This window comes from Oncorhynchus nerka, linkage group LG23 (assembly GCF_034236695.1).
Source record: "Oncorhynchus nerka isolate Pitt River linkage group LG23, Oner_Uvic_2.0, whole genome shotgun sequence".
Lineage (NCBI taxonomy): Eukaryota > Metazoa > Chordata > Actinopteri > Salmoniformes > Salmonidae > Oncorhynchus > Oncorhynchus nerka.
This window is the reverse complement of record NC_088418.1, coordinates 48,533,905-48,651,603: the sequence shown is the minus strand read 5'-3', so window position 1 is coordinate 48,651,603 and position 117,699 is coordinate 48,533,905. Positions and strand designations below refer to the sequence as shown.

The 117,699-nt window shown below is 44.5% G+C and overlaps 2 protein-coding genes, 1 long non-coding RNA gene and 1 other non-coding gene across 5 annotated transcripts in view; all 4 read left to right on the top strand.

The window, feature by feature from the left end:
- Positions 1 to 473: 473 nt before the first annotated feature.
- Positions 474 to 20,140, top strand: LOC115106979 (zinc finger protein AEBP2-like). Of its 2 annotated transcripts, none has more exons than XM_029630244.2 (8): positions 474 to 1,105; positions 4,372 to 4,588; positions 5,092 to 5,199; positions 7,212 to 7,398; positions 7,891 to 8,015; positions 13,716 to 13,783; positions 15,691 to 15,804; positions 18,337 to 20,140. In XM_029630244.2, the coding sequence occupies exons 1-8, from the start codon at positions 597 to 599 to the stop codon at positions 18,347 to 18,349; spliced, it is 1,341 nt and encodes a 446-aa protein (XP_029486104.1). In that variant the 5' UTR covers positions 474 to 596; the 3' UTR covers positions 18,350 to 20,140. The 2 variants fall into 2 exon arrangements, with proteins under 2 accessions (XP_029486104.1, XP_029486103.1); XM_029630243.2 differs by having other exon boundaries at positions 7,873 to 8,015.
- A 59-nt stretch (positions 20,141 to 20,199) lies between these two features.
- On the top strand, positions 20,200 to 20,329 carry LOC115107230 (small Cajal body-specific RNA 14). Its single transcript, XR_003860169.1, has one exon. It is a non-coding gene; the product is annotated as a small Cajal body-specific RNA 14 (non-coding RNA).
- LOC135563969 (uncharacterized) lies at positions 20,216 to 72,412 on the top strand. Its single transcript, XR_010460726.1, has 4 exons — positions 20,216 to 22,446; positions 22,930 to 23,094; positions 37,147 to 37,368; positions 71,575 to 72,412. It is a non-coding gene; the product is annotated as an uncharacterized LOC135563969 (long non-coding RNA).
- Positions 72,413 to 87,686: 15,274 nt separating this feature from the next.
- LOC115106978 (cGMP-inhibited 3',5'-cyclic phosphodiesterase 3A-like) overlaps positions 87,687 to 117,699 on the top strand; it is an 89,280-nt gene continuing 59,267 nt past the window's right edge. The window contains exon 1 of the mRNA XM_029630242.2: positions 87,687 to 89,112. Coding sequence (XP_029486102.1) covers positions 88,192 to 89,112 — 921 coding nt within the window. The 5' untranslated portion in view covers positions 87,687 to 88,191. The remainder of the gene's footprint in view (positions 89,113 to 117,699) is intronic.

Below are 117,699 nucleotides of genomic sequence, written 5' to 3'. Positions count from 1 at the left end.
GTCAATTTTAGATCAATGTTAAGCATTTTCAGCCATTCCTGAACCTGAGACCAGAAACAGGCTACCTGAGGGCAATACCAAAATAAATGGTCTATTGATTCTGTATCCGCACAACAAAATCTGCAGAGCTTCGATGGTTTTATGCCCCAAATATTCAACATTTTGTTGGTGGCAAGAATTCTACATAATAATTTTAGCTGAAAAGCACGAAGTCCTGAATCTAGGCTTTATACAAAAACATAATTACACATATGCTTAAGGCCCGCTAAGAGTGGAACACCGGTATGGTGGTAAGAATTGTCTAGATTTATGACTGAAATGTATTAATGGGTGATTGGCCCTAACATTTCACTTTAAATTATGTCAATGTTGTGTTTTCTGGAACAATTCTTTTGGAAATATAAAACATATAACAATAGTTCTCTGGAACACGTGGAACGGTCCACAATGCGGGGGACTACGTCATGGTTATGCCTCCTCCCCTCGCGTCGCGGTTGAACGCTCATGGTGAAGCAGCGCATGCGATTGGGAGAAAGAACCAACTTTTGGGGGGGTAGTAGCCTACAACACAAAATAGCTTACTAAGAGCTGTGAACATGGCTGCAGTTAAAACCAACGGTACCGAACAAGACTCCACACCGGCAAACGAGCAAAATGGAACATTGGCCAAGGGAGAGAACATGAATAATAAGCAGGGCCCTGCAGACTCGAAACAGGAACCGGGTGACAACGAGGACGAAACCGAAATGGACGTGAGCAACGGAGACAGCAAAGAGGAGAAGCCTTCAGTCGCACCAGAAGTCGCCAAAGAATCGGTTTTACCCACGGAAAACGGCAACAAAGAAGACGAACCGGCCTGTGAACTGTCTGAACCGGTTAAAAGTCCGGTGGAGGGAATCCCTGCGAGTAGCACCGAAACCGGGGAGAGCACCGTGGAGCTGAATCAAGAACAAAGAGAGGAGAGCGTGTCCTCGCCTCCTAGCTCCGACAAGACCAAAAGCGAGGAATCCACGGAGAAAACCGACCACGGTATCAAAAGACGGGCCAGTGTCGAGATATCCTCCTCGGATGGAGAACCTCTCAGTCGAATGGATTCGGAAGACAGGTCTGTGCATTACTAATACCCAGTCAAATGTTGAATACAAAGCAGCGCAACAATGTTACCAGCCGACACCAACAATGATTCAATCTCGATAAGGTGTTGACGTTTGTGATCAAACTACATTGTCACGAGTTGCATGCACTATCCTTGCAATTATACAGTGTTGTGTGATATCTCCGTACCTTGTCTTTTGCCAAACAACAGTTTAGCGTAACAAAAGGGTTTGTTTTGCTACAATGCATCACCACCCAATGCGCAACGATGCGTTATGGACAGTTGACAACATTTGGGTACATGCATAGTTTTAACCGATAGTTGAATAGGCCTAGGTTTGCCTTTAGGTTTCAACGGAATGGTTCCACGCTGCACGTACACCCGCATCTGGACATAATGTCCATGTATGGCCTGCATTGCCACTTGGCCACCACGATGCTCATTGTGTAATAACGTAGCTACTATAACACCACGTTTTAAAAAGAGAGACACCAGCAATATGAACATTTCAGACTTGATTTTATCTTATGAACCAATTCCGTGAGTAAGATCGTCCAAGTTGGCATGTATCCTTGAAAACCGTTTGGTGAAAGTCCCATGAGTAATTTCACAAGTGGAGCACCGAGACAAAGAAAATTATAATCACACACTAACATATCTACACACACACTTACAGACGTGTCAGTGTGGTCAACACAACTCCTCGTCGCCTTCTAGTTGGTTTGGCCTTGTGGCTGGGTCACTGTAGTTACAGGATGTCTATGTTGAGATGAGTCCTACACACACACACACAGATTCTCACCCACATGCACATGAGGGAATCACACGCACAAGTCTTTCTGAGATATTTAGATGTGTACCCAGAATTCCCCATGCCATTATGTGAAATGGCCAAGATGGAACTTCCACTGGATCATAAACTAGTGCAGAACGAGAGAGTGAATCCGATCAAAGGCGTTAGAAATGAGTAATGATGTATGCAACTCGCTGCTCAACTCTCTTACAGTAGCAACTTAGGATACTTTACTCGGGGTTGCTGCGGGCCTGCCGAAGCAGTGAGTTTCGCCGATCTGATTCACCTAACACTGTGCAGAATTCCGGTTACGCCTGTGTGACTCTTTATGTGCATGTAACAATAGAAGTCAACACACAGACACATATGCAAAAGCCTGTATGCAAAAGTCCAGTGTAGATATAGGGTCCTATCGGCCAGATACTAATACATCTAGATTTGCCCCTGTACACAATGTCTGAATATCACTAGACTAGCCAACAGAAAATAACAATATACACATACTTTTCTTATTCAGACGGAAGCAGAGAAATCAACCATTTCACACACCTCGATATCCACCCTTCTCCTTTTGCTGCTAAAATAGTGGGATGATTCCCTTTCTGGATCCCAGTAGATTGTTTCAGTCTGTAGCCATAAGATGACCTGTAGCGGGTAGCTAACAAAAGAAACCCAGTTAAAGGCCTAAGACCCTGTGTTACTACATTTCAGCTCCTGTTGTATCTGAAGGAGAGGGGATCCCACCCCCTTTCCCCCCCTCTCCCGTCCTGGTGTGTTGCTTTGTCTAGCCGGGGTAGAAAGGCCTGTAGTAAGAAAAGAGCGAGTGAATGGAGGAGAGAGCTCTGCTGTTTGGGCAGCTGCATGGTCTCAATGTAACTTTTGTTCCCCTGCTGGCATTGAGGACCTCAGGAACAGAGCAGGGGAGCAGCTGGAGGCAGGCAGCTTTATGAGGTGTGTGTGTGTGTGTGTGTCACTTTCTCTTCATTCAGTCCAACATGGTAGCATTACTGTGTCACTAGTGCACTCTGAGAGGCTTTGTGTGTGAGGACGAAGGGATATACTTCTATGTCTATAGTGGCCAGAGATTAAAATCCGCCATGACACCCTCACATCCCTCCTTGTAGACCAGGCATACTAAACCTCATATGCCCCAGAGAAGTGGCACCGTCTGTTGAAGAGCGGTGTCGGCACATGCTATAAACGCACTAAATCACCAAGATTTAGTGACTGAGGCTGTCCAAACCCATGACTAGAACTGACCGCAAGGCGCGACTGAGGGTAGTGCGTACCGCCCAGTACATCACTGGGGCCAAGGTTCCTGCCATCCAGGACCTCTATACCAGGCGGCGTCAGAGGAAGGCCCTAAAAATTTCCAAAGACTTCAGCCACCCTGGTCAGACTGTTCTCTCTGCTACGACACAACCAGAGGTACCAGACCGCGAAGTCTAGGTCCAAAATGCTGCTTAACAGCCATAAGGTTGCTGAACAGCATCTAACCTCTCAAGCCATAAGGCTGCTTAACAGCATCTAACCTCCCAAGCCATAAGGCTGCTGAACAGCATCTAACCTCTCAAGCCATAAGGCTGCTGAACAGCATCTAACCTCCCAAGCCATAAGGCTGCTGAACAGCATCTAACCTCCCAAGCCATAAGGCTGCTGAACAGCATCTAACCTCTCAAGCCATAAGGCTGCTGAACAGCATCTAACCTCCCAAGCTATAAGGCTGCTTAACAACCTCTCAAGCCATAAGGCTGCTGAACAGCATCTAACCTCTCAAGCCATAAGGCTGCTGAACAGCATCTAACCTCTCAAGCCATAAGGCTGCTAAACAGCATCTAACCTCTCAAGCCATACGGTTGCTGAACAGCATCTAACCTCCCAAGCCATAAGGCTGCTGAACAGCATCTAACCTCCCAAGCCATAAGGCTGCTGAACAGCATCTAACCTCCCAAGCCATAAGGCTGCTGAACAGCATCTAACCTCCCAAGCCATAAGGCTGCTGAACAGCATCTAACCTCCCAAGCCATAAGGCTGCTGAACAGCATCTAACCTCCCAAGCCATAAGGCTGCTGAACAGCATCTAACCTCCCAAGCCATAAGGCTGCTGAACAGCTAATTAAATGGCTGTATTGACCCCTCCCCCTTTTTTACGCTGCTGCTACTCACTGTTTATCTATGCATAGTCACTTTACCCCTACCTACGTGCACATATTACCTCAATTGCCTCGATTAACTTGTCTCCTGCACATTGACTCGGTACCGGTAAGGCCCTGTATGTAGCCTCATTATTGTTATTTTGTTACTCTTGTTTTTTTACGCTAGTTTATTTAGTAAATATTTTCTTAACTCTATTTTCTTAAGTGCATTGTTGGTTAAGGGCTTGTAAGTAAGCATTTCAAGGTAAGATGTGACTAATAACATTTGATTGCTATGTAGTACAACAGATCTCTGTGCTGACCCCATCTCCCTCCCTCTCTCTCAGTATCAGCAGTACTCTGATGGACATGGAGAGCACAGCGTCCAGCGGGCGCTCCACACCTGCCATGATGAACGGGCACGGCCCGGGCACCGCCACCCCGTCGGTGGGTAAGGGCGTGGCATACACCTGCTGCTGGGACCAGTGCCAGCTCCTCTTTACCACCAGCCCAGACCTGGCTGAGCACATCAGGGGCGTGCACGTGGACGGACAACGGGGAGGGGTATGTTTTTTTTCTTTTCTATCCTTCACTTCCTCTATCATCTTCTCTGTCCTGCCTGCCTGCTCACCATCTTCTATCCCCTTCCTCCTTCCCCTTCGAGTTTTACGCCTCCAACTCGTCTTCTCCTCTTCTCCACCACCACAACCCTGTCTTCAAAATATCAATCCCCCTCTTGAAGATAATCCAAACATCCTGTGTTAAACTAAGTCCAGATGAGAAGTACTGCTGCACAAAGACCGCTTGATGTTTTATCTCTCTTGGAACTGTAGGTTCAGAGAGGGGGTGGGGGTCAGTTTACGGGGGCTTGAGTTTCTAGGTGCTTCGGTTAAAAATGATCCGTCATTGAATTTATATATGAAATGTCCATCTGCCAACTACTACAATTCTCTAGGATAGTAGGACATTTAGTTTCTTACATTGCATCTTGGGTAACTCATAAGAGCTAGGTTGTGAGTGACCTGTGAAGAGACGTGTGTTTAACAGTGTTGCTGTCCTCTCGCCAGGTTTTTGTGTGCCTGTGGAAAGGCTGCAAGGTGTACAACACCCCGTCGACCAGTCAGAGCTGGCTCCAGAGACACATGGTCTCACACAGCGGAGACAAACCATTCAAGGTGAGAAAATGCCTTCCTTTCTTCCATTTTCCTGTTCGGTCGCTCGCTCACTCTCCCTTTACTGTCACACACACACAATATCAAAGCACTGACTCTGCAAACCACATCCTCATGTCATATACAGAAGAGCCTTCATCATATTGATACCCCTTGACTTATTCCACATTTTGTTGTGTTACAGCCTGAATTCAACATGGATTCAATTGTTTTTCCTTCGCCCATCTACACACTACCTCATAATGACAAAGTGAAAACATGTTTTTATTTATTTTTGCTAATTTATTGAAAATTAAATACAGAAATATCTCGTTTACAGAAGTATTCACACCCCTGAGTTAATACATGTTAGAATCACCGTTGGCAGCGATTACAGCTGTGAGTCTTTCTGGGTATGTCTCTAAGAGCTTTGCACACCTGGATTGTACAATATTTGCACATTATTTTTATATTCTTCAAGCTCTGTCAAGTTGGTTGTTGCTCATTGCTAGACAGCCATTTTCAAGTCTCGTATTAGATTTTCAAGCCAATTTGTGTCAAAACTGTAACAAGGCCACTCCGGAACATTACGGAACATTATTCAATGTCGTCTTGGTAAGCAACTCCTGTGTATATTTGACCTTGTGTTTTAGGTTACTGTCCTGCTGAAAGGTGAGTTTGTCTCCAGTGTCTGCTGGAAAGCAGACTGAACCAGGTTTTTCTCTAGGATTTGACCTGTGCTGAGCTCTGTTCCATTTATTTTTATCCTAAAGAAAAGTCCTAGTTAATGACAAGCATACCCATAACATGATGCAGCCACCATCATGCTTGAAAATGTGAAGTGGTACTCGGTAATGAGTTGTTGGATTTGCCCTAAACATAAAGCTTTGTATTCAAGACATAAAGTAAATTTCTTTGCCACATTCTTTGCAGTTTTACTTTAGTGCGTTATTGCAAACAGGATGCATGTTTTGGAATATTCTGTACAGGCTTCCTTAATTTCAGTCTGTCAATTAGGTTAGTATTGTGGAGCAAGTACAGTTTTGTTGATCAACCCTCAGTTTTCTCCTATCACAGCCATTAAACACTGTACCTGTTTTAGTCACCATTGGCCTCATGGTGAAATCCCTGAACGGTTTCCTTCCTCTCTGGCAACTTAGTTAGGAAGGACGCCTGTATCTTTGTAGTGACTGTGTGTTAATAACTTCACAATGCTCAAAGGGATATGCGATGTCTGCTTTTAAATAATTATTTTTTACCCATCTACCAATATGTGCCCTTCTTTGCGAGGCATTGGAAAACCTCCCTGGTCTTTGTGGTTTAATCTGTTTGAAATTCACTGCTCAACTGAGGGACCTTACATATAATTGTATGGGTGGGGTACAGAGATGAGGTAGTCATTCAAAAATCATGTTAAACACTTAAGTCCATGCAATTTATGATGTGACTTAAGCACATTTTTACTCCTGAACTTATTTAGGTTTGCCACAACAAAGGGGTTGAATACTTATTTTACATTTACATTTAAGTCATTTCGCAGACGCTCTTATCCAGAGCGACTTACAAATTACTTATTGACGCAACACATTTCTGCTTTCACTTTTAATTAATAGGTGAACATTTGTCAAAACAATTCTACTTGGACATTTGAAAATCGGCTTGTAGCACAACAAATTGTGGCTAAAGTCGAGGGGTGTGAATACTTTCATACCTTCTGTATGTACATGTCAGGTGCTATAGATTATTCTAGTCTTAGAATGATTCTAATGATCTCCCACACAATACACTTGTCACACACTACCCTGTGTGAAGCTAATGCATGATATTATATTGAATGTTTCCATTGAACTGTGCCTTCTGGACCTACAGTTTCCTGTGTATTAAACCCTTTCAGCTATTATTGAAATAGAAATCAGCTAGATTTCAAATAGAACGACCAATACTGTTATTCTCTATGTAAGTGCTGTTGTATAAGCGATCTACTGTTAAATCTACTAGTCCGTGTTCTCACCGGGTGTTGTCTCCATCTTTGTCAGTGTGTGGTGGGGGGCTGCAATGCCACGTTTGCCTCCCAGGGGGGGCTAGCGCGCCACGTACCCACCCACTTCAGCTCCCAGAACTCCAACAAGCTGGCCAATCAGGGCAAGATGAAGGAGGATTCACCTTCGAAGGCGGGGCTTAACAAGAGGCGGAAACTCAAGAACAAACGCAGGCGGTCTTTACGTACGTATCCGAGAAACACACACACGCACATATAAACACACGCAATACACACACAGCATATGTTTTATTATCCTTGTGGGGACCTAAAATTGATTTCCATTAAAAATCCTATTTTCCCTAATTGTTGCCCTAATTTTAACTGTAAACCTAAGCCTAAAATAGCCTTTGTCCTCTGGGACTTTTGGGCATTTCTGGTACCCATAAGGATGGCAATACAAGCACCCACAAATGCAAGCATGTGTATACACACAGATATGCACGGGCACACACTCAGTCATACAATCAATCAATAAACCAATCATGTACTCACTGATCAGGTTGCCTGGCATTCAAACCAAGCGTCTTAACCAATCGGGTGGTGGGAAACGTTTTGATGATGAATATCTACGAGGGTCAGATCCATCTGATTGGCTAATCCCCTCTGACCTCCCGACCTATGAACCTCAGTTTAACGCTCCCCCTCTCTCACCCCAGTGTGTTCTGTCCCTCCAGCACGACCTCACGACTTCTTTGATGCCCAGACCATGGATGCTATCAGACACCGGGCCATCTGCCTCAACCTGGCTACACATATAGAGAGCCTGGGCAACGGACACAGTGTGGTGTTTCACAGCACGGTTAGTAGTAGCACACACACACACCATCACCGTCGTCTACGATAGCATGGTCAGGGATCCAGCGGCAGCAGACCATGCAGGGTCCTGCACACACACTGTACTTCACTGTTCAGACAGCAGAGGGCGCAGCAGACCTACAGAATAACGGTCTCAGCTGTACAGAGGAGTTTATTAGTATTTTTTTTTTTTACTTTTATTTAAGCTGGGAGTCATGCTGAGACCACGTTCTCTTTATGCAGATGAGGCCTGCATGAACACATCAATACACAAACATTGCACTATTATACATGTCTTTCTATACACGCATCAATTACACAATATGTGAAAAGTAAACACAACCGTATGAAACAAACACATTCTTCAGTAAAAAGCCCTCTAACATCTGCCTGAATTGCTCTAGAGGCACCAACTCTAACTTTTAAGGACTTTTGGAGAAAAACTCAAATCAGATTTACCTAATTCGGTGGAGATTGAAGGGCTCTCCAGGGTTAGCCATCCCTGAGTCCGGGTCTGGTAACTTCTACGTCTGAAGTTTAACAATGAGGTAACGTATGATGGCAGTTTATAGACAAAAAAAGAGCACAATGCCTCGATCTTCGAGACTTCGCGGAGGGCCATCCTACTTTCTGATACAAAATGCAATGATGTGTACGGAATCTGTCGCCCGTAATAATGCACTGTGATAAACTGTGCCCAACGGCTTCAGTACAGTGGTAGCTGCATTCTATAGACAAATCCTCATAGTCAATAACCAGAATGAATGTTGACTGGATGATTTTGTTTTCTGCTATTTAACAAAATACAGCATTTGTCACTATATTGGAAGCTTATTTGACCGATTAATTTCGTAACTTATTCATCAACATGCTTTTCGTTCATCCAGATGCCCAGATATTTATAAGAGGGGACACGATCAACGAGGGCACAATCCAAAGTACTAGGGCTGTAACTGTTCATCAAACCCACGGTTTGATATGTTTTTGGGGGTTCACGGTTCAGTTTCGGTGAAGTTCCCATCACAATATTCCTGTCAATCTGTTGTGACAGGATTGTCATGTTGGTCCTCTCATGTTTCCACTCTGATGCTGCATTTGTCACCTTCTGGGAGGTGGGAATTTAGAGTTGTGAAGTCATAAATACCAGTTGGATGCGTTCATGTGATTTGAACGCGTTGAGAAACGCCAGTAGCTAATTGCCAACAAGCTGCGTCAACCATAAACTAAAAGTACAGCCATCATGCTTGTAAACATGTTTTATTTTTATACCCACAATAGATATTTTTTTAATTAATGTTTTGCTGCATTTAACTGCCAAATGCTGCTCGAGGCCATTTCCTTAGTAGGCGACACCCGAGGTAATCATGTGGGAGAAGTGTGTGCTTCAGATCATTGACAAGTTTCCCACAAGTAAGTACCAGTTGGAGGGCCATTCAAGTGGGTTTTCCCCAGTCGTATGTGGTAAATTCCCACTTGGTTACGAACACACCATGACACTGTCTCCTTCAGTGCCAGATGCTCATAAAGGGGCATGTCTGTAGCACGGCACATCTCCTATACCAGGGTAATGTGATGTCTGTCACTGTTACGTAAGCGCAACACAGGGGTGCGTTGGCCAATTCATTCAAAACCGCATCTTTGGCTTGCTCATATAGAGCGGGTACAACCTGTTTGCTTAAATTGGTGCAAGAGGAAGTTCGTAAGGCGCTGAAACCCCCCTATTCTCAATCACCGTGATTGGTTATGTCTGTGGTTATAAAGCAAATAATGAAACGCAGCCTACCTATCGCTCTTGTAATGTATTCGGCCCGGTCAGAGTCAGCTGCCAAGGAATGCTTGAATGCCGAGGTGAGACTGTGGTGTTTCTTTGCGTTTCCGTCTTGCTCCGGTGTACTGGGGTGACATCAGAGTAAATGTGTCAACACATTTGAGGTGTTGGCAGCTGCATAGGATATTCTTGTTGAGCGTGGCCACATACTGTTAACGTTTTATCCACAACTCTCTGCCCATATCAGTTGTAATCTGCTGGGGAAGCCTGAATGTCCACAAACTGGAGATTTAAAGGATTGTTGATGATCCTCCCATTTCGGGTTTATCGACCTCCCCATCGTACAGAACTCGTCCTTGGCTGAGCCTCACAAAATGTGAAATGCGCCAGTTAAGGTCATTTTGATTCCGACGTTCGCGTAGGCACTAGTTTTAACGGAATAGCATTACATGCTTGTTTTAGTTCAGATTTACGGCATGGGCCTACTACTACGCAGCGTATGCATTGCCTAAAAGGCTTTTTATGTATTCATTCGGGTTCGGTGCGACCGAATCGAGGTCCCTGAACCGAATGTTTCGGTACGAATACGTGTACCATTACACCCATACAGAGTACTTATGCATAAATTATCAGATTCTTATGTGATTTGGAACATAACATGTTCTTGGTTTTACCTGCACTAAGTACCAATGTCAGTTCAGCAAAGGCCTTCTTGGAGGGCAATAGCGAAAGATTGAGACTGACAGGGTCTGGTCAGATGCGGGGTCAATAGCATACACCACAGTGTCGCCTGCGTACAGGTAAATGTTAATTTTGTGTTTTTTTTTGATACAGATTAACCAATATTGTTAATGTGAACATAACCGGAACACGAATTGATCCCTGTAGGACACCCTTTATGTCAAGACAACCCGATTTAACACCATCAGTAAATACACACTGTGTTCTGTCCTTTTGTTAAAGCAGCCAATCTGTAACTTTTTGGGTGACCCAACTAAATTCACATAGACATGTGAGTTATAGAGCTGTCATTCTCATTGAAAGCAAGTATATGTGAGAAGAGGTGTATATGTGCTTTATTTCTATGCTTTCCGTTCTTAAGTTTCAATTTTGCGTCTTTCTTTAGGTTTTGTACAATTGCTTCAAACAACTGAAAATACAATGTTTTTGGTTTATGGAAAATATATTTCAGTGGTTTAGATGGTACAATGATTCTCTACACTTTACTCCCATGCCCCTTTGAATTATTCTGCTAATAAAGCAACTGAAGTTTGGCAAACTTAGAATTTTAGCAACCAGGAACTGGCAGAGTGGTTTCTGTATGGTGCGTCTTTAAATAATTTCCTAACCAGCTAAACGCAGCCTGGTCCAGGCCAATTGATGAATCTTCTGAATAAGTAATGTAGGGTAGCCTAGTGTTGGTCTTGTAACCGGAAGGTTGCAAGTTCAAACCCCCGAGCTGACAAGGTACAAATCTGTCGTTCTGCCCCTGAACAGGCAGTTAACCCACTGTTCCTAGGCCGTCATTGAAAATAAGAATTTGTTCTTAATTAAAACTGACTTGCCTAGTTAAATAAAGGTCAAATAAAAAATGGCTGAAACACAGTCGAAGGCTTTAGACAGGTCAACAAAAAGGGCCGGGCAGTGTTACTTGTTATCCAAGCAATTTAAGAACATAATTTAAAACCAAAGAAGTAGCAGAGATGGTTCTATCACCTGGTCTGAAACCTGACTGGTTTCCATTGAAGTGATAATGCCAGAGAAGCCGGTGTTTGGAGGATATATTGGCACGGGTGTTAGGACCGAGACCTAGTCGAGGGTCGGCAAACACCGGCTTCCAGGGCATTATAACTTTTATACAACGGGTTACCAACATATTCAAATGATTGACATATTTTCATGAGCGTTATTTTGATTCATTTATTCATACTATTTCATCCTTCCACAAGATATTGTCCCGACACTAATACTAGTAAAGGCCCAGTGCGCTACTTTTGTGAATTATTATTACTATATATCTTTTTTTTTTAAACTCTGCTTTAAAAAAATAAAAATAAAAACTTCCGGCTGGGCTGATTGGACAGTGAGACAGAACAGAGAAAATTAGCATTTCAACATCATAGCTTTAGCCGGTGGTAACTTGTGGAACAGACACCGTCAGACTCACCAGTTGTATAATTACAATACATTTCGTAGTTAAAAAGGATCTGAGTATTTACCAAAGGTTCTATCATTTTTGCTCGGCAAGAGTTTGGACATAGGGCTCCAATTGCTTAGGTGACCCGACACCACCTTTCGAAGGGGGAGTTTGTGGGCCACTTTCCAGACCCTGGGGATGGCACCAAAAATACTTCTGGTAAACATGTGTTAAAGATTCTGCAATCAGAGGAGCTTAAAGCTGCAGCAAGAATGGATCTTTTGGATGAAGCAATCTTGCTCAAGGCGTCTAACACATCACAAGTATAAAGTTGTTGAAATGAAAACAAAGATTCACAAAAAGTTGACAACTTCCATTGAGCCAGCTAGAGGCTGGGAGAGGGGCAGGCAGTCGACTGGCTGACCAGGGTCAATTAAAGCTTCATTTATTTCAAGTGAAAAGCCTGCTGAGATTAAATGCTGATTTAAAAAATAAATAAAACACATTTTTAAAGCATCAATCACACAACTTGTTTTCCAAAATTGACGGTTTAAACTCACATGAGTTCATGTGTGCAGTGTTGAGGCCTGCTGAAAATGAAGGGCCCAGCCAGGGAATAACACTGACTCCTGTGCCCCTTTTTTTAATTAAACTGCTAATAAAGGGAACTGCCAGCAACCCTCCCACGAAACACACTGCTCTGACGTACATGCCAGAGTCCAGACCCAGCCAGGCCTGTTGTTGGAGCCGCTTAGAAAACAGACCTCTTCACCTCCTTCCAGCCTCTGTCCTCCCTCACTCCCTCCATCTCTCCCCTACACATGCAGTTGGAGAACTTCTACCGGTATTTTCACAGAGAAATCAAGAGAGACAGACAGCGTAGGAACCCAGTAGTTGCCTGACGACTCCGACTGAATTATTCCGCTGCTCTGTTCACTTCGTACTTAAGTCTGAGACTGCCATCATTGTGGATCATTGTGGGGATGGCAAACTGATGGGTGTTGTACAAAACAAAGTCATCAACGATTGGGTCTTTACGTCTTTATCAGCTTTATCCACGTGTGTTCTGGCTCTGGCCCCACCCATCAGTTTCTGGGACCAATCAGAATGGTTAGAATGTGTTTGTGTTCTAGACATCGTCGGGGAGGTACTCGGATCCAGACTCATTGCGGAGAAGAAATTAATGTCCGTGGGCGTGGCGTAGCATTTGGCTGAAGCAAGTACTTTGGGTAGCCAGGCAAACCCAGCAGGCCTTCTCCAAGCCAAAGCAAAAAGCTAATAAAACCATGGGAGAGAGTCTAGTGTAATGTCTTTTCACGCTGTGACTTACGTTGTGTGTGTGTGTGTGTGTGTGTGTGTGTGTACGTGTATGCACACATCCATCTGTGTGTTTCTAAAGATAAAGAGCATTCCTAGTCTTCACCTTGGTCCAGGGTCACACTCACTCACTCACTGTGGAATGCACTAACGTCAGTCAGGGAGCTGTATTGTTCCTACCACACACAGGGTGTGTGTATATGTTTAGTGGCTGGACTGGCGTCTTCAGGCCAGTGAAGTAACAGTGTTAGTCTGCGGAGTGGGAGGGAGGACAGATTGAGTCTGGCTTAATTAGACTGGAGCCAGGTGTCTGATTCCTTTTCCTGACTTGCCATCAGCATCAGGCCTTTGGTTAGGGATGGTGTGTGGGTGGGTGTGTCTCTCCAAATATCTCTCCAGTATGACCTCAACAACAATGTGTTGTTTTTCCAATGTCTCTGTTATTGGGTGGTGTCTTACCTCTCTTCTTCTTCTGTCTCTAGGTAATAGCGAGGAGGAAGGAAGATTCTGGGAAGGTTAAAGTCCTCCTCCACTGGACTCCCGAGGACATGTGAGTTGCCCTCTTTTTCTCCACCCTCCCCTCTACCTCTCCTCCCCACATCCTGCTCTTCATCTCTCTCCTGTTGGCAGACACGAGGCCACAGTCCTCTTCTCTCCCCTTGCTCCCTTTTCTCTCCTGTACTACTGGCAAGAAAGAGGCCTATCCTCCTCCTCTCTTCCTATCCTTCTCCTCCCCTGCTCTGTAAATGTCAGCAGGCGTTTAGTGGTGGTTAGTCAATTTGTCCTGTGGCTGTGGGCAGGAGGCTGGCAGTCACCTGTGACCCTACCACCGCACCACACACACACAGGAGGATACCCAGGTTAGCGTCTCCATCCAGAAGGGTCAGTGATCTGCATGAGTTCACTCGTGTCGTGGGAGCTACCCTGTGATCTCTGTCCATCCTTTCATCCCTCCCTAACTCTTTCTCTTTTCCTTGGGTGTATTCCCATAGGTTAATTTTGATCAGTGGCCCAGTTTAGGAGAGAATGAATGACCAAGAGCTCCCTTGACAATCATAACAGCTATCATAACCAGCTGTGTGCATTTCAGACTGGAATATTCTAAGTTAGCTATGTAGTTGGCGTGCTATATTATCAGGGAAATGATTGAAGGGGAGGAGACGAGGAGAGAAAGCCTCTTCAGACTATTGAGCTGCAGCCCTGTGTAGCCCTACTCCTCCTCAGGCCATTAGTCTCTCAGCCAGAGGAGAGAAGGAGAGGAAGTCACTTCAGACTGAGACAAAGCCCTGTGCAGCCCTCCTCTCTAGCCATTAGTTTCTCAGCTGGAGGAACAGGCTGTCAGCTCTGCTCTGTCTAAAACCCCTCTCGCAGAGAGCTCATCTCCGATAGAAGCAACTTTCTGGGTCAGGAAACGGGCTATAAGCCAAAACGACGCTCGCTTTCATGGTACATGTCCAAAATAAACCTCTCTCTTTTGAATTTTTGTTGTTTTGGATGAAGAAGGGAGGAGGAGGAGCAAGAGGCGTATTGCGGCACTCGTTTCAGAAGCTGTGAGAGTGTTTTGTTTAAGATTTGGATATGTCTCTCTAAGGACCATGTTGCTGTAAAGGCAACTGTCACCCACACTACTATGAAGAATGTCTACCAGATGTTATTGTAGTCACTTCTAGCCCTCAGCTACGGCGCTGCAGCAGCATCCTATGTGTACAGTGAGCATTGTATTTGCTGTGATTTAAACCGTAACGGGCGACAGCCGAGGCCTTCCTCTCTGTCTCCTAGCATGTTATTGGGTGCTTTTCTGCCATTTGTTTAGGCTCTGTCCACTTGGGTTCATCCCTCTGCAAGGGTATGGTCCCCTCTCGCCTCTCCATTTCTTCAATACCTCTCTCTTCTCCTTTCATCCACTATCCACTTTCTTCCTTTCCTTCTCCTTTCCTCCCCCTAGGGCTTTCATCTGCCCCTCTCTGAATCTATGATCTATAGCCAAGCAGTCTGCTAACGATGAACCAGGCACCGCTTATTCACATCTCCCCCACATCCTCTCTCTCTCTCTCTCTCTCTCTCTCTCTGTTTGTTCATTGGGATGCTTTCCTGGTGACGCACACAGTGACGACTGTAGCAGGAGTAGAGAGGAGCCCAGTACTGGCATTGATACTCTCCCAATGTTTCCCACAGATAACACCTAAATACACTCTTTAGTTAGACGAGCACTTTAGGAAGCATGCATTTGTACCACTGCAATCTCCTCTTAACCCATTTCTGTTAGATGCCAGTCAGACACCAGCTCAGAGAGGCCACGGTGCCAACTACAGGATTTGTACTGTCTGTCACCTCTTCCCCCTCTCTCTCTCCCTCACTCTCTTCTCCTCCTTCTCTCCTCCTTCTTCCCTTGTGCTCTCACATTCTCTATCTCCTCCTTCCCTCTCGCTTGCTCTCAATCTCTATCCCCCTCTCCAGACTACCTGATGTGTGGGTGAATGAGAGTGACCGGCCACAGCAGAAGACCAAGGTGGTCCACCTCTCCCAGCTGCCCCAGGAGACACACGTACTGCTGGACCCCAACATATACAGGTGTGTGTATGTGCATGCACTGGAGGGGGGGGAGGGGTTGCCAAATCTTGAGGCATAGACCATTAGGGCTAATCATTTACTCTCCAAATAGTGTGTGTGTGCCTGTGGACGTGCACATGACTCATACAATGGTTGACTCACAACAACAACAATTTGAGCATACCTACCACAGCCAGTGTGTTTTCCTAGACTCCGTACTGGCCCAGTGATCCCCGAGGGCCTGTGCTACTCTGTGTTTACACAGCTAATTAATGATGGTTACAGGCTTCTTGTAATGGATGGCCATGCAACACAGAGCTAAATATGAACACCCAATGCCCATGGAGAGAGGTGATCCTGAACCTCACGTCGGCCTTGCACGTGAATGCCGGCTGCTTTGAGTTTGTTGTACCTAGTCTTTCCTCTCTTTTATTCTTACAAGCAGTGATGTAAATGCTTTATAGGCAAAGTGAAGAAAGTATGGTTCCCTGAAGACCCCCCCCCCCTTAAGTGATGTAAATGCTTTATAGGCAAAGTGAAAGGTATGGTTCCCTGAAGAGACCCCCCTTAAGTGATGTAAATGCTTTATAGGCAAAGTGAAGAAGGTATGGTTCCCTGAAGAGACCCCCCCCCTTAAGTGATGTAAATGCTTTATAGGCAAAGTGAAGAAGGTATAGTTCCCTGAAGACCCCCCCCCTTAAGTGATGTAAATGCTTTATAGGCAAAGTGAAGAAGGTATGGTTCCCTGAAGAGACCCCCCTTAAGTGATGTAAATGCTTTATAGGCAAAGTGAAGAAGTATGGTTCCCTGAAGAGGCCCCCCCCCTTAAGTGATGTAAATGCTTTATAGGCAAAGTGAAGAAGGTATGGTTCCCTGAAGAGACCCCCCTTAAGTGATGTAAATGCTTTATAGGCAAAGTGAAGAAAGTATGGTTCCCTGAAGAGCCCCCCCTTAAGTGATGTAAATGCTTTATAGGCAAAGTGAAGAAGGTATGGTTCCCTGAAGAGACCCCCTTAAGTGATGTAAATGCTTTATAGGCAAAGTGAAGAAGGTATGGTTCCCTGAAGAGACCCCCCTTAAGTGATGTAAATGCTTTATAGGCAAAGTGAAGAAGGTATGGTTCCCAAAGTGAAGAAGGTATGGTTCCCTAAGAGACCCCCCTTAAGTGATGTAAATGCTTTATAGGCAAAGTGAAGAAGGTACGGTTCCCTGAAGAGACCCCCTTAAGTGATGTAAATGCTTTATAGGCAAAGTGAAGAAGGTATGGTTCCCTGAAGAGACCCCCCTTAAGTGATGTAAATGCTTTATAGGCAAAGTGAAGAAGGTATGGTTCCCTGAAGAGACCCCCCTTAAGTGATGTAAATGCTTTATAGGCAAAGTGAAGAAGGTCTGGTTCCCTGAAGAGCCGCCCCCCCCTTCAGTGTTGTAAAGTACTTAAGTAAAAAATACTTTTAAATGACTAAAGTTGTTCCTTGGGGAATCTGTACCTAACAGTATCTGTACTTTACTTTACTATTTATATTTCTGTCTACTTTTACCTCACTACATTCCTAAAGAAGATAATGTACTTTTTACTCCATACATTTTCCATGACAACCAAAAGTACTTTTAAAACTTGTTATGCATAACAGGAAAGGAAAAAGGTCTAATTCACGCACTTAACGAGAACATCCAGGTCATCCCTACTACCTCTGATCTGGCAGACTCACAAAACACAAATGCTTCATTTGAGAGTGTGCCCCTGACCATCCGTAAACTCAAAACAACTAGAAAATCGTGCCGTCTGGTTGGTCTAATATGAGGAATTACAAATGATTTATACCTTTACTTTTGATGCGTAAGTTAATTTTTAAACCAAATACCTTTACTCGAGTTGTATTTTCCTGGGTGACCCCTAACCTAACCCATGAAGCACTCACTGGCTCCTTGGCCTGTTGTTTTCAAACACACATTCCTCCACTCTCCTCCTCCTCTCTGTCTCGTATGGGATGGTGAGAGAAAGAATCCTGACATGCCTGACATTCAGTAGGGTCAGGTTATGGTGTGTTGTCATTATGATTTGTGTGCCAGGAGTAATCTGAGAAGCAACCGCTTTCAAGATTCAGGAATGATGTGACTGCTATTTATTTCCCCACCAGGTGGCGCCAGTCACTGTTGTCAGCCAGAAGAAAATACTACGCCGTAGACAAAGCATTCCACCCCTTTCTTGACCCACCTCCCTCCCTCAATGCCATCTTGCACCTTGGGTGTCATCCCCTGCTGTTGACCCTTCTGGCCACTATAATGCAACCCTCCTCATCACTCCCCTGATAAATATTTTTCTTCACAAAAGTGGTTCCCTGGGCCTTGATTCCTCCTGTATGAAAATGTAATGGTCGGTATCCTCTCATAGTTCTGTAAATACCCCGGTAGAATGTATAACATTCTGAACATGTTCTGAATGCTTACAGTACATGAATGACTGTGGGGGGAGTTGGACCGTGTTAAGAGTGATGTCATGCGTACACAAGATGCATAAGTGGAAACGAATGTAAAGTGCCGTTGTCGTTACAGGATGTTCTTCTAGAGACTGAGGACCAATCAAAAGGGACTCGAAAAGGAGCCTGACGATGTCACCTGGCACAGGAAATCCCCATGTCATATCCTGTCTGGACAGGAGTGGAGAAGACTAGAGATTTCAATACCTCTTTTAATTCCCCCCTTTTTTCTTTAACTTTCTGCTCTTTTCACTTTCTTTTCAATGTCAAATTCCTCCAAATGATGAAGTTAATTTAGTATTTGTTTTCAATGGTTTCTGAAAATACACTCTATATACACAGTAGTATGCAGACACCTCTTCAAATAAGTGAATTTGGCTATTTCAGCCACACCCGTTGCTGCCAGGTGTGTTAAATTGAGCACACAGCCATGCGATCTCCGTAGACAAACATTGGCAGTAGAATGAAGTGGGTCTCCATGGACGAGCAGCCACACACAAGCCTAAGATCACCATGCACAATGCCAAGCGTCGGCTGGAATGGTGTTAAGCTCGCCGCCGTTGGACTCTGGAGCAGTGGAAACGTGTTCTCTGGAGTGATGAATCACACTTCACCATCTGGCAGTCCGACGGACGAATCTGGGTTTGGCGGATGCCAGGAGAACGCTACCTGCCCGAATAAGGTGCGCCCACTGTAAAGTTTGGTGGATGAGGAATAATGGTTCGGGCTAGGCCCCTTAGTTCCTGTGAAGGGAAATCTTAACGCTACAGCATATGACATTCCAGACGATACTGTGCTTCCAACTTTGTGGCAGGCCCTTTCCTGTTTCAGCATGACAATGCCCCCCTGCACAAAGCAAGGTCCATACAGAAATGGTTTGTCAAGATCGGTGTGGAAGAACTTGACTGGCCTGCACAGAGCCCTGACCTCCACTCCATTGAACCTTTGGGATTAATTGGAACGCAGACTGTGAGCCAGGCCTAATCGCCCCACATCAGTGCCCGACCTCACTAATGCTCTTGTGGCTGAATGGAAACAAGTCCCTGCAGCAACGTTCCAACGTCGAGTGAAAAGCCTTCCCAGAAGAGTGGAGGCTGTTATAGCAGAAAAGGGGGGGACGAACTCCATATTAATGCCCATGATTTTGGAATGAGATGTTCTACGAGCTGGTGTCCACATACTTTTGGTCATGTAGTGTAGGCCAAATGTATTATATACTAGGTGCTGAACATTTGAGCCATTTTGGGGGTGTTTTAGTTAATACAACTAGACTACGAGCTTAACAGCACAGTTACTTGATGTTGTAGAGACCTAGTTGCATTTTGTAGAGAAACGTGTCTTTGTAAATACTCCTGGAGATTGGTAATATATTTTTATACCTGGAAATTGTACTGTAGATGTTTTATTATTTCTGCTCCATTTAAAAAATAAATTTTAAAATTTAAAAAAAGGTTTTAAACTGTAATAATTGTACATAATGCAATAGGAAAATAGTTAGGAAAATAGGCTGTTAAGTGCACCCTGTTTCTGTCTTGACACTAGCTAGGTGAATTGTACTGTCGCAGCTTCTGATAGTTAAGATGACGATGAGGAAGTTGTAAGGCCTGTGTGTGTGTTTCTGTACGTTATCTTTGTGCTGCTGGCAATAGGCAAGTAATAACAGTATTATTAACCCCTCTCTCTCCAGTCCTCTGTCAGTCTGGCTAACTAACGTCTGCATGTTAGTGCGGGGAATGGAGATGATCATGTTGAACTATACAGTAGGACTGTTCTTCACGGTCTGTCTGAATAGCTACCGAAGTGTGTGTGTGTGTGTGTAGAGGTCCATTATAACATGGCATCACAGTTTGTTTTGTTTTTAAATAAAATGTTTAATTAAACCTGTCATCTCTTATAATTGCCTCTGACATTAGGCATGGGTGGGATGTCTGTAGAGAGTGTGGTTGTTCTGTTAAAATTGCAGTACTGAGCAGTGTACTGTTGACCATGACACCACACATAGTGATACTGGTGCTCACCGACAGGGCCTAGCAAGTTATTAGGCTCCCTGTGCGATGGTTCCATACACATTCTATGGCTTGGTTGGTAGAGCATGATTCGCTGTCTCTCTGGCCTAGTTTGTGAGTGCTGTTGTGGGGTTGTTCTTTAGCTGGTTCCGTCTGTTGATCCAGAGCAGGGCTGTTGTGGTGTTTTGGGAGGCTGTGTAACAGGCTTGTTTGGGAGGAATGCAGGGGCAGCAGGCAGCGGTGGGGGCATCTGGGACTGATTTGCTGAGCATGCTGCGGACGGACCTACGACCCACCCAATAAGTCATCCTTAAGCATCGTGTGTGTGTGTGTATACAGTGCTGTCAAAAACAGGTTTTATTGAATGCGGTTCATTTAGACAGGGATGTATGTCCAACCTGCATGATTGTCCATAATGAACTGACTGCATTGAAAGTCGGATTAGAGCATGTTATTTACATCTAGGACAAGTGCAACTGATAATTAAAGTGATCAATGAATGCTGACACCACCTCTGGGATATTGAGGTATGGAACAACAAAACATTGATCAAGAACAATATTAGCAATATCAGTCCACTCTGAATCCACTCTGGGCCCTACAATAACATCATGAAGCCTGTAGGTTAGCGCTAATCTATCAATCATTTCTCGCCAACTGACGAGATCTGACGTGAGGTTTGTTAGTGTTACATGATCAATGTCGTCTGGTGGTGACTGAAATGCATAGATTTTGAAAACAGGTTACGCTTTTGCCGAAGTGCCAGATTCCTACTGAGAATGTGTTGGATTAATCACTTCTTTATGAACCAGTATATTACTTGCTAGTTATCCAACAACTTTGATTTGCCGGGTGCAAGTTGGGAAGGAAGAAAAAGTTGTTTTTTAAAAGATCCCTAGCCATTCCAGATTTTTGGCTATGACTAGTATTGTCGAGATCAAGAATTTAGGTCTTATATCAAGAACAAAGGCAATAACTTAGAACCCTAAAATCACTTCTGGGATCTTTTTCTCGGGCCTCCATTCCAAATGGTTTCAAAATATGAAGGCTGGCAGAAAGCATTCAGGGTAGTTAGTCTGTAACAGTTTCTTCTCTCTCCCTAGAAAGATCCTAGTCATTTCATTATTCCGTAACTATGGCTGTGGTGATAAGGTCAGCTTTGGTTTGCAGTAGCCGGCAATTCTAGAATAGTTATTGGGGGGAAAAGCAGGAGCCGCATAATCCAGAGTGGTTTCGGGTGAGGGACAGTGGTCACGGTAGAGGGATCTAGGCTAACGCAGACGCCAGCACATTGTGACAGCCTCTTGTAAGGCAAAGTGGGCCAAACACACGTGACCCATTCTGTGTGGGTGTCACTATTCATCGCCATGATCATAATCGGACTAATTTCATCAGCACTCATCTGACTTGTAGGCTAACTGCTAATGCTATGTGTTTAGGATCAACCACTAATGAGAGAAGTCCTGTTTCTGTGGTCTGCGTTTGACCTCAGCCTGAGGGATTCTCCCATGGCGCTGTCACGCGTGTCACACATTGCGTGTTGTAAGGCCTGTAACTTTTCTTTCTCTCACGCATTCACATACACGCATACACACTCATGTTGCACACACACAAACACACAAATTCATTATCTTCGGGATTTGATCATTAGGGGTATTTTTTTATACATAAGATTCACAAGCTCTGTCTTTTATCAAGCAGATTGGATCTGATTAGCCAGATGCTCATAAATCATGATTTGGATAGGCTGCTAATTTGGATTTGGCCATCTTTAACGCAACACAGTCCAAGAACATTGTGTCGTTTAGCGATTGTGTTAAAAGAAATCTCATAAAAACGTTCTCCCTTTTAAGAGAATCTGATTTTAAACTATTCCCCTATGGAAGGCGGACTGTTTAACTCTCCCATACTTTAAAACCAACTTTGAGAAACTGGATCTATAGCTGTTTACCACTCCAAATAAACAGAATGTTTGTGGCACGGTTAACATGGGAAACAACACCACGGGGTTTCACTTATAGCTTGAACACATGTTTTATAACTGCATCTTTCCAGGGGGCCTCAGATTATAGCTAGCTGTCCTCCAACAATGAAGAACGTGGTCTTCTGGGAGAAAATGGTGGTCTTGAATGACATCATGGATTTCCTACAATTCCCAGAGGTGGCTCTATACTGGGGATGTGAGTTTCTCTCATTACTTGACTCATAATAAACATATAGCAAATTAGTATGTTTTTCTGTCTTGGGAATTTGCCAATGCCTCTTATACTCCCATGTAGTGCTTTTCTTTTACTGTAAAAATATGCATGTACAACAAACAACCAGTTCCACCATTGCGTGGAGTTGGAAATATGGATTAATGCTAGTTTGGACAGGATTTGGAAGACAAAACATTAAGAACACCTGCTCTTTCCATGACATAGACTGCCCAGGTGAAGGCTATGATCCCTTATTGATGTTACTTGTTAAATCCACTCAAACCAGTGCAGATGAAAGGGAGGAGACAGGTTAAAGAAGGATATTTAAGCCTTGAGACATGGATTGTGTTTGTGAATGGAGGGTGAATGGGCAATACAAAAGACGTAAATGCTTTTGAACTGGGTGCCAGATGCACCGGTTTATGTCAAGAACTGCAACGCTATTGGTTTTTTCACACTCAACAGTTTCCTGTGTTTATCAAGAATGGTCCACCACCCAAAGGATATCCAGCCAACTTGACACAACTGTGGAAAGCATTAGAGTCAACATGGGCCAGCATCCCTGCGGAACACTTGAAACACCTTGTGGAGTCCATGCCCTGACACATTGAGGCTGTTCTGAGCACACAAGTGAGTGGAGGTGCAACTCGATATTAGGAAGGTGTTCTTAATGTTTTGTACACTCAGTGTGTACATGTGTTAGGGTTATTCTTATTAAATACGTTTTTCTTTACATAGTTGAATGTGCTGACAACAAAATCACACAAAAATGATCAATGGAAATGAAAATTATCAACCCATGGAGGTCTGGATTCGGAGTCACTCTCAAAATTAAAGTGGAAAACCACACTACAGGCTGATCCAACTTTGATGTAATGTACTTAAAACAAGTCTAAATGAGGCTCAGTAGTGTGTGTGGCCTCCCTACAACGCCTGGGCATGCTCCTGATGAGATGGTGAATTTGCAAATCTTGGTGTTCTCTGGCAAATGCCAGAAGTCCTGCACGGTGTTGGGCTGTAAGCACAACCCCCACCTGTGGACGTCGAGCCCTCTACCACCCTCATGGAGTCTGTTTCTGACCGTTTGAGCAGACACGCACATTTGTGGCTTGCTGGAGGTCATTTTGCAGGGCTCTGGCAGTGCTCCTTGCACAAAGGCGGAGGTAGCGGTCCTGCTGCTGGGTTGTTGCCCTCCTACGGCCTCCTCCACGTCTCCTGATGTACTGGCCTGTCTCCTGGTAGCGCCTCCATGCTCTGGACACTACGCTGACAGACACAGCAAACCTTCTTGCCACAGCTCGCATTGATGTTCCATCCTGGATGAGCTGCACTACCTGAGCCACTTGTGTGGGTTGTAGACCCCGTCTCATGCTACCACTAAAGTGAAAGCACCGCCAGCATTCAAAAGTGACCAAAACATCAGCCAGGAAGCATAGGAACTGAGAAGTGGTCTGTGGTCACCACCTGCAGAACCACTCCTTTATTGGGGGTGTCTTGCTAATTGCCTATAATTTCCACCTGTTGTCTATTCCATTTGCACAACAGCATGTGCAATTTATTGTCAATCAGTGTTGCTTCCTAAGTGGACAGTTTGATTTCACAGAAGTGTGATTGACTTGGAGTTACATTGTGTTGTTTAAGTGTTCCCTTTTTTTTAGCAGTATATATTGTATTTGTACTGTATTCGTCATGTATATGTTCCTAGCTGTACACATGCCCAACACTTCTCATCTCTACCATAATAAGCTACATGTATATTTGACTTTGGTCTGTCCAGTCCTGCAGCTTATGACCAAAGACTTATGTGGTCCACAGACCTGGGGTTCATATACTATTTGTTTTCAAATACTTTATCAAGGCTTGATTGAACTTACCTTGCACAGTGGCAGCAATAGAATAGTCCCAAAAGTTCAAACCCCACCTGTAAGAAAGAGACCTAGGGCCTCAGTCTTGAAAGGATAGCACTGACCGACGACAAGGTTCCATTCGATTATTTATTCCATATAAAAAGACTGAGCACAATACTGCTGCTCTTCATCGGTCCTACCTCCTGCGGCTCTGCATTGGCCCTACCTCCTGCAGCTTTTCAACGGCCCTACCTCCTGTAGTTTGCTGTACTCCACCACTCTGTCCTGGAGAGAGAAGCTCAAACAACAAAGACAAGATGCTAGTTCATGGTAGACAATATCTTTGAAACGGTACTACAAATCTAGAGTTGATCCGTCTTTGTGTGTATCATTTATTGATTAGATGTTTTTAACTTTTGACCGAACAAAACAATGCTGCATTGCGCCACCCGGTCTTTACCACGGCTACCGCAATTTTAGCCTGTAGGCCTAGATTGATGGAAGGTGTAATGTGAGCTGTATAATCAGTAGAGGTGTGATGGGTGCTTCCCTTCCACACCACCCAGCTCATATGAGTTCCAGTCATACTCAATCAGACAGTCAAAATATTTGAAAGAAAGCAAATACTATTTGAACCCAGGTCTGCGGTGGTCCAGTCTGTTCACCAGGCTGGTTCCCCGCTGATTATCCCCTCTCTCCCCCATCCTGTGTGGTCATTCCTATCATGACTCAGTCTGTCTGCTAGGCATTACCGTTCCCTCCGTGTGGAGTGGAGCACATTTAGAGGTGATTACACATTGATTAATGACTTGTTGTCTTCAGTAGAATCCCACAGCCTGGCAGGAGAAATTCTGCTGAGAGTTCTTCTCTCATATGGACATTGATCACCATTGTGAGAGCTAGCCTGATCTGGTTCACACACATAACTAACCTTTACCCTAAACCCCCTACAAATAGCATTTGACCCTGTGGGGACTAACAAAATGTCCCCAGTTGGTCCCCACAAGAATAGTTAAACACCACACTGAACCATTGGTGCTCTGCAACTGGAGTAGTTAGAGATGGTATCACCTACATATTTGCTAGCAGCCCTCTGTATAAGAGCTTGTTAGCAGCCCTCTGTATAAGGGCTTGTTAGCAGCCCTCTCTATAAGAGCTTGTTAGCAGCCCTCGGTATAAGAGCTTGATAGCAGCCCTCGGTATAAGAGCTTGTTAGCAGCATTTGTCCTATTTTGTTGCCTTAAAACCTGGAAATTAAAATAGATTTTTGGGGGGTTTTTATCATTTGATTTACACAACATGCCTACCACTTTGAAGATGCAAAATATATTTTATTGTGAAACAAACAAGAAATAAGACAAAAAAACTGAACTTGAGCATGCATAACTATTCATCCCCCCCAAAGTCAATACTTTGTAGAGCCACCTTTTGAAGCAACTACAGCTGCAGGTCTCTTGAAGTATGTCTCTATAAGCTTGACACATCTAGCCACTGGGATATTTGCCCATGTTTCAAGGCAAAACTGCTCCAGCTGCTTCAAGTTGGATGGGTTCCGCTGGTGTACAGCAATCTTTAAGTCATACAACAAATTCTTAAATGGATTGAGGTCTGGGCTTTGACTAGGCCATTCCATGACATTTAAATGTTTCCCCTTAAACCACATCAGTGTTGCTTTAGCAGTATGCTAAGGTCATTGTCCTGCTGGAAGGTGAACCTCCGTTCCAGTCTCAATTCTCTGGAAGACTGAAACAGGTTTCCCTCAAGAATTTCTCTGGATTTAGCGCCATCCATCATTCCTTCAATTCTGACCAGTTTCACAGTCCCTGCCGTTGAAAAACATCCCCACAGCATGATGCTGCCACCACCATGCTTCACTGTGGGGATGGTTTTCTCGGGGTGAAGTGTTGGGTTTGAACCAGACATAGCTTTTCCATGATGGCCAAAAATCTCAATTTAATTCTCATCTGACAAGAGTACCTTCTCCCATATGTTTGGGGAGTCTCCCACATGCCTTTTGGCGAACACCAAACATGTTTGCTTATTATTTTCTTTAAGCAATGGCTTTTTTCTGAGCCAAGCTCTGTGGAGTATACGACTTAGTGGTTCTATGGACAGATATTCCAATCTATGCTGTGGAGCTTTGCAGCTCCTTCAGGATTATCTTTGGTCTCTTAGTTGCCTCTGATTAATGCCCTCCTTGGCTGGTCCGTGAGTTTTGGTGGGCAGCCCTCTAGCAGGTTTGTTGTGGTGCCATATTCTTTTAATTTTTTAATAATGGATTGAATGGTGCTTCATGGGATGTTCAAAGTTTTGGATATTTTTTATAACCCAACCGTGATCTGTACTTCTCCACAACTGTGTCCCTGATCTGTTTGGAGAGCTCCTTGGTCTTCATAGTGCCTCTTGCTTGGTGGTGCACCTTTCTTAGTGGTGTTGCAGTCTCTGGGGCCTTTCGGGACAGGTGTATAGTTGAAGTCGGAAGTTTGGCAAGTCGGTTAGGACATCTACTTTGTGCATGACACAAGTCATTTTTACAACAATTATTTACAATCAGATTATTTCACTTATAATTCACTGTATCACAATTCCAGTGGGTCAGACGTTTACATACACCAAGTTGGCTTTGCCTTTAAAGAGCTGGGAAAATTACAGAAATGATGTAATGGCTTTAGAAGCTTCTGATAGGCTAATTTACATAATTTGAGTCAATTGGAGGTGTACCTGTGGATGTATTTCAAGGCCTACTTTTAAACTCAGTGCCTCTATGCTTGACATCATGTGAAAATCCAATAAAAATAAATCAGCCAAGACCTCCACAAGTCTGGTTCATCCATGGGAGCACTTTCCAAATGCCTGAAGGTACCACGTTCGTCTGTACAAACAATATAAACACCATGGGACCACACAGCCGTCATACCACTCAGGAAGGAGACTTTGGTGCGAAAAGTGCATATCAATCCCAGAACAACAGCAAAGGATCTTGTGAAGATGCTGGAGGAAAATGAAAATGGTACAAAAGTATCTATATCCACAGTAAAATGAGTCCTATATCGACATAACCTGAAAGGCCACTCAGCAAGGAAGAAGCCACTGCTCCAAAACCACCACAAAAAAATCCAGACTATGGTTTGCAACTGTGCATGGGGACAAAGATTGTACTTTTTGGAGAAATGTCTGATGAAACAAATATAAAACTGTTTGGCCATAATGACCATCGTTATGTTTGTAGGAAAAAGGGGGAGGCTTGCAAGTCAAAGAACACCATTCCAACCGTGAAGCACGGGGATGGCAGCATCATATTGTGGGGCTTTGCTGCAGGAGGGGGTGGTGCACTTCACAAAATAGATGGCATCATGAGGACGGAAAATGATGTGGATATATTGAAGCAACATCTCAAGACATCAGTCAGAAGTTAAAGCTTGGTCGCAAATGGGTCTTCCAAATGGATAATGACCCCAAGTATACTTCCAAAGTTGTGGCAAAATGGCTCAAGGACAACAAAGTCGAGGTATTGGAGTGGCCATCACAAAGCCCTGACCTCAATCCTATAGAAAATTTGTGGGCAGAACTGAAAAAGCGTGTGCGAGCAAGGAGGCCTATACACCTGACTCAGTTACACCAGCTCTGTCAGGATGAATTGGCCAAAATTCACCCAACTTATTGTGGGAAGCTTGCGGAAGGCTACCTGAAACGTTTGACCCAAGTTAACCAATTTAAGGCAATGCTACCAAACACTAATTGACGGTATGTAAACGTCTGACCCACTGGGAATGTAATGAAAGAAATAAAAGCTTAAATAAATAATTCTCTACTATTATTCTGACATTTCACATTCTTAAAATAAAGTGGTGATCCTAACTGACCTAAGACAGGGAATTTCTGCTAGGTTTAAATGTCAGGAATTGTGTTTAAATGTATTTGGCTAAGGTGTATGTAAATTTCCGACTTCAACTGTATATATACACTGAGATCATGTGACAGATAATGTGACACTTAAATAATGTCCACCTGTGTACGATCTAACTAATTATGTGACTTCTAAATGTATTTGGTTGCACCAGATCATATTTAGGGGCTTCATAGCAAATGGGGTGTATACATATGCACGCACCACTTTTCCATTTTTAATTTTTGGAAATACGTTTTTTTTTTTTTTTTCATTTCACTTCATCAAATTGGACTATTTTGTATATGTCCATTTACATGAAATCCAAATCAAATCCATTTAAATTACAGGTTGTAATTAAACAAAATAGCAAAAAATCCAAGGGTGTGAATACTTTTGCAAGGCACTGTAAGTATCAAAAGTAAATGGAACTGCTAAAAAGTATAAGTTTAAACCATTTAAAATTCTGTATATTAAGCAAACCAGATGGCACAATTGTCTTTTTGTTTGTTTATTGACAGATAGCCAGGGGCACACTCCAACACACTTTACAAACAAAGCATTTGTGTTTAGTGAGTCTGCCAGATCAGACGCAGTAGGGTTGACCAGGGATGTTCTCTTGATAAGTGTGTGACTTTGACCATTTCCCTGTCAAAATGTAACGAGTACTTTTGGGTGTCAGGGAAAAGGTATGGAGTAAAAAGTACATAATTTTCTTTAGGAATGTAGTAAAGTAAAAGTTGGCAAAAATATAAATAGTAACGTACAGATATCCGCAAAAACTACTTAAGTAGTACTTTAAAGTATTTCTACTTAGGTACTATACACCACTGCTAGTAATCTTTTCATCCTTGTACTCCACATTCCTGCTCCTCGCCCCAGTCCCAGACAGTCACTGCTGCATCACAAATGGCACGCTGTTCCCTAAATAGTCCACTACCTTTGACCACAGCCTATAGGGCTCTGATGTATTTAATAGGGTGCCATTTGGGACGCACAAACGGTCCCATAACAAATTACCTGAATAAAAGGAGGCTAATTGAAAATGGAGTGGTTGAAAAGTGGAGAGCATGTTCTCCCCAGCCAGAGGAGATGCAGGCAGGCTAAATAATTGTTACATATTCAATAGCTTCTCCAAACAGCGGGTCATTTTCTATGCCCCCTATATTTTGTGGATTAACTTGGAGTTACTCACTTGCGAGTCCTATGTCCCTATGTTTGGTTCGTAGTCGAGTAAGCACATATTTCCGTGTGTATTACAAATCTTCTGGGTGTATATATATATACACACACACACACACACACAGCTGATTAACAAATGGTTGGCTCCCGAACAAGGATTTTCCCCATCCGTCAAATGACTAATACCCCATAATTCTATGAAATAAAGATGCTCTATTGACAGTAATATCTGTCATGAAGCATTGCCTTCTTACTCTTCCAACCTCAATGTTTTGATTGTCTCTTTCCTGGTGTAAAGCAGTTGGCTGCATATTCTGGGGTATCAGTTCTAGTCGTTTAGTTCATTCCAAGCTCTGGCACTGCAGATCACCAAATCCCTTCTGGTCCACGGATGAGGGGTCAAAGTTATGTGTAAGTTGTGTATGATTAACTGGTTTAGTGGAGTCTCTTCTCCCTTACTACAGCCTGTGATTCCTTCCTCTGAGTCGGTCTTCTGAATCCTTGCCCTTTTCTCCATCCAATGATGTCTGCTTCTTGCCGCTCATCCAAACAGATGATCGTCTTGTCATTTCCTGGCTTCTTTTAGCATGAATAACCTATACACTATCCTGTTGATGGTGAAATCACTTAGGAGCATTTGGAGGCATTAGCTTCATTATCCTATACTTTGCCATAAAATGTTGTTGATTACTAAGGTGGCACACTGCCTGTACATTCCTGCTGACTTGGTAGTGTTGTGTTTATAGCTTGGAGAGAATAGAACAACAGGAACAGGTGGAGTTGATTTGGAAATGTGGGAGACATTTCCTCATCCAGCTGAGGGCCCCAGGCGTCTGGACCGGTGTTACTTACGTCTGTGTTTGTGAGCGAGTGTGTGCTCTTTTTCTCCATCCGTCTTGCTCCTCAGTTGCCTTAGGGAAATGAAGACCTTTCAGATTTGAGTGTTTACATTTGTATGCCTGTGGAGCGCCAGAGAGTGATCTGAGCTATCGAACCCTGAAGTATTCGGTGGGAAGGAGGTCTTGTACACAAACACACACATTTTGCCGACCTTTACAGGCCACAATGTCAATGGTAGACCAAGTCTCCTGAAATATAGATGAAAACTCATGGTAAATAGTGTGGTCTACAGAGTACCTCAATGTGGTCTACAGTTTATTGTGAGGTACTCTGTAGACCACACTATTTACCAAGAGAGTTATCATCTATATTTTCATATTTTTTCGTCGCTGTCTATCTTCCACCGCAAACCAATGCTGGCACTAAGTCCACACTCAATGAGCTGTATAAGGCCATAAGCAAACAGGAAAACGGTCATTAAGGTGGCGCTCCTAGTGGCTGGGGACTTTATTGCAGGGAAACTTAAATCTGTTTTACCTCATTTCTACCAGCATGTTAAATGTGCAACCAGAGGGAAAAAAATACTCTTTTACTCCACCTTTACTCCACACACAGAGATGCTTACAAAGCTCTCCCTCGCCCTCCATTTGGCAAATCTGACCATAATTCTATCCTCCTGATTCCTGCTTATAAGCAAACACTAAAGCAGGAAGCACCAGTGACTCGGTCAATATATAAGTGGTCAGATGTCTTAGATGATAAGCTACAGGACTGGAATATGTTCGGAGATTCTTCCAATGGCATTGAGGAGTACATCACATCAGTCACTGGCTTCATAAATAAATTCATCAATGACGTCGTCCTCACAGTGACCGTACGTACATACCCCAACCAGAAGCCATGGATTACAAGCAACATTTGCACTGAGCTAAAGGACTGGAATATGTTCGGGGATTCTTCCAATGGCATTGAGGAGTACATCACATCTGTCACTGGCTTCATAAATAAATTCATCAATGACGTCGTCCTCACAGTGACCGTAGCTGCCGCTATCAAGGAGCGGGACTCTAACCTGGACGCTTATAAGAAATCCCTCTATGTCCTCAAACGAACCATCAAACAGGCAAAGCGTCAATACAGGACTAAGATTGAATTGTACTACACCGGCTCTGACGCTCATCAGATGTGGCAGGGTATGCAAACTATTAGACTACAAAGCACAGCTGAGAGCTGCCCAGTGACACGGGCCTACCAGATGAGCTAAATTACTTCTGTGCTCACTTCGAGGCAAGCAACACTGAAGCATCAGCTGTTCCGGACGACTGTGTGATCACACTCCATAGCCAATGTAAGACAAGTCAGTTAAAGAACCAATTCTTATTTTCAATGACGGCCTAGGAACAGTGGGTTAACTGCCTTGTTCAGGGGCAGAACGACAGATTTGTACCTTGTCAGCTCGGGGATTTGAACTTGCAACATTTCGTTTGCTAGTCCAACACTCTAACCACTAGGCTACGCTGCCGCCCCAAAACATTCACAAGGCTGCAGGGCCAGACGGATTACCAGGACGTGTACTCCGAGCATGGCGCTGACCAACTGGCAAGTGTCTTCACTGACATTTTCAAACTGTCCCTGACTCAGTCTGTAATAGCAACATGTTTCAAGCAGACCCGCATACACCCTTTGCCCAATAACACTAAGGTAACTTGCCTAAATGACTACAAACCCATAGCACTCACGTCTGTAACCATGAAGTGCTTTGAAAGGCTGGATCACAACACCATTATCCCAGAAACCCTAGACCCACTCCAATTTGCGTATCGCCCCAGCAGATCCACAGAGAGTCCATCTCTATTGCACTCCACACTGCCCTTTCCCAAATGGACAAAAGGAACACCTACGTGAGAATGCTATTCCTTGACTACAGCTCAGTGTTCAACACCATAGTGCCCTCAAAGCTCATCACTAAGCTAAGGACCCTGGGTCTAAACACCTCCCAGGTGGTAAGGGCAGGTAATAACACATCTGCCACACTGATCCTCAACACAGGGGCCCCTCAGTTGTGCGTGCTCAGTCCCCTCCTGTACTCTCTGTTAACCCATGACTGCCTGGTATGGAAACTGCTCAGCCTCTGACCACAAGGCACTACAGAGGGTAGTGCAAATTATTATAATAATATCCCCCCCCCCTCCCCATTCTAAAACCAAAGTTGTTCCCCTGGCTACAGTGTAGATTAACATGTATAGGTGCCATGTACTAAAACACCTGTTATTAGAAAGGAGTTTCCTTCATTTTCAGAAGTGAAGTTAACCACTAATGCTGTAAAAGGCACTAGGTATCTGAGTGTTGATGTAACTCCTGTCCTTTGTCAGAACATCATTCAGATATTGTCATTCCTTCACAGTGTCTTGAAGCATACTGGATAAATGAGCGTAAAGGTAGAATTTAGAAATGTCAAAGGAAGAGAAGAACCAGTTTAGAGAGGCGTGCCCTACCAAAACATCAAACAACGCTGCAGAGACCGAGAGAGAGGTTCCAACACTGGTCCTTGAAACACATGTGAGACGTGGCCCACGTCCACCTCGTCTGAGAGGAAGATCTAGGGTCGTGCTCAGGAGCTTATTACAGGATGTTACGGAACAGAACCGTCAGAAATATTACGTAGAATAGAAATGCATGTCCATCATGCTCCCGGGGTTGGGGAAAATGGAGAAGACGTATTTCTGTTCTAATTAAATGGAAAATAAATGACCTATTATATTATATTGTACACATTGTACAGTAGGGAATCATGGGAGCTCTATTCAAGAGGAACGTGAGCTTCTACATTCTCGGACGTTCAGTGTTCTTAGGATTTGTCATATTACAATGTGAATCCGAAAAGTGGATAATTGCAGAAAATCTGGGGTTGGCTCGGGTTAACAGAAGGAGTCTCATATGACCCATACACTCTTCAAACTCTTCTAATTAATAAACCCATTTATTCATATTCCGAATGTCCGTTTCATTGTGTCGTGCTTTCGCCCCCATCCAAATGGTATGGCTCTAGTGATTCATTAAAACAGTAAACCACTGGCGTTAGAAGAAGATAGGCCTTGGTATCATGCATAACTCTCTCTCGCAGTGTGTGTGTGTGTTATTAAGCCCACAATCCAAGGAATGTGTGAAGTAAGCTTTTGGATGCAAAGGGAAAACCGGTCAGCCAGTGAGGACGGGGAGACGACCGCAGAGTGAATGTATTAAGGCAGTTGTCAGATAAATAATTGGGAATGTATGTCACTTTGAATGAGTCCAACTGCTGACAGGACATTCCGCTTGGTGCATCTCCATGACACACCATCATTATCAGACGCAGCAGGAAGAACAGATCCCATCCCCTGTGGTGGGAAGAAAGTGTGTGTGCACGCCCGTATGCGTGTGCCTGAGTCAGTGTGTGCTGGCATTCAGGCATGATGTGTATTTACGAGCATGTATGAAAACGTTCACGCGTGTGTGATGTTTTGAAAGGGCATAAGGGATCAAATCAATTTCAAAGATTTGATGGAGGGAATCAGTCAATTGAAATAAATTCATGAGACCCTAATCTATGGATTTACAAATATGCATCTGAAATACAGATATGCATCTGTTGGTCACAGACACCTTAAAAAAAGGTAAGGCGTGGATCAGAAAACCAGTCGGTATCTGGTGTGTCCACCATTTGCCTCTTCGCATAGAGTTGATCAGGCTATTGATTGTGGCTTGTGGAATGTTGTCAAAATCCTCTTCAATGGCTGTTTGAAGTTGCTGGATATTGGTAGGAACTGGAACATGCTGTTGTACATTAATCCAGAGCATCTCAAACAGGCTCAATGGGTGACATGTCTGGTCAGTATGCAGGCCATGGAAGAACTTGGCCTCAACTTCCTGGAATTGTGCACAGATCCTTGTGACATGGGACCGGTCATTATCATTCTGAAACATGAGGTGATGGCGGCGGATGAATGGCACAACAATGAGCCTCAGGATCTCGTCACAGAATCTCTGTGCATTCAAATTGCCATTGATCAAATGCAATTGTGTTCGTTGTCCGTAGCTTATATCTGCCCATACTATAACCCCACCGCCACCATGGGGCACTCTGTTTATAATGTAAACCGCACGCCCACACGTCACCTTACATGCTGTCTGCCATCTGTCCAGTACAGTTGAAACCGGGATTGATCCGTGAAGAGCACACTTCTCCAGCGTGCCAGTGGCCATCGAACGTGAGCATTTGCCCTCTGAAGTCAGTAACAATGCAGAACTGTAGTTCGGTCAGGATGACGAGCATGCAGATAATGAGCATGCAGATGAGCTTCCCTGAGATGGTTTCTGACAGTTTGTGCAGAAATTCTTCAGTTGTGCAAACCCACAGTTTCATCAGCTGTCCGGGTGCATGGTCTCCGACCATCCTGCAGGTGAAGAAGCTGGATGTGGAGGTCCTGGGCTGGCGTGGTTACACTTGGACTGCGGTTATGAGGCCGGTTGGAAGTACTGCCAAATTCTCAAAAACGTTGTTGGAGGCAGTTTATGGTAGAAACATTATCATTAAATTATCTGGCAAAAGCTCTGGTGGACATTCCTGCAGTCAGCATGCCAATTGCACGCTTCCTCAAATTTTGAGACATCTGTGGCATTGTGTTGTGTGACAAAACTTCACATTTTAGAGTGGCCTTTTATTGTTCCCAGCACAAGTTGCACCTATGTAATGCTCATGGGGTTTAATCAGCTTCTTGATATGCCGCACCTGTCAAGTGGATTGATTATCTTTGCAAAGGAGAAATGCTCACTAAGAGGGATGTAAACAAATTTGCACACAAAATTTAAACGAAATAAGCGGCTTGTGCATATGGAACATTTCATGGACCTTTTGCTTATGAACAGGGTTGGGGAATAACGGATTACATGTAAGGGAATACAAAAAATGAACTAATCCGTTATGTTACCAGCTAAAATATTGTAATCAGATTAAAGATTCTTTTGAAAAACTAGATGATTACTTTGAGGATTACTTTTAAATTCAGAAAGGATGTTTGCGGGAAAAAAATTGTTGACACTTCTCTGCTTTCTCAGTGACATTCAAATCAGCATTGAAGTTTAAGTTTGTTCCACCTGAGCAAGTCTGACCAGAAGTTAGAGACCACTATGATGACACACCAAATGTGTTTGATGGATCGTGGGAAAAGAGCAGGAATAGGCTTTTGAAGGCTACAGTCCAAGATATGTCTTCCAATGGTGCGGCTGCTGTCGGCATCCAAGATGATCCAACTTGAATAATGGCTGATCACAAATCTAAATGTGTATTTATAATAATGGTTGAATACAAGAAGTTTAAGCTGCCTATCAATCATTGTTTTTGAAACCAGTGGACAGACAGTGAAAAATCCGCTCTTCCAACAGCTGCATAGTGCGGATCCAAGCCTATGGAATAAAAGTGGAGCTTTTATTGCTCAATCTAATTCATGCTGATAAAAAAAATACAAATTCAGAGGCCTAATGGACACATGCTCAAATTTGCACACTTTTGATATCTGTAATTTGATATCTGTAGTTAAGACATACATTTCTGGACTTATAAATGAAATATATATAGATATAGATATATATCCATTGATTCTTGAATAGAACTTGTAAATGCCTCATGAGTTTAGTTCAACTGTCACACTCCATGAGAATCCAAAATATAAGCTTGTTTTACTCCAATGTCTGTAAACATTGTAAATATTAACAAACCCTGTATAACCTCATAACATGGTTAAAACAATACTTTTGATATCATGGATGGTCAGTCCTTGCATCCACAGCTCTGTCTATTAATCTGAGAGTGGTTACATTTCTCCAGGCCCACCCCTCAGCTTTTTACCAAAACAGAGGCGGGGCAAGCATTTTGTTATTGTTTCATCTGTGGATTTGTCCTTTAAACAGCTGCATATTATCAAGATAAAGTGTCACCAAAAAAAGGTCAACAATAGGCCTATAACAAATGTAGCATATGGCATTCATTTTTCACATGTAAATAGCACTTTTCAGTAGTGCTCAAAGCATGCGAGCCCAATCAGTCCTCCATGACAACAAAATCATAAACAACAGCGTAGGGCTGGCTAATAAGTCCTTAGTTATGGGGTTATGCTCAGGTAAAACAATTTGGCTAATCTATATTTCCATATTTCCAAGTCCTATTCTTGAAGATCAAGGGTTATAACATTTATTGGAATGACCGGAATTCTGATAGACTTTGGTTTTTAATGCAAAGATATAATTTAATAGTATTATTATGTGTAGTAGAAAGCAATGGTTTAGAAGAAGCCTACGTAACCAACCTATAAAATAAAATGTAACATCCATATGGCCAGCTATGTAAACTTTAACATTGATTTATCCTGCAATAGATGTCGTTCAATTGCTAACATACATTTGTGTCTTCTTAATGCCTCTTAAGGGGAACGTAATCTAAAAGTAACATAATGTAATCAGATTACGTTTCCGAGTTTGGGTAATCCAAAAGTTACATTACTGATTACAATTTTGGACAGGTAACTGTAATGGATTACATTTAGAAAGTAACCTACCCAACCCTTCTCATGAATCACGGGACCAACAATTGACATGTTGCGTTTGTTTTTGTTGAATGTATCTCGGACACATAAAACCCAGAAGGGTTGTTGCTGGATGGTATCTGAGTGTTGCCTGTGGCGGTGTATGTACTGTACATTTCTATCGTAGATCATTAGCGTAATGCTCTTTGACTAAGTCTCCCCTGTAGACATGAATTTTTGCCTGCTCTCTTCCCTGCAGATACTACTAATAACATCCCTTTGGCTTGACTCACTCACTCATGATATCATAGTTGAATCTAATAATCTGCCTTTCATTTTGTGTGTGTGTGTGTGCGTCACATGATGTTAGGGGAATTCTGCCTGCTCTATACGGACACATACAGTGAGTCTCCCGCTTGCTGATTGGCTGAGACAGCCAGTGATGCTGATAGGACCATTGGACTGAAAGGAGGGAGGAGAGAGCGAGGAAGGCGAGAGTGGGAGAGTGAGTGTGTACATCACAGATGACGGGCATTGCCAGTGATTGTCTGCCAGCGATGCTGAGTGTATGCTCACCTCAGTTACTGCCACGGTAAGCATCTATCTACTGCTCTTTCTTGAGAGTGTTGTCATCTCCTTAGGTTAAAAAGAGACCGCCTCGTAATCGCCATTGTGTCTCCTGGGCTATGTTTGACCTGTGCTTCATCTCTGGTTAGAATTTATATTCAGCAGGTCATTGGTGCATTAATGCATCTCCTCTCTCTCTCTTTCTTTCTTCTTGCTCCCCCCTACCCCCTCTAACTGCCAAAGCCAGGTTTATTGGGATGAATATACAGGTTATTGTGGATTTGAATTAGCCTGAAAGGACAGTCACAGCAGTACAGTAATAAAGTCGACAGAAGGGGACACAACTATAATGAGTAGAAAGGACGTTCCCATTACCTCACAGTTTGTCCTCTGTTGACAGATCCCTAAGAAATCCTGATTGATGAGTGTGAACCACTGGATGTGTGCATCCTCAGACGAAGTCAACTTGTCCTGGAAACAAATGAGCGAAACATTGCTGCATCCTCCCTGACATGCATACAGTTAAAGTCGGATGTTTACATACACCTTAGCCAAAAACATTTAAACTCAGTTTTTCACAATTCCTGACATTTAATCCTAGTAAACATTCCCTGTCTTAGATCAGTTAGAATCTCCATTTTATTTTAAGAATGTGAAATGTCAGAATAATAGTAGAGATAATTATTTATTTAAACTTTGATTTCTTTCATCACATTCCCAGTGGGTCAGAAGTTTACATACACTCAATGAGTATTTGGTTGCATTGCCTTCCACAAGCTTCCCACAGTAAGTTGGGTGTATTTTGGCCCATTCCTCCTGACAGAGCTGGTGTAACTGAGTCAGGTTTGTAGGCCTCCTTGCTCTCACACGCATTTTCAGTTCTGCCCAAACATTTTCAAAAGGATTGAGGTCAGGGCATTGCAATGGCCACTCCAATAGCTTGACTTTGTTGTCCTTAAGCCATTTTGCCACAAATTTGGAAGTAATATTGGGTCATTTTCCATTTGGAAGACCCACTTGCGACCAAGGTTTAACTTCCCGACTGATGTCTTGAGATGTTGCTTCAATATATCCACATAATTTTCCATCCTCATTATGCCATCTATTTTGTGAAGTGCACCAGTCCCTCCTGCAGCAAAGCACCCCCACAACATGATGCTTCCACCCTCGTGCTTTACAGTTGGGATGGTGGCCTTATTCCTCCAAACATAACGATGGTCATTATGGCCAAACAGTTCTATTTTTGTATGATCAGACCAGAGGACATTTCTCCAAAAAGTACAATCTTTGTTCCCATGTGCAGTTGCTGAGCGGCCTTTCAGGTTATGTCGATATACGACTCGTTTTACTGTGGATATAGATATTTTTGTACCTGTTTCCTCCAGCATCTTCACAAGGTCCTTTGCTGTTCTGGGATTGATTTGCACTTTTCACACCAAAGTACATTCATCTCAGTTTTAATGACTCCAATCTAAGTGTTTGTAAACTTCAACTGTACATACATGCCAGTCTGTTCCAGTGACAAACACGTCACCAAACATACACCAGTCCACCCCAGTGACACAAACACGTCACCAAACATACACCAGTCCACCCCAGTGACACAAACACGTCACCAAACATACACCAGTCCACCCCAGTGACACGCACACGTCACCAAACATACACCAGTCCACCCCAGTGACACACACACGTCACCAAACATACACCAGTCTACCCCAGTGACACACACACGTCACCAAACATACACCAGTCCACCCCAGTGAAACACACACGTCACCAAACATACACCAGTCCACCCCAGTGACACACACACGTCAGGTCTCTCCCTGGACCCAGACACCTCTTTGCACGAAAGACAACCCTCTGTGTTCCACTGTTGTGATATGTTCGCAATAATAATATGACACATGGCTTAATGTCATTATATGTGTGTGTGTTTGGCATTTTGCATGCTCCTCCCTCCGAAATCACTTTCTTGTGGCAATGACCAGGCCTGTGTGTGCATGTGAGTGAGCGTGACACTGCTCTGGGCCTAAGGCTAGCTAACCCCCAGCCAGCCCTGTGGATAGATAAGGAATTGATGTACGTGGTCTGTGAGCTGCCTTAACCCAGGGGCCCATGCTCTCAATAGAGAGAGAAGAGAGCAGAGAGCAGTGTGTTATAAAACACATCATCTGGCCATGGTCCACAGGCTCCAGAGCCCAATTCTTGTCCCTACATGCTGTACATACGATTCTGATTGGCCCATTTTCTGCCAGTATACTGTACATACAATTCTGATTGGCCTAGGTGCAATACCATTCCCTCAGTCCATTGGCTCTTAATTCAGTCCCAATTCACATTCAAAGGAACCTTCCATGGTGGGCACACCGGCAGCCATATTTGGTACATCATTTGTAATCTGCCAATAGATGAGTATTGTTGAATAGCTGTCAATGACAGTAAAGTGTAACATAGACATACATGCCAGTTGAAGCTAATTCTGTTTTGACATACAGCAGAGAGTAAGAGAGTCGGCCCACAGTAGTGTGCCTTCGTCATGTATAAAACTACAACGGAGTGATTCCTCACAAAACTAGAACAACAAAAAAAATACAATTTTCACAACATTTAATCAATAAAAGCGTCCTTTGGAGGAAGGATTGTTGACATATTTTTGGCCATACTCAGGCGTCCTTTAATACTCCATAACGTTTCATCTGTAGGTGCTACAAAACAAAAATTGGTGTCATATGAAGATTTACGGCTTGAAAATGGATTCAAAAGGGTCGCCTTCTGCTGTTGATTAGCAGGATGTGCAATGATACAAGTGAAAAGAGGGCTGTGATTCATTACATTTCTCTGTATAAAATGGCCCGTAACTTTAAAACTAGCTCAGATTCCACTCTGTAGAGTATATTATGTTCAACAATATATTGAAACATTTGCAACACCAACATTTCTATATTTTCAATATTCATGTTTATATTTTTCAAAATACATATATTAATGTAAGAAATTGTTATTGAAATCATAATACCTCTCATATTACAGAGCAAGCGGTAAAGCTTCATATGACACCAAATTCTGCTTTGTAGCATCTACAGATGAAACATTATGGAGTCTTAAAGGAGGCCTGGCTAAAGCCAAAATATCACAAATATTCCAACTTATGCTTTACGATACAAATGTTAAATATATGTCAACAAACCTCCCTCCAAAGCTCTTTTTTTGTTCTAGTTTCGTGAGAAATCACCCAAAGTGTATAGTGTGTAGTGTTTGTGTGATGTGCAGTAACAGTGCAGCTGAAGTGGGAGAGGGCAGTAAACAGGCTTTTTTTGTTTGTTTGGTGCTTCACATGTGGCATGTGTGTGCTTCTGTGCGAGCACTCATGCATATGTGAGTAAATGTTTGCATGACACGAGCGGTGTGTGCATGAAGCATTGTGTGCATGTGTGGTGTGTGTGTTCTGTCCAATAATCCTTCAAGAGGTGAAATACTTTCTAAACATATGCTTTCATGTGAGGAAGTTGAAACACCCTATGAACACACATAACACCATACAGAATATCATAGTGAATCTCCCCATTGGTTTTCACTACCCAGTCAGCCGTTCATTGCATGCCTTCCACCCTGAATGTCTGACTTGAGAAAATGTAGCATGGAAATTATTTCAGCTTTACTATCATCAGGCTGTGTAACATTGGCATAACCCTGTGAGTGTCGGTGCAGGGCTTGGTCCACATCGTGCCCGCTGCCCAGACCATCAGACCGCTGCCACACAGGAAACAGAACAGGGCAGACATGTTTCCAATTACATGCTATAAACTGACCTGCGCTGCAGCCATCTATGGCAATGTGCTGCTGTTAAACGTCAAACGGCAGATTCTTTGAATTATTAATGGTGAGGAGGGAGCAGCGAGTGACGACGATGCATAGATGAAGCTGTAATTTAGGCACGACCTCGTAAGTGCTCCGCTCACTCACTCGGCAAAGAGGGGAATGCACACACACTGCTTTTTTTCCATTAGCTTTTGCAAAAGCTGGTATAAGCTTGAAACATGGCTGATGGTACTTGTATGTTTGTGTGTGTGGTTTTAATCTATTTGGTGAACAACAGTTCAGATCAGTAGGCTAATCTGAAACTCCTTTGTGTGTTTTTGTGTGTGTTTACATAGTTATGGAATAGGTTAGGTAGTTTGGACAGCACACTCCCACACTCCATTCCCCCAGGGAGCAGTAGCAACCGCGTCCAGATGCTGAGCCTGGTTGATAAGGAGACGGGTGCTGCTAATTTAAGGTGGTCGTCAGTCAGAATGCCTGGTTGGTTTGGTGGACATGAAGCCTTCGTTTGGTTTTTAATCTTTAGTTTAGGTATGCCTGTTTGTTAGTTTCATATTGTATATTTTTATGTTTAGCCACCATCTGAACAAACAATAATTCGCTTGGAATGGCCAACCAAGAGGTCATGAGAGACAGAGCTGGCCCTGGAAATTATTTCAGCTTTACTATCTCTGGGCCCCTGGACCAACGTGTCGGTGACGGCTTCTCCCTGGGCCCCTGGACCATCGACCGGTGCCACACGGTCTCTCTGGGCCCCTGGACCAATTACATGCTATGACGGTCTCTCTGGGCGCTGTTAAACGTCAAACGGACCAATTATTAATGGTGAGGACGGTCTCCTGGGCCCCTGGACCAACGTAAAGGTGACTGTCTCCCTGGGCCCCTGGACCACGTAAGGGACGGTCTCCCTGGGCCCCTGGACCAACGTGGTTTTTTCCTCTAGGCCCTGGACCAACGTGGTGACGCTTGAAACCTGGGCCCCTGATGACCAACTTGTGACGGTTTGGGCCCCTGGACCAATCTAAGGTGACAGTCTCCTGGGCCCCTGACCAACTCCTTTGTGTGTTTTTGGGCCCCTGGACCATACGTTATGGAATAGGTCTCCCTGGGCCCTGGACCAGCACACTCCCACACTCCATTCCCCTGGGCCCCTGGACCAACGCAAGGTGACAGATCCCTGGGCCCCTGGACCAATAAGGTGACGGTGCTGCCCTGGGCCCCTGGACCAACGTCAGAATGCCAACGTTGGTTTGGTCTCTCTGGGCCCTGGACCAATCGTTTAGGTGACGGTCTCCCTGGACCAACGTTTCTGGGCCCCTGGACCTGACCAACGTATATTTTTATGTTTAGCCACCATCCTGGGAATGGCCAACCAAGAGGTCATGAGAGACTCCCTGGGCCCCTGGACCAACGTGGACCAAGGTGACGGTCTCCTGGGCCCCTGGACCAACTGGGCCCCTGGACCAGGTGACGGTCTCCCTGGGCCCCTGGACCAACGTAAGGTGACGGTCTCCCTGGGCCCCTGGACCAACGTAAGGTGACGGTCTCCCTGGGCCCCTGGACCAACGTACGGTGACGGTCTCCCTGGGCCCCTGGACCAACGTAAGGTGACAGTCTCCCTGGGCCCCTGGACCAACGTAAGGTGACGGTCTCTCTGGGCCCCTGGACCAACGTAAGGTGACAGTCTCCCTGGGCCCCTGGACCAACGTAGCGGTGACGGTCTCCTGGGCCCCTGGACCAACGCAAGGTGACAGTCTCCCTGGGCCCCTGGACCAACGTAAGGTGACGGTCTCCTGGGCCCCTGGACCAACGTAAGGTGACGGTCTCCTGGGCCCCTGGACCAACGTAAGGTGACGGTCTCCCTGGGCCCCTGGACCAACGCAAGGTGACGGTCTCCCTGGGCCCCTGGACCAACGTAAGGTGACGGTCTCCCTGGGCCCTGGACCAACGTAAGGTGACGGTCTCCCTGGGCCCCTGGACCAACGTAAGGTGACGGTCTCTCTGGGCCCCTGGACCAACGTAAGGTGACGGTCTCCCTGGGCCCCTGGACCAACGTAAGGTGACGGTCTCCCTGGGCCCCTGGACCAACGTAAGGTGACGGTCTCCCTGGGCCCCTGGACCAACGTAAGGTGACGGTCTCCCTGGGCCCCTGGACCAACGTAAGGTGACTGTCTCCCTGGGCCCCTGGACCAACGTACGGTGACGGTCTCCCTGGGCCCCTGGACCAACGTAAGGTGACGGTCTCCCTGGGCCCCTGGACCAACGTACGGTGACGGTCTCCCTGGGCCCCTGGACCAACGTACGGTGACGGTCTCCCTGGGCCCCTGGACCAACGTACGGTGACGGTCTCTCTGGGCCTCTGGACCAACGTAAGGTGACGGTCTCCCTGGGCCCCTGGACCAACGTAAGGTGACGGTCTCTCTGGGCCCCTGGACCAACTTAAGGTGACGGTCTCCCTGGGCCCGTGGACCAACGTAAGGTGACGGTCTCTCTAGGCCCCTGGACCAACGTAAGGTGACGGTCTCCCTGGGCCCCTGGACCAACGTAAGTTGACGGTCTCCCTGGGCCCCTGGACCAACGTAAGGTGACGGTCTCCCTGGGCCCCTGGACCAACGTAAGGTGACGGTCCAAAAATTGGTGTCATATGAAGATTTACGGCTTGAAAATGGATTCAAAAGGGTCGCCTTCTGCTGTTGATTAGCAGGATGTGCAATGATACAAGTGAAAAGAGGGCTGTGATTCATTACATTTCTCTGTATAAAATGGCCCGTAACTTTAAAACTAGCTCAGATTCCACTCTGTAGAGTATATTATGTTCAACAATATATTGAAACATTTGCAACACCAACATTTCTATATTTTCAATATTCATGTTTATATTTTTCAAAATACATATATTAATGTAAGAAATTGTTATTGAAATCATAATACCTCTCATATTACAGAGCAAGCGGTAAAGCTTCATATGACACCAAATTCTGCTTTGTAGCATCTACAGATGAAACATTATGGAGTCTTAAAGGAGGCCTGGTGACGGTCTCCCTGGGCCCCTAGACCAACGTAAGGTGACGGTCTCCCTGGGCCCCTGGACCAACATAAGGTGACGGTCTCCCTGGGCCCGTGCACATTCAACACATTCGCTGATTGTTCACATACAGTGCTGAGAAAAAGTATTTACCCCCTTTCTAATTTACTCTACTGTTGCATATGTTTCATACTGAATGTTATCAGATCTTCAACCAAAACCTAATGTTAGATAAAGGGAACCCGAGAGAACAATTACATACTTATTTGATTTATTTCCTAAACAGTAATGCAACACCCAATGCCCCTGTGTGAAAAAGTAATTGCCCTTTTACATTCAGTAACTGGTTGTACCACCTTCAGCTGTAATGATTGCAGCCGAATGCCTCCTGTGGTTGTTGATCAGTCTCTCACGTCTCTGTGGATAACTTTTGGCCCACTCTTTCATGCAGAACAGCTTTAACTCAGCGACATTTGTGGGTTTTCAAGCATGAACTGCTCGTTTAAAGACCTGCCACACCGTCTCTATTGGGATTAGGTCTGGACTTTGACTAGGCCATTCCAAAACTTCAAATTTGTTGCATTTTAGACATTTTCATGTAGCCTTGACAGTGTGTTTTGTATCATTGTCTTGTTGCATGACCCAGCTACACTTCAGCTTCAGCTCACAGACGGATGGCCTGACATTCTCCTGTAGAATTCTCTGATACAGAGCAGAATTCATGGTTCCTTCTATTAAGGCAAGTGGTCCAGGTCGTGAGGCAGCAAAGCATCCCCAAGCCATCACACTACCACCACCATGCTGACCCCAAACCATCACACTACCACCACCATGCTGACCCCAAACCATCACACTACCACCACCATGCTGACCCCAAACCATCACACTACCACCACCATGCTGACCCCAAACCATCACACTACCACCACCATCCGAGGCGGTGCAGCCAACGGGTTTCTCCACGCATCGCGCCGACAGAAACAAACATCTTTCTGGTAAGAAGAGGGGCGGGGGCGTATGCCTTATGGCTAACGAGACATGGTGTGATGAAAGAAACATACAGGAACTCAAAACCTTCTGTTCACCTGATTTAGAATTCCTCACAATCAAATGTAGACCGTATTATCTACCAAGATAATTCTCTTCGATTATAATCACAGCCGTATATCCCTCCCCAAGCAGACACATCGATGGCTCTGAACGAACTTTATTTAACTCTTTGCAAACTGGAAACCATTTATCCAGAGGCTGCATTCATTGTAGCTGGGGATTTTAACAAGGCTAATCTGAAAACAAGACTCCCTAAATTTGATCAGCATATCGATTGCGCAACCAGGGGTGGAAAAACCTTGGATCATTGTTACTCTAACTTCTGCGACGCATATAAGGCCCTGCCCCGCCCCCCTTTCGGAAAAGTTGACCACGACTCCATTTTGTTGATCCCTGCCTACAGACAGAAACTAAAACAAGAGGCTCCCACGCTGAGGTCTGTCCAACGCTGGTCCGACCAAGCTGACTCCACACTCCAAGACTGCTTCCATCACGTGGACTGGGATATGTTTCGTATTGCGTCAGATAACAATATTGACGAATACGCTGATTCGGTGTGCGAGTTCATTAGAACGTGCGTTGAAGATGTCGTTCCCATAGCAACGATTAAAACATTCCCTAACCAGAAACCGTGGATTGATGGCAGCATTCGCGTGAAACTGAAAGCGCGAACCACTGCTTTTAATCAGGGCAAGGTGTCTGGTAACATGACCGAATACAAACAGTGCAGCTATCCGCAAGGCTATCAAACAAGCTAAGCGTCAGTACAGAGACAAAGTAGAATCTCAATTCAACGGCTCAGACACAAGAGGCATGTGGCAGGGTCTACAGTCAATCACGGACTACAGGAAGAAATCCAGCCCAGTCACGGACCAGGATGTCTTGCTCCCAGGCAGACTAAATAACTTTTTTGCCCGCTTTGAGGACAATACAGTGCCACTGACACGGCCTGCAACGAAAACATGCGGTCTCTCCTTCACTGCAGCCGAGGTGAGTAAGACATTTAAACGTGTTAACCCTCGCAAGGCTGCAGGCCCAGACGGCATCCCCAGCCGCGCCCTCAGAGCATGCGCAGACCAGCTGGCCGGTGTGTTTACGAACATATTCAATCAATCCCTATACCAGTCTGCTGTTCCCACATGCTTCAAGAGGGCCACCATTGTTCCTGTTCCCAAGAAAGCTAAGGTAACTGAGCTAAACGACTACCGCCCCGTAGCACTCAGAGACTAGTCAAGGACCATATCACCTCCACCCTACCTGACACCCTAGACCCACTCCAATTTGCTTACCGCCCAAATAGGTCCAGAGATGATGCAATCTCAACCACACTGCACACTGCCCTAACCCATCTGGACAAGAGGAATACCTATGTGAGAATGCTGTTCATCGACTACAGCTCGGCATTCAACACCATAGTACCCTCCAAGCTCGTCATCAAGCTCGAGACCCTGGGTCTCGACCCCGCCCTGTGCAACTGGGTACTGGACTTCCTGACGGGCCGCCCCCAGGTGGTGAGGGTAGGCAACAACATCTCCTCCCCGCTGATCCTCAACACTGGGGCCCCACAAGGGTGCGTTCTGAACCCTCTCCTGTACTCCCTGTTCACCCACGACTCAATCATCATTCAACTCAATCATCAAGTTTGCGGACGACACAACAGTGGTAGTGTTGATTACCAACAACGACGAGACGGCCTACAGGGAGGAGGTGAGGGCCCTCGGAGTGTGGTGTCAGGAAAATAACCTCACACTCAACGTCAACAAAACTAAGGAGATGATTGTGGACTTCAGGAAACAGCAGAGGGAACACCCCCCTATCCACATCGATGGAACAGTAGTGGAGAGGGTAGCAAGTTTTAAGTTCCTCGACATACACATCACAGACAAACTGAATTGGTCCACTCACACAGACAGCATCGTGAAGAAGGCGCAGCAGCGCCTCTTCAACCTCAGGAGGCTGAAGAAATTCGGCTTGTCACCAAAAGCACTCACAAACTTCTACAGATGCACAATCGAGAGCATCCTGGCGGGCTGTATCACCGCCTGGTACGGCAACTGCTCCGCCCTCAACCGTAAGGCTCTCCAGAGGGTAGTGAGGTCTGCACAACGCATCACCGGGGGCAAACTTCCTGCCCTCCAGGACACCTACACCACCCGATGTTACAGGAAGGCCATAAAGATCATCAAGGACATCAACCACCCGAGCCACTGCCTGTTCACCCCGCTATCATCCAGAAGGCGAGGTCAGTACAGGTGCATCAAAGCTGGGACCGAGAGACTGAAAACAGCTTCTATCTCAAGGCCATCAGACTGTTAAACAGCCACCACTAACATTGAGTGGCTGCTGCCAACACACTGACACTGACTCAACTCCAGCCACTTTAATAATGGGAATTGATGGGAAATGATGTAAATATATCACTAGCCACTTTAAACAATGCTACCTTATATAATGTTACTTACCCTACATTATTCATCTCATATGCATACGTATATACTGTACTCTATATCATCGACTGCATCCTTATGTAATACATGTATCACTAGCCACTTTAACTATGCCACTTTGTTTACATACTCATCTCATATGTATATACTGTACTCGATACCATCTACTGTATCTTGCCTATGCTGCTCTGTACCATCAATCATTCATATATCCTTATGTACATATTCTTTATCCCCTTACACTGTGTATAAGACAGTAGTTTTGGAATTGTTAGTTAGATTACTTGTTGGTTATTACTGCATTGTCGGAACTAGAAGCACAAGCATTTCGCTACACTCGCATTAACATCTGCTAACCATGTGTATGTGACAAATAAAATTTGATTTGATTTGATGCTGACCTCAAACCATCACTTTTTGAACGACATGGGTCCCATTATGTCTGGCGAAAACCAAACACTGCATTCCACAGTAAGAAGCTCATACCAACGGTCAAGCTTGGTGGTGGTAGTGTGATGGTTTGGGGATGCTATACTACCTCAGGACCTGGACCACTTCCCTTAATAGGAGGAACCATTTCTGCTCTGTATCAGAGAATTATACAGGTGAATGTCAGGCCATCCGTCTGTGAGCTGAATCTGAAGCACAGCTGGGTCAAGCAGCTTATCCAAAACACACAATCACAATCAAGTCTTTAATCAGGTTACAGACCAGTTAACTAGGCCTAAGACCCCTCGACTTAGTGAGTGCACCAATATTAGCAGGCTAGTTAATGGTTTCATAACAACATGGCCCGCTCTCCTGGTGGTTTTTCACACAGTTTGACCCTTTCAGTATAGGTCAATGGGATTCGGAGATACCAGGGCCTGTGGTCTGTGACTTCTTCTCTCAGCCCCCCCCATCTCTCTCTTCTTCCTCTCTCACATTCTCTCTTCCTCTCTCTAGCTCTTTCTTCCGCTCTTTCTCTCTTTTCTTCCTCTCTCTCTCTTTCTCCACTTCCTGTCGGACTCTGTAAGGTCACTGTAAGCCCCCAGCCCCCATGGGGAGGTGTTGGGTCGATATGAAGCAGGCGAGCAAAAGAAGTAGGGATAGAGAGAGAGGGAGAGAGGAACAGGAACATGGTGAAACAGCTGAGGCCAGTGTTCTACTCTCTTTATTCCTGATGACTCCCAGATGTTTCAACAAACTCCACTGACACTCTCTTGCTCTCTGGCCCTGGATAGGCTTGCAGTACCATTCTCAGGACGTTCTCTTCCCTCCCCATCCCTGTTTCCCCTGCCTCTCTTTCCCTCTTTCACCCTCTCGATAATATCCCTTGGATGACAGGGCATGCTTTTGTATTTTGAAATTCTTGTGGACTTTTATACATTCTGAAAGCAGAGTCTTAGCTTGAACAGAAGAGATGGATACCATGGACCGTGTGTTATTTATTCTCTCACAGCGTCGAGGCTGACACCAGTACCAGATCATACTCTACTGGGAGTGTGTAGTGACTGGGCTGTGCTGGTGTGAGTCTGCGTTGTGTGTCATACAGTTCTCTACTCTGTGTGTATGATGGGGTTTAGTTAAGCATACTGTATTTTTCCCCTGGAGGAACAACAGGAGGTGAAGAGGAGATGATGGAACTTATTTTGACCCCGTCACAGCTCTCTTCGGGGACCGATTCCATGTAAATGAAGTCAACTTCTCTGCAGACTCCCGGGGATTGAGTACAATTCCCAAAATGCGCGTATCCACACACACTCGCACACACCGACACACAAAGACAGTAAAAGTGGCCGGGCTTTGTTTTTTGTCAACCACCTTAAAAAAAAAACTCCACTATTTCTAGTTGTAGTTGTTTTTTGGGAGCCGTATCACTAGGTACCGCCTGGTTAACATTTTCTCATAAACCCGCTCTGGTGAGGAATGTTTATTGCTCTGTTTCCACTGTATTGTCCAGGAGCCATTTCACAGAGCAGAAAGAGTGTTTGTCAGTACTGAGGGAGGGAGTGGGACTATAATTGTTTTCATTTTGGTAGAGGTACGGCTCTAATGCTTCAGACAGTAAAAACTCTTCTTTCCTCTCTGTTTAACAGTGGCTGCAGTTTCTGGCTCACAGCAAAATCACAAATCTGCTTTTATGAGCCTGGGGGCCTCCCGGTTTCACAGCCCTGCTCTGGAAAGCAGAGTGCACTGCCAAATGATTAGTTGGAGGGATTGAGATCTTGGAGGGATCGAGGTGGTGTGTGTATTCATGTGCGTGTGTGTTCCTTAACCGGCATCATTATTCAAACCCCATGATGAGACCTTAAGTGGATACATAAAACCAGTCAATGTGGGTCAGAACTCATCTACTGCTCTTTTCAATTAGACAGTTAAGTATGCTGTCAGAGCCAGTTGGCCCAGACCTGAGGTCATTGTCTTCTGTGTGTTTTTTTTTACATTCTCCGCAGTCAGAAATATGCTCTGTCCCCTCATGTTACCGTTGTTGTTCTTCTGCACCATAACATGACAGTAATATGGGAAAGCAAGATGGTGGCTACCATCCCACATGAATAAACACTACAGTACACTATAGAATACTACAGTACTTACTATAGAATTCTATAGTAAACTGTAGTATAATTTAGAATACTATGCTACACACGGTAGTATCCCTCGATCATAGTACTTTCTGTAGAATGGAATGTTGTAGTATATTGTAGTAAGTTCTACAGTATTATCCAGATGACAAAAACACTGTAGAAAATACTACAGTATTGTCCAGAAAACCAAACACTTCTCTAACTTTAGGAAATACTACAGCATTTCATTAGCATATACCCTTCCCATTCCCCTCCCCCATATTGCAATTTTTGCCACCAATAAGTGAGAAACCAATTATAGACCCTATATCCAGCCATACCTACCTACAGGTTATGGAACATTTGCTAATTTAGAATTTCTCCAGTAGATTTTCTGAAGGAGAAATCCTCCACTTCTAGGTCAAAGATAATAAAACAAAAACACTACAGTAAAGTCTACAAAAACACTACATTGACTACTGTAGGTTTATACCATAGTTTAATATAATATTTTTTTCATGTGGGATGCAGCTGCACTCATCAAGCAAAAGACACACACGGGCCATTTTGGACGAAGTGACTGACTGATTGACCTACTGACTGACTCTCTGTTTGACTGACTGACTGATTGTCAATACGCTCCAATTCTTTCTCAATGTCCCATCACATAATGCAACTCTGGCATAAACATAACACACAAAAACCACCTACTCAACATCCATCAGGATTATATTAGAAGCTCAATGATAACCCCATTACACATGGATAGAGCTACTTACAGCCTCACATTTGGATATTCTCAATATAGTGCTCTGGCGGTACCCTGTATGAATCCTGTCCACACACCCTTTCCCATTAGATGAGCTCTTACAGATCCAGAATAATCCCTATAACTCCTGGGGACTTAGTTTGTTAAAAAGCCCCAAGGCTTTTATCCAGGACATGGTGAACACTGCTGGGTCCATCCCATTACGAATCAAGGAAATTTGATCTGTTCCACCTGGTTCTGGCAGGGTCTGTGCCCCAAATGACACCCTATTACCCACGTACTGCACTACTTTTGACCAGATCCCTATGGGCCCTGGTCTGAAGACGTGTGCTATATAGGGAATGGAGTGCCATTTTGGTGGCATCCAGAGACAGTGTTATGGGTAGAGTGTGGCAGTAATGGCTGTGCCACAGATTAGCTCGATAAGGATGATGAGTAAATGGACCAGGCTTTTCCTGTCCTCCTGCCTGCTGTGCCGTGTGTGTGTGTGTGTGAGTGCGTGTTTGTGCGTCAGAGTGGGGTGGTATTTTGGGACTGGGTATGGTGTCTCATCCAGCTGTGTCCTTGTAGTATTTATCGTACTCCAAAACGACCTCATCCACCTCCCTCTCGATTCCCATCTCCTTCTCTCCTTCACCCTCCTTGACTTCTCCTCCTCTTCCTCCTTTTCTCCATCACACCTGCACCTCTCCATAGCCACGGGAAGTAGGGAGGATGAGGGTGCACCCCCTAAAAACATTGTTTACGCAATGTGTATGTGTATATATATATATATATATATAAAAGAGAGAAACTCTTTATTTTTACTTTTTTCTACATTGTAGAATAATACTGAAAACATCAAAACTATGAAATAACACATATGGAATCATGTAGTAACCAAAAAAGTGTTAAACAAATCAAAATATATGTTATATTTGAGATTCGTAGCCACCCTTTGCCTTGTTGACAGCTTTGCAAACTCTTGGCATTCTCTCAACCAGCTTCATGAGGCAGTCACCTGGAATGAAGGATTTGTTTGAAAATGAATTAAAAATAAATAACAGAAATACCTTATTCACATAAGTTTTCATATACTGTGAGACCCGAAATTGAGCTCAGGCGCATCCTGTTTCCACTGATAATCCTTGAGATATTTATACAACTTGATTGGAGTCCACCTGTTGTAGATTCAATTGACTGGACATGATTTTGAAAGGCACGCACCTCTATATAAGATCCCGCAGTTGACAATGCGTGTCAGGGCAAAAACCATGAGGTCGAAGGAATTGTCCGAGCTCTGAGACAGGATTGTGTCGAAGTACAGATCTGGGGAAGGGTACCAAAGAATGCAGCATTGAAGCTCCCCAAGAACATAGTGGCCTACATCATTCTTAAATGGAAGAAGATTGGATCCACCAAGACTCATCCTAGAACTGGCTGCCCAGCAATCGGGGGAGAAGGGCTTTGTTCAGGGAGGTGACTAAGAACCCGATTGTCACTCTGACAGAGTGAGTCTGCAGAGAGTTACTCTGTGGAGATGGGAGAACCTTCCAGAAGGACAAGCATCTCTGCAGCACTCAACCAATCGGGCCTTTATGGTAGAGTGCCAGACGGACGCTATTCCTCAGTAAAAGGCACATTACAGCCCACTTGGAGTTTGCCAAAAGGCACCTAAACTCTCTCAAACCATGAGAAACAAAATGTTTTGGTCTGATGAAACCACGATTGAACTCTTTGGAGTTCCTGAATGCCAAGCGTCATGTCTGGAGGAAATCTGGCACCATCCCTACAGTGAAGCATGGTGGTGGAAGCATCATGCTGTGGGGATGTTTTTCAGCGGCAGGGACTGGGAGACTCGTCAGGATCGAGGAAAGATGAATAGAGCAAAGTACAGAGAGATCCTTGATGAAAATCTGCTCCAGAGCCTTCAGGACCTCAGACTTGGGCGAAGGTTCACTTTCCAACAGAACAGCGACCCTAAGCACACAGCCAAGACAACCAGGAGTGGCTTCGGGACAAGTCTCTGAATGTCCTTGAGTGGCCCAGCCAGAGCCCGGACTTGAACCCATTCAAACCCGATCTCTGGAGAGATCTGAAAATAGCTGTGCAGCAATGCTCCCTATCCAACCTGACAGAGCTTGAGAGGATCTGCAGAGAAGAATGGAAGAAACTCCCCAAATACAGGTGTGCCTAGCTTGTAGTGTCATACCCAGGAAGACTTGATGCTATAATCGCAGCCAAAGCTGCTTCCAAAGGTGTGTAGGTTGATGAAGGAAAAAACTATTTAATCAATTTTAGAATAAGGACGTAGTGAAATGTGTAAAAAGTCAAGGGGTCTGAATAGTTTCTGAAGGCACTAGATTTTTATAAATAACTTTACTTGTCCTGTGTTAGCTGACCGATAAACAAAATAATTATGCCCCCCCTCTACCCACAGCGAACAAATCGCAGCACCTCTCGCTTCAGACCACCTAATATTTCTCCTTCCTCCACCACTTCCTCTTCATCTTCGTCCTCCTTCGCTCTCATGATTTAGATAAATGCTGCAGGTCCTCCATCAAAAAATGATCTCTGGGTTTCAGCGTGTGGAGGGCTCTGCTCACGAGATGGGTGTTGAAATTGTTTACTTGTGTGACTGTGATCCCTCCAGTGAAAACGATTTCTGTTGACAGAGGAGAAGAGAGGCAGTCACACGCAAGCAATGTTGCATTACAACGTGACACAGAGACCGTGTAGTTATATTTAGAAGACATTATGAATAATATACAGATAGACATTTAACCCTAGGATGCATAGTAAACATGGAGCCCAAAGAATGCATTTGCCGGGTCAAAATCACCCAATAATGTAATATCTGTGTTTTATTTATATGGGTCTAAAATATTATCCATTTTGTGAAACACAATTATTTTGAGTAATGATTTGGATAATTATTTTATTGTTTGAAATGTTTTTAGTTGCTCCTCAACAGTTTGATACACATATTATGGAAATTCATAATGGCTATTGAAAATATTAGCATATTTTTCTTACCATCAATCTTACAATCAAAGTTTCACATTCAACCTTTTAGTGTGAAGAACAAAATAAAACCACCATAAGCATGTTTTCTAATATTTCAAAACATTTATAGGAAAATCACCCAGGACAGATTTAGCCCAGAGAGCCCACATCAAAGACAGAGCACTACTACGGACCCTTACAGCAGTGTATAGGACTCTGTATGCTGTGGGACCTACTGATAGGACTCTCCTGCCTGTGCTGAATGCTTTCAAAGAAGGCACCCAGGGAAATAGGGGAAGGGTGGAGGGGAGGGAAGGAGGGTCTTTATCTTGGCCAGGTCACTCTTGTAAATGAGAACTTGTTCTCCAACTGGCCTACCTGGTTAAATAAAGGTGAAATAAAAAAATAAAAAATAAATAAAAGGGAGAGAAGTGTGTGGACCAGAGGAGGCTGGTTTGAGGAGCTATTGCAGGATGGGCTCATTGTAATGGCTGGAATGGAATGAATGAAACAGTATCCAAAAGCATCAAACATATGGAAACCCCATGTTTGACTCCGTTCCATTTATTCCATTCCAGTCATTACAATGAACCCATCCTCCAATAGCTCCTTCCACCAACACAAGATGCGTGGCAGAGTGCGGCTGTGTGTACGCGTGCGTGTGTGTGTGTGTCCATGCATGCATTAGTGCATTTGTGTCTGCATGCCTCTGTATGTATAAGGCTGGGTTAGGTCTGTCAGGGACAGGAGGAGAGAAGGGAGGTGAGAGAGCAGCTCTGTCAGCAGAGCTGTGATGTCTGGGGAATATGCTCCCTTTCAATAATGATGAGTGTCAAAGACAGCCGTTTACTGTCCTCTGCTCTGCCTGCCTCTCTTCGCCTCTCTTCCCATCCACATACGGGTGCTACTGCCTGGGGGCTATACTGACCTAATAACAAGAGCCAGGAGGAATCTGCATTCCTTTTTTTCTATGTGTGTGCGCGTTGTGATGCATGCTCTCTGTGTGTTCTACGAATGCAAGAGAATGCAAGAACAACATTGTTTTAAACATGACTGGTGAATTGCAGTCAACTAATAGATTTAATCAAATCAAAATAACATTATATTTGTCACATACGCCAAATACAACAAGCCCTAAACTTACAAGCCCTTAACCAACAATGCAGTTTTAAGAAAAAATACTTAAAAAATCAATAAAAGTAACAGGTAGTTATAGAGCAGCAGTAAAATAACAGTACATAGGATAATTACAGGGGGTACCGGTCCAGAGTCAATGTGCAGGGGCACCAGTTAGTCCAGGTAATGGAGGTAATATGTACATGGTAGGTAGGTAGAGTTAAAGTGACTATGCATAGATAATAAACAGAGAGTAGCAGCAGCGTAAAAGAGAGGGGGGGGGGGCAATACAAATAGTCTGGGTAGCCATTTGATTAGATGCTCAGGAGTCTTATGGCTTGGGGGTCGAATCTGTTTAGAAGCATCTTGGACCTAGACTTGGTGCTCTGGGACCGCTTGCCCGTGCGGTAGCAGGGAGAACAGTCTGTGACTAGGGTGGCAGGATTCTTAGACAATGTTTAGGACCTTCCTCTGACACCACCTGGTATAGAGGTCCTAGATGGCAGGAAGTTTGGCCCCAGTGATGTACTGGGCCGTACGCACTACCCTATTTAATGCCTTGCGGTCGGAGGCCGAGCAGTTGCTATACCAGGCAGTGATGCAACCAGTCAGGATGCTCTCGATGGTGCAGCTGTAGAACCTTTTGAGGGTCTGAGGACCCATGGCAAATCTTTTCAGTCTCCAGAGGGGGAATAGTTTTTGTCAGGCCCTCTTCACGACTGTCTTGGTGTGCTTGGACCATGTTAGTTTGTTGGTGATGTGGACACCAAGGAACTTGAAGCTCTCAACCTGCTCCACTGCAGTCCAATACACTTGCCAGTTGGTCAGCGCATGCTTGGAGTACATTTCCTGGTAATCCGTCTGGCCCTGCGGCCTTGTGAATGTTGACCTGTTTAAAGTTCTTACTCACATCGGCTTCTGAGAGCGTGATCACACAGTCTTCCGGAACAGCTGATGCTCTCATGCATGCTTCGTGTTAAGTAATTTAGCTCGTCTGGTAGGCTCGTGTCCCTGGGCAGCTCGCGGCTGTGCTTCCCTTCGTAGTCTGTAATAGTTTGCAAGCCCTGCCACATCCGACGAGCTTCAGAGCCGGTGTAGTACGATTCAATCTGAGTTATGTATTGACGCTTTGCCTTTTTGATGGTTCGTTGGAGGGCATAGCAGGATTTCTTATTAGCTTCCGGCAGCTCTACCCTTTAGCTCAGTGCAGATGTTGCCTGTAATCCATCGCTTCTGGTTGGGATATCTACGTATGGTCACTGTTGGCATGACATCATCGATGCACTTATTGATGAAGCCAGTGACTGATGTGACTGATGTGGTGTACTCCTCAATGCCATCTGAAGAATCCCGGAACATATTCCAGTCTGTGCTAGCAAAACAGTTCTGTAGCTTAGCATCTGCTTCATCTGACCACTATCTTTTTGACCGAGTCACTGGTGCTTCCTGCTTTAGTTTTTGTTTGTTAGCAGGAATCAGGAAGATAGAATTATGGTCAGATTTGCTGAATGGATGGCGAGGGAGAGCGTCTGTGTGTGAAGTAAAGGTGGGCTAGAGTTTTTTTCCCCGTCTGGTTGCACATTTAACATGCTGGTAGAAATTAGGTAAAACGGATTTAAGTTTCCCTGCATTAAAGTCCCTTGCCACTAGGAGTTCCGCCTCTGGATGAGCATTTTCCTGTTTACTTATGGCCGTACACAGTTCATTGAGTGCAGTCTTAGTGCCATCAACAGTTTGTGGTGGTACAGTATGTAGACAGCTAAAAAAAAACAGATGAAAACTCTCTTGGTGTCACGCCTTGGTCAATATGTTTTGTGTTATCGTTATATATTTTGGTCAGGCCAGGGTGTGACATGGGTTTATGTGTTGTGTTCGTATTGGGGTTTTATAGGCATTGGGATTGTGTATGATTAGGGGTGTGTCTAGTTAGGCTTGGCTGCCTGAAGCGGTTCTCAATCAGAGTCAGGTGATTCTCGTTGTCTCGGATTGGGAACCGTATTTAGGTAGCCTGAGTTTCACTTTGTATTCGTGGATGATTGTTCCTGTCTTTGTGTATTCACCAGATAGGCTGTAATAAGTTTCACGTTCCGTTTGTTGTTTTGTATTCACAGTTATTTCATGTATCGTTTCATTTTCGTTCATTAAAGAAACATGAGTAACCACCACGCTGCATTTCGGTCCGACTCTCTTTCCACAACAGACGAACGCCGTTACAGAATCACCCACCACAAACGGACCGAGTGGCGTGGTTACAGGCAGCGACAGCTTGAACAGCGAAGGGAGGACGTTATGGACAGCAATGGCATGGAGTATACGACGTGGGAAGAAATCGACAGGTGGGCGGCCGACCCAGAGAGGGTGCAGGAGCCCGCCTGGGATTCGCTAGATCAGTGTGAAGAGGACTATAGGCGAATGGAGATGAAAAGGAAAACACGGCGGCACAGAGCGAAAACAGAAAGTAAACCCCAAATAATTATTGGGGGAGGGCGCAGAGAGAGAGTGGCTGAGTCAGGAGTCAGACCTGAGCCTACTCTCCCTGTTAATTGTGAGGAGCAGCAATATAAGGACTTCTGGTCTTGGGAGAGGATATTAGACGGAAAAGGACCCTGGGCGCAGCCGGGAGAATATCGCCGTTCCAGGGAAGAACTAGAGGCGGCTAAAGCGGAGAGGCGCTGGTATGAGGAGGCAGCACGGCGACGCAGTTGGAAGCCCGAAAAGCAGCCCAAAAAAATTATTGGGGGGGGCCTAAATGGGAGTATGGCAATGCCAGGTTGGAAACCTGCGCAAACTCCCTGTGCTTTCCGGTGGGCTAGAGAGACCGGGCAGACACCGTGCTATGCTAAGGAGCGCACGGTGTTTCCAGTGCGGGTGCATAGCCCGGTGCGGTACATACCAGCCCTTCGTATTGGCCGGGCTAGAGTGGGCATCGAGCCAGGTAAGCTTGGGCAGGCTCGGTGCTCAAGAGCTCCAGTGCGCCTGCACGGTCCGGTCTATCCAGAGCCACCTCCACACACCAGTCCTCCGGTAGCAGCTCCCCGCACCAGGCTTCCTGTGCGTGTCCTCGATCCTGTAGCACCAGTTCCAGCACCACGCACCAGGCCTTCAGTGCGCCTCGCCTGTTCAGCAGAGCCTTCCTTCCCTCCTACGCTGTCGGAGTCTCCCGCCTGTTCAGCGCAGCCAGAGCCTGTCTCCTCTCCTGCCCTGCCGGAGCCTCCTGCCTGTTCGGAGCAGCCTGAGCTGCCAGTCTGCAGAGAGCTGCCAGTCTGCCAAGTGCTGTCAGTCTGCATGAAGCAGCCAGAGCTGTCAGTCTGCAAAGAGCTGCCAGTCTGCAATGAGCTGTCAGTCTGCAGGGTGCTGTCAGCCTGCATGGAGCAGTCAGAGCTGTCAGTCTGCATGAAGCAGCCTGAGCTGCCAGTCTGCAGAGAGCTGCCAGTCTGCAAGGAGCTGTCAGTCTGCAGGGTGCTGTCAGCCTGCATGGAGCAGTCAGAGCTGTCAGTCTGCATGAAGCAGCCTGAGCTGCCAGTCTGCAGAGAGCTGCCAGTCTGCAGGGTGCTGTCAGCCTGCATGAAGCAGCCAGAGCTGCCAGTCTGCAAAGAGCTGCCAGTCTGCAGGGTGCTGTCAGCCTGCATGGAGCAGTCAGAGCTGTCAGTCTGCATAGAGCAGCTAGATCCGCCAGTCAACCAGATTCTTCCAGATCTGCCAGTCAACCAGTCTCTTCCAGATCTGCCAGTCAACCAGAATCTTCCAGATCTGCCAGTCAACCAGACTCTTCCAGATATGCCAGTCAACCAGAATCTCCCAGATCTGCCAGTCAACCAGAATCTTTCAGATCTGCCAGACAACCAGTCTCTTCCAGATCTGCCAATCAACCAGTCTCTTCCAGATCTGCCAGTCAACCAGTCTCTTCCAGATCTGCCAGTCAACCAGAATCTTCCAGATCTGCTAGTCAACCAGAATCTTCCAGATCCGCCAGCCAGCCAGGATCTACCGGAGCCTACTACCTGCCTGAGCGTCATCTCAGTACTGGGCTTCCTCTCAGTACTGGGCTTCCTCTCAGTACTGGGCTACTCCTCAGTTCCGGGCTACCCCTCAGTCCCGGGCTGCTTCTGTCCCGGGCTGCTTCTGTCCCGAGCTGCCCCTCTGTCCCGAGCTGCCCCTCTGTCCCGAGCTGCCCCTCTGTCCCGAGCTGCCCGCTGCCCCTCTGTCCTGAGCTGCCCCTCAGTCACGAGCTGCCCCTCAGTCCAGTGGGGATCTGGGTGAGGACTATTAGGCCATGGTCGGCGGCGAAGGTGGATTATCCCAGGACGCGAAGGGGAGGAACTAAGACTTTAATGAAGTGGGGTCCACGTCCCGAGCCGGAGCCGCCACCATGGACAGACGCCCACCCGGACCCTCCCTATGGTTTTGAGGTGCGTCCGGGAGTCCGCACCTTAGGGGGGGGTTCTGTCACGCCTTGGTCAATATGTTTTGTGTTATCGTTATATATTTTGGTCAGGCCAGGGTGTGACATGGCTTTATGTGTTGTGTTCGTATTGGGGTTTTATAGGCATTGGGATTGTGTATGATTAGGGGTCTGTCTAGTTAGGCTTGGCTGCCTGAAGCGGTTCTCAATCAGAGTCAGGTGATTCTCGTTGTCTCGGATTGGGAACCGTATTTAGGTAGCCTGAGTTTCACTTTGTATTCGTGGGTGATTGTTCCTGTCTTTGTGTATTCACCAGATAGGCTGTAATAAGTTTCACGTTCCGTTTGTTGTTTTGTATTCACAGTTATTTCATGTATCGTTTCATTTTCGTTCATTAAAGAAACATGAGTAACCACCACGCTGCATTTCGGTCCGACTCTCTTTCCACAACAGACGAACGCCGTTACACTTGGTAAATAGTGTGGTCTACAGCTTGTCATGAGATTACCTCAGGTGAGCAAAACCTAGAGACTTCCTTAAATTTTGTGCACCAGCTGTTTTCAAATATACATAGACCGCAACCACTTGTCGTACCAGAGGCCGCTGTTCTATCCTGCCGAGAAAGCTTCAAACTCGCCAGCTTTATGTTATTCATGTCGTCGTTCAGCCACTCCTCGGTGAAACAGAATTTATTACAGTTTTGACTGTTCCGTTGGTAGGATATACATGATCGTAGTTTGTCTTTTTTATTATAGATTGATTGTACTTTTGCTAATAGGACCAATGGTAATGGTAGATTACCCTCTCGGTGACGTATCCTCACAAGACACCCGGATCTTCATCCACGATACCTCCATCTCTTTCTCCTGCGAGTTACGGGGATGAGGGCCTTGTCGGGCTTCTGAAGTAAATCCTTCCAGTCCTACTCGTTGAAGATATCAATCAGTTGTTTAGCCATTTATCATAATTGGAACATACTGAGTGAATTACAGGGTTTAAACTAAGTCCAAATCTATAGCTAATTAATTAGCTTGTAATATTGTTGCTCACTCTCCCTCCACTGTCACTGTTTGGCCCAAAGCTTTCCAGTTCTATTCTAGTGAAGCTGGGAGTACCGGTGCTGGATGACTTTGTGTCGTTAGCAGCTTTGATTAGTGCCATGGTTCATTGGCCTGTAGTGTTTTATATGGTTCTCAGAGTGATCACTGTACACAGAGAGGTGATAGATGGTAGGTGCAGAGAGAGAGGTGCTCTGTGGGAACCAAATGAACAACGTTTTGAGACTGAAAGCTTTATGACTGTGTTGCTGTATGGCTGGAAGGTGATGAGCTGGGTTTGATGTTTATCAAGCCTGGCACAGTTATATTGACTCGTTTGATTTTTCTCTCTCTCTCTCGTTCTCTGTCTCTTGCTCGCTCACACTCTTCCTCACTCTCTCTTGTTGACTCCCCCTTTCTCCCTCTCGTTCTCTCTCTTCCTCGTGCTCGCGCGAGCTCTCGCTTGCTTTTCCTCTCTCTCTCTCTCTTCCTCATTCTTTTGTTGTTTCCCTCTTTCTCTCTCTCTCCCTCTCTCTCTCCTTCTCTTGTCTCTCTCTCCCTCCCTAGTCTCGTATCTCTCTCGCTCTCTCTCTCTTGTACTTTCTCGCTCTCGCTCTCTCTCTAGCTTTTTCTCTCTCTCGCTCTCTTCCTAATTATTTTGTTGTCTCCCTCGTTCTCTCTCCCTCTCTCTCTTATTCTCTTGTCTCTCTCTTTCCCTCTCTAATCTCTTCTCTCTCCCTCTCGTGCTCTCTCTCGCTCTCTCTCTCTCTCTCTCTCTCTCTCTCTCTCTCGCTCACTCTCTCTCGCTCACTCTCTTCCTCACTCTCTCTTGTTGTGTCCTCTTTCTTCCTCTCTCCCCCTCTCTCTCTTTCTCCTTTTGTCTCTCTATTTCTCTCTTTCTTGTCTCTCCCTCTCCCCCTCTCTCCTATTCCCACTCTCTGTTCAGTAAAGGTGTTGTATGGGCCTCCAGGTATAGTCCCTTCCTGCAGGTAGAATCTCCTCTCTGAGCTGATTCATACAAGGACTCTGAGTTTTGCCAGTTCATTAACCTAATCAAACTCTTTGCCTCAGAGCCAATCCCAGCCCTGTAGAGTGTTGTGTATGTCTAGAGGTTAATGAGTACCCTGGGTGGACAGGCTGTCTGCTAGGTATGAAGTCTTTACGGCTTCATAAGAGCCTGTAAATGTCCTGGGGGCTGTTATAAACTTTATCAACTCATTACTACTGCTATCCAGACCAGAGACTGGACTTTCTCACAGTGCTGGACTATACAGTGCATTACGTTTGGCCAGAGTAGGAGTATCAACCCCTACAAACGTGTACATTTAATTATAATTAATCATATCCAAATAATAATTCACATTTCCTGTTGCTGCAGGACTATTTTCCTGCTTTAGAAAACTATCTCAAATTAAGATCTTAGGTTATAGGATGCCATTTCAAACACCCCATTTGAAGATTACTGAGGTAGTAAACGGGGCTATTTCTTTTGGGAAATGCAGGTGATGTGATTTAGAGTGTGTTGTATATGTGTCACCAAACAGCCTGGTTTCATATACTTGCCATAACATAGTAAACGTACATCTGGGACACTAATGAATATGATACGTTTGGTAGGGTTGCATAAGGCAGATGGTTACTTAAGGCAAAAACAAAAGTGTGCAGTTGGTCAGGGTGGATGGGTGTGTGCATAATGTGAATGTCTAGCAACCCAAAGGTTGTGAGTTCTAATCTCATCACGGACAACTATAGCATTTTTGTTAATTAGCAACTTTTCAACTACTTACTACTTTTTATCTACTTTACAACTAGTTAGCATGTTAGCTAACCATTCCCCTAACCCTAACATTAACCCTTCCCCTAATCCTAACCCTATCTTAACCTTTTAACCTAACTCCAAAATTTTACCTTAACCCCTAGCCTAGCTAACGTTAGCCACCTAGCTAGAATTCTTAACATATCATATGTTTTGCAAATCGTGAAATAAACTATGTTTAGCAAATTCGTAACATATTGTCTGTTTTGCAAATTCGTAGCATAATACGGATTGTAGTTCGTAACATATCATACGAAATGGGTCATGGACATCCACAAATGAATACATACCATAACATATCATACTAAGGTCATCTTGGATTTACATACAGAAACATTTGAAATGCTGTGAGACCAGGTTGCACCAAAAAAAATCAAGTGCTAAGGGACACAATAGGTCACCAGTATTCAAAAATAATCTTTAAGTTTGCTGATCTAGGATCAGATCACCCCGCTCCAAATTATCTTATTAATTACGATCTAAAATGAAAAAAACTATCCTAGATCAGCATGCCCTGTTTTTGAGTAGTTTTGACTCTAGAGTCACATTAACATGAAATAGCTGTTTAAATTGGCCAGCTCTAGGGTCAGCCAATCACAACTGTGATCACTTCTCATTAGCTCAAACATAGATTAATGAGGACATCACCTAATTAATTGGGGATCTGCCAGCTCCATGTGAAACTGAATCTGCCTAAAATTGTGAAATATAGAATATATCCACACCCCAGAAATCAAACTGCCAATAAGTACTGCCAATTACAGGATGTGTGAGGTGTCCATGTTTGGTTATTGTCATGAGAAGCCATTGAGATGCTTGGTCCAAACATTGTATGACAAATGTCTCTCCAGACCCTTATGGTAGGTGTCCACAAGTGGCACCTCATCTGAGATGATATGGGGTGTTTTTGACTTCATAGAATGTGTGTCTGTTTAGGCTCAGGGGCATGTTGAACTTCCAATTCAATACATGGAATTCAACACTCTTTAGTTATTGAATTTTCAATTAATTTCCTCAATTGACAATAGAACTCCACTTGAATGGTTATACATTTTAGTCATTTAGCAGACACTCTTATCCAGAGCAACTTACAGTAGTGAGTGCCTACATTTTCGTACTGATCCCCCATGGGAATCAAACGAACAATTCTGGCATTGCAAGCACCATGCTCTACCAACTGAACCACATTGTAAAGTGAGTGTGTTTGTCTGTTTGTATCAGGCCCTTTAGCAGCCAGATCTGTGTCTGCAGCTGACATCTCTGTCCCAGTCCCATTCCCAGACGTCTCCCTGTGGACAAGACCATTAACGGCCTGAGGGAATGTCTGTAGTGTTTCTATCTGTCCAAAACCGTCAATCTTCATGTCAACTGATAATGACATCACCAAAGCTAGACAACCCTGACATTTCTGGACCTTCTCTTACTGATCCTGGCTGGGGCTGGGACTGACTGTGGAAAAAAACACCCTGGCTGGCTGTTGATGGGAAAGGAACGGAAACGTTGAACATGTCCTCTGTTCAGCGGAAATGGGACCAGTTTTCTTCCAAACTTTCTCAAGACACATTGAGACAATCGTCCTGGACTGAAACTCCTTTATAACTACAATTTGCTACTTATTTGGACAACATACAGCACATCTATCTTGGCTGTTTGCTGTGATTCCCACATCAGGACGTTTGCTCAGGTATTCACTCTTATATTCACAAAGTAAAAAACAACACAAGTTTATACTTTCCTAAAGGGTGAAATTGTCACGCCACCTCCCGCTCCTCCCCCCTGGCACTCAAGGGTGCCAGACTGCCCTGCATTATGCACTTCTGCCACCATCATTACGCACACCTGCCTTCCCCCGTCACACGCATCAGCCATTATTGGACTCACCTGGACTCGATCACATCTGTCATTACCTCCCCTATATCTGTCTGCACCCGTGTGCTGACGCTCTTCCTGTCTTATTTCATGTCTGTTCCTGATTAAATGTTTGACTCCCCGTACCTGTTTCTCTACTCCAGCGTCGGTCCTTACAGAAATGGCATACTGAGCGTTGAAACGACAATCCCTTCTTCATTCAGTCAAATATTGTTATTCCTTATCATATTCTATTTGATATTGCATGGATGAAAGACCCATATATCTGATGTCAGGATATTTTGCTGTGTTGCCCTTTTGTCATATGCTGTTTTGTTATGTGACTTGGATCTGAACTTGATGTAATCCCTCCACAGAAGTGGCAACTTTAAAAGTAATATAAATCTATCTAGTGCCCTCTGAACTTATGATGTTGATAGTCAACATGCAGTGGTTCCTAACCTGCCATTAGAGAGAGCGATAATCTTCCTAACATAACAATAGGTACATATCCTTACATGTCCTTTTGACCTCTGCTTTCTCTGTCCCAAAGTATTCTGGGATAAGGTTTTCAAACGCAACAAATCCAACAGCCGACATTCCATCTCATTCTGTGTCAGTAAGCTTAGCATTTAGCCTTTTGGGCATAAAAACAGATGTTTTTATGAGTATGTTCCCCAAGAGTATGTTCCTGTGATTGCTACATCCTTTTCTATAATGTAAGTCTCTAGAATGATTTTTGATAAGAACGTGGAAACAGCGTTGATTAAATCAGTGCATGCTCAGTGGGGAATGTCTAAGAAGAAGAATATAGGTGAATACATTTAGTAAATCTATTGAGTAAGAGTGCCGGCCACATCTTTTCTTTGTGGCAAGGTAAGAGGGTTAGCAAAACAATAGCTCTGACTGTAGAGCATATCATCTAGTCTTGCTGTTGTGGGATAAACAACATATAATCCTGAATATCAATCAGGTATTTCAATTAGCACAATGTTCAAAGCAACCAGAGAGTTGAATGATGCTGCGGATCTATGCCAGGATGACTACAAGGGCTCTTAGTCAAACACACAATGCTGATGAGTCTTGATATCACCCTCCCCCTTCTCAAGTACAGTCTGGTTTAGTGTGTGTGTGTGCACATGAGCATATACTGTATGTGTAATTGCTGATCAGTCTTTAAGCCAGGCTCTACCCTCATTTCCTACTACCTCCCCTATCTCCTAATCCACAACACTAATACTACCAGTTGGCCCCAATCTAACCATGTTCAAGGGTTTTTGTTTGGCCAGTTATGCAAATGTGTTGATTTACATATTGACGAAAGGCATGGATGGATATTGAGGTTGTGTGTGTTTGTTCGCGTGCATGAGTGTGTTATGTATGTGCACGTACGTGTGTGTGTTTTATTCATCAGTCGGCCTGCTTGCTACATGGATAGCTACTGCCCTTATTAGGGACTTATTTCATGGATTGATGGGAAAACTGATTCTGCCATAATTGTCCAATGTCCACCATAATAAATATCAGACATCTTCGCTTGTGCATAGCTATCCCTTCCACTGACAATATGTCTTTGGTCATGGCGCCGACAAAGATAGTCGCCTCGCTTCACGTTCTTAGGAAACTATGCAGTATTCTTTTTTATGTATTATTTCTTACACTGTTACCCCAGGAAATCTTAAGTCTTATTACATAGAGCCAGGAAGAATTATTGGATTTAAGAGCAACGTCAACTTAACAACATTATGACCAGGAATACGACTTTCCCGAAGCGGATCCTCTGTTTGGACCACCACCCAGGACAATGGATCGGATCCCAGCAGGCGACCCAAAACAACGGCGCTGCGGGAGTTGCAGACGGAGCGGTCTTCTGGTCAGGCTCAATAGACAGGCACATCACTCACCGCTCCTGAGTATACTACTCGCCAATGTCCAGTCTCTTGACAACAAGGTAGATGAAATTTGAGCAAGGGTTGCCTTCCAGAGAGACATCAGAGATTGTAACATTCTCTGTTTCACGGAAACATGGCTCACTCGGCATACGTTATCAGAGTCGGTACAGCCACCCGGTTTCTTCACGCACTGTGCCGACAGAAACAAACATCTCTCTGGTAAGAAGAAGGGCGGGGGGGTATGCCTTATGATTAACGAGTCGTGGTGTGATCATAACAACATACAGGAACTCAAGTCCTTTTTTTCACCGGACCTAGAATTCCTTACAATAAAATGCAGACCGCATTATCTACCAAGCGAATTCTCTTTGATTATAATCACAGCTGTGTATATCCCCCCACTCCCAAGCAGACACCTCGACGGCCCTGAAAGAACTTCATTGGACTCTATGTAAACTGGAAACCAAATATCCTGAGGCTGCATTTATTGTAGCTGGGGATTTTAACAAAGCTAATCTGAAAACAAGGCTCCCTAAATTTTAGCAGCATATAGAATGCGTGACCCAGGCTGGCAGCATTCTGGATCATTGCTACTCTAACTTCCATGACACATACAATGCCCTCCGTCGTCATCCTTTTGGGCAAATCTGACCACGACTCCCAGCCTATAGACAGAAACTGAAACAGGAAACGCCCATGCTCAGGTCTGTTCAACGCTGGTCTGACCAATCGAATTCCACGCTTCAAGATTGCTTCGATCATGTAGACTGGGATATGATCCGGATAGCCTCAGACAACAACATTGATGTATACGCTGATTCGGTGAGTGAGTTTATTAGTAAGTGCATCGGTGATGTTGTATCCACAGTGACTATTAAAACCTTCCCCAACCAGAAACTGTGGATTGATGGCAGCATTTGTGCAAAACTGAAAGCGTGAATCACTGCATTAATCATGAAACATGACCGAAAACAAGCAGTGTAGCTATTCCCTCCGCAAGGCCATCAAACAAGCTAAGTGTCAGTATAGAGACAAAGTAAAGTCACAATTCAACGGCTCAGACACGAGAAGTATGTGGCAGGGTCTACAGTCAATCACAGATTACAAAAAGAAAACCAGCCCCGTCGCGGACACCAAGTCTTGCTCCCAGACAAACTAAACAACTTCTTTGCTCACTTTGAGGACAATACAGTGCCACTGACACGGCCCGATACCAAAACCTGGGGGCTCTCCTTCACCGCAGCCAACGTGAGTAAAACATTTAAACGTGTCAACCCTCGCAAGGCTGCTGGCCCAGACGGCATCCCTAGCCTCATCCTCAGAGCATGCCCAGACCAGCTGGTTGGTGTGCTTACGGACATATTCAATCAATCCCTATCCCAGTTTACTGTTCCCACATGCTTCAAGAGGGCTTCCATTGTTCCTGTTCCCAAGAAAGCTAAGATAACTGAGCTAAATGACTATCGCCCCGTAGCACTCCGTCATCATGAAATGCTTTGAGAAACTAGTCAAGGATCATATCACCTCCACCCTACCTGACACCCTAGAGCAACTCCAATTTGCTTACCGTCCCAATATGTCCACAGACGACGCAATCACACTGCACACTGGCCTAATCCATCTGGACAAGAGGAATACTTATGTAAGAATGCTGTTCATCGATTACAGCTCAGCATTTAAAACCATAGTACCCCCCAAACTCATCATTAAGTTTGAGACCCTGTGCAACTGGGTCCTGGACATTCTGACGGGCTGCCCCCAGGTGGTGAGGGTAGGAAACAACATCTCCACCCCGCTGATCCTCAACACTGGGGCCCCACAAGGGTGCATTCTCAGCTTTCTCCTGTACTCCCTGTTCACCCATGACTGCGTGGCCATGCACGCCTCTAACTCAATCATCAAGTTGCAGACGACACTACAGGGATAGGCTTGATTGCCAACAACGACGAGACGGCCTACAGGGAGGAGGTGAGGGCCTTCGGAGTGTGGTGTCAGGAAAATAACCTCACACTCAACGTCAACAAAACAAAGGAGATGATCATGGACTTCAGGAAACAGCAGAGGGAGCACCCCCCTATCCACATCGACGGGACAGTAGTGGAGAAGGTGGAAAGTTTTAAGTTACTCAGCGTACACATTTATGGACAAACTGAAATGGTCCACCCACACAGATGGTGTGGTGAAAAATGTTCAACAACCCCTCTTCAACCTCCGCACACAACCGTAAGGCTCTCCAGAGGGTAGTGAGGTCTGCACAACGCATCACCGGGGGCAAACTACCTGCCCTACAGGACACCTACACCACCCGATCTCACAGGACGGCCAAAAATATCATCAAGGACAACAACTACTGCCTGTTCATCCCGCTATCATCCAGAAGGCGAGATCAGTACAGGTGCATCAAAGCTGGGACCGAGAGACTGAAAAACAGCTTCTATCTCAAGGCCATCAGACTGTTTAAACAGCCATCACTAACATTGAGTGGCTGTTGCCAACATACTGACTATAATCTCTAGCCACTTTAATAATTAAAATTTGGATGTAAAAAATGTATCACTAGTCACTTAATGGAATGCCACTTTTTACAGTGGGGCAAAAAAGTATTTAGTCAGCCACCAATTGTGCAAGTTCTCCCACTTAAAAAGATGAGAGGCCTGTAATTTTCATCATAGGTACACTTCAACTATGACAGACAAAATGAGAAGAAGAAAATCCAGAAAGTCACATTGTAGGATTTTTAATGAATTTATTTGCAAATTATGGTGGAAAATAAGTCTTTGGTCAATAACAAAAGTTTATCTCAATACTTTGTTATATACCCTTTGTTGGCAATGACAGAGGTCAAACGTTTTCTGTAATTCTTCACAAGGTTTTCACACACTGTTGCTGGTATTTTGGCCCATTCCTCCATGCAGAACTCCTCTAGATCAGTGATGTTTTGGGGCTGTTGCTGGGCAACACGGACTTTCAACTCCCTCCAAAGATTTTCTATGGGGTTGAGATCTGGAGACTGGCTAGGCTACTCTAGGACCTTGAAATGCTTCTTACGAAGCCAGTCCTTCGTTGCCCAGGCGGTGTGTTTGGGATCATTGTCATGCTGAAAGACCCATCCACGTTTCATCTTCAATGCCCTTGCTGATGGAAGGAGGTTTTCACACAAAATCTCATGATACAAGGCCCCATTCATTCTTTCCTTTACACGGATCAGTTGTCCTGGTCCCTTTGCAGAAAAACAGCCCCAAAGCATGATGTTTCCACCCCCATGCTTCACAGTAGGTATGGTGTTTTTGGATGCAACTCAGCATTCTTTGTCCTCCAAACACGACGAGTTGAGTTTTTACCAAAAAGTTATATTTTGGTTTCATCTGACCATATGACATTCTCCCAATCTTCTTCTGGATCATCCAAATGCTCTCTAGCAAACTTCAGACAGGCCTGGACATGTACTGGCTTAAGCAGGGGGACACATCTGGCATTGCAGGATTTGAGTCCCTGGCGGCGTAGTGTGTTACTGATGGTAGCCTTTGTTACTCTGGTCCCAGCTCTCTGCAGGTCATTCACTAGGTCCCCCCGTGTGGTTCTGGGATTTTTGCTCACCGTTCTTGTGATCATTATCGGCAGACTCAGTAGCCTCGGTTTTTCGGATGACTGCCTTGCCTGGAACACAATGGTACTTTGCAGACAGAGTTCAGTGTGTCAAATCGGAGGGCATGCTGTCCGGTCCTCTGGCAGTCTCTATGGGGGTGCCACAGGGTTCAATCCTCGGGCCGACTCTTTTCTCTGTATATATCAATGATGTTTCTCTTGCTGCGGGCGATTCCCTGATCCACCTCTACGCAGACGACACCATTCTATATACATCCGGCCCGTCCTTGGACACTGTGCTATCTAACCTCCAAATGAGCTTCAATGCCATACAACACTCCTTCCGTGGCCTCCAACTGCTCTTAAACGCTAGTAAAACCAAATGCATGCTTTTCAACCATTCGCTGCCTGCACCCGCACGCCTGACCAGCATCACCACCCTGGATGGTTCCGACCTTGAATATGTGGACATCTATAAGTATCTAGAGTCGGCTTTCTATTCCGCAACAAAGCCTCCTTCACTCACGCCGCCAAACTTACCCTAGTAAAACTGACTATCCTACCAATCCTCGACTTCAGCGATGTCATCTACAAAATTGCCTCCAACACTCTACTCAGCAAACTGGATGCAGTTTATCACAGTGCCATCCGTTTTGTCACTAAAGCACCTTATACCACCCACCACTGCGACCTGTATGCTCTGGTCGGCTGGCCCTCGCTACATATTCGTCGCCAGACCCACTGGCTCCAGGTCATCTACATGTCCATGCTAGGTAAAGCTCGGCCTTATCTCAGTTCACTGGTCACGATGGCAACACCCATCCGTAGCACGCGCTCCAGCAGGTGTATCTCACTGATCATCCCTAAAGCCAACACCTCATTTGGCCGCCTTTCGTTCCAGTTCTCTGCTGCCTGTGACTGGAACGAATTGCAAAAATCGCTGAAGTTGGAGACTTTTATCTCCCTCACCAACTTCAAACATCTGCTATCTGAGCAGCTAACCGATCGCTGCAGCTGTACATAGTCTATCGGTAAATAGCCCACCCATTTTTACCTACCTCATCCCCATACTGTTTTTATTTATTTACTTTTCTGCTCTTTTGCACACCAATATCTCTACCTCTACATGACCATCTGATCATTTATCAATCCAGTGTTAATCTGCAAAATTGTAATTATTCGCCTACCTCCTCATGCCTTTTGCAAACAATGTATATAGACTCCCCGTTTTTTCCTAGTGTGTTATTGAGTTGTTAATTGTTTACTCCATGTGTAACTCTGTGTTGTCTGTTCACACTGCTATGCTTTATCTTGGCCAGGTCGCAGTTGCAAATGAGAACTTGTTCTCAACTAGCCTACCTGGTTAAATAAAGGTGAAATAAAAATAAATAAAAAATAAAAATTTGACCCCACGGGGTGAGATCTTGCGTGGAGCCCCAGATCGAGGGAGATTATCAGTGGTCTTGTATGTCTGCCATTTCCTAATAATTGCTCCCACAGTTGATTTCTTCAAACCAAGCTGCTTACCTATTGCAGATTCAGTCTTCCCAGCCTGGTGCATGTCTACAATTTTGTTTCTGGTGTCCTTTGACATCTCTTTGGTCTTGGCCATAGTAGAGTGTGGAGTGTGACTGTTTGAGGTTGTGGACAGGTGTGTTTTATATTGATAATAAGTTCAAACAGGTGCCATTAATACATGTAATGAGTGGAGGACAGAGGAGCCTCTTAAATAAGAAGTTACAGGTCTGTGAGGTCTGTGAGAGCCAGAATACTTATTTTCCACCATAATTTACAAATAAATTCATAAAATATCCTGTAATGTGATTTTCTGGATTTTTTTTCTCATCTGGTTTGCGCTTAGTGGGAATATCATTTTGTTTTTCAACAGGACAATGACCCAAAACACACCTCCAGGCTGTGTATTTGACCAAGGAGGAGAGTGGTGGAGTGCTGCATCAGATGACCTGGCCTCCACAATCACCCACCCTCAACCCAATTGAGATGGTTTGGGATGAGTTGGACCGCAGAGTAAAGGACAAGCAGCCAACACGTGCCCAGCATATGTGGAAACTCCTTCAAGACTGTTGGAAAAGCATTCCTCATGAAGCTGGTTGAGAGAATGCCAAGAGTGTGCAAATCTGTCATCAAGGCAAAGGGTGGCTACTTTGAAGAATCTCAATATAAAATACATTTTGATTTGTTTAACACTTGTTTTGGTTACTATGTGATATTTCATAGTTTTGATGTCTTCACTATTATTATACAATGAATACTTTTTATTTAACCTTTATTTAACCAGGAAGGGCTCATTGAGATTTAAAATCTCTTTTTCAAGAGTGTCCTGGCCAAGATAGGCAGCACGAAGTCATTACAAAAATGACAGACAAACAACATGAAAAACTACAAGTAATCTAGTAATGTCACGTTCTGACCTTAGTTCCTTTGTTTTGTCTTATGTTTTAGTATGGTCAGGGCGTGAGTTGGGTGGGTTGTCTATGTTAGTTTGTCTATGATTTTCTATTTCTGTGTTTGGCCTGGTATGGTTCTCAATCAGAGGCAGCTGTCAATCGTTGTCCCTGATTGAGAATCATACTTAGGTAGCCTGTTTCGTGGGTGTTTATTTTCTGTCTTTGTGTATGTCACCAGACAGGACTGTTTAGTTTCGTATCATTCTCGTTGTTATTTTTGTTTTAGTGTTCTGAGTTGAATAAATATCGTCATGAACACGTACCACGCTGCGCTTTGGTCCGATCCTTGCGACTCCTTGTCAGAAGAAGAAGCCGAGCGTTACAAGTAAAAACCATAGAATTCACAAGAGTATAACAAAATCAAAAAGAGCAAATTAAAAACATTGACAGGTCAGGGAATCAGTCTCAAGATCATTCATCAGCGATTTAAAAATACCAATCGGGACAAGTGGTTCTTCCAGTTTAAAAGTATTTTGTAAGGCGTTCCAAGACGATGGCGCAGAGTACATAAAAGTAATTTTACCAAATTCAGTTCGGACATTTGGAACAGTTAGCAGGATAAAGTCCTGCGAACGAAGAGAGTACCCACCACATTTCTGAACAATAAAAATGCCCAAATAAAAAGGTAGTAAACCCAAAATGGCTTTGTAAATAAAATTATACCAGTGTCTGAGCCTACGAGTGACTAGAGAAGGCCAGCCAACCCTGGTATACAAAGTGCTGTGGTGCGTAAGGGTTTTGCAGTTTAAAATAAATCTCAAAGTGCCATGGTAAAGGGTGTCAATTGATCTCAAACACTGAGCGGAATAATTCATATATAAAATATCCCCATAGTCTAGTAAAGGCATAAATGTAGCTGATACTAGCCTCCTTCTGGCTTCAAAAGAAAAACAGACCTTATTCTTAAAATAAAATCCCAATTTCAGCTTACTTTTTTTTGTAAGTTGTTGAATATGCAATTTAAAAGAGAGGCCATCATCAATTAAAATTCCAAGATATTTATATGAGGTTACAACCTCAATCTCCTTGCCTTGACGGGTAGTAAGGTAATAGGTGAAAGGTTCAGAGGTCTATTTCTTGCTTTAGAAAACACCATTAGTTTAGTTTTGTCAGTATTGAGGATAAGCTTCAATTGACACAAGGTATGTTGAACAGTATAAAAAGCAGTTTGCAAGTTCTGGAAAGCTTTTGTAAGAGACGAGGCACAACAGTAAATAACAGTATCATCAGCATAAAAAGGAAGTTGCGCATTTTGGACATTTTTGTCTAAATAATTTTTCTAAATAGTGAATAAGAGAGGACCAAGTACAGAGCCTTGGGGCACACCATTAAAGACAGACAATTTAATTCTAAAAAATAAAGAAAAACCCTGGAATGAGTAGGTGTGTTCAACCTTTTGACTGGTACTGTATATATATACTGGTACTGACTGATACTGTACATATAACTAGGAAGAAAGTGACAGATAGTAAACAGTAGCAGCAGCGTATGTGATGAGTCAAAAAAAGTTAGTGCAAAAAGTGTCAATGCACATAGTCCGGGTAGCTATTTGATTAGCTATTTAGCAGTCTTGTGGCTTGGGTGTAGAAGCTGTTCATGGTCCTGTTGGTTCCAGACTTGGTGCATTGTTACAGCTCGCTCTGAGGTAGCAGAGAGAACAGTCTATGACTTGGGTGACTTTGAACAATTTTAGGGTCTTATTCTGACACCGCTTGGTATAGAGATCCTGGATGGCATTCTGCTTCTTTCCTCTGTGTGTTTGCAGGCGGTAGGAACCCCTCAATGGCTATATCAATGATCCCTATAGTTGTAATGAAGGTCAAGTGAAAATCTGCTCTATAAAGAGAATGACCAGCAGACTGATGTGGAGGAGATGGAAGATGAGGGATTGGATGGTGTCCACTAGGATCCAACTTGTTCTCGCTTCCTATCACCTCTCTGATGAGTTAATGCGTGTGTGTGTCACAAAGAAACATTGACAGGGACGTTTTTATGTGTCTGCAAACATATAGACATACACACACACACCGTCATGTTCCCAGACTCCAGACTCTCTCTCACCTGACCTGTACCTAGTGGTCTCTGAGCAGGGACACAGACAGGGAGGGAGGGTGGGGCGAGCAGCCCCAATCAGCTGCTGATAACCAGCCTTTTATCCCTGGATTCCTAAATGGTTAGCAGCCCAGGCTTATCTCCTGTTGACGCAAGAGAGGTCCGCACCGCAATGCTGCCTGGAGGAAAGGCTGTTTTTTCTATTTAGTCCAGCTAGTGAGAATAATGGGTTTTCCTTGGATTCCCTGCAGCTGTGTAGATTAGATCACAGAGTGATTGAAACGTCTGGGCTGAGAGAGGAGATGGACGTCACTGACTGAGTGGGTTGGAAGTCTCCTATCTCTCTTTGGGTAGTCAGGGTTGCTCATATACAGTGGGGCAAAAAAGTATTTAGTCAGCCACCAATTGTGCAAGTTCTCCCACCTAAAAAGATGAGAGAGGCCTGTAATTTTCATCATAGGTACACTTCAACTATGACAGACAAAAGGAGAAAAAAATCCAGAAAATCACATTGTAGGATTTTTAATGAATTTATTTGCAAATTATGGTGGAAAATAAGTATTTGGTCACCTACAAACAAGCAAGATTTCTGGCTCTCACAGTCCTGTAACTTCTTCTTTAAGAGGCTCCTCTGTCCTCCACTCGTTACCTGTATTAATGGCACCTGTTTGAACTTGTTATCAGTATAAAAGACACCTGTCCACAACCTCAAACAGTCACACTCCAAACTCCACTATGGCCAAGACCAAAGAGCTGTCAAAGGACACCAGAAACAAAATTGTAGACCTGCACCAGGCTGGGAAGACTGAATCTGCAATAGGTAAGCAGCTTGGTTTGAAGAAATCAACTGTGGGAGCAATTATTAGGAAATGGAAGACATAGACCACTGATAAGACCACTGATAATCTCCCTCGATCTGGGGCTCCACGCAAGATATCACCCCGTGGGCTCAAAATGATCACAAGAACGGTGAGCAAAATTCCCAGAACCTCACGGGGGGGGGATCTAGTGAATGACCTGTAGAGAGCTGGGACCAAAGTAACAAAGCCTACCATCAGTAACACACTACGCCGCCAGGGACTCAAATCCTGCAGTGCCAGACGTGTCCCCCTGCTTAAGCCAGTACATGTCCAGGCCCGTCTGAAGTTTGCTAGAGAGCATTTGGATGATCCAGAAGAAGATTGGGAGAATGTCATATGGTCAGATGAAACCAAAATATAACTTTTTGGTAAAAACTCAACTCGTCGTGTTTGGAGGACAACAAATGCTGAGTTGCATCCAAAGAACACCATACCTACTGTGAAGCATGGGGGTGGAAACATGCTTTGGGGCTGTTTTTCAGCCAAAGGACCAGGACGACTGATCCGTGTAAAAGAAAGAATGAATGGGGCCATGTCTCGTGAGATTTTGAGTGAAAATCTCCTTCCATCAGCAAGGGTATTGAAGATTAAATGTGGCTGGGTCTTTCAGCATGACAATGATCCCGAGCACACCGCCCGGGCAATGAAGGAGTGGCTTCGTAAGAAGCATTTCAAGGTCCTAGAGTAGCCTAGCCAGTCTCCAGATCTCAACCCCATAGAAAATCTTTGGAGGGAGTTGAAAGTCCGTGTTGCCCAGCAACAGCCCCAAAACATCACTGCTCTAGAGGAGATCTGCATGGAGGAATGGGCCAAAATACCAGCAACAGTGTGTGAAAACCTTGTGAAGACTTACAGAAAACGTTTGACCTCTGTCATTGCCAACAAAGGGTATATAACAAAGTATTGAGATAAACTTATTTTCCACCATAATTTGCAAATAAATTCATAAAAAATCCTACAATGTGATTTTCTTGATTGTTTTTACTCATTTTGTCTGTCATAGTTGAAGTGTACCTATGATGAAAATTACAGGCCTCTCTCCTCTTTTTAATTGGGAGAACTTGCACAATTGGTGGCTGACTAAATACTTTTTTGCCCCACTGTATATACACACAGACCTAGGTTCAGATTGGCTTACCCAATAGGGGAGGGGCTACTAAACTGACCTAAGATCAGTGTCTAGGGACTAGGGAGTTTGAGTTTATTTTATTTTTACAGGGACAGTGCACATTAATCAACGTTTCAGTAAATGTGCCGGTTTTAGCCAGCCGGCTAATTTTCAACCGCAGTCCCTGGGCAGGTTATTAAAAACAATTACATTATAGAGAATCATTGACAGGTGGGAAAAAGGGCTACCTAAGTATGGTTCTCAACCAGAGACAACGATAGACAGCTGTCCCTGATTCACAACCCTACCCGGCCAAAACATAGTACTACAAATAATAGAACATTGAATACCCACCCCAAATCACACCCTGACCAAACCAAATAGAGACATAAAAAGGATCTCTAAGGTCAGGGCGTGACAGTAGCATACAGAGAGAGCAACATAGAACAAAAAGCAGCAGGACAAAATTCATAAAAGCAAGTGTTTCCACACCTCACAAGCAACAGACAACATGGAAAGCGACAATACACAGCTAGGGATTATGTTCACAAATCTGATTGACCTTTAGCCATGTTTTCATGCATTTTGTGAAAGTATGATATGTGGTGCAGTTATGTGTGTCTGATGGCAGTATATTCCAGACATGGAAAGCTCTCACAGAGAAAGCGGATTTACTAAAGGTGTTTTTCCTTAAGGGAACTATACAGTCACCTCTCATGGCAGACCTTGTGGATCTGCTGCCATATGTTTGGGTTTTCTGTTTAACAAAAATACTGAGTGGAGGGGGAGCCAGGCCATTTAGGATCTTGAATACAAGACATGCGTCATGGTGTAGTGCACAAGATTTTCCCAACTCAGGAGCTCATGCTTTCTGAGGATATAACAGTGATGATGGCTATTGGGCTTCCTATCAAGCACTTTGAGAGCCTGTTTGTAGACAGACTGAATAGGTTTTAATGTTGTACAGCAAGCTTGGGCCCAACTAGTCAAGCAGTATGTTAAGTGGGGGAGTATCATAGATTTGAAGTACAGTTTTGCTACCTCTGTAGTCAAACAATTTCGTATGAATCTAAATTCGCTAGGTAGAATTTGGTTATTTGAATGACCTTTTTCACATGCTTTTTAAAATAGAGGTTGGAATCAAGTATGATGCCAAGGTACTTAAAATCAGATACCACCTGGAGCTTCTCCCCTGACACATAGACATCTGGCTCAGTAGCATCGGTTGCCCTCTTTTTGAAGAACATGCAAACAACTTAATCCATCTCATTAAGGAAAGAAGCAGAAGTCTAGAATGCAACTAAGCCAGCACATAGAGGACGTGGGGCAGGAAATGACCTGTTACCCAGCAGTAACACTTTAGAGGTCAGAGGTCAAAATCATTATGAGCGTGGGTAATGTCTCAATAGTCTGAAGTAGTCTAAAATAACTCCATTCCCTTTCTAACAAGGCCCAAGTACGCACACAGAGATACAGGTATTTCAGCAATCCATGGAGGACAGTCTTGTACATTAAAATGTTAACCATACTGTTGGTGTGAACAGGCCAGTCTGTGTCATTTACACTGCAGTACAGGAGAGAAAAAAGGAAATGGAGAATTTTCTGCTCCACCAACGCATAAACAAGCCCTCTATCGTAAGGAAACAATTAGCAGAGGAGAAGAGCAGAGCAGTAAGAAAGATAATAAAAGACAAATCCAGTTTGACTATAAATCTCTACTCTCTCCTGGGGAAAAGAGTAAGCCTTGAAGCAGGAATTACTGGTGGTAATCTTTAAAGTGTATAGATTTCAAATCTATAGCAATGTTGAAACTGCTCTGTTCTAGGTTTACATCAATTTTAGTGACTAGTTTGTCATTCTTATTTTTGGGGATTTGTTGGATTGAAGCAGAAGACAAAGCTGTCAGGGGCACAACTATACTGAACAAAAAATATAAACGCAACATGCAACAATTTCAATGATTTCACTGAGTTACAGTTCATAGAAGGAAATCAGTCAGTTGAAAACAATTCATTAGGCTCTAATCAATGGATTTCACATGACTGGGCAGGGGCACAGTCATAGGTGGGCCTGGCATCCAAGTGGGTGGGCCTATGCCCTCCCAGGCCCACCTATGACTGCGCCCCTGCCCAGTCATGTTAAATCCATTGATTAGAGCCTAATGAATGGGGAGCTGGCCCACACTGGGGAGCTGGCCCAGCCAATCAGAATTAACTTTCCCCGACATAAGGGCTTTATTTATGGCTGGTCTCAGACAATACCACAGGTGAAGCCAGATGTGGAGGTCCTGGGCTGGCGTGGTTACACGTGGTCTACGGTTGTGAGGCCAGTTGGATGCCCTGCCAATTTCTGCAAAACGATGTTGGAGGCGGCTTATGGTAGAGAAATGAACATTAAATTATCTGGCCCCCATTGATTTTTGTCACTCTAACTCAGATATCATATTAACAAGGCATAAGACACAAGTCATTGCGAAATGTGCAAAAATACAGGAAATTAGCTGTAAAACTGCAACATCAAAAAAATGATGCAAAGCAGTTATTTGTTTAACTTTTGTTAAGAAAATACTTTTTCTGCTAACAGATCCCTTTGTACGTGTTCAATTATAGTTTTTAATCCCGGTTTTCCAGAAATCCTGGTTGGAAGATTTAGGATCTTCTGCTTTATTCCCTCCTGATTCTGGGAATCTTCCAGCAGAGTTTTCTGGAAAACCGGGGAATTGAAACCCTAAACAGGAGTGTGAGAAGTTCATTGCAGAGGTTATTTTCTTGGAATGCAATTTCTAAACCGTTGTAAAAAATATGCACCACAAATCATGTTACCAAAAGTGTCTCTCTGAAAAAAAGTGAAAAAGCTTCTTAAACGCTTTGATATTAAAATCAGTACCCTCCATTAATCTTCAGGCTGAGGAACCAAGGACTCTTAGTAGAGGTTTAATAATCTCTGCCTGTCAGCAAAGTGATGAAAAATACATAAGTATATAAAAAATACGAAATCATAATGTACCTAGATCTCTGGTTAGGAGCAGCTTCCTCTAGCAGTAAAAACACTGAATTCTTAGCAACTCGAAAACAAACAGAGAGGGTCCACTTCCTCCAGAAGTTTGAGTGACCTATATGCAAATGCACTGTCGTGTCATCTATCCACAGACCTAGGCTGAATAGACAGTGCCTTGTGACAGTTATAGTTTTCTAGGGATATGTTTGCATGTGTGATAAAACCACAAGCGGCCAAGCAAAAGGTTGGTGGTATGTAAATGGTCAAGTGTTTGTTGAAGCCCTCTGTTACAGTATTGGTCAGCTAAAGGTGTTGAGGCTACACACACACACACACACACACACACACACACACACTATGTTTGTGAATTGAAGCAGATGAGCCTCCAGCTGGTATGGCTGCCCTCTATAATTGCTGTGTCCATTAGTATGAGTCATTGATTACAGTAATATAGTAACCATGCTGTAACCATGCTGTTACTGGATCATGTTCTCCTCAACAGACTGCAGCATATGAAACACACAGATGGAATCTGTTATCACCCGCTATCATCAAAACCCATTCATGTTTATCTTCTCCATTTATAACAATACTTCAGGGATTAATTGTAGGGATACTGTAGCATAAAGGTACAGTTGAAGTCAGAAGTTTACATACACTTACGTTGGAGTCATTAAAACTAGTTTTTCAACCACTCCACAAATTTCTTGTTAACAAACTATAGTTTTGGCAAGTCGGTTAGGATATCTACTTTGTGCATGACACAAGTAATTGTTCCAACAATTGTTTACAGGCAGATTATTTCACTTTTAATTCATTGTATCACAATTCCAGTGGGTCAGAAGTTTACATACACCAAGTTGACTTTGCCTTTAAACAGCTTGGGAAATTCCAGAAAATTATGTCATGGCTTTAGAAGCTTCTGCTAATTGACATAATTTGAGTCAATTGGAGGTGTACCTGTGCATGTATTTCAATGCCTACCTTAAAACTCAGTGCCTCTTTGCTTGACATCATAGGAAAATCAAAAGAAATCAGCCAATACCTTAGAAAAACAATTGTAGACCTGATTCATCCTTGGGAGCAATTTCCAAACGCCTGAAGGTACCACGCTCATCTGTACAAACAATAGTACGCAAGTATAAACACCATGGGACGACGCAGCCGTCATACTGCTCAGGAAGGAGACGCGTTCTGTCTTCTAGAGATGAACGTACTTTGGTGTGAATAGTGCAAATCAATCCCAGAACAACAGAAAAGGACCTTGTGAAGATGCTGTGGGGAAACAAGTATAAAAGTACCTGAAAGGCCACTCAGCAAGGAAAAAGCCACTGCTCCAAAACCGACATAGAAAACCCAGACTACGGTTTGCAACTGCACATGGGGACAAAGAGCGTACTTTTTGGAGAAATGTCCTCTGGTCTGATGAAACAAAAATAGAATTGTTTGGCCGCAATGACCGTCGTTATGTTTGGAGGAATAAGGGGGAGGCTTGCAAGCCAAAGAACACCATCCCAACCGTAAAGCACGGGGGTGGCAGCATTATGTTGTGGGGGTGCTTTGATACAGGAGGGAGTGGTGCACTTCACAAAATAGATGGCATCATGAGGTAGGAAAATTATGTAACAACATCTCAAGATATCAGTCAGGAAGTTAAACCTTTGTCTCAAATGGGTCTTCCAAATGGACAATGACTCCAAGCATACTTCCAAAGTTGTGGAAAAATGGCTTAAGGACAACAAATTCAAGGTATTGGAGTGGCCATCACAAAGCCCCGACCTCAATCCTACAGAAAATGTGTGGGCAGAACTGAAAAAGCTTGTGCGAGCTAGGATGCCTACAAACCTGACTCAGTTACAACAGCTCTGTTAGGAGGAATGGGCCAAAATTCGCCCAACTTATTGTGGGAAGCTTGCGGAAGGCTACCTGAAACGTTTAACCCAAGTTAAACAATTTGGTGGCCTCCCGGGTGGCGCAGTGGTTAAGGGCGCTGTACTGCAGCGCCAGCTGTGCCATCAGAGACTCTGGTTTTGCGCCCAGGCTCTGTCGTAACTGGCCGCGACCGGGAGGTCCATGGAGCGACGCACAATTGGCCTAGCGTCGTCCAGGTTAGGGAGGGCTTGGCCGGGAAGGGATGTCCTTGTCTCATCGCGCACCAGCGACTCCTGTGGAGGGCCGGGCGCAGTGCGTGCTAACCAAGGTTGCCAGGTGCACGTTGTTTCCTCCGACACATTGGTGCGGCTGGCTTCCGGGTTGGATGCTCGCTGTTGTAAGAAGCAGTGTGGCTTAGTTGGGTTGTGTATCGGAGGACGCATGACTTTCAACCTTCGTCTCTCTCGAGCCCGTACGGGAGTTGTAGCGATGAGACAAGATAGTAGCTACTAAAAACAATTGGATACCACGAAATTTGGAAGAAAAAGGGGTAAAACAACAACAAATAAAATAAAAAGTTAAACAATTTGAAGGCAATGCTACCAAATACTAATTGAGTGTATGTAAACTTCTGACCCACTGGGAATGTGATGAAAGAAATAAAAGCAGAACTAAATCCTTCTCTCTACTATTATTCGGACATTTCACATTCTTAAAATAAAGTGGTGATCCTAACTGGCCTAAGACAGGGAATTCTTACTAGGATTCAAGGCGGCACTCCACTCCACTACTAATTTTTACTAGGATTAAATATCAGGAAATGTGAAAAACTGAGTTTAAATGTATTTGTCTAGGTTGTATGTAAATGTCCGACTTCAACTGTAGATCACGATATAAGTATTCCATAAATACTCATAATAATGAATGCTCAAGAACAATCTCCCTATCCACCTTAGTAATAGGAGTAACCCTACTGAAAATTTCACAAAATAAACATGTTCCGTTTACCAGACTAACGTTTAACACAACAAAATGCAGCTGCATCGCTCAAAACTGCTGATTTGAGGAAATCAGTTAGGAAAATCTACAATCTAGAATCAGTTTGGAACATCTACATTACAGAACTGTACACAGAGGCTGTTTGTGTGTGACATGGCTCAGAGAGTAAAGCAGTGAAACAGGAGATTTCCTAAAGGTGTTCTTGGAGGTTTCTTAAGCACCTTTAAGTGTGGCTCCCTGGACCACTGAGTGAGAGCATCAGAGCAGCACCTTCTAAAGACATTCCTCAAGTTCAGGAAAACATCTAATCGCACCGGCAGGAACAGAGCTGAGAGTGAAGTCATCTCTTTCTGGGCCACTGGAGGCCCCTCCTCACACATAAACACACGCACACGCACACACAGACACACACACACACACAAACACACTAAACCAGTGTGGTGTGCCCTCTCTCCTACAGAGGAGGGGGATGCTTGCTGTTTTTCCTGGCAGCTATTGAGCAAACACCCGTCCTATGACGTCGCACTGGCCAGAGAGTCAGAACATGACAAATTGTTTTATGTGGTATTATTATTCAAAAGGTTGTGGCAATAGCAGTGCATTCTGAATTGACCTGAGAAACAGAAGTATTCCAGAAAGTGGAAATCTTGTTATAGAATAAGTGACTTGTGACCGCGAAGCAAACAGGCGGCACTCCACTCCACTACAGCAGACTAGCCTCTCCCAGTCATTCTGGTGGGTTTAGCCTGAAACAAAAACAAATCTCCATTTGTCCACTAAAAATGTATAGATCACCAGAATATGTAAGCATGTTAATACAATATTTTTACTAGTATAATTGCAATGTTTCTACACGGGTATAAGTGGAATTCATTTTGAATAAGTGTAACCAAAATATTATTGTTGATATTAAAAGCTTTTAATATTAATTACGACAGTTTCTTAGGAATTGACACAGCTGTGTTGATTCATTGGGAGTATGGAGATTCAAAATGTCCCCTCCTTTCTTTGCGGCAGCAAGCTGAGGCTGGGGGCAGTGTCTGTCTCAGTTCTGTAGACACACAGGGGCTGCTGATGCTCATTCAGCAAGCTTACGACATAAGTAACTCTGGAGCAGGCAGTGTGTGTGTGTGTGTGTGTGTGTGTTGTGTATGAGAATCTGTGAATGTGAATGTATGTGTCAACTATAATGAGGAGGGGGGGGGGGAGGAGACCCATGGACATCAAAGGGACCCTGGTAATGTATACCTGGGAATCATCCACCTGGATATCTGCCATCAACATAATGATCTGCCCATGGGGTTGATTGAGTGCTGAAGTCCATTGTGAAACATTAGTGCTTTCTAAAAGTGGATCTTTTGTCTGGTTGATGAGTCATCAGTCAGGCCTATTGATCGAGGGGAGCGTGCTCTGCCCTGTTTGTCTGTTTAAAATGTTCACATTCATAGACTGTAGGCTACCCAGAGCGAGAGTGTACCAGGCCTTCCTCACCTCATAATGTGTTATATGACCCCGTGTGACCTTCAGTTCGACGAGCCAGTCTCTACACAACTAGCCTGGTTTCCTGAATGTTTCTGCTTAAACTAACAATGACTAAAGCCAACACGTGGATAAAGAAGTGACATCCAGGCTACTAACTACACAGCATAGACCACATAGGAGATTTAGGTACGTAGCCTCAGGCCTCTGCTCCCAGGGTCCAACCTTTATTTAACTAGGCACGTCAGTTAAGAACAAATTCTTATTTACAAACACAGGTCAACCTCGTTATCAGGAACCATGGTTTAACTCAACCGTGATATGAACTCATTATTGACCCTTAATTTAAACCCTGTTCTGGTTACGAATCGCTGTCGTTTGGGAAGGCAAAAAAATTCACTGGCTATGTTTGGAAAAATATGGGATGTTTTTAGTAGCTTTTTTCTGCATGGATGGAGGAACCTGTATCCCCTCCAAATGCTACATTGTTCCCAGAAATGAGATGTTTGATTTGTTGATCCAGTTGGGCTGGTCGGAGAGGAGTTTGAACTTTGAGCTCTGGCTGATTAGTAGGGGATAATTAGGTTCAAAAGTGGGCTACTATGTTTATCATAACACACGGCTCATACGGTTTATTAGTAGAGTTGTACAGTCCCTCCTCTCTTGTCCTCTCCTCTAATCTATCCTCCCCTGGCTTTTCCTTTTCGTTGCTCTCCTCCACTCTCTTCTAATTTCTTCTTCTCTTCTCCTTTCTTTTCTCTTCTTCTCTTCCTCTCTGACCGTCTCCTCTCTCCACTCCTTTGTTTTCCTGACACAGCTCCATCAATGCCTCCTCCACCCTCCTCTCCTCTCCCAGTAGTCTTCAGGGTGAGCCAGCTCCTCAGATTCCTTGATTCCCATTTGACCACATGAGTGTGTCTAGAGAGGACAACATGAAGGACCGGGACTGAAGGTTAAGGATTGTTTATTATGCCAGCCTGTCCCCTGCCAAGACAGGATTCATGTCAGCACCACTGATGTACCAGCAGTCAGAATTTAACCCTGTCCCAGGTTGGATTCTCCCTGTGCTCAGCCGCTGTATTTCCCACCTGTAATGGGTTTCAGAGTCACAGATTTGGCTCTGGGATACAGTCACAGAAAGGGCAGGATTATTTTTCAAAGCCCCAGTGCATAGCAGGGCATTGGCGGGAGTATCTTGTCTGAATGTTAAACACTCTGTAGCTGTATCTAGGCTTCTTACAGAGCAACAGGAGAAAGGTATTATTATATATTCAGTACCAGTCAAAAGTTTGGACACTCCTACTCATTAAAGGGTTTTTCTTTATTTTTACTATTTTCTACATTGCAGAATAATAGTGAAGACATCAAAACAATGAAATAACACACATGAAATCATGTAGTAACCAAAAAAGGGTTAAAACAAATCAAAATATATTTTATATTTGAGATTCTTCAAAGTATCCACCCTTTACCTTGATGACAGCTTTGCACACTCGTGACAGTCTTGTCCCATCGCTGCAACTCCCGTACGGACTCGGGAGAGGCGAAGGTTCGAGACACGACCCCACCAAGCCACACTGCTTCTTGACACACTGCTCGCTTAACCCGGAAGCCAGCCGCACCAATGTGTTGGAGGAAACACTGTACAGCCGGCGACCGAAGTCAGCGTGCATGCTCCAGTGATTCCACAAGGAGTCACTAGAGCGCGATGGGACAAGGACATCCCAGCCGGCCAAACCTTCCCCTAACCCGGACGACACAGGACCAATTGTGTGCCGCCTCATGGGTCTCCCGGTTGCGGCCGGCTGCGATACAGCCCGGGATCAATCCCGGATCTGTAGTGGCGCCTCTAGCACTGCGATGCAGTTTCTTAGAGTGCTGTGCCACTCTGGAGGCCCAGGAGAAAGGTTACATGGTCCAGCAGAGACAGACAGGGCCGTCCTGCCAAGGTTACAAAGACTGGTCCTACTTTGCAATACATGTTCCTTGTATAGTAATAACGTTGTAATAATGTTATTCGGTATTACCATCTAGGCAACTCTTTTGGTTGGTTTGAAATGGATTTGTCCTACTGTGAAATGGAATTGGTCCTAATTGTGTTGAATGCTAGCTATTGTGTCTCATTAACAGCAATGCTGCACCCTTTAAAAAGGGGTCTGCCCTCAGCACCATTGAGCAAAGCATGGCTAGACAGAGAGGAGCCTTCTTTACAATAACATTGTAACACCTATTAACGTACAGTGTATTTTACAGTGTAGGTATGCATAACAAGACTGTCTATGAACCATAAACAGATGATTTCAGCCTTCGTGGTAGGGCTTCGATGTAACACTCATAAAACTAGGCGACCAAAAACACTCAGGGTAATCACAACATGTACAGAGGTTTGCCTGTGTGTGCACACCTCCTTGTATGTTCTGATCTGGAGTCAGTCACGTGTTTATTTTAGCTTGGGTACATTAGCGGTGGTCTCTGTTTGACACATCACACTCTCTTCATCTTGGACTGCTCGGAGCTGTTTGCTTTGAGAAAGGGTCCTTGCCATGTGAGATCCATCAGCTTAGGCCTATTCCGTTCTTTTGTCCAATAAACATGTTAAGGTTAAGTTGGAGAGCAGGGATTTTCCGTTCATTTTTAAACGTCTTTTAGTGTTTTTGTATAACACCTGAGTGCCAATGTACAATGTTGCCTTTAAAACTAAGCAGGGTTGGTCCTGGTCGGTCCCTGAATGGGAGACCAGATGCTGCTGGAAGTGGTGTTGGAGGACCAGTAGGAGGCACTCTTTCCTCTGGTCTAGAAAAATATCCCAATGCCCCAGGGCAGGGATTGGGGACATTGCCCTGCGTAGGGTGCCGTCTTTTGGATGGGACGTTAAACTGGTGACCTGACTCTCTGTGGTCACTAAAGAATCCATGGCACCTATCATTAGAGTAGGGGTGTTAACCCTGGTGCCCTGGTTAAATTCCCATTCTGGCCCTCATACTGTATCATCATAGGCACTTAATCATCCCCAGCTTCCAATTGGTTCATTCATATCCCTTCCTCTCCCCTGTAACTATTCCCCAGGTTGTTGCTGTAAATGAGAATTTAAATAAGGGTTCAATCAATAAATAAAAAGTGCATGTAAGGTCATGCAATAACAAGGTACAATGTGACAACACAGAGCTGGTAGGGAGGGAGATTGTATGTGTGACCTCTCTACCTGTGGCTCACTGTAAACACAATCTCAAACACCTTTCCTCTCTGAATACACTGCTCCCAAAAGTTGTTCTATTCTACCAAAATAAGTTTATATTCCAAATCCAACTTGGGTCCCAAATGGCACTCATTCCCTATATAAAAGCACAATTTTTTACTATATAGGGAATAGGGTGCCATGTATGCCACTTCACAAACAGAGATCCAGTCTTACATCAATCAAATGTATTTATAAAGCGCTTTTTCCATCAGCTGATGTCACAAAGTGCTGTACAGAAACCCAGCCTAAAACCCCAAACAGCAAACAATGCAGATGTAGAAGCATCATGTGAATTGCCCTTCAGTTGCACCTGCCTGGTCTTCTCTTTCGTGACAATAGATTTGGCTTACCCTAAAATAATTAATGCTGATAAGATCATAACAAGTGAAAGATAGCCTAAAGGTTACCTTTTGAAGTTAATTCCTTTCATGAAATACGCTATGAGAGAAGAGGTGTACGTTGAGCTCATCTTTTTAGGATATGGATTGGATGACGTAGCCCATGATGCAAGTGAGTTTAATATGCATTATTCAAGGTACACCTTCCATAGAAAAACGTGGGATCTTCTGCCAGCGGTTTCCAACTGCACTGGGAATCTCACGAGCCATTTTCTACTACCATGACATGGTATTTATTTCCAGCAGAGCATACAGAAAATGTTATAATTTAATTGATGTTCGTGGAAATAGGCCTAATTATTGCAATCATTATCATAATTATAATCAATACCATCACGATCATTATTGCTTTGTTTTATGACGCCTTTCGAGCCACCGGACCAAGCCGGGGATCTATTTCATCTCCGTAAAAATAAAAAATAAAATACGGAGGGAATCTCTTATGTAAACATGGTTTACGTCCGCGCAGCAGTATGCCACGCTTCGGCAAACTCCGCTGCTGTTCCTTCAATAGGAGAGTAGTAGCCTAGCCTATGAAGAGCAGAAGAAACGTGAGGGAGAAATAACACGGAGAGAGAAACAGACGGAGCGGCACAAAGGAGAGAGGAGAGTGTTGTGCGAGAGGGCGATATAGAGGGAGATGAGAGGAGATGCAGGCAGTGGCCTAGATGTGCGAATAGCCAAGAGTTGCTCTTTCTGGTTCACTGGATGGAGGCTGCTCCCGCGCAGGGAGGACTATAGAAAATATGGGGATGTTTTACGCGGTTTGTTGAAGTCTACACAGTGAACCGTTACTTTTTTTCAGTACGTTTGTTCGTTCATTCGTGTTCTGTATTTTTATGTAGCCTACATTGTGTGTTTTGGGGAGAAATGGGTCAATAATTTGGAAGCGCCCATGCAGTAGCGCACAGTCCCACACACTGCCGCGCGTTATGGCTCTCTCTGTCAAACATGGTATGAAAATGCACTGAGCCTTTTACATTTACACACGGCAAATATATAGTTCACGCCGCTTCCTTCGCTCCCCCTATGTGATGGCGATGGAAGTGGAAGCTGACAGCGGCAGAGGTATATCAAGGAGCGCTCATGAGAAATGCCCGCGGGCTGTGGAGCGCAACGGCTATGTGAAAACATGTGTCACCCCTCTGTATCAGGACGCAGGCTGCCAGTCTTGGCTGAGACTCGCAGAAATATGGAGTTCCCGGAGACTGTCGTCCGCAGTGTGTGTGGGCTCTGTATCGGTTATTCTCGCTTTGCTGGTCAGATTGGTTGACTGGGACGTGGAGCAGCAGAGTTGCGGTAGTAACAGCGAGAATAACGGCGAGTCTGGATCTCTAGTTCATTTCGTGGCGAGCTGTGTGGTGGAACTGTTGTTGAACATATGGTACCTGGTGTCCCCTGTCTTCACTCTCGTATGTGCCTTCTTTTGGGTTGGCTTGTACCTGATCCGTTGCGGGGTGCTGATCCGGACCGCCGTGTTTCTGTTGGCAGTGTGTCACTTGGGCGAAGCCGCGGCGCAGTCTCTCCTGCACGGTGCGGAGGACCAGTTGCTGTCGTTTACCGCCACCGTGGTGGTTCTGTCCTGTCTAGCCAGCGGGGCGCTGATGGTGGTCAGGCTCGGACAGGGGGTTTCCGTCATCGTCTTCATCAGCATCATCAGGACTGTGTCTCTCATCTCCCTCAACAAGGTCCGGGCCAGCTGGAGACCCTACCTGGCGTACCTGGTAGGAGTGCTGGGGGTCCTGCTAGCGAGGTATGCTGACCGGCTCCTGACAGGCTCAGGGCCACTCGGGGCGGGTTGTTGCTACGTGACAGCGGGGAAGGAAGATAATATCATTCCCGTGTTTAAAAGGCGACGGAGGTCCAGTTCGGTGGTCTCTTCAGAGATGGCGCACAGTCACAGCAACAGCAAGTCCCACCGAAGGACCTCGCTCCCATGCATTCCACGGGAACAGGTAAAATATTAGCTATAATTTGAATGTTTGGCTTTTTTTTTTAGGGAAAGGGAATGGCACAAAAATATGCCCACAATTAACGCATTGTGCCGGAATCTATTATTATTATTATGATTATTGTTATTATTACAAGGCCTATTATTATTACATTAGACGGGTCATTCGAATTACTTTGCGGGATGCCTCAAAGCTCAGCTTATTCTCCAACGCATATTCCTATAGGCTACTCTGAATATCGAACACGTGTGTTAATTTGCGCTGATTCTATCATGAGCACTTTATCTACGCTATTAAAGGGAAATGCTCTCAGCATGCACGTTCCAACCCCTTTTCCTTTTCCCGTTCTATTTTAAAGTTGGCCACTGTTCAAATGGCAAGTATGTGTTTGTGCTTCTGATAAACAACTGTATGCCACTGTCCAGTGGTCAGTATAGTGTATATACTGTCCTACCAGGGTGGGGAACCTGAGACAGAGTCAGGGCTGATAACCAGCCCTCAACCAGATAACCAGCCCTCAACCAGATAACCAGCCCTCAAACCCAGCCTTTTGTTTGACCTGGCTAGGTGGCTGTGGGTCGGAGGAAAGGCTTTCACGTCAGCTCACACCAATTCTAAAAGGTTATCAGTAGTTAGAGACTGATATCAAACACATTTCCGCATGGTTTACTGTAATTTGTGTGCTTTTATACAGTAGTTACCGGGATTTGCATTCTCCAGACCGGCTTGAATGGGGCTTAAATGGATAAGAAATTAATCTTAAATGTGAAGGTACACATTCTAGAGTAGCTTTTTATTGTATTCAAGTGCATTTACTGACCTCGCCTATTGTTTTATTCAGCCTCATGCTTTGTTTATTTTATGTCTAAGGACACTGTGTATCCTGAGAAGGGTTTCCTGTCTTTCAGGACAGATTTGGTTGGACTTTTAAAAATATCTCCCGATGTCTTTTCTCATCATTGAATTGCAATCCAAAGTTAGTACAGCTGCTACGTTTTAAATGCAGATGTACAAGTTGTGTATCCTCCTCAGCGTGAAGGATGTGAATGAACACATCCATATGAAGCTGAGGTACTCTAGTATGTCAACCAGACCTGTGGGTAGTGTTCATTAATGCATCATCTCCACTGTGATTTCTTCAACAAAGTGAATCAACAACGACTGATCTCTGTCATACAACACCCTTCGCTCATAAATGTTGGATTTGTTGTCCCTGATCTTCAAGGGTAAACAACAGCTCTACCTCCTCCATACCCTTCTCAGCAGCCACTACTGTGTTGCCTCCCAGGGAAGTTACGCCCTCTAGTGATAGATTAGAATAAAAACAAAAAATAAAAAGGTGTCCAAGTTGAGATAATATCCAAGCAGACGTTTTTGTGTTGGCAGAAGGCACGTCACACTATTAAAGATGGGATACTGGACACTCCAAAGGGTTTCAACTTGATTTGTCCCAGAGGGCCATTGGTTTGGCAGCAAAGGAGCATAACAAACAACATTGAACATATAAAATCCACATGGATATCCACCAGGATTGTACTCTGGACTAGCACACTGTCTAAAGTCTCGACTATAATGACTTCTTTTTAAGTAAGAGGCCCCAGCTGGCCCATATCTTCATACGGATGTTTATTGCAACGTGTTTAGGCCATGTGTTTTGGTGTTGACTGTCGAGTGACTTTGGGCACATCCCTTTTGAACTGTACATGGTGTTAGCGATGGGTCATCTGATCAAATCGTGTTCAGAGATGCTGACCAACCTCACTAACAACACACGACGACACGAGGTCTGACAATTTGTCCCCCTTCTCTCAGAGCACTTGGTTACGGGGGCTTTGATTCTCAAGAGGCCTTGCGATTGGTCAGGGTGAGTGCTGTGCGGAGCGGCAGGCCAGGCAGCATGTCCTGTCCTCCACAGGCGTTTCCTTGACGTGAGTTGCGTGAGCCTCTTGAGAGAGAAGGCTAGCTACACCAGGAGAGGCTCGCTGGCTGGATCAGAACAGGTCTGTCTGTTAAACAAGGCCTGGTCGCCAGTCAGCAGAGTATGTGCTGTACAGTATGGGAAATGATCAAATGTCACCTATGATGGTAGGACATTATTCTGTATTCTCCATAGTGAACGGCTTTTTAGTGCAATACAAATGGAATAGGGTATAATTTTTGAAGCAGCCTTTCGTTTTTCCTAAGGATAAAAAAAAAAGAAATCATCTCGTTTTGTGTGTGCGTGCGTGCTTGTGTGTGTGTGTGTTTGTGTCTAGCTCTCCTCTGGGTGCAGGTCTCGCCCAACTCAGAGAAGCATAGATTTTCATAAACCTGCCCTCCTGCAGTATTTATGAGCCAGCCTCTGCTGACTGCCTGCCAGAATGGGTTCTTGCTTTACATTGCAGCATCCAGCAGCCCCTGAAATTCCTCCACTGCTACTTCGAACTTTCCTGTCACCATTTCTTTGCTCTCTGTAGCCATAATGTCAAGTTTACAATGCGTTTATAGATGTGTAAGGTAGGCTTTATGAACATTCAGTTCTTAGTAAATCATTACCATCTGTATAATATAGCATGTATAGTTTGAGGAAAACATTGTAATGTCAGATGAAACCGTTTCAGATAGATTACCGCTTCATAAATAGCTTTTTAATTCATTTCTGGGGGGATTTCTTAGAACGTTAGAGCACTTCTAATAACATATCATGATATAAATCTCTTTTTAGACAGTGTGAGTAGCTCTGCGGTAGCGCTGCAGTGGACTAGCAAGCTACAAAAATGTTTTGCATTTCAGCAGAGGCTTCTAGAGGGATATGATTCGAGGAAATAGCCTTTTCTAGTGAGTTTGGGGCTTATTCAATCCAAACTTTGGCTCAGTAATAGAGAAGTTGTAAATTGGACATTTAAAAAAAGGCATTTTATATGAGATTAGTTTATGCCTTGGTTCTCTTTCTCATTTTCCCTATCCACACACACAAGAGGACTGTATATTCTACAATGCCATACATTATAACAATGCTTCTGCTAAAATAGTTGAATGCTTGAAAAAGAGTTGGGGATCCAACAGTCCAAACAGTTCTGGATTTTGTTCAATTTCCGAACTGTATATTACCTAATTATCAAACGTCTACAGAGAGAGAGAGAGAGAGAGAGAGAGACAGAGAGAGAGACAGAGAGACAGAGAGAGAGAGAGAGACAGAGAGAGAGACAGAGAGACAGAGAGAGAGAGAGAGACAGAGAGAGAGACAGAGAGACAGAGAGAGAGAGAGAGAGAGACAGAGAGAGACAGAGAGAGAGAGAGAGAGAGAAGGAGGGTGTGATTCAGTTAAATTTGAAGGAGAAAAGGGTGCAGCAAGAATCTATTTGAGGGAAACCCTATTCTCTCAATGACGCACATTCATTCCCACAGAGACCCGCCACATTACGCTCTGTGCCATAGATTCCTGAATTTCTGTGCCACTGATACAAGGTTAGTAGGCTGGACTATTCTATCTGCCCTCATAGGTTTAGACTATAGTCCCCAAAAGAGCCTAGATCATGTACAGATGTAGGATCTTAATATGATCACCCTGTTGCAGGAGAACTGCAATGTAAAGCTTATAGTGTATTTGAGGTTTAAAAAGGCTTCTGAAGTTTGTAATTCCCACTTTGAAATTTCAGACTTGATTTTCCCTTAAGAAAAATGTATCAACCCCTACAAAAATGTAGATGAATTATAATCCACATAATAATTCACATTTCCTGCTGCTGCAGGATTATTTTCATGCTGTAGCAAGATGGGTCAAATTAAGATCCTACATCTATACAAAAACAGATTAACTTGGAACCGGTTTGTACTTAACATGGTGGCGTGTTGTGTGTGTGCTTGTGTGTGTGTTGAGCATATTCCTCTACATGTTGTCATAGTGTACATTCACCTGTTTTCATCTTGTCGGGAGCAGAGAAGGTGTCATTTCCACCTGACGACGAGACATGCGGCATGTTGAGTTTATTAGTCTGTCTAGCCCTCTCTGTTCAATTGAGCTTGTCTGTGTGTGAATGGACAGAGGGATCTTTTACGCACACTCACTCACTCACTCACACGCACACACACACACACACACACACACACACACACACACACACACACGCACGCGCACACACAAGCTCAGCACGGCCAACCTTGTTTTGGTTGAGAGTGAGAGGGGCCTAGCTGCGACTGTGAGAGGGCGTCCGAGGAATGTGTAGCTTCAGCTGGATGATGGGGGTCCGCCGGCTGCCAAACCTCATTCATTTAATAAACCCAGCGCTGCACAGCGACCCGAGTCTCAGAGAACAGCACCACCAGAACACAGTCCTGAAGAGGAAGAGATACAGAGAGGTTGAGGTAGGGAGGTACAGAGAGATGCAGGGGAAGAAGAGAGTGGGAGGGAGAAGCAACGAGAGAGAGGGGGAGATGCAGAGGCAGAAGAGAGGGAGCGACAAAGGAAGATGTAGATTGATAGACAGAGGCAGGGGTAAAGGGTAGGGGAGGTAGAGAAAGAGAGACGGAGAGCAAGCGACGAGAGCCGTGCCCTCATGTCACCAGGTGTGCAGCACTTATGAAGAGAGAAAAAAAATGAATGGACTGCCTCATTCAGTCCAGAGGTAGGTGGAGAAGGAGGGAGGGAGGAATGGAGGGCAGAGAGCAAGTGAGGAAGAGAAGGATGGGGATGGAGAGTGGTGAAAGACGTGAGAGAGATGGAGAGAAATGAAGGAGGGAGAACAGTTTCCTGCCAAGTCTACCAAATATGTCAGTCGGAACAGGACAACAGCCTAGCTGGCCTGTGAAACCTCACCACTGTTATTATAAACACACCACAGCACCGCTCTGCTCACTAAAACACTAACAGACACCACGTTCAAATACTAACACACACTCACTCCAAACACTAAAACATTTCTACAGTTTCTGCCGCGGCTGCCAAGACAGTGTCTCCTATATAGACAATGGTTCTTTTCCATGTACTTGTTTTTTTTCTATCCAGTACCTGAAGGTACATTAGGATTTGAGTTGCTTTCTCTTTCCATTCACTAGTGAAACATAGCAGATGCCTGTATAGTCTCACAGTAGCCTATGAAAAGCCCGTTTTGTGTCTGGAGTTAGAGACCAGAGTAATCCCAAAGAGAGATTCTGCCTCCGGTTGTCACCGTCTGACTTATCCTCCTCATTAGGAGTTCATTATCAGCCTCACGTCAACATCACTCACATGTGAAACAGGAGAGATGGGATGTGTCTGTATGCTTGCCTGGGCAGCCAAGCATGTGCTCCATGTATGTTTTCATGCATGATTGTGAAGGCACGTTTATGTGTGTGTCCACTGGTTTGTCCACATACCGGTATGTGTGTGCCTATGCAAGGTATGCCCGCATGTGGATGTGTTTGTGTGTGTGTTTGTGCATCTGTGTGCGTTTCTGAGAATTTGCGTGTGTACATGTGTACCAGCGAGAGAGAGAGAGAGAGAAAGCTTGAGCCCCAACTCTAGCTGACTAGCTGTAGCTGTAGGGCTGCTAAGCCCACTGCTGAGAGGCAGCTTGTTATTTTAACCTGGACTGGCCCCTGCCCAGCTCCCTTCTCCCCCGCTCCCTGCTCCCTGCCCTCCCCCTCTCTCCCCTGCAACTCACTCCCTGCTCCCAACTTCCTACTCCCCTGACCCTGCTCTCGGCTAGCCTCTCCTCTCTCCCCTCAACGCGCTCTCCTCTCCCCTCTCCCCATATACAGAGTGGCTACCCTGCTGGCCAGCCATGTGAGCCCCTGGCCCCAGACAAGGAGCGTACTGTTACCCACTCAATGGTGTGTTTTAGTTTGAAAATATGCCCAGGCAGATGGGGAGGGGGGAAGAAAGCCAGCCTTTAACAGAAACCAGGTCTGTACATCTGTCTGTTTGTCCGTCTGAAAATGAGTGAGAGCCAGGGGGAGCGAGGGAGAGGCTAGAGAAAAAAAGGTTGAAGGATTTTGGTGCAGGGTTTGTTTTCTCTGAGTCTATTTTAATTAGAGAGAGAAGTGGGCTAAATGCTGCCGTGCTACACAGCACAGTACAATGCCATGTTCAGGAGGAGAGGCGTGGAGGAGTCTCAGTCAGCATACGAGGAGGTGTACTGCTGCATGGTCAGATATTTTTGTTGAAAGAAGGGAAGTTTATTAAAATAATTATGTAAAGGGCGTTTCTATCAGTTCATTGGAGAGAACAGACAGCCAATGTGATCAATTGTGTGAATTTGATTAATCAAGTGTAATGAGAAAATATGCTACATTTCTCTAAATGTCTACAATAGCGTCCTGTTGTAAGAAATGGATGGCTCAAGCCCCTGTAGCAGCAGCATCGGAGAACTGTCCTTGAGGAGCCTCCCAGATGACCACAGTCCTCATAAATCATGTATGAGTCCTCATAAACCATGGAGGAGTCCTCATAAACCATAGCTCCTGTCCACAGGTCATGTCACTGTGGTTGATTACCATGGCCTAGTTGAGCATGCAGCGTTACTGTGTTCGGTGTGTGTGTGTGTGTGGGTGTGTTTGAGAGATGAGTGTTTATAAATGTTCATACTGTTTAACCAGGTCCTTGTTGTAAAATATAAATATTTCTCATTATTTCGCAATGGCTTACCTGTCCATATAAAGGTTTGAAAAATTAACATTACAGATTGTTGTTGCACCAAGAGGGTTCCAGGCTAGCCCAATGCTTCTGCGCTGTCATCAGTCTGCTGGGCTGCAGTGTTTGCCCTCCCTGCCCCCTGCCTCCCTCCCTGCCTCCTCCAAGGCTCCACAGTGCCTGGTGCTGTGGTTGTCTATCAGATAATTGCCAGCATAATTGCATCACATGCAGCTGGTAGTGTTTTTCACTTCTATTACTCTCCTTGCTTGTGTAATGCTGCTTTTACGCACAACACAATGGAGACGTGCGTAATGCAGTGAATTGCACGAAGCCGTCTGTTCCTGGAGCCAAAGAGAGCCTGCTTCTGGGTTACACTAGGTAGGACCAGATCTTTATCCTGAGAAATGGGTCTGGGATTAGATAGGGACAGTAGGCTACTTGCCTGTTTCTGCTTAAGCCAAGAAGTTGTTGTCTTGTTTTGGCAATGCAACAATGTACTAGTGTTGGATGCAGATGTCTTGGAACTATTAATGAGTCATAAGTTAGCTCAGCTTAGTATATGGATGAAGGGATATTGCACATGTTAAAAACATTGAATAGTATATAGGTCAACTTTGTGATGAAACGGAAGCTGTTTTGGACCTGGATATCTTTAAGGTCATGGGTTCTAACTATTTATGTAGAAGCAAAAGGGTATACGGTGCATTCAAAAAATATTCAGATCCCCTTGACTTTTTCCACATTTTGCTACATTACAGCCTTATTCTAAAATTGATTAGTTCCTTTCCCTCATCAATCTATACACAATACCCCATAATGACAAAGCAAAAACAGGTTTGAAGAAATTGCTGCTAATGTATAAAAAAACAAGAAGCTGAAATATCACATTTACATAAGCGTTCAGACCCTTTACTCAGTACTTTATTGAAGCACCTTTGGCAGCGATTACAGCCTTGAGTCTTCTTGGGTATGACGCTACAAGCTTGATACACCTTTTTTGGGGGGAGTTTGTCCCATTCTTCTCTGCAGATCCTCTCAAGCTTTGAAAGGTGGGATGGGGAGTGTCACTGCACAGCTATTTTCAGGTCTCTCCAGACCAAATCGGGTTCAAGTCTGGGCTCTGGCTGGGGCACTAAAGGACATTCAGAGACTTGTCCCAAAGCCACTCCTGCGTTGTCTCGGCTGTGTGCTTATGTTCGTTGTTCTGTTGGAAGGTGAACCTTCATCCAAGTCTGGGGTCCTGCTCTGCTCTGGAGCAGGTTTTCATCAAGGATCTCTCTGTACTTTGCTCCGTTCATCTTTCCCTCAATCCTGACTAGTCTCCCAGTTGTTGGCACTGAAAAACATCCCCACAGCGTGATGCAGCCACCACCATGCTTCACCGTAGGGATGGTGCCAGATTTCCTCCAGATGTGATGCTTAGCATTCAGGCCAAAGTGTTCAATCTTGGTTTCATCAGACCAGAGAATCTTGTTTGGCATGTCTGAGAGTTTTTAGGTGCCTTTTAGCAAATTCCAAGTGGGCTGTCATGTGCCTTTTACTGAGGAGTGGCATCTGTCTGGCCACTCTACCATAAAGGCCTGATTGGTGGAGTGCTACAGAGATGGTTGTCCTTCTGGAAGATTCTCTTATCGCCACAGAGGAACTCTGGAGCTCTGTTAGAGTGACCATCGGGTTCCTGGTCACCTCCCTGACCAAGGCTCTTCTCCGATTACTCAGTTTGGCCAGGTGGCCAGCTCTAGGAAAAGTCTTAGTGGTTCCAAACTTCTTCCATTTCAATGCTGCAGAACATTTTTGGTACCCTTCCCCAGATCTGTGCCTAGACACAATCCTGTCTCTGAGCTAAACGGACATTTCTTTCGACCTTATGGCTTGGTTTTTGCTCTGACATGCTCTGTCAACTGTGGGACCTTATATAAACAGGTGTGTGCCTTTCCAAATCATGTCCAATCAATAGAAGTTGCCACAGGTGGACTCAGGTGTAGAAACATCTCAAGGATGATCATTAAATATATATTTTTTTATCCATTTTAAAATAAGGCTGTAATATAATAAAATGTTGAAAAGGGGAAGGGGTCTGAATACTTTCCGAATGCACTGTACAGTGCCTTCAGAATACAAGTCCGATTAATCAGCATGGCCGATAATTTAGGGCTGATTTAAAGTTTTCATAAAAATCGTTAATCTGCATTTTTGGACACCGATTATGGCCGATTACATTGCAATCCACAAGGAGACTGCGTGGCAGGCTGACCACCTGTTACGCCAGTGCAGCAAGGAGCCAAGGTAAGTTGCTGGCTAGCATTAAACTTATAATATAAAAAACTATTAATCTTCACATAATCACTAGTTAACTACACATGGTTGATGATATTACTAGTTTAACTAGCTTGTCCTACGTTGCATATAATCAAATCAATTAATTTATCATCAAATCACAGCCTATTTCACCAAACGGGTGATGATTTTATAAAAGCGCATTCGTGAAAAAAGCACTATTGTTACACCAATGTACCTAACCATAAATATCAATGCCTTTCTTAAAATCAATACACAAATATATTTTTTTAAACCTGCATTTTTAGTTAAAATCATTTCATGTTAGCAGGCAATATTAAGTAGGTCTCACGCCCTGACCATAGTAAGCTGTTTATTCTCTGTGTTAGTTAGGGCGCGATAGTGACTTGGGTGGGTCATCTAGGTAAACTTGTATGTCTATGGTGGCCTGATATGGTTCCCAATCAGAGGCAGCTGTTTATCATTGTCTCTGATTGGGGATCATATTTAGGTAGCCATTTCCCCATGGTTACTTGTGGGGTCTACGTTTAGTTGCCTGAGTGCACAACAGTAGCTTCACGTTTCGTTTGGTTGGTTGTTTGTTGTTTTGTTTAGTGAGTTTTGGTTTCGGTAAAATCATGTGGAACTCTTCGCACGCTACGCCTTGGTGTACTCATTTCAACGATCGTGACAGTCGGGAAATTGCGTCACTTCTCTTGTGTTCACTGCAAGCAGAGTCAGGGTATATGCAGCAGTTTGGGCCGCCTGGCTCGTTGTGAACTGTGTGAAGATAATTTCTTCCTATTGAAGACCGTAATTAATTTGCCAGAATTTGCCATAATTATGACATAACATTGAAGGTTGTGCAATGTAACAGCAATATTTAGACTTCCAGCATATTTCACTGAAAGAATAAACATTTTCTTTTCGAAATGATAGTTTCCGGATTTGACCGTATTAATGACCTAATGCTCGTATTTCTGTGTGTTTATTATATTATAATTAAGTCTATGATTTGATATTTGATAGAGCAGTCTGCTTACCACCGCTCAGTCAGCAGCAGGCTCGTAAGCATTCATTCCAACAGCACTTTCCTGCGTTTGCCAGCAGCTCTTTGCAATGCTTGAAGCACAGCGCTGTTTATGTCTTCAACCCTATCAACTCCCGGGATTATGCTGCAATACTATAGTGCCTATATGAACATCCAATAGTCAAAGGTATATGAAATACAAATGGTGTAGAGAGAAATAGTCCTATATTTCCTATAATAACTACAACCTAAAACTTCTTATCTGGGAATATTGAAGTCTCATGTTAAAAGGAACCACCAGCTTTCATATGTTCTCATGTTCTGAGCAAGGAACTTAAACGTTAGCTTTTTTACATGGCACATATTGTACTTTTAATTTCTTCTCCAACACTTTGTTTCTGCATTATTTAAACCAACTTGAACATGTTTCATTATTTATTTGAGACTAAATTGATTCAGTATTGTTGTAATTGTCATTATTACAAATATGTAAATACAAATTGGACAATTAATTGGTATCGGCTTTTGTTGGTCCTCCAATAATCGGTATCTGTATCGGCGTTGAAAAATCACAAGAGGTCGACCTCTACTTCAGATAATATTCATACCCCTTGACTTATTCTTGTATTGAAATATTTAATTTGATCACTTTTGGCAGTGATTACAGCTGTGAGTCTTTCTGGGTAAGTCTCTAAGAGCTTTGCACACCTGGATTGTACAATATTTGCACATTATTCTATTAAAAGCTCTGTGAAGTTGGTTATTGATCATTGCTAGACAGCCATTTTCAAGACTTTCCATAGATTTTCAAACCAATTTAAGTCAAAACTGTAACTAGGCCACTCGGTAACATTCAATGTCATCTTGGTAAGCGACTCCAGTGTATATTTACCCTTGTGTTTTAGGTTACTGTCCTGCTGAAAGGGGAATTCATCTCCCAGTGTCTGGTGGAAAGCAGACTGAACCAGGTTTTCCTCTAGGATTTTGCTTCTGCTTAGCTCCATTCTGTTTCTTTTTATCCAAAAACTCCCTAGTCTTTTCCAATGACAAATATACCCATAACAAGATGCAGCCACCACCATGCTTTGGATTCAGGACATAAAGTTAATTTCTTTGCCACATTCTTTGCCGTTTTACTTTAGTGCCTTATTCCAAACAGGATGCATGTTTTGGAATATTTTTAATCTATACAGGCTTCTTTCTTTTCACTCTGTCATTTAGGTTAGTATTGTGGAGTAACTACAATGTTGTTGACCCATTCTCCTATCACAGCCATTCAATTCTGTAACTGTTTTAATGTCACCATTGGCCCCATGGTGAAATCACTGAGCGGATTCCTTCCTCTCCGGCAACTGAGTTAGGAAGGACACCTGTATTCCTGTAGTGACTGGGTGTATTGATACACCATCCAAAGCGTAATTAATAACTTCACCATGCTCAAAGGGATATTCAATATCTGTTTTTATTATTTTCTACCCATCTACCAATAGGAGGCCTTCTTTGTGAGGCATCGGAAAACCTCCCTGGTCTTTGTGGTTGAATCTGTGTTTGAAATTCACTACTCAACTGAGGGACCTTACAGATAATTGTGTGTGTGTGGTACTGTGTGGGGAGATGAGGTAGTCATTGTCATATTATTGTACACAGAGTGAGTCCTTGCGTCTTATTAAGCAGATGTTTACTCCTGAACTTATTTAGGCTTGCCATAACAAATGGGTTGAATACTTATTGAGTCAAGACATTTCAGCTTTATATTTTTTTATTCATTTATCAAAATGTCTAAAAGCATACTGTAATTCCATTTGGACATTTTGGGGTATGCCAGTGACACAAAATCTCAATTTAATGACATTTTAAATGCAGGCTTTTCCACAACAAAATGTGGAAAAAGTTAAGGGAATACTTTCTGAGGGCACTATATGTTTTGTATGTAAGTCCTGACATGCACAGAGTGAAGTAGAGAAAGCACTAAGACAGTGGGTGTTCTCTCTGCCCTTTCCCTCAGCCAGTCTGCCAGACCTGCTCTGTTCTATGTGTTGTTGGAGAAGTAGTTATTCCCTTGTATTTGAGTGGTAATTTTGTGTACACAAGGCAAGGCATTCTGAGCACAGACGTATGCAGGGACTGAATATAGTGACTGAAGGCGCTTGAAGATGACATCATTAGGCCTTTTTTATTTGTTTGCTTTTCTTTGCCGACACACTGCATTTTCTCCGATTTTTTTCATGTGCTGGATACGTTTTATGAGGCCATAGGGATAAACAGGATTTTTTTTTTTTAAACAAAAAAAACATTTCAGGTTCACAACCAGAGTAGTTTTCTTGACGGTTGTTTTGTGGTGGAGGACGGAGGGTGCGTTGTATTCTCAGGTGTGTCCCAGCTGCCACACACACACACACACACACACACACACACACACACACACACACACACACACACACACACACACACACACACACACACACACACACACACACACACACACACACACACACACACACACACACCTCCACCCCCCTTGAATTACTTCCAGAAGTCCTAATGGGTTCCAGAGCAGGGAGAGTCGCTTGAAAACCCAGGCCAGATGAATGCTCTGTAATAACAATTGTGTGTGTGTGTGTGAGAGAAATGGTTGACTGGTGGCTCGTTACCTCACAGCTGCTTGGCTGATGACGCTGTGCAGAATTAGCTTATAAATGCAAAATAACACAAACTTGGAACAACACAGCATGTGTATGTGTGTATCACAGAAAGCGTGTGTGTGTGTGTAGATGAACAGTAAACACTTTACAAGTGTGTTACGTGTGACAGAGGGAGCTTGCGAGTACGGCTAGGCGTGTGAAAAGGGAAGTGGGAATGTGACATTTTGTGAAGGGAGGTGTCGCTGTTCCAAGTCCCTGAGCTGGAGAGATCCACAGAACCCCATCCAACTCCTCTTTCTCCTCCTCCTTTCTCTAATGTACCTGTTGTCTGAGCAGCAAGAGGTCTCTGAAAGTGACGCATTATGACATAGGGTAACGTGTTAACTGTAGTGGCACAGGGAGATGGGGACTGATATGAAATGAAGTGCAAACATCTCTCCCCCTTGCCTTCAACCAGAGTAGGAAAGGCCCTGTACCAACCCACACGAACTGTACTGGTCATTACATAAGACCCAATGTCCACTGTCCTGTCCCTCTACATCTCACTCTGCATGCTTAGATGTAAATGTGTCTCTCTCTCTCTCTCTCTCTCTCTCTCTCTCTCTCAATTCAAAGGGTCGTTGGGGAAGTAGTTATTCCCTGGTATTTGGGTGGTAATCTCTCTCTCTCTAACTCATTCCATCTTAGTCTCCCTCGCCCTCCAGTCTCTTTCCTTTTCTCCCTCTTTCTCTGTCCTTTATCTCTCTCTCAGTCCATCTTTCAGAGGGCAGATGCCAGCGGCGGCATGGCGTCCTCAGCTGCCATCACACACTGTTATGTAAGGCAGATGTCTCGTGTGTGTGTGTGTGTGTGTGTGTGTGTGTGTGTGTGTGTGTGTGTGTGTGTGTGTGTGTGTGTGTGTGTGTGTGTGTGTGTGTGTGTGTGTGTGCGTGCGTGTGCCCAATGTGTCTGTGATGGAACGGGCCATCATGTGGGGCTGTGGTGGAGGATGGTAACTGAAAGATGGTTGGTTGTGATTACATACACACTATTTATACTCATGCTTCTCCAAGTACTGAAAGCCCTTGTCCTAGGCCCGTAACTTTGTTCACAGTCCCTTCCTGCCACCCCCACAGGAGACCCACAAAGTCGGCAGTTCCATCCGCCTGACGTGCTTTAGCTACCTTCTTCATCTGTGCTTTAGCATTTATCCATGCTTTATCCATAAATCCTATCTACAAGGTTGATCCTGTAGTCTATTTATTTACCACTACTGCTCTGATCTTATCAGAAAGGATGATCTGATGATGCAAATATATACTGTCAATAAATCTAGTTAGTCAGAACATTGGGCTAATCCAATCAGTCAGTAGGTCCCCGGGCCTGGGAGGGCTCATCGTAGGGCATGTACTGGAGAGTTGGCTTTGATCCCGTTGTCCCATCTGCAGGGAGGATGTTCAGCCACAACATTCAATGCCTCTCAAATTGGTTTGGATGAAATCATTTTCTAAAACTTATTGTGTCTGTCTGATGTAAGCTTTGTCCATTAGATGAGGAAGTTCACTGGTCTGGTCTGCTGTTAGACTCCATTGCTCAGTAAAAACTGTGTCACCAAACTCTCTAAATAATGAAGGGGCCATAAAGAGCATCGTTCTCTGGAAAACAAAGAGAAATCTCTTTTCATCCTTTGAACATTTGTGACAAGTAAAAGGGGGGACATTTGCTCTTTGCAGCTGTTGGTTTATGTTTCATGTCCAGCTCCGAGGCAGAACACACACACACACACACACACACACACACACACACACACACACACACACCCTCTTGTCCCTCCCTCGTTTTCTGCCCATCTGACATTTCAAACAGACATGCAGAAGAGCGTACAAGGCAGGCGGGGGGCGGGGCAACGGGAGGGCTGGCCTGGTCAAATAAACACAGGAGCAGTGACGCTTGTAATCCCTACCAGACCTGTGTGTGTGTGTGTGTTCTCGTGGCTTAAGTCATGATCGACATGTGCACCCAGGAGCTGTGTCCTGTCTCCATGGGTTGAACAGTGGTCACAGAGGTTGTGACAGGTTGGATAACCAGCTAGAGTTAGCCATGACCTTTAACCCTGCATGTCAAGCATAGTGTGTGCATCACTAAGGGAAGCAAAACAAGGTGGTTCAAAACGCAGCTCTCTGTGGTGGCCTATCATACTGGAGCAAATCCTAGCTTGACGTGTGCCGAGATGTTTGATCATATTTAGGTGATCACTTGGGCCCACAGGGTTGGCATTCCACTGTGGTTGACTCGTGGTTGTTATGGTTGTCTGTGTGGTTGGAGTTTACGTTCTGCTCATGTTGAACACTGAACACTGACAAGCGTCAAACCATCACCCAATCCAACAGGCAACACACGTCGCACTTTCACACCCTTAAAAGGAGACATCCTCTTACACGTTCTATGTCCTTAGTTACCTCTCTCTGAACTCCTCTCTCTTCTCTCCATCTCACCATCTCTCCGTCTCTCTCTCCGTCTTTGTCTTCTCGTTTGTCTCTCCATCTCCTCTTCTCTTTTTTTGCGCTGCTGTTTTTTTTTGTGGCTGTGGGAAGACATTGTGAGAGGCAAGGGGCGTCATCGTTAGTGCTCATCTGTGGAACAGACCAGGGGACAGACTACGGCTCTGACGTCTGTACGGGCCATTAGGAGGGGAACGCACACAGAACACACACACCATGCGCTTCCTCTCTCTCTCTCTCTCACACACACACACACACACACACACACACACACACACACACACACACACACACACACACACACACACACACACACACACACTCGTCAGGATCATGTGGTTAGCTGTGCTGTTTGGCACCGTGGTGCCTGTTACTGTCTGTGTTTATGTCAGTGTGGTCCTCCAGGCATGATGTCTCTCCTGTCCATTCACCGTCCATTCACTCTTCCCTGCAGCCATCCATTCCCTCCCAATTCCTCTCTTTCTCTTCCTCTCTATTTCTCCCTTCTCTCTCATTCTCTCTCTCCCTCGATCCCACTCTCTTTGTCTATCCACCACTCTCTCTGACCCCCCTCCCTCTCTCCTGTCTCATATCAGGGCAGAAGCCCTTCTTATATTGGATTATGTTGTTGTGGTGTGATGGGTGTTGGGGCGTCTGGTGGTGGTATTACTCGGAAGCAAAGGATTAAGGGAGTTCAGTTTTCTTAGAAAAGCTGTTTTTATCAGGGTTTGGAACCGGTTCAGGGGACAGAACTTAAAACCTGAAAAGAAGGTTGTTTTTCAAGGAACAGAATCAGAGCCAAAAAAGTGATCTACAGTGCATTCGGAAAGACCACTTGACCTTTTCCACATTTTGTTGTGTTACAGCCTTATTCTAAAATGTATGAAATAGTTTTTTTCCCCTCATCAATTGACACATAATACCACATAATGACAAAGCGAAAAACAGGTTTTTTAGGATTTTTCTAAGTTATTAAACAGAAATAACTTCTTTACATAAGTATTCAGACCCTTTGCTATGAGACTCGAAATTGAGCTCAGGTGCATCCTGTTTCCATTGATCATCCTTGAGATGTTTCTACAACTTGATTGGAGTCCACCTGTGGTGAATTAAATTGATTGGACATGCTTTGGAAAGGTACACACCTGTCTATATGAGGTCCCACAGTTGACAGTGCATGTCAGAGCAAAAACCAAGCCATGAGGTCGAAGGAAAAGGCACATGACAGACCACTTGGAGTTTGCCCAAAGGTACCTAAAGACTCTCACACCACGAGAAAACAAGATACTCTGGTCTGATGAAACCAAGATTAAAACTCTTTGGCCTGCATGCCAAGCGTCACACCTGGAGGAAACCTGGCACCATCCCTACAGTGAAGCATGGTGGTGGCAGCGTCATGCATTGGGGATGTTTTTCAGCTGCAGGGACTTGGAGACTACTCAAATCAAAATAACATTTTATTTGTCACATGCGCCCGAATACAACAGGTGAAATGCTTACTTACAAGCCCTTAACCAACAATGCAGTTTTAAGAAAAAACAAGTGTTAAATCAATTTAATTAAAAAAAATATATATATTAAAGAGCAGTAGTAAAATAACAGTAGCGAGGCTATATACAGGGGGTATTGGTACAGAGTAAATGTGCGGGGGCATAGGTTAGTCGAGGTAATTGAGTAGCAGCAATGTAAAAGAGGGGGGGGGGACAATGCAAATAGTCTGGGTAGCCATTTGATTAGCTGTTCAGGAGTCTTATGGCTTGGGGTTAGAAGCTGTTCAGAAGCCTCTTGGACTTCTTGGCGCTCCGGTACCACTTGCTGTGCGGTAGCAGAGAGAACAGTCTATGACTAGGGTGGCTGGAGTCTTAGACAATGTTTAGGGCCTTCCTCTGACACCGCCTGGGATAGAGGTCCTGGATGGCAGGAACCTTGGCCCCAGTGATGTACTGGGCCGTACGCACTACCCTCTGTAGTGCCTTGCGGTCGGAGGCTGAGCAGTTGCCATACCAGTTGCCATACAAGTCAGGATGTTCTTGATGGTGCAGCTGTATAACTTTTTAAGGATCTGAGGACCCATGCCACATATTTTCAGTCTCCTGAGGGGGAATAGGCTTTGTCGTGCCCTCTTCACAATGTTCTTGGTGTTTTTGGACCATGATAGGTTATTGGTGATGTGGACACGAGGGAACTTGAAGCTCTCAACCTGCTCCACTACAGCCCTGTTGATGAGAATGGGGGTGTGCTCGGTTCTCCTTTTCATCTAGTCCACAATCATCTCCTTTGCCTTGATCACGTTGAGGGAGAGGTTGTTATCCTGGCACTACACGGCCAGGTCTCTGATCTCCTCCCTATAGGATGTCTTATTGTTGTCGGTGATCAGGCCTACCACTGTTGTGTCATCGGCAAACTTAATGATGGTGTTGGAGTCGTGCCTGGCCATACAGTCATAGGTAAACAGAGAGTACAGGAGGGGACTGAGCACGCACCACTGGGCCCCCAGTTGAGGATCAGTGTGGCAAATGGGTTGGCACCCACCCTTATCACCTGGGGGCAGCCCGTCAGGAAGTCCGGGATCCAGTTGCAGAGGGAGGTGTTCAGTTCCAGGGTCCATAGCTTAGTGATGAGTTTTAAGGGCACTATGATGCTGAGCTCTGAGCTGTAGTCAATCAATAGCATTCTCACATAGGTGTTCCTTTTGTCCAGGTGGTAAAGGGCAGTGTGGAGTGCATTAGAGATTGCATCATCTGTGGATCTGTTTGGGTGGTATGCAAATTGGAGTGGGTCTAGGGTTGATGCGAGCCATGACCAGCCTTTCAAAGCACTTCATGGCTACGGACATGAGTTCTACAGGTCGGTAGTCATTTAGAAAGGTTACCTTAGTGTTGCTGGGCATAGGGACTATGGTGGTCTGCTTGAAACATGTTGGTATTGCAGACTCAGTCAGGGACATGTTGAAAATGTCAGTAAAGACACTTCCTAGTTGGTCAACACATGCTTGGAGTGCACGTCCTGGTTATCCGTCTGGCCCTGTGGCCTTGTGAATATTGAACTGTTTAAAGGTGTTATTCACATCAGCTACAGAGAGCGTGATCACACTGTCATCCTGAACAGGTAATGCTCTAATGCATGCTTCAGTGTTGCTTGCTTCAAAAAGAGCATAGAAGTAATTTAGCTCGTCTGGTAAGCTCGTGTCACTGGGTAGTTCGCGGCTGTGCTTCCCTTTGTAGGCTGTAATAGTTTGCAAGCCCTGCCACATCAGACAAGCGTCGGAGCCAGTGTAGTACGATTCTACCTTAGTCCTGTAATGACGCTTTGCCTGTTTGATTGTTAGTCAGAGGGCATAGTGGGATTTCTTATAAGCTTTTGGGTTAGCTTTTGAGTCTCGCTCCTTCAAAGCGGCAGCTCTACCCTTTAGCTCAGTGCAGATGTTGCCTGTAATCCATGGCTTTTGGATGGGGTATGTACGTACAGTCACTGTGGGGTCGACATCATCGATGCACTTTTTGATGAAGCCAGTGACTGATGTGGTGTACTCCTCAATGCCATCGGAGGAATCCCAGAACATAATCCAGTCTGTGCTTGCAAAAAGTCCTGTAGCTTACCATCTTTTTCATCTGACAACTTCTTTATTGACCGAATCACTGGTCCTTCCTGCTTTAGTTTTTGCTTGTAAGCAGGAATCAGGAGGGTAGAATTATGGTCAGATTTGCAAAATGGAGTGTGAGGGAGAGCTTTGTATGCGTCTCTGTGTGTGGAGTAAAGGTGGTCTAGAGTTATTTTCCTCTGGTTGCACATTTAACATGCTGGCAGAAATGAGGCAAAACGGATTTAAGTTTCCCTGCATTAAAGTCCCCGGCCACTAGGAGCACCACCTCTGGATGAGCGTTTTTCTGTTTGCTTATGGCCGTATACAGATCATTGAGTGCAGTTTTAGTGCCAATATCGGTTTGAAAAAGAATATTGATGAAAACTCTCTTGGTAAATAGTGTGGTCTACAGCTTATCATGTGATACTCTACTTCAGGCGAGACTTACTATTAGATTTTGTGCACCAGCTGTTGTTTACAAATATACACAGACCACCACCCCTTGTTTTACCGGAGTTGGCTGTTCTATCTTGCCGATGCAGCGTAAACCTCTCCAGCTGTATGTTATTCATGTCGTCGTTCAACCACGACTCACTGAAACACAAGATATAACCGTTTTTTACGTCAAGTTGGTAAGATATTTGTGATCGTAGTTTGTCTATTTTGTTATCCAATGATTGTACATTGGCTAATAGGACTGATGGTAGAGGCAGATTACCCACTCGCTGTCGGATCCTTACAAGACACCCCAACCTACATCCCCTATATCGCCTTCTCTTTCTCATGCGAATCACAGGGATTTGGGTCTTGTCGGGTGTCTGAAGTAAATCCTTTGCGCCCGACTCATTATTAATAGAGAAATCTTTGTCCAGTACGAGGTGAGTAATTGGTGTCCTGAAATCTAGAAACATTATGTACAAAATAAGTTACAAATAACGCAAAAAAACACACACAATAGCACAATTGGTTAGCAGACCTTAAAATGGCAGCCATCTCCTCTGGTGCCATGGTCAGGATTGAGGGAAAGATGAACGGCGCAAAATACAGAAAGATCCTTGATGAAAACCTGCTACAGAGCTCTCAGTAGCTCAGAATGGGGCCGAAGGTTCACCCTTCCAGCAGGACGACAACAACCCTAAACACACAGCCAAGACAGCGCAGGAGTGGCTTCGGTACAAGTCTCAAAATGTCCTTGAGTGGCCCAGCCAGAGCCCGGACATGAACCCGATTGAACATCTCTGTGCAGCAACGCTCCTCATCCAACCTGACAGAGCTTAAGAGGATCTGCAGATAATAATATGAGAAACTCCCCAAATACAGTTGTGCCAAGCTTGTAGTGTCATACCCAAAAAGACTTGAGGCTGTAATCACTGCTAATACTTCTTTATTTGTAATAGATTTGCTACATATTCTAAAAACCTTATTTTTAGTATGGTTCAGTTTAGGTTCTCAGAATAATCCTATTTCAAGCTTCAGATTGTCATATAATATTTTTGTTGAGTTTACTAGATATTACTTGTCTTTTTGTGAACCTTCATTTCAATGAAAACAATAGACAACTGGATGTTCATTCATTAATATACTGTATGTAAAATATACAGGAAAAATAATCTTCTTCCCCACTTGAGCTCATGATGTGAATTACACTTTTACCCAGTTTTATGTGTACTGTATATACAGGTCTGCTCAAATCTTTTCACCGACATGTCTCTTGTGGTTGTGCTGTTCTTGTGCCCCCTGAGGACAACACTCTGACTCTGAAGTCTAAGCTCTGAGATGTAACACTCAACAAACAGGCCCCTGGGGGGGAAAAGACAGGCTGCGTCTATGGTCTAAGCACCACAACACAGAACCTCCATTAGTGCCATTAGAGCCAATCCTGCAGGGGTCACACACACACACACACACACACACACACACACACATGATGGAGTTTCCTGCTGTGTTGACATGTGGAGAAACCCTCCTTGGGTTGGCTGGTCACAGCAGGGAGAGAGAGCAGGGGTAGACCCGTAATGGCATCTAGAGAGAGAGAAAGTACTATTACATGGAGAGGTCCAGGAGAGCCGTAATGGTGGTCAGGGAAGTCGGTGTACACCTGAACCAGATTACCCGACCCTCGGAGCCGGGTCGGATCGGATTTGTTTGTCACGGGTCTGATTTGCTGGTAAGGACCCATACAGTCCTGAACGCGACTCATGCTGCTGCTCAGGCTTTTCGCGAGAGTACTATGTGTAGCTTTTAGTTGTCGGACAATCACGAGTCATCAAAGCACCACTATCCTCTGGCTCTGTGTGTGTCGTGGCAAGCAAGTTAGATCAATGGAAGATGGAATTCAAATGAGAGAATTAAAAGTTAAATGAGAAGGATGTTTCAACCACCAAGAGCCAACAGGTAGGCTGATAATACTCTATAGAGTTGTTGTAATTTTGTAGGACAGGGGAAAGTGCAGCATATGTAGCCTCAATTAGCCAACCCAGCTACAGTAACTTAACTAGCTTCTCTTTTCAGTTTGTTACAGTCAATACTGAACCATTATTTAACTAGGCAAGTCAGTTAAGAAAAAAATCATAATTACAATGACAGCCTACCAGGGAACAGTAGGTTAACTGCCTTGTTCAGGTGCAGAACAACATATTTTTACCTTGTCAGCTCCAGGATTGAATAAAGCAACCTTTTAGTTTCTTGCCCAACGCTCTAAACACTAGGCTACCTGACGCCTCTATTGGTACTATGTTATCAGATTGGATGATAACTAACCTAGCAGGAGGTCAGGAGATGCCATCAAAACCAGCCACTAGGGGCAACAGTGAGCACTATTACCATCAAGCATGCTTGAGCTTTGCTAAGGTGTTGTCGACGGGAATGGTGGATGGGCGTAAGCTGTGAGCTCCGATGGTTGCATGTCCAATTCCAGTGCAAGGCACTCATTTTATATATATGTTTTTAACCCTATCCCAAACTTGAACCCTTAACTTGACCATTCAGAATTCATGCCTAAATTTAACCTTGGAAATGTGACTTTTATGCATAAGGGTTTGGACATCTGATTCTGCGGTGAGACTGTGAAAGCTTGTTGCTCTCCCTCCTCCCCGATGCCTGCATCTTGCGCCACTCACACACACCACACGGCCCCTCCCCTGCATTCTGCTAGAGCTCCTGTGTTTCCCTCTCCCTCTGCTTTTGCATTAACAGCTTCAGTTAAAAAGGTAGCTCCAAAAAAACTTTTCTGCTGCTTCCCTCACTCGGATAGGACCCGACCCGGTCTTTACAGGACCAGGTCTGGTAGTCGTCTGATTCGTTCAGATCGGGTTTCCATATATTTTTTAAAGTGTTTATTCAGGTAGGATCCGGAGAGGAAAGTGCTGGGTCCATTTCGTAATGGGTCCAACTTTTTGGATCCGAGAAGACCTCTAATGTACACACAGTTTCCAGGAAGCCTGAACACTTTCCATGAATGGCTTGGGCTGCTTGACCTTCTGGGTGCTCACCCGCTGTCTGAGTGAAAGCATATTAGCAGAGATGATTATATGCCTGTTGTTTCATCCATGTAACGATGATCTAATCATTTAATCTAGTGTATCATTTTATTCTCCATCTCTCAGACCAGTATGCTGCTATAATAAGAATCATTTTGGTGGGTGCTTATATTTGTCCTATTTCACATGGGAATTGGAAATGTGTTGTTTTCATATCCCAACTCTCCCTGAGACACCCTTGGAGAGTGGGGTCATAGCCAGTGTCAGCCATTATCAACGGCGACGCTGGAGCAATTAGGGTTAAGGGCCTTGCTTAAGGGCACATGGACAGATTGTTCACCTTGTCAGCTCGGGGATTCAAACTAGCGACCTTTGGGTTATTGGCCCAATACTCTAACCACTAGGTTATAGACACGGATTGATTTTGTGCACATCAACCTGCCATATGAAACATGGATTGGTCATTGCCTTATGAATACAGTTTTCCATAGCATGAGATGTGTGTACAGTACCATTTAGATACGACCATGAACACTGCACAGTGATTGTGCAGAAATTCTGTTTTGATTAGTTGTGTGTGTGTGTGTGTTTAGCTTCCAGCTGTGTCTTATTAAGCTTCTCTCAGGACTGTTAGAAAGCTGAATGAGTTCACCCAGGGTTGGGTGAATTATCTCTCTCTCTTTCTCTCCATCTCCCTTCTCCTCTCTCTCCCTCTCTCTCTACCTCTTGCACTCTCCCCCCAGCTCTCTCTCTCTCTCTCTCTCTCTCTCTCTCTCTCTCTCTCTCTCTCTCTCTCTCTCTCTCTCTCTCTCTCTCTCTCTCTCTCTCTCTCCTCTCTCTCTCTCTCTCTCTCTCTCTCTCTCTCTCTCTCTCTCTCTCTCTCTCTCTCTCTCTCTCTCTCTCTCTCTCTCTCTCTCTCTCTCTCTCTCTCTCTCTCTCTCTCTCTCTCAATCCCCTTCTGTTTCTCCCTCCCTCCATCCCTCTCCCTCCTCTCTCTCTCCTCTCCAGCGATCTAAGAAAACAGAGGCAGAGTGTTTGTATAATGCCTGGCTAAACTCTGGCTGTTCCACCGAGACCCACACGCCCCCAGTTAAAATGTTGACACTTCCAATCCTGCACAAATTGTCCAAGAGCCATTCTTCCTCTGAACATTAGGGTGCTCTGTGTTTATTTAGATAATCAAGGATATTTCCTCCCCTCCACGTCGGCAAAAACAGATGTCAACTTCACTGGTGCTGTGTTCTTCATAAAACACGAGCACACTACAAAAAGTACAGTCAGAATCACCCATACAACCCTTATGGGTGCTTCTACTGTTATAATTTCAATAGTAAGTATGCTGGATGATATTGTACTATGGAGTTTGGAGATATTTTATTCATCTGCTGATGAATATTCTGATTTTGATAATTCATAGTATTATATGATTCTATAATATTTTGCAGCAAAAGGAAATGAGGGCCTACATTATGGAATAGATTTTCATCCATTCTTCTCAGAGATGGAAGCATGCAATCACATAGGCCTACAGTAGGGATATTAAAGTAAATGGAGTTCCGGTGTCTCAATCTTCACTTCGCATGAGAAGTTAATGACTCAACTGACGTTCACGCCACACACCACATCAATCATTGGGCGGTGAAAGGGGATCGCACGTCACGGAGGATGCCGCTTTCGCGAGCCGTGACGCACGTGATGTGATGCTCTCTGACAGTAATGGCAGTAAAGAGGTACACGACACCAGTCACGTAAGACTGGCTTGCCATTAGCACGGGAAACGCTCCACTTAGAGGGAACCAGTGGAAGGAACTGTGTGTGTGTGTGTGTGTGTGTGTGTGTGTGTGTGTGTGTGTGTGTGTGTGTGTGTGTGTGTGTGTGTGTGCATAAAGCCATTGGATGCATGAAGCCATTGGATTGCCTCTTAATGCGGCTTGGCAAACGAAGTGAAGGGGTGCACGTTGCGGAAACCACGCATCATGATTCTCATCTCCAGTCTGGCGTTTCCTATGAAAATAACCCCGATTCAGGGCCAATGTATATCAGACCTTGAATTTCTCTTAGATGGAAGAACAGGGCCTTTTTCAAATGGCAAAACTCTAACACATACAGTGGGGCAAAAAAGTATTTAGTCAGCCACCAATTGTGCAAGTTCTCCCACTTAAAATGATGAGAGAGGCCTGTAATTTTCATCATAGATACACTTCAACTATGACAGACAAAATGAGAAAAAAAATCCAGAAAATCACATTGTAGGATTTTTAATTAATTAATTAGCCAATTATGGTGGTCTGTCATAGTTGAAGTGTACCTATGATGAACATTTACAGGCCTCTTTCATCTTTTTAAGTGGGAGAACAATTGGTGGCTGACCAAATACTTTTTTGCCCCACTGTACATACATATTACATGCTAGATACAATTGAATGCATGCAGTGAGACACGCAATGTATGAAATATAGACTGTTGACCTCAGGCATCCAGCTTTGATGCAAAATGTACATACATCTATACACGCACACGCCAACGCATGCACAAAGACACGTAACACTCACATAGAATGCATAGGTCCTACTCACACTTGGGCCACCACCACAGCACTGTGATGACTTGTAATGTAATTGTGCACAAAATCAAATCAAAATGTATTGGTCACACACACAGTTCTGCATATGTTATTGCAGGTGCAGTGAAATTCTTATGTTTTCAACTCCAACAGTGCAGCAATGTCTGGCGATACAATAACAACATTCACTTAATCTAAAAGTAAAACAAATCAAATAAAGACTTATCAGAACGAGCAATGTCAGAGTCCGGAGTATAAATAAATACAGAACCAGTCAAAAGTTTGAACACAGCTACTCATTCCAGAGTTTTTCTTTATTTTTACTATTTTCTACATTGTAGAATAACAGTGAAGACATCAAAACTTTGAACTAACACATATGGAATCATGTAGTAACCAAAAAAGTGTTAAACAAAATATATTTTATATTTGAGATTCTTCAAATAAGCCACCCTTTGCCTTGATAACAGCTTTGCACACTCTTGGCATTCTCTCAACATACATGATTCCACGTGTGCTATTTCATAGTTTTGATGTCTTCACTATTATTCTACAATGTAGAAAACAGCAAAAACAAAGAAAAACTCTCGAATGAGAAGGTGTTCTAAAATGTTTAACCGGTGGTTATTGTGGAGTCCATTGCTCCCCCTTCCTCTCACCTTACATTACGTTTAGATGTATCCGTGTTTTTCATTTGGTCTGTGTACGGATGTTTTTACAGTGATTCAGACTGTTCTGTGAGAAAGTGAGAAATGATCCATTGACGTATGTATGTGGTGCACCGCAGCAGATTGGGCCGACTACGCAGTCCAACCTCATTCTTTGCGTTTCTGAGTTCAGGAGGGTAATTATTTGCATCTGATGCACAGTGGGACTGGTGTTGATGACGCAGGCTGCTAGGGAGAGTGCGGAACCATAGGATATGTAGTTGATTTATATAGGACCAGAGGGAGTCTGTCTACTTTAGGTGTTTTTCAGCATTGTCATGGAAATGAATCCCAAATCAAATCTGATGAAAACAGAAACCACTTTTTGAACCAGAGGGCACAAAGTCTATCCTAGGACTAAGTTTAGACTGATGTATCCGTATCTGGAGCTGAGATAATGACTGTTTGTCAGTGTGCTCGTCCCTGTAGACCACTGATTCCTGCTGCTTGGGTGTCTGCTCATCCTGATGGAAGTGATTTAGGACACCAGACACGTCCCTATTACCGCTCCCAATGTAATCAGTGGTGTGTCCAGGCAAGGGGTGAGATGGTTAATGTAGCTCCTCAATAGCCAGACCATTAGACCTGCTCTAAGCCAATCACAGCCCCTCATCAGCCCCTCTCTGCCCCTCTCAGTAGCCCTGCCACAGGGACTGTACCTGCCCCAGGGGACTGGACAGGGACAGAGGGCTTCCAGACCCACACACACACACACACGCAAGCACACACACACACACACACACACACACACACACACACACACACACACACACACACACACACACACACACACACACACACACACACACACAAGACTGATGTCACTCACACGCACTCACAGGAAGCAACAACATGAGTCATGGTCTAGAGGGGGATAGAGAGGCAGGTCAGTGTCAGAGAGTGATACACCTGCAGTGTATTTCCATCAACATTTGTAATACTATCTCACCCAGCTTTCATACTTTGACATGTCTGTTTTAGTGTACAGTATACTTCAAATGTTCCTGTGTGTCTTGTCTAGACGAGTGTTCCTTGCTTAAAAGGGGTTTGTCCTATTCTCTGTGTATGACTTTGTTTTCTGTCTGTAGAGTGTCAATCCAGGCCTCTTTCTAACACGGTAGCTCCAAATCAGACATCCATGGGAGTAGTGCCAAACAGCAGACTTTTAACCTGCCTCTGTGTCTGTCTGTCTGTCTGTCTGTCTGTCTGTCTGTCTGTCTGTCTGTCTGTCTGTCTGTCTGTCTGTCAGTCAGTCCGTCTGTGTCCATTGATCTGACCTCTGTCTGTGGTTCATCGCGGTTCTCACGGAGCACTAAGAGCCAGTGATTTGTCTGGTTCTGTTCAATTAATCTGCAGAGCAATAACCCCTGTCATAAAAACCTTCCCAGATGGAAAAAGGTGCCCACTTGCCCAAATATGCCTGGTTCAGGGTGGCCTCCAACTTTACAACGTTAATGTGGGCACGAGCCCATATTTCACATTTTGAAGGAATTGTAATGGTTTATTTTATTTTATGGTGTGTTTTTCCTGGATATGTTTTGAAATTAATTTAGATTCCCCCCCCCCCTTATTTTACATTTACAGCAACGGCCTGGGGAATATTTACAGAGGAGAGGAGGGGGGATGAATGAGCCAATTGGAAGCTGCCCTCTAATTTCTGCCTACTACGTACGTTGCAGTTCTCAGAGAAAATGTAACAAAGAAATGAAATACACTCGTACAGGTCATTTTAACTGGCAGGCAAGGTCAGGAAAATCACTTTGCACGCAAATGTCTTGTTGAATTCTGTAGTGTAAATTAGATTGATACTGTAGTAAAATAGCCTGTCAATGTTCCACCTCTGGCAGCCTGTTGTACGGTATTGACTCTATACTAATTCAGAGCATTGATTGAGAATCATTCAAGTTTAATGGGCCTGTAGGTTGGTAAGTTTTCAAACTGTAAATCCCCCCAGACAGATGATTACGATCTGATGTTCAGGCTCTGAGTTTAATGTCTCCTCTGACCCAACAGATGCTTTACCTAGATCCACATGCTCCTAACGTGTGGTCTACCCACTCCTCCCTCCCACAGCCTCTCCTCCTCCTTCTCCCTTCGTCATACCAACCTCTCCCCTATACCTCACCCTTCACATCCCCTTTCCCTCTCCCTGACCTCACCCCTTCTTCCTCTCACACCTCTTCCCACTCTTTCGTCTCCTCTCCGCCTTCCCTTAGTCACCGTCACACTCACCTCTCCCCTCCTTCCCCCAGTACACAGCAGGTCTGTGAGGTACTGAGTGACGCAGGAAGATAATGTGATCAATAAGCAATCCCAGAACAGGCTCCTAACTGATCGACAGGACCGACAGACAGAGGGACAGACGGCCAGACACAATTAGCATCAGTAAGCACAGCTGATGGCCCATGGTGACGTAGATGAGTGGTCTCTCTCCGTGAGTCATCAGCCCGTCCCAAGGGTCCCTTCAACAAAACCCACCAGCATGACTGCCACTGTGAGTGAGAGAGTGATGGTGAGAAGGAGTAGACGTAGAGTGAGGGAGGAGGAGAGAGAGAGAGAGGGACATAAATGATGTGAGATTGAGGAAGGGGGGTACAGATGGAGTGAGAGTGTGAGGGCAGGGGGAGTATGAGAAGAAGCGAAGATGGGAGGAGGAATATAGATGAGAGAGTGAGGAAGGAGAGGAGTTGTGATGTAGTGAGTATGTGTTCCAGCATGACTGAACCCAGATCAGATGCGCAAAATCAGGTATTTCCTCCAGGGAGAAGAATGCTGTATAATCCCACCTGGGACACCGAGTGCTGTCTCTCTGCAGACTCTCTCTCTCCCTTCTTCTCTCTCCCCCCTCTTCCTCTTTTCCCCTCTCTGGTGGCTGAGATATAAGCTGCAATCTTCAGATGAAGAGGTCAATGGCGATACCAGCTTCTAGGAAGGAAGCTCCCAGTGGCACATGTTTTCTTGGGACCCTCTGTCAAGCAAACTCTTGGCCCTGAAACTTAACCAACGGGGACACACACATGATTAGATAAGAACGCACTGCACTGAAGAATGGAGCAGGGAGACCGAGGATGGAAGAGCCCTAGACAGATGGTAAAATAAAGGAGGCCTGTGGCGTATAATGCTCTTAAGGTACAGAGTCAATGTGGCAGTGGATCAAAGTTTTAGATTTATTCGGGTTTAGATTTATTAGGATCCCCATTAGCCTACGCCAATGGCGAAAGCTAGTCTTACTGGGTG

Bases quoted from the DNA above. Each gene is read 5' to 3' on its own strand.
- LOC115106979 (XM_029630243.2), top strand. From the start codon at position 597: ATGGCTGCAGTTAAAACCAACGGTACCGAACAAGACTCCACACCGGCA. The intron at 5,200-7,211 runs GTGAGAAAATGC...CATCTTTGTCAG, and splicing joins GCGGAGACAAACCATTCAAG to TGTGTGGTGGGGGGCTGCAA. The intron at 7,399-7,872 runs GTACGTATCCGA...CTCTCACCCCAG, and splicing joins CAAACGCAGGCGGTCTTTAC to TGTGTTCTGTCCCTCCAGCA.